The following is a 144,179-nucleotide window of genomic DNA, read 5'->3' on the forward strand; positions in this document are numbered from 1 at the left end:
ACCTGAGAAAGAGTTTACATGGTATGTGTTTGCAGCAGGTTGCCATTCCCAGGACAGTCTTTTTCCAATTAAGAGAAGATTCTCCCCATCTGAGCACTAGCTTCCATTCATTGGAGCTAATATTTGTTTGAAAGTTAATTAACTACTCCATCAGGTTCCTCTAGTTTTAAGCCCCAGCTTCTGCCAGAGTTTTCTTAAGAGGCCTGGATTTTTTTTTTCTTTAAAATTTCTTTGTTAGCACACATTTAAACTAAAAAAGGACAGTTTGAAAGTAGAGTCATCTCTCTGCCCCCAGACATGCCCATACTTGTCTTCATCTTAATAGCTCTATAGAACAAATTTGGAGATCAAAATTTGGAATAGGTGCCCATATTCTTAATAATGGAGTGTTTTGTAGTGGATACAACTTGGAGGCAGCATTTTTTTTTTTTTTTTTTTTTTTTTAAATTTATTTATTTGTTAGAGAGAGAGCGCGAGGGAGCACAGACAGACAGAGTGGCAGGCAGAGGCAGAGGGAGAAGCAGGCTCCCCGCCGAGCAAGGAGCCCGATGTGGGACTCGATCCCAGGACGCTGAGATCATGACCTGAGCCGAAGGCAGCCGCTTAACCAACTGAGCCACCCAGGCGTCCCGGAGGCAGCATTTTTGAGATTCATAAGTGATCAGCTGAGCAAGTAAACTAGAGAGAGGCTGGGTGTCGTAGCAGTTGAGCTTGGATGATGGAGTCATGCAAGACCTGGTTTAGAGTCCTGGTTCTTTCAATTAGCAAAATGACTTTGGCTAATGTGTTTGGTTTTCTGTCATGATACCTCCCCCCTCGGAAGGTTGTAAGGATTAAATGAGGTGATGCTGCAAAGCACTAGCCTTGTGCCTGGTTAGCTATACAGAAAATGGTAGCTGCCTTCATCATCGTCATTGTCATCATCATCATCATCATCAGGCCCCTAAAGCCTGTAATAGTTGAAGTTAAAAACGAGCATTTAGAAGTGGGGAGAGATGAGCAGCATCATGAGGGCATGAACTTTAAAGACTCAGAGGAACATACAAAACTATCCTCTGGAATGGAATCACAGACAAAAGAGGCTAGAGGTACCAACAAATTTCTCTGCGTCCAGTGTTCAAAGAAGACACTTTCAGATCTAAGACTAGATGGAAAGCAGATGAGGTCATCCTCTTTACAGTTGTTCACATCTGAGGGACCCTAGTCTCAGGGTGAAGCCTTTCCCATTCCCTTGTCCTGTGCCTTGGCTCTCCGCTCAGGACACTGTCCTGTCTACACAATTGTACTGGGTTGGGAGGAATGTGACCCACTGCAGCGAGTCCGTTCCCACACGTTTCTGACATGGCCAGCAGTGTCCAAGCCCTGTGGTGGGTTCTTCTTAAGGATGAGTAAGAGACAGTTTCTGTCTTCAAAGTATTCAGAGACCCAAAGGGGAGGTGGTTAAACCACCAGTTTTAACAAGTGCTCTGCCAGAGGTAGGCTCAGGAGGCAGCAGGAGCAGGAGGGAAGGACATCCAATTAAGGCCACAGCCCTCGGAGTTGGGAAAGATTCCTAGGGAGATATCTTCACTATCTCTGGGTGACATAGAAGTACTTTTAACCTTCTTTTTCAGAAGCGAGACTTCTACCCTTCCCTTAATCTTAATTAGGGACCAGTTATGGTTGTAACCTAACCCCTTGGAGTGAAATAATCTAAACAGTAGCTATTTTCCTTTTATTAACAGAGTATCACGAGTTAGGTTTCCCCCAGTAGCCGTTAACATTCCCAGCATCCCATCTTCTGGAATAATGGAGTGGACGTAATAATGTAATCAACTCTGTTAATAAATTGATATTATTTTTCTCCAAGGAGATAGTTCTCATTATTGGAAACATAAAGGTTCCCAAGAAAGCCTTGGAGTCACAGCTGGAAAACTCCATGGGTTATTGGAGTTAGTGTCTTCCTTATGAAACTCTTTAATTGATAAAATGTCGTCCCATAAAAATACTAGTGCAAACGTGGCACCAGCAAAAATGACATCCTTTTGTATCCATAAGCTCTTCTCCCTTTGTGTTCAGAGCTTCAGCCAATAAATATTTACTAGGCATCCTCTATGCACCAAGCAAAATAATTGGTGCCCAAGGATTAAAGAAATGAATAAGGCATGGTCATGCAGTAAGTGCTGTAACAGTAGAGTACTCGTGGAGAAAGGAGAGATCTGGGGTTTCAGGGATCTTGAACGAAGTAAGGATTGAGGGGCGGTTGAAAAGGAGAGTCTGGAGTAAGAGTGTAGGTTTGAGCGAGTGCAGGGTCTGGGACTGAGAGCGAAGAGAGAGGAGTAGTTAGCCCAACCTCTGGCTGAAGGAACAGAGACAGAATTGTGAAAAAGAGCTTGGCCTTTATTTTTTTAACTTTTTAAAAAATATTTTATCTGTTAGAGAGATCAGGGGGTAGAGGCAGAGGGAGAAGCAGACTTCCGCTGAGTGGGAAGCCTGACTCAGAACTCCATCCCAGGACCCCAAGACCATGACCTGAGTCATGACTGCTTAACCGACTGAGACACCCAGGAGCTTTTTTTTTTTTTTTTTTTAAAGAGTGCTTGGCCTTAAAGAATGTGAAGTTTGTGGTAGGATTGCAGGGCATCGAGAGTATTTTGAAGAAGAATGCCAGAAAGATAAAGGAAGGCTAGAATGAGATTATAAGTGTTACTTAGGCTGCAATGACCACAGAGCTAAAGATGGGAAGCCCAGGGGGATATTAAAGGTGTGAGGGGTGGGTGCAGCACGAGTCTGAGCCCCGGAAGGAGGCTCGAGAAGGAGCGGTCAGAGAGGAGGTGCAGAAAACTGAGCAGAGAGCCATGGGGCAGAAGCTAATAAATTTCAGCGATTGTCAAGTGCTAGGGAGAGGCTACGTAAGAGGGGCCCTGGAAAGAGAGGAATAGTGTTCGAGGAGGTTACGCTGAGGAATGCAGACTCACCTTTCAGGAACATCTGTAAGATCTGTAAGATCCAGGGTTAAGACCTGTGACCAGGGAACAGAGCAGTGGGACCCCCATGGAGATTGAACATAATACATCTTCACGGCTGGGTGAGAGACTGAGAGAGGGAGGTCAGACTGAGGGAGAATTTAATCTGAAAACCCACTGTTGGCCTCGTGCGTGGTCTTCTGCTGACTCCTTCCGCTGAGAACTTAGATCACTGTGCCAAGGTCTCCAGTTCTTGATCAGCATAGTTTCGGACCACAGTTCTAGACATGACAGGACAAAACCCTGTATCGTGACTTCTGAAGGGAACACTGGTTTTGATTTGCGGGTTTTTCAAAGGTCAGGCATGACAAGGGTGCCCATAGACATGCAGGCCAACCTCTATCCTGTGGCGGGGGACTTTGAAATAGGATCGATTTTCTCTCTGCCTGTAAAATCTTTGAACGTGTGTTTTCTGCTACTGTTTTTCAGAATCATTTGCTGTTTCAAATAGAGAACTGTGCGATGATGAGAAAGAGTTCATACATTTTCCAGTGTGTGAGGGGACCTCCCAACCTGAACCCTCGTGTTCGGCTGTCAGAATCACAGCCAATAAACACTACAGGAGCAAAACCTCTCAGGAAGGTGCTTTAAAAAAGATGCATGAGGAAGAACACCATCAACAAATGTCCATCTTACAGCTGCAGCTGATACAAATGAACGAGGTGCATGTGGCCAAAATCCAGCAGATAGAGCGGGAGTGTGAGATGGCAGAGGAGGAGCACAGGATAAAAATGGAAGTTCTCAATAAAAAGAAGATGTATTGGGAAAGAAAACTACAAACTTTCACCAAGGAGTGGCCTGTCTCCTCCTTTAACCGGCCCTTTCCCAATTCACCCTAAGACTGCGGGGGCGGCTCCCCTGTAAGTGATCCAGAACGTGAGCTCGCGGTCAGGACCTCGTAACAGAGCTACGACTAGGAAACTTAGCGTGGTAGTAGTCCCGTATTTAAGAATACGTTCAGGTAAACGGCCGCACCCCGTGCCCCCCCGCCAATGGCAAAGAAGCTGTTCCAGTCTCCTGAAAATGATCACTACGAGTGCTAGAAGTCTGAATGTAATGTCTCTTAATTAGAATTCATAACGAGAACCATGTGTGAGTGTTGTTGTTGTATTTTTTTAATCAGATTGCAAGTGTGACTATAAAGAAGTGTGGCTGATTTTTTTTTTTTTTAAAGTAGCAGAACTTTTCTATCCAAATGAACATGCTGCTGTTGAAAGCAGCTGAAAGACCCCGGAGGCCACACGTTGTGGGGCTGTTGCTTAGAACTGGCTGGAGGTCTTTAGGGAACCTCCCTGGGAACCACACACAGCACCTCTTCTTTTGTCTTTTGGTTTTGTTTTTTTTTTGTTTTTTGTTTCATTTTGTTTTCACTGTCATTCTTTGAGTGGCTTCTCTGATTTTAAACCATCCAGCATTTGGAAGGATGTTTTCAAATGTGGCTCATAAACCCCTTTGAAGGCCTTCATCCAAAGAGGGCTTGCAAATAGTGGCTCCAACAGTTGGTGGCTTTGTTGTAACTAAGGCTGTAACTGCTCTGAGGGAGACACGTGCATTTAGATTTCTATGATCTGTCCTGTCTGTTTTATTAAAAGAGAAGACTTGCAATTTTATAGTCACACTGTGTATGTTTTTCAAAGGTGCTGCCTCCCCCAAAAACTGTGCTCGTCTTTGCTTTTCCTCTGTAGCATCCTCCCAACTTTGTACTACTGAGTTAATGGGTGCCCTGTTTTTAATCTCCAGCCACCTAGGGGAAGGCCCTTCCCTCACCGTGCTCATGGTGCTAGCCAAGAGTAATGCTGTGTAGTTTGCACTGCTCAGTTAGCATTGGGCTTCTTAACCCATTTCCAACATACTTGGAAATATAGATTGGCAAGTGGATATTTTGGTTGAGTTGGGATAGAGCTTCTCCTGTAGCCTAGTGTTAAAAATGGTTCTGGGACATTGGGCATGGCAGTCACTGGAACAAGCAAAGTGACACCACTTGCCAAGGCAGGTCAGCAGTTTCTGAGCATGAAATGTCAAGGCCATGTGGTGGGGAAAGAAAATTGTGTGTGGCAGAGGCTCTGTAGGGAGTGTCGGGCTAGGAGTCAGGGCCTGAATTCCGATCATGGCTCTGCCTCAATGTGCTATGTGACCTGGGGTAACTTCTTTTCATCCGTGGCTCTGGTCTTTCCTGTCCATACGACAAGGAAGTTGGTCTAGATCATATTCAGAATCTGCTGCAGCTCCTTGACTGTGGTATGGTCTGCAGAGCCTCGGATGGATACCGCTGATATCAGAGTTGTCCAGAGGGTGTGGGTCAACAGGGAAGAATTGATTACTGCATTGGCTCAGCTTCCTGTCCTCACAATTTTGGGATTTGGGTCCTGGGGACCAGAAGTTCAGTAAGATAAACATATACATGTTATTGAAGCACAGCATAAAACTTACGTGGTTATCAGTTTATTCTCTCCTGTGATCATATTTTAAATACCTTAGAGGAACTGGTGATTTGAAGGAAAGGTGTGAAGACTAGTCTTTGAAAGGAAGGATCCTTTTGCAAGGATTTGTGTTCTTCATTTAGCTTTTACCAAATGGACCCTTTAGACAAGACACATCTCGATAAAGTCTCAAGCCTAAACGGTTTATGGGAGGCAGAACTTGACTCTCCATGCCCCCCCAACCTCCTCAGGATTAGGGCAGGGAACAGCAGACCCTCAGCACAGATGTGAACTGAGAGAAATTTTGCTTTGCTTCACCTACTGATCCATCTGGAAATCTTGTTAATGTGCAGCTTCTGGAGTGGGACCTGAGATTTTGCATTTCTTATAAGCTTCCAGGTTATGCCAGCTCTGCCTGCCTGGTCAGCACACTTCTGTGTAGCAAGGTTTCAGAGGACTCTGAAGTTTTTACTTACTCTCTCCCCACCCCCAACCCCACAATTGGGTTAGGTACACGTTGTGTACAGCGGTGTGCCGGTTATCATCCTCTCTCAAAATTTATCACTTAAGCACGTAAACACAACCATGCAGAATACAATACAAAAAATGCTCACACACATAATGAAAGTATAAAAACAGAACTAATTCCTAAACAAATAAAGGATAATGAAACCAGAAGCCTAAAACATCTTGCTCTACTGTTAATGGTATTTATGAATTTATAACAGTTTCAACCTGGGCTATGCATTAGAAATAGTATTTTGTAAATAACTAGTCCCACCTGGCCCCACTCCCAGAAGATTCTGATTCTGTTGACCCAGGTTGGGGCTTAGTCCTCTACATTTTTGGAAAACTTTATTGGAGATTATGGTACATCACTGGGATTGAGAACCAGTGGTGTCGAGCTCACAGATGTGCCTCATTTGATCCTTAACCTTGTGAGGTCATGCAGAAGTGAGGAAGTGATGCTCAGAGAAGAACCATCTTGTATCAGACCAGTAGCTAGTAAACGGCAAAGGAGAAGTTCTGTCCCAGGTCTCTCTATTCCAAAACAAATGGTCCCACCTGTCTGCCCCTGTCCCATCCCTCAGAGTTCTGTCAAGGATTTGTTTTGTCCTGAGAGCCAGATCATACCCATAGTGTACTTTGGTGTCTCCATTCATGGACAGATATATGTTCATTTCACTGTTGAGCAGTTCCTTACCTGAAGTGGAAATGCTAAAGCATTTCTTGGTAAGTGCTGTAGGGAATAGACAAATTTATTACAGTTCACAATCCCCCACCCGGCCAAATCACGGGCACAGCCAGTAGGGGAGGTAAGACTTGTTCACAACTGTCATGTACCTCATTAGTGCATGTCTTCCAGTGCATCTGTAGCTCAGAGCAAATGCCACCTCCTCCAGGAGGAAGGAAGGCCTCCTGGAGGAGGTGGCATCTGAGTTAAGTCTTTAGAGTTGGCATTTGGACAGATGGAGATTCAGAAGGAGGCGAACCTTTGCTAGATGCAAGGTCCTGTTGAAGATTCAAGATGATGAGACACATAACCGGGAGGCAGTGAGAACACGGTGAATTTCCAAATTGGGCAGTAGCATGATCAACACTATGCTCCAGGAGGAAGATGAGAAGGTGCAACTGAGTTTAGAGAAGACTGGAGCCCGGGAGATGAGGTGGGAGGGTCTGGCCCTGGTTAGGATGAGATGATAAGAGGATCTAGAGGAGGCTGTAGTTGGACTGAGGGAGACCAAAGTGAAGGGCACTGCAGAGGTGGAATCAGTCAGGCTTGGCAGTTGATTGCTTTTGTTGGAGAGGAGGGGCGAGGTGTTAAAGCTAGATGCCTGAAAGAATAATGCTGCTGATTAAAATAGAGGCAGAAAGGATGTATTTCTGGCTCTGACCCAAACCAGGAGAGGCCAAGAGATGAACTAATGCTGTTACCTGCCACTCAGCCTCAAACACAAGCCCCTGTGCCCATCTCTGCTTTACTTGTCCCCTCTTTGCTCCGACTTCTGCCTCTTCTCCCTGTCTATCCTACGCTCTAGCCCCTCCTTGGGTCCTTATCAGCCCCCTCATTTGGTGCTGCCTCTGCCCCCAGTACTTCCATTGCAGCTGGTGGTGCACGTCACCATCTCTTATAATAGCTTTGTGCTAGAAAGAGCAGAAAAGGTTCTTTCCTTAGTGTCCCATGTTGTATAAAGGGGCATTGGCTGAGAGGGGCTGGTGATCCCCATGTATGCCTATCACAGCCCCTTTACAAAGGTCAAACACGGAATCTGACCCTGTTATGCAGCAAAAATTTAGGGAATGTTTTAGGAATTTTGCAGAGAGAATCTTAAAATGCATTGGCCTTTTTTTCCCCCCAAGAAGAGAGTGGAGGAAGAGAGGTGGCATGGTGGCAGAGTGCATTTGAGTTGTCAACAGCCTCTGCAGTGTCAGGTCAATTACATCAGCACTTGGCCTGGACCAGGGGAAGGAATGGCTCTGCCTCCTCGGAATGTCAGAAGGACCTGATAATTATATTTGGCAAAGCCACGAGGAGTGGTTCTATAATGTCATTGCTAAGAATTACCCTTTTAATAGCATTTCTGGATGTCTGAGCTTTTCAAGTGGAGTGACACTTCTTTTCTGCTGTGGGTTTCCTTTTCATTGGGCTGCTTCCAGCCGGTCCTCCTGTTCTCCCTCACCCTTGCATTGATATCAGTTCATATTTTCTGTCTTCCGCTTTCCTGGCCCTGTTCCTCTAGCCCCTCCTGTACCCACAACAGCTCCCACTCTCCCCTGTTTCAGAGGTGGAGTCATGTGAGAATGTGTGTGAGGGAAATACTTGCCAAAGGGCAGCACATTCAACATCGGGTAGCAACGAGGTGCCGCGTACCTTAGACTAGCCAGACTATGGACAACCTGCTTCCGGGCTGCGTGGCTACTTTTGCGTTGGTGGGACTGAGAAGTCATGGGAAGGATCACCAGTGATCCATGACAGTGACAAAGTCTTTACCTAACCGTGCCATATATTATGCCCTTCAACACAATTTACTAATCTTTGCCTCCGTTTCTCCATCTGTGAAAGTGGTGTAATACTTATCTACCTCCCTTAAATGTTGTGAAGATTAGTCTATGTTAGTAAAGCACTTTTGAAATAAAGAGTGATGTAAAGCATTTTAACATTATTGTTGTCATTGTGATGTGGATGCCGTCCTGTAGAGAAGCTGCCTTCTAGGGGAAGTACCCCAAGTACACTGTGATTTAGGAACACCCAGTATAGACAACTTCCACGAGGGATCCAAGAGTGGGATTATTTTCTTGGTGAAATGTTTCAACATGACATTTTCTTCAACAGTCCTTTGGTGCATTTAGAATGAGATTCAATTTATAGAAGAATGATTGAAGTTAAGATTTTTGAAGAACATACTATTGAACCTCCATTACCCACTGTAACTGTTGGGTTTGCGAGCTGGCTGTTACCCTGCCAGTGCAGTTTATCATCACGAGGTGGAAAACTTCCAATCCTACATTCTCCAGATCTCCAGATTATGAGTGAAGGTTCTCTCATTGTTGCTACTCCTTGGAATGAGCAGAATGGTGATCCTGCTGCTTGTGAATGAGAGGATCAGAAGCACTAGCTCTACTTGCAGAATGCCCTCACTGCACTGCCTGTGTGTGTGTGTGTGTGTGTGTGTGTAATATTATTCATGTACCTCATTAAAGGGCTCAGAGTGGGAAGTTCTCTATCCATGAACATGGGCTCCCTTTCTTAACTCCTGGTGACTGCCAAGAGATTTAACTGGATTCTGATTTCAGTTTTCTCTTTATGGGTTTGTTGGGGAAAAAAATTCCAAACCCTGTTCTTTACGAAGTTGGTTATTTTTGATAAAAAGGATACTTGTTATAGAGAAAATCCTATAGTCAATGTACAAGTTAAAGTTTCAGTTTTTTGTCCCATCTTCTCATTCAGCTTCCAGAGTAACCAAGAAGGGAGCTCAGAGATTGACGCTCTGCTGGTGAGGCACCCCTGGATCTAGATTCTTATCCTTGAGTCTCGTAGAGTGTCTTTGGATGGGCTAGTATTAGCTCCTCTGCAGGGTGGTCTGTCCAGCTACTTGGCCACTGGGAAGTCCGGGGAGCAGCTGGGCAGATCTACTCTCATGTGGTCACTCTGAGCCCCAGGCTGAAGGGGCAGGTGCTGTTACACAGGGGAAGCCCTTCTCATTGTGACGGCAGAAGTATAAGAGAACAAGTCCAACTGCGGAAGCACATTTTAAATTTCAGTGTTAAATCTGCTAATATTTCCTTGGCCAAAGCAAGTAACTAATATTTCCTTGGCCAAAGTGAAAGGGAGAGAAGTAGAGTCCTCTTAAGAAGGTGAGGAGAAGGGGTGCTCGGGTGGCTCAGTGTGTTAAAGCCTCTGCCTTCAGCTCAGGTCATGATCCCAGGGTCCTGGGATTGAGCCCCATGTCGGGCTCTCTGCTCAGCAGGGAGCTTGCTTCTCTTCCTCTCTCTCTGCCTGCCTCTCTGCCTACTTGTGATCTCTGTCAAATAAACAAATAAAATCTTAAAAAAAAAAAAAGTGAGGGGAAGAGGTGAATATTTTGAACAACTATATAATCTGCCGCAGTATCTAAGGGAACCCGTGGAATACCAAGGAGTTGAGATAATAAGTCAAAGAACAGAGCATCTAGGAAGAAATGCATCCCTGTTTTTCATCCTTTACTGAGGCACCCCTTCCTTACTTCTTTCCTTCATCTCTCTTCTGGGGGAGAAAGCTTTAAAACAGCGATGATAATGAGTAATAGGGATGTTGGATGAAGTGAGTACTGTGTGTTTAGTTCTATGCATTTAGAACATACCCTGGCATGTAAATACTGAGTTTTGGTCATTTTTTTTTTTCCTCTCAAGTTTATATGGCTTCTAGATGGGGCCATAGAGATTTGAACCCAGGCGGTCTGCTCCGGAACTCATGCTTTTAAGAATCGCAATACACATGGGGTATCTGGCTCGTTCAGTCAGTAGAGCATGCAACTCTTAATCTTGGGGTTGTGAGTTTGAGCCCTATGCTGAGTGCAGAGATTACTTAAAAATAAAAATCTTTAAAAAAATCATAATACACAGCCTTTCTATTCAAAGCCTGGGTTCAAATCTTAGTTTTGCAAACAATCTGACCTCCAGAACATCAGACTATTATCTGTATAATATCTATTTCCCAAGATTGGTATAATGATTATATGAGAATACAAATATGGAAGAGCCGTATAAACTATAAAATAAATTTTAAAAAGGAGTCCCTAAAACTATCTTCTGATATTCTGTTATAAGAGAATCCCAGACTCTCTTCTGACATCACAGAATTTCATCTTAACCTCCCCCCTTCTAGCCTTCCCTCTCTGACACTCCCTAAGTACACTCATTAAGCCTCTCTGTTTCAGAGCCTGGCTTTGTGCAGTAACTTCCACTGATCTCCCCAGCTGGAGTGCTATCAGCCTCTCTACAACCCCTTCCCATCACCTATGCTGCTGAAGTATCACCCACTCTTCAAAGTCAGATGACACCAGGACACACTCTTGGAACCTGGGTTCTGGTCACCGGTTTGCTGGTAACTCATACAAGTGAGGACAAGTGACTAGATCTTTCTCGATATTAATTTCCTTGTTTGTAAAATAGGGATGTTGGAGGAGGGGATCTCTAAATTCCCTTGCCCTGTTCTTATTAGTCCAATTCTCAAGCTAAACTAATCTTTTCAATTTACTGCATGTAACCCAAATTGAACAGATAACGAGCACATAAATGGAATTCAAATACTGCATCCAAGAGGACCAGTCCCAAGGTTGAAAGCTCCACTTGTAAAAGCTATCGATATTAGGATAATGGTTGTACTTAAATTGTTTCTAAAACAATCTATGTACAGTCAATACAAGAATTTCTATATAATGGGCACAAAAGGGTTGCTGCTTCCCAAAATGTAATTTTCCGAACAAAATGTAAATGGGTAACTGTTCCCATTAGCTGTTTCAAATTGCCCAATTCTACAGATGATAGAATACTTCTGTTTTACAAATTACCCTCTTCTAAGGCAATGATGTGTAGATTTTTGCATGTGTTTTAAAAATTCCTAGGAGTTAATTTCAGTAGATGACATCTGTTGTAAAACCAGGGGTGTCTGGGGCACCTGGGTGGCTCAGTGGGTTAAGCCTCTGCCTTTGGCTCAGGTCATGATCTCAGGATCCTGGGATGGAGCCCCACATCGGGCTCTCTGCTCAACAGGGAGCCTGCTTCCGCCCCTCCTGCCTGCCTCTCTGCCTACTTGTGATCCCTCTCTCTCTCTGTCAAATAAATAAATAAATAAATAAAATATTAAAAAAACAAAACAAAACATAAAAACAAACCAGGGGTGTCTGAAACCTACTTCAAGTGAAGAAAGGGAGTTAGCATTTATTGAACATCTTCTGTGGGTCTTAGGCACCTTCGTATATTATTTCATTTAATTTTTAAAGTACTCTGTGGGAATAGGTAATATCATATATATATATATATATATATAGTATATATATATATTATGATGTATTTATTTGGGGGGGAGGGGTAGAGGGAGAGGAAGAGGGAGAATCTCAAGCAGACTCTGCTGAGTGTGGAGCCCAATGTGCGGCTTGATCTCAAGACCCTGACATCATGACCTGAGCCAAAACCAAGAGTCAGATGCTCAACCGACTGAGCCACCCAGGTGCCCCTCATCTATATTTTAAAGAATATGAAATGAAGATTGGAGATGTTAAGTGACTTGTTCAAAATCACATACCTGGCTATGGTGAGTGCTATGAGTTGTATAAGACTGATGATTCAGAGACCTGTACCTCTGAAAAAAATAATACATTACATGTTAATAAAAAAAAAAATCATGTATCTGGGGTATCTGGTGGTTCAGTTGGTTAAGCAACTGCTTTCAGCTCAGGTCACGATGCTGGAGTCCCTGGATTGAGCCCCACATCGGGCTCCCTGCTCGGTGGGGAGTCTGCTTCTTTCTCTGCTCCTCCTTCTGCTCATGCTCTCTCTCTCTCTCTCTTTTAAGATTTTATCTATTTGACAGAGAGAGACACAGCAAGAGAGGGAACACAAGCAGGGGGAGTGGGAGAGGGAGAAGCAGGCTTCCCGCCCTTCAGGGAGCCCCATTCGATCCTTGAGATCATGGGATCATGACCTGAGCCAAAGGCAGACACTTAACTATGAGCCACGCAGGCACCTCTCTCTCTCTCTCTCAAATAAATAAATAAATCACATGCCTGAACTGTACACTTAAAAATAGTTAAAATGGGGGTGCCTAGGTGACTCAGTTGGTTAAGAATCTGACTTCGGCTTGGGCCATGTTCTCAGGGTCCTGGGATTGAGCCCCTCATGGACTCCCTGCTCAGCAGGGAGTCTGTTCCTCTCCTCTGCCCCTCCCCCACCCATGCTTGTTCTCTCTCTTTCTCTCAAATTAATAAATAAAGTCTTTAAAAATGGTTAAAATGGTAAATTTTATGTCAGCACAATAAAAAAGAAAAGCCAATCACATACCTAGTAAATACCTCAACTAGGTTTAGATACTTAGTCAGTATGCTGATTAGTCTATTTACAGCATGGGAGAAAATAAGCAACTTTGACTGGTTACGTTTATCAAATATCTGTCACCAATGAGGAGCCAGAAAAAAAGAGAAGCAGAGGGAAGAGCTAAGTAAGGTTCAAGGCCTCAGGAGCAGCAAGGGTGGGGGCCCAGTTCTACTGGAGAGCAAGCTGAGAATCAGACCAAGGCTAAAAAGAGAGGTCGCCAATCATTCTGGCTCCCAAATATTAATGTGCATGGGAATCACCTGAGCACTCTGTTGAAATTGCAGATTCTGATTCAGTAAATCTGGTGTGGAGCCAGATTTTGCATTCCTAACAAGCTCCTAGGTGCTAGTGATGTTGCTGGTCCATGGACCAGACATTGAGTAGCAAGGATTTTAGATCATAGTGACCTCCAGGACAGCTCTCTAAGCGTGTTTTTCAGATCCCCTCCCACCAGAGAATCTGGGGGTGCCCTCACAAAGCAAATGCTGGGGGCAACTCAGAACTACTGATTCAGAATCCCCAAGGCTGGACTGGAAACCTACACTTTTAACAAGCCTTCCAGTTGCTTATTAGGTGTAATAAAATTCCAGAACCACTGCTAATAGGACATCACCATGGCGTGATAACACAGATCACTTCACTTGCATACTTGTTTCCAGTAGATACAGCCTTTTCACATCCTGTTTCTCCTGTACCTGTACAGCAGGATGATGAAGGCAGTACCATCAGCCCCACAGTGCTGACAAGGAATCTAACATATCCTGTGGTTAAGTGCTAGACCCAAAGGTCCTCTGACTCCTAGAAAAGTGTTCTTTTTATTATTTTGTGGCTCTCTCTCCCACTTTACCATATCTTCACTTATACTCCTACACAAATTAGAAGTTCTTTTATGTCTAAAAAGCTTTGCAGAGCAATTTCCTTGCTATGATGCTTTTAAAGATTTCAATCTAATTTAATTTAGCACATTAAGAAGCACAGTTTATGCTTATAAGCATAAAGCTACCCAAGGTCATGGCAAAAAAAAAAAATGAAGTAATGAAGAAATAGACTGCATTGAGTTTTTTTTAAATCCTTTTTTAATTCTCCACCTAGATTTACCTGTTGTTAACAGCGTTTCTCTCTTTCAAGCACTTGAAAGCTGCAGACATTATGACACTTTGCCCCTAAATTATTCAGCATGCATGGACAAAGGATGGGAACATGCTCCAACATTACCATGATCCCATTATCACACCTAAGAAAACTGATATTAACTCAATAATATCATCTATGTGTAGTCTACAATTAAATTTCTCTAGTTGCCTTAAGAATGGTTTTTATTGCTGTTGATTTTCTCAGATTCAATCAAGGTTTATTGCACTTGGTTGTTTTTGTCTTTTTAGTCTAATTTAATCTAGAAAAAACATCTCTCCTTTTTTGTTTTTTGTGACATTAAATTTCTTTTAAAGTCCAGACCTTGTCAATATGCCCCATATGCTGGACTTATTTGATTACCTCCTCAGGATTAGATTCAGGTTAAACCTCTTTGGCAACACTATCATGTCGACAATGTCATGTACTTCTCATTGCATAACTTGGGGAGTCACGTGGTCGAAAGCTGCCCCACCATTGGGGAAGCTAAATTTGATCATCTGGCGAAGACAACATCTGCTAGATCTCTCCATTATAAAGTTACTTTTTTTTCACTCATAGTTAAAAACTTATCTGTGGGGTAATACCTTAAGACTCTCAATATTCTGTCTCCAACAAACTCTACCCAATGATTTTAGCATCCATAAATACTCATCACTCTGATTAGTCATTTCATGGGGATTGCAAAATTATGATTAAATCAGTCTTGACCATTTGCCAGCATTCATAGGGAAAGATGGTATGCCAGATCTGAGAAAAATCTGAATTTAGTTTGCACTGGCTACTCAGAGAGCAAAGGGTCCACTTTGCCCCACCCTTCTTAACGAAATATCTTCCTTAGAACTCCTCTGCTAGAGTGCCTACTAAGAGGGGTAGTTTTTTCTTTTTCTTTTTTTTTTCCCCCCACCAATGTTAATAAATGCCCATCTGAGAGAAAGGGCTTCTAACTTCCTTCTAAGCACTCCTGCTTTAGGTTGCTTCTCTGATCTCTGCCTCTGGTGCTATGGATCTCTCCTGAGCTCTGCTGGGAAAAACACATGTTTTCTCTTCCCTTAACATCAGTGACCACACTTCCCAAATCTAACCCCAAATTTCTCTGTAGTAGGCACTTGGCCAGTAATCTGGCCAAGAGGGCGGGCAAGGGTACCTGATTTGAAGCAGTGTCTATTTCATATATTACATGTTTTAGATCAGTTAAAAAAATAACTTTGTATAAAAGATGGGGAGAATGCAATTGCCCACATCAATGATGGTAATGAAGATTGGGGTAGAAAGGCTAAGAGGGAGTTCATGGGGATCACAGTGGGACCATAGCTGCCTTAAGCTACCTTTTGACCCAGCACCTCCACCACTATCCCCACTGCACCCATACCTCCCTTTCTCTCTGGAGAACATCAAAGCCAGGATCCAGGAATTTCCTCAATATCCCAATAACAAATCTACAAACCCACTTGATTCAGCCTCCATTCGCTCCACCTTCCCTCTTATTACAAAGAAAATGTCTTCTCTAATGTTAATCCCTTCAGTCTCTGCTTTGAATTCCGCCTCTTCCTGTCTTCTCAAGTATCTTGATTATTTTTCACACTGTGTTGTGTATTCAATTCCCCCCACCCCACTGGATCTTTATCATCATTGGTTTTGCGTTTTGTTTTGTTTTTTGAGAGAGCGAGAGGGAGTGGGGGCGGGGAGGGACAGAGGGAGGGAGAGGGAATCTTAAACAGACTCCATGTTCAGTGTGAGCCCAACCCCGACACAGGACTAGATCTCATGACACTGAGATCATGACCTGGGCTGAAACCAAGAGTTGGATGCTTAACCGACTGAGCCACCCACGTGCCCCATCATCATCGTTTTAAATATTGTACAGTCTCATCTTAAAAAGTCCCTCTTCCACCCACAGTCACCTCTAGCTTTGTTTTTCTTCACAGTCAAGCTGTCTAAATGTTCTGTCTCCACTTCCTACTTCCTACTTATGTTTCAGCATGCTCTAATCTGGATTCTACCCTTACCACTTTACCACTGAGCAGGCTCTTGCTAAGATCACTGATGACATAAAGTGGACATATCCATTAGACACTGTTTAGTACTCATCTTGTTTGATCATTCAGCAGCATTTGACCAGCTGACCGTGTCCTGCTTCTTGAAACACTTTTTGGTCACTGTAACATTGTTCTTTCCCCATTTTCCTCCTAATTTTCTGGCAGTTCTTCCATAGTTCCTTCCACTGGAGATCCTCAGGGCTTTAGCCTAGGCCCTCTTCTCATTTTATAGTATTTCCTACACTTGTAAGTCATCACACCCACTTCCATGACTTCAATTAATTTATCCTCGGATGACTCCCATACTTCTCTGTCCAGTGTGAATCTCTTAAGAACAGCAGACTTGTAAGTCCAACTGGCTCGATACAGATGTCTCACTGGCCACCCAGACTCAGTGAGCTTACAAATGAACTCATCATTCTCTCTCCAAACCTGCTTCTTCTCCAGAAATGGCTATTTTAGCAAATGGCACTGGACCGAGGGATAACCCTGGCTTGACACATTCTTCCCACATCTAGTCAGTCACCAAATTCTGTTGATTTTCCTCCCTTAATCTAATTCATTTACTTGTTCCCATCGTCGCTAGTCATCTAGGGATGACTAGTCCCATTATCACTCACCTAAACCACTGCAATAGCTCTCCCATGGTCTTCTCAGGTACATTGTGCCTTTCTTTCTTTCTTTTTTTTTTTTTTTAATTTTAAAAGACTTTATTTATTTATTTGACAGAGAGAGATCACAAGTAGGCAGATAGTCAGGCAGAGATAGACGGGGAAGCAGCTCCCTGCCAAGCAGAGCACCTGACGTGGGACCCTATCCCAGGACCCCAAGATCATGACCTGAGCCGAAGGGAGAGGCTCAACCACTGAGCCACCCAGAAAGGCGCCCTCCACTCTGTACACGGCAGCCCCAGTGATTTTTTTCCAATAGCATCACTGAAATATAACTAACATACCTTACATTTCACACCTTTAACTAAGTGATCTTTTAAAAGCACAAATCTGAGCAGGCAATTTCCTCTTTATAATCCTAGGATAGAGTCTGAATTCTTGCTCTGGCTTGAAAGGCCCCATGTGATCTGGCCTGTGCTCCCTGAAGTCTCTGACCTTATTCTTTATGTCATTCTCCACCTCGCTTCCCAAAGCGCCAGCCACAGCTGCCTTCTCTGCTTCTAAACTTGCCATATTCTTTCATTTTTCCATGTGGAACTTTCTTCATCGAATACTGTTCTCTTTCTACCCCCTTCTAACTCTTCCGTCTTCCAGCCTTAGCTTCCATATCACTTCTTTGGAGAAGCTTTCCTTGATACCCTCCAGCCCTGCTGTGTGAGGGGTCCCCGTCTGATGCTTTCACACATGCTTTGCAAAAACCCTTCACAACTATAGTTGTTTGTTTTAAGTCTGACTCCCTGTTTGACTATAGGACGGGGACTGTGTCTGTCTTGTTCACTTGTGCATCCTTAGTGGCTAACATAGTTGCCTGGCACCGAACAGGCAATCTCTGCACACTGGTGGGTGAATGTGGGGTGAATGGTGCTACTGTCAGCACTCTCCATGCACTGCCCTGACCTCTGCTCCCACTGTTGTTGAAATCACCACTACCGGAGCTGTCCTAAGTCTTATCATCATTGCTCTGTGTTGAGAGAAACAGCTTCAGAATGTAGTTTTTATTTCACCTTTATAAATTCCTTAATTAGGAACCCAGATTAAGTGCCAAGTCTAACTGTATTGACCCTGATGGTGAGTCCCGAGGCCATCAGACTGTAGGAAATAATTTTCAACTAAGAGCCAAGGAAGGAGAATTAGAAAATGGTTGACTCAATTTAAGATCCCTTGTACATATGCAGATGAGTTGCTACATACAGTGCATGGATACATACATGTAACTGTGCATGTACAAACACAGAGCCCAGCTGTCACACTCAAATATGCATACATACGCACTCTGAGGCAACCTGATATATACTCATTCCCTACATATGTACACAGAGAGTAAAATGACATATGCTTGGCACTTTTGCATATGTACAGAGGCAAGCTGATACACTCATTACATATGTATACACAGGCAAATGACATATGTTCCATACATATGTATACATACAGTGGCAAGCTGACATACTTAAATACACAGTGGTAAAATATCATTATTTAACTCCATTGGACTCACTCTAATTCCTCTATGTAGTTAGCTCCTTGCTTTGTCTCTCTTTCATGATTCTTAGCTCACTGGGTGCCGTTCTCCAGTTCCCAGACTCTTGGCTGTAACCTCGTGTCCTTCCCTTTGACCCACCTGGCTGTTTGCTACCACTTTTCCTCCCAGTAGCTTGGCTGCCTCTGCCCATTAGCGGGCTGCCCTCTTGCAGGTCTCTCTAGCAACCAGCCAGCTCACATGAAGTGTTCTGACTGCTGACTTTAACTCTTTGAGTTTTGTTTTAGACCAAGGCTCTCGAGTCAGACAGACCTTGATTCGAGTACCAGTCTGGCTGCCTACTCGCTGTGTCACCTGAGGCAAATAATTTAACCCCTCCAAATCTCAGTTTTCTTAGGTACAGAATGAGGATAATAATAGCACCTTCCCCATTAGGTTTTGGGAACATTACATTTGATAAAAAACACGAAGCTCTTATCCTAGTATATAAACGCAGGTAATGGCTACTGCCACTAATAATAGTTAGTATTTATTTATTTTTTAAACTTTTACTTATTTATTTGAGACAGTGAGCACAAGCAGGGAGAAGGATCAGAGGGAGAAGCAGACTCCTCGCAGAGCAAGGAGCCCAATGCGGGGCTCGATCCCAGGACCCTGAGACCATGACCGGAAGGCAGATGACCCTCAACTGACTGAGCCACCCAGGTGCCCCAGTAGTTAGTATTTATTATGTGCTTACTTCTCCACCCCTTTTCCTACCCAATTATTTATCGAGTACTTACAATGTACAAAGCATGATTCGAAGCATTTTACCCATAAAAACCCATTTTGTCCTTACAATAACTCTATGAAGCAGATAGAAATTTTATCTCCATGTTACGGATTATGAAACTGAGGCAGAGAGAAGTTAAGTAACTTGCCCAAGGTCATAAAGCTAGCAAACGGCAGAGTTAAGATGCAAAACCAGATGGTTTGGTTCCAGAGCTTACACTCTTAATTACTATGTTATACCTCTTACTACCATTTATGTGTGATTGTCTTTGTCAGAGACGCTATTTCTTTGGTACCACCCTTTATGAGTTAAACCCTTGGAGAAATTTTTGAATTGCGGCTGAAAATTTCCATTTGCTGAAAGATGGAGAAAGATCTTCCTTCTGTATTCAGAGCAATACCAAAGAACTAAATGACAAGAAGACCTGCCGGAAAAACCGTGCGAGGCCTCCTCAGTCTCCCTACCCACTCACAAGGACTGTTTGGGCGAGATGCTTTTCAAACTGGCAGAATTATAGTGGCGAAGCCTGTTCTCCAGGCAGAGTGAGGCTACTTCTCTGGATTCCCATAGCACTTTTTGTTCAGATATCTGTAACCCTTGCCTCCTTGGCTTCTGCCCATCTACGTTAATTGAGGACCATTAAGGGGATGTGGGTAACAATCACAGTGCTTTCAACCAGAGTTGTAATTACAAGCAATGTAGTCACATTACTGTAATCCCTGACTGATCCCAAGAAGACAAGGGTCTCCTGACATGCTGGCAGGGGGCTCAGGATTGTTTGGGCACACTCTTTGGTGGCTGCTGTCTTAGTGGTGTCAATCTTTGCTCCATTTTGTATCTGATGATGATGCCCCTCGAGCTGCCCGTTCATGTTAGTGACGTGGTGGAGCTCTGGAGTCAGAGTCCGCTGACTCCAACTTCCTAGCTTTGTGGTTTGTCATTTAACCTCATAAACTTCAGTTTCCTAATTTATCAAGTGGAAATAATGCCTACCAACAGGGTGGGTGGGAAGATCGGTGACAACAAATCCGAAGTGGCTGGCAATATCCGGGATGTGGCAGGCCTGCAGTGAATTATAGCTGCTGTTATTATGGCCGGATCCAACAATCATTCTCCCCCACCAGTATTATTGTTACGGGGTCTTCTCACTATCCATGAGAAGCAGGGACTTTGTTTTGTCCACTGCTGTTTCTCTGCATCTAGAACATTGCCTCCATCACAGCCGGTCCTCAGTAAATATTTGTTGAATCAATGAATGAAGTTTAAAACAACCTGACCTTGCTTTCTGTCTTTACTACACTGGCCAGCATTCAGACCCTTTTCACTCACAGGCATTTGCTAACGATGTTCCCTCTGCCCGGAACACTCTCTCTTCTCTTGGTTAATTTCCACTCAACCTTCTGATCTTAGCACAAGTGTCACTGTAAACAGGTAAACCTCTGACCTTTCCTTTCCTAGCATTTATCAACATTGTTGCAATTTTACTTTTATTTCGATAATTGATTAATATTTGACTGTAAACATCATCAAGAAGGAACTAGGTCTGTTGTGCTCACCATTGTGTTTTCAGGGAGGAGCAGGCCTTCAGTACAAACATACTGAATGAATGACTTCACTCACTCTTTCCATTTTTTGAAAAGACTGCTTATTCTAGGATGGGGGGGGGGCAATTTCCCAAGATGGGCCAGAGGTTAATTCCAGGCTTGTGTCAGTGCTGCATCATAAATCATTCCAGTGTTTCTGGACTGAGCTCAAGTGCTGTGACTCTCTCCTACCAGGGCCAACTTGTCAGTCCCAAATTGTGTCAATACCATTTATCAGGGCTTCATTATGTAGCTAGACCCTGCAGCAGGAGGTCCAGAAAAGCCAGAATTTTGGCCAACCTGGGAGTGTGGAGGAGATTTGCCATTTACTCCTACCCCTGCCCCCATACTCCGTCTCTATTTAGTGTGTATCATATTGAGTTGTAATCATTAATTTTCAGAGGTCCTCCCACTCTCCCCTCAAGACAGCAAGGCAGAATTATCTCTTGCTACCCATGGCTACTGTGGTGCCTAGCACACAGTGGATGCTCACAAAGATTTCTCGAAGGAATACAATGTTTTCCATGAACAAAGCCTTCCTGAAGACAAAAACCAACTCACAAAAGAGGGTACTACCTTCTGCTTTTTAAAATTTAAAAAATTTTAAATGAGTCAATAAATCTCTTTTTAAGTTAATTTGGGTTGGGTTTTCTGTTACTTGGAACTGAAAGCATTCTCTCTCTCTCTCTCTTTTTTTTTTAAGAGGAAGGGTTGGGGGGAGACAGAGGGAGAGGGAGAAAGAATCTTAAGCTGGCTCCACACCCAGTGTGGAACCTCACCTGGGGCTCTATCCTACAACCCTGAGATCATGACCTGAGCCGAAATCAAGAGTAGAATGCTTAACCCACTGAGACACCCAAGTGCCCCAGAACTGAAAACATTCTGACAGAGCATAAATAATGGCATTCAAGTATAGGATTTCTGATAGATTATTATTAAAAAAATATTCACTCCCTACTCACTCCCTTTCACTCACCTCCAGAATAGAGTTCCCTACCCCTTTTCTTTGGTTTCAGCTATGATACTTGATTTAGTCAGTGGGATGTTAGCCAATGTACAAGCAGGGGGATGAAAAATGCTTGCACAGTTGGGCATGTCCCTCTGTACCACTGCCAACTTCATAGAGTTCCCTCTGGGCAGCTGCTGCCCCTTCAGCTGGGGCCCCCAAAAGAATAATCCTGGAGAAGATCAGAGCTCAACCTGCACACAGGAGTCTAGCCCAGCTGGACCTGCAGCTTGAGGCAGAGCCATTCAGCCAAGCCTAGCCTAGACTCATCAACCCACACCTGAGAGAGACGAATGCTTATTGTGGCACACCGCTAAGGGTTTATGGTTGTTTGTTATGGAACAATAACTGACTGTTCCAGGTTAGGTCAGGGGTTTCCAAAGTGGCAGTCTATCTGAGTTACTAGAGAACTTTAATACACGTAAGGGGTATTTGAGTAGTCTCCTCCCCACCTCCAAGCATTTCTGGAGTGGTGTTCACAAATCTACGTTCTTTTAAAACTCTCTGGGTGATTTTCATGTAGTAAGTCCCATACTCTTTTGCTATCTAACATTTTGGAGTCACCAATATTAAAGCATGTGATAGGGGTTATATTAGATGACCAGTAAAATCTTTTTTCCTCTCTGAGTTTGGATGATTGATGTCAGAGAAACCATGTTTCTGAAGTAGAGTCCTTTTCAGTTTGACAACTTTTGAGAAATATGAGCTGAATTTTTAAGAAATCTGAGAAATCTGAGCTGAGTTTTTCCTAACTAATTCGGAGAAAGCTGCAGATGTAAATTAATTTGTGATGTATGGCCACAGGGTTTTTGCGTTTTATTTGAGGGTTGCCTCCTCTTAGTATTTCTGCCTGGACTATGGTTAGCAGTCAGATGAAAATTAAAGGCAAAATACTGGGGCGCGGGGGTGGGGTGGGTGGGTGGGAGAGCCAAGACAGAGGGCTAGTAAGAAGCAAAGAGAGGTCAAGATGAGCAGAGAAGCTGTTGAAGAACTGCTCTGAGAAGGAGCCTTTAGCTGTGACTTAGCAGTCAGGAACCCGGGTAGCAGCCAGGAACCCGGGATCACACCTGAATCAGAAGCCGGAAGCTGAATTTTCATTGTAACAATTGTCATGCCCCTGCTAACAGTTTAGAGGTTTGAGGCAAATCTTAACACAATATTAACATATGAATTTATAAAGAAGGATGCTGAAAATATAATTCAAAAGAAATTAAAAGAAAATAGTTTTAAATTATAACAAAAATTTTCATTGCAAAAAATTCAGACAATACAGAAAAATATAAAGGACAAGTGCCAATTACTCATAAGCCCACCTTTCAGAGATAATCACAGTTAATATATAGCTGTATATTCTTCTTGATTTCTTTGCTAGGGATGTGTACACACACACATATTTTAGAAATACGATTTTCTTATGCTCATCAGTATCCTTTTTTCCATGTTATTATCATAAATAAAACTGCAAAATATTCCTCTGTACAAAGAGGTACCATACTTTATTTTCCACACATGGACATTTAAATTATATTTACTACTACAAAAAAGTCATGAACATCCATATATGCATTTTTGTGTGCTTGTACAATGATTTCTTTAGGATAAATTCCAATACATGGAATTCCTAGGTTTAAAGGATAAACCTATTTTTTTTTAAAAGATTTTATTTATTTATTTGACAGAGATCACAACTAGGCAGAGAGGAAGGCGGGAGGGGGGAGGGGGAGGGGGGAAGCAGGCTCCCCACTGAGCAGAGAGCCCAATGCGGGGGCTGGATCCCAGGACCTTGAGATCATGACCCGACCCAAAGGCAGAGGCTTAACCTGCTGAGCCACCGAGGTACCCCAAGGATAAACCTATTTTAAAGGTTTTTGATATATACTCAAATTGCCCTCCCAAAATGTATAAAATTAAGAGTGCCAGGTTTTGTTAATTCTTTTAACTATTGTTAATCATGTTCAGGAAAAAAAAAAAATCTTGTGGTTTTAATCTGCCGTTTATTACTAGTGGGTTTAAATACCTTTTCATATATATATTGTCTGTATTTTATGTTAAAAAGACAAGTCAGTTTCTCATTTCTCTATTATGTCAACTTTTTCTTCTTGATTTATATTCTTTATAGTAAGTATATTGTCTCTTATTCACATTGAAAATATTTTCCCTGATGTGGCTTTGCTTGTGGTGGCTTTTCACACATTTAAAAATTTTGAGTCAAATTTATCAATTTTTCAATGAGATTAAAAGAATTTCAAGGTGAGAAGCAGCATAATCTATGAAAAAGGCAGAAGACCTTCCAACAATTCAGTCCATTATCTTACTGCCCGAGGGTCTCATCTATGGTGTGATGGGAAGAGCACAGGACTGGGAGTCAGATCACTTTAAGTCTTTGGGTCCCAACTTCCTCATCTGTGGAATGGGGATGAGAATGAAAACTCCCTAGCAGGGCTGTAAAAAAGAATTGGAGAGAATGCTCGTAAAGAGAGCTTCGTCCAGGTCTTGCATATGGCAAATCTTCTCTCTGTTTTAGTTATTGGTGGGAAAAGACAATATAGACTTTTAAAACCGTATTTTAAATTCAGTTGGTGTATGAAGGAAAGGGGTGGGGGAGAGGAGCCTAGAAATTTAGCCATTTACCCCATCTCTAAGAACTGCAGAGTTGGAGTCGGAACTTGGGTTCCAGTTCGAGTCCAGTCCATTTCTTGGTATGCGACCTTGGACAAGTCACCTTCACCTCTCCGCGGCTCAATTTCTTCACCTAGAAATTAGATGTATAATAGACCACCTGCCCTTCTTTCCCAGCCCGGGTGCTGGGCGAAGGAAATGCTTCAAAACCACTTGCAAAGGGCGGCAAAAATGTCTGTTACGGTAGTACATACGGAGCATCCCGGCTGGCCGCCAGTCCTCCGCGGCCCCGCGGAGGAGCGCCCGCGACCCCCGCCCTCGGCACTCCCGCCCCGCCGCAGGAACAATAGCTCCCCCGGAGGCGGTGCCGGCCGCGGGCGGGGGCGGAGCTGCCGACGCGGGCGCAGGGGGTGTGCGCGGGGCGGGGTCGCAGCCACCCCTCCCGCCCGCGGCTCTGTCACGCGCCCCTCACCGGGCGGGCCGGGGTCTTTGTGACGCGGTGGCGACGGCCGCGGACACAAAGGGAAGGCGAGCGGCGAGTGAGGGGCTGGGCCTGCCCCCGCCCCACGACCCCCGCCCGCCGCGCGCGCGCCCGTTCACGCCCCCAGCCTTGGTCTCCCCCCGCCACGCGGGCTCGTACCCTCGCGCGCACCCTCGCGCGCCCGCGACCCTCGCGCGCGCCCGGACCCTCCGACTCCGTCCCGAGCGCGGCGGGCCCGGGCCTGGCGGGCGCTGCGGGTGGGACCGGGATGCTGAGGGGCTGCTCCCCGGCGCAGCGGCGTTGCTGCTAGGAGGCGCCGAGGTAGCGGCGGGGCTCCCGGCGCGCGGCTGGATGCCCCGGGCCTGCGGCTCCCTGCGCTTCCCGCCGTCCAGGGGCGCCAGCCATGGGCGCCGCGGCCGCTGAGGCGCCGCTTCGGCTGCCTGCCGCGCCCCCGCTCGCCTTCTGCTGCTACACGTCGGTGCTTCTGCTCTTCGCCTTCTCTCTGCCCGGGAGCCGCGCGTCCAACCAGCCCCCGGGTGGCGGCAGCGGCGGCGGGGACTGTCCCGGCGGCAAAGGCAAAAGCATCAACTGCTCAGGTAGGAGCGGCCGGAGCCCGCCCCTGCGGCCCCTCCCTCCGCTGCCGCCGCCGCCGCCCTCCCCGTCCTGGCCGCCGCGCTGGGAAAGGCCGGGGCGCGGGGCTCCGGGAGAGCGGGGCCCCGGGGGTGAACGAGGGCGGAGGGCAGGGAGCGAACATACCTTGGGGGGTCGGGGCCCGGCGCTGGGCTTGGGGAGTGGCCGTGCGTGCGACCATGTGTGTCGAGTGTCTGGGCGAGAGCGGCCCGGCGTGCGGTGAGGTGGTGGGAACCGGACCCGGCAAGGCGGGGGAAGCCGGCCGGGGTTCCTGGTGTGACCGTGGGTGTGCATGCGGGAGCGCGTGTTTGTGTTGTGAAGGCTCAGGGGAGGCAGGAGTGTGTGTGTGTGTGTGTGAGAGAGAGAGAGAGAGAGAGAGAGACAGACGGTGAGGGGCGGGGGGCGGGGGTGGCTAGAGCCTGAGGGCCAAGGGAGTGACCATGTGCTGGGGAGGTTCTTGGGACACTGGGGTCTCGGAATGATCCTGTGGGTAAAGGGAACGGGTGGCCCAGAGGATGTTGGTTGACGATGGTAGAAGTGGCTGTGTGTGTGTGTGTGTGTGTGTGTGCATGCATGTATGTGTATATGTCCTTTGGGTTCAGAGGTGGACTCTGGGGGCTTGGAGTGATCGCGGGGTCTGTGGATGTGAGCAGGGAAAAGTCTTGGGGCCCAGGAAATGACCCTGTGTATTTGTGCATTCTGCATGGGGCTCGGGATATACCCTGGGGAATGCATTGAAGAAGAAGGATGGAAGTCCTGGAGTGAACCCCGTTTGTGTCCATTCAGAGGGAGGGAGCTAGGCAGTCATCCTGTATAGGGTTTAGGTATAGAAAGAGGTAATTAGATCTCAGGAAGTGCCGCTGTGTAGCTAGGTGTGACTCTGGGTTTTTAAGGTGGTGTGGAAAGAGGGAACCGGTTCAAAGAGAATGATCTTGTGCGCGTGTTTGTATGTTTTGCTTGAGGGCCTGGAGATTGGCAGCAATGGGAGCAAGGGAGTCACCTCTCCCCTTTTCCGAGGCCACCCCCCACCCCCCTTGAAAACAAAGAGCTTGCTGGGGCTCTAATGGAAGTGACTGGTGATGAGGCTATCTGGGCAGTAAAGTTCCTTCTTCCTTTCAAAAGGGGTCCCAGAGGAGCCCTGGGCAAGGAGAAGCTTCCAGGTCTGATTTAGGGGTGGTGGGGTGGGTCCTCCTGAAGCTGGCCTAGCAGATGGTAGTCATCATAAGCCACAGTCTTGCTAACTTACCCTTTTATCAATTCTTAATTCTCCACTTGTCTTCTCTAAACCAAGGGGGCGGGGGAAGAGGCCTGGGGGGGGGGCTGTGGGAGGGGGGAGGAGGAGAAGGAGGAGGAGGGGAGAGAGGATGGACTTCAGGCCACTAGGGGATCCACTGGCCTGCCTGCCAGACAACCTTTGTACCTTTGGGCTATTGAAGCGGCATTGTTTCTGGGGGAGTGAGGAGGGAGCAAGAGGGCCTCAGCACAGATGCTACCCTATGTGAAGAAAACCTTTGGCCTGCTGTTTAGATTTCAAGGTCTAAAATCTCTTAGTAATTTTCATAATGGTGTGTTTTATGATGGGGGAGGGATTTTGAGCACTGTAAACAATGGCATGTCCATTAAAAGCTTTTCCATCCATGTAATAACTTTCACTTTATTTTTCTAATGTTAAGTAGGATATGGGATAAGGCTTTAATAAATAATCATATATTCATGGTTAAGAATAAAAACCATTTGTATATTGGAGTGTCTTTTTGTAGCAAGTATTTGTTGTTATCAAACTTGTAAGTGATCACACCATGTCAAAATATTTTACTGGCTAATGTGCTGTGATTATTTGTTCTTGCTAAGCTGATTTGTCCTTAGCAAAACATAGTGTGTGGTGATGGATGTTTTTGTGTGTTTTCTAATTTTTTAGTGCAAAATACAACTTTTAAGAAAGGACACAGAGGGCTGGAAACCCTCATGGTGTAGAAAAGGGGACTGATTTGGAGATCATGGCTCTTGCTAAGCAGCTATGCTATTTGGAGCAAGTTAGTCAATTTTTCTTAATTTCCTCTTCTATTAAGAAAGGGACTTGGATTTGATAATATCTAGCCTTCTTTCAAGGATATATTAATATACATGTCAATAAATTAGGCTTATCAAATAAAATGTTTTTTTATGCTAAGATTCATTTGAATAACTCTGGGTCTAAACCTAGAGTTTTGGGGTGCCTGTGTGGCTCAGACAGTTAACCATCTGCCTTTGGCTCAGGTCATGAACCTGGGGGTCCTGGATTGAGGCCCCGTATCAGGCTCCCTGCTCAGCTTCTCTCTTTCCCTCCCTGGTCGTGTACTTTCTCTCTCAAATAAATAAATAAAATCTTAAAAAAGATAAAGCTAGAGTTTTAACTAAATGATACTTGTAGATTCTTGTTATAACTGTTTCTAGGATGAAAATCCAGGAGTGATTCATATGGAAAAATAATTTTTTAAGAATTATAATGTGCATCTGTTAATGCAGCTTGAGATTCACATAGATTTTTTTTTTTCTTGTAGTTGCTCTTATTACCCAGGTATTTCCACATAAACTGAAGTTTATTCCTTTATTCCTATATTTGATTTTCAAAATCTAAATGCTGCCCTTGACTTCCTATTAATTTTCTTTTTAAAAAAATTTTTTTAAAAAATTCAATTTAATTAACATATACTATATTATTCTTAGTTTCAAGGTAGAATTTAGTGATTCATCAGTTGCACATAACACCCAGTGCTCATTACTTTAAGTGCCCGCCTTAATGCCCATCACCCAGTTACCCCATCCCCCACCCTCCAGCAACCCTCAGTTTGTTTCCTATAGTTCAGTCCCTGTTAGTTTTTATTTTTATTTTGGATCATCATTTCAGCCTACTCTGACCTTTCTGGAGTCTGATTCTGTGAGGCTTAGTGTGTTTTGGTCACTCATAGCATTGTGGCCCTTGCAAATCTGAAAAGCAGGTCTATGGCTTTAGTTAATTAATAGAAGTTGTCTAGATCCTGGAAAAAGATGTGACTCTGTGATCTTTTACAGGAGACTTCCTGCTGAATTGGTTAATGTTGATACATTAATCAACCAGCTCTTCAACTACCTATGCATCCTCGTAGAGTTTAACAGATTTTTGAATTTCTGTTCAACATTTTCCCATTTTGTTCACTAGACTATTATTTAAAGATTCTGTCAGATCATCTTGTTGGAATCGGTTATGTATATGTCTGTATCATTCTCCCTGTTTCCATTTTAGTAATCTTATCTAATAGCAAATGTTGTGTAGCCTGCCTTAATATTAATAAAGAGCCCAGGTGGCTTTACTTTTTATTGTGTTCAAAATGTATTTACCCATTCTAGACTTTTTCAGGGGATACATGGCAAGTTTACCCATAGATGTTTTTCTGGATAGGCAATTCTCCTTTTTTGAAAATGGAGCTTGCATTCCTTCATCTCTGGTCTTCTGGCATCTTGTCAAGATAGCTTAGATAATCAGCAGTCAGATCTAAAAGTTTTTCAGTATCATAGAGTGTGATTTGTTTAGATCAGAATGCAGATGCTTTTTTTTCCCCCCACTCATTCATTTTTTGTTTTTATTCTCAATTGGGCACAGCATTATACCTAATTATAAAATATTCAAGAAAAGAGGTTCTCTACCCTTGGGTTTCCTGCAGTCCTGTGGGATTTATTTTATTTTTGTTTAAATTCAATTAACATATGATGTATTATTAGCTTCAGAGGCAGAGGTCAGTGATTCATCAGTCTTATATAATACCCAGTGCTTACTACACCATGTGCCCTCCTTAATGTCCATCACCAGTTACCCCATCACCCCACCCCCCTCCAGCAATCCTCAGTTTGTTTCCTATGATTAAGAGTCTCTTATGGTTTGTCTCCCTCTCTGATTTCCTCTTTTTTTATTTTTTCCTTTCTTCCCCTATGATTCTCTGTTTTGTTTTTTTAAATTCCACATATGAGTGGGATCATATGGTAATTGTCTTTCTCCGATTGACTACTCAGCCATCAAAAAAATGAAATCTTGCCATTTGCAACTACGTGGATGAAACTAGAGGGTATTATGCTTAGTGAATAAGTCAGTCAGAATGCAAATTCTTTTGAACTAGCTCTGTATTCTGTAACTATCCTTTCTTCCTACCACTTACCTCAGATGTTAGCTTCGTTTTATCAAGAGTTCTACCCTTTAAGATCGAGCTCCTTGATGAAGATTACCCAAGCAAAGAAGCTGAATGGGTCTGTATTTGTCCTTGTCATCTCTTGATATTACAACATCTTCCCAAAACAGTGGGCCCTTTGTTTATTTTTTCTTTTTCTAAACATGGCTTTTTTTTTTTTTTTAAGATTTTATTTATTTGATCAAGAGAAACACAGCAAGAGAGGGAATACAAACAGAGGGAGTGGGAAAGGGAGAAGCAGGCTTCCCTCTGCTCAGGGAGTGGTGGACTCCATCCCAGGACTTTGGGAGCACACCCCAGCCGGAGGCAGATGCCCAAAACTGAGCCACCCAGGTGCCCCAAACAAGCCCCCCCCCTTTTTTTTTTAATTGTTCTCATGCTTCAGCTCTTCAGTCATTCTGGACTTTATAATTATTGGTTTGGTGTTTTATATCTTATTTGTACTTAATCTTTTAATATCTAACTTATCAGAAAGTTCCCTGTTCATCCAAAGAGAAGAAAGTTTGGAAATACATGATTTATGCGAAGAAAGATGAACTTTGAATCTAAGGAACCAGGTGACCTTAAACATGGCATTTATTTCCCCTCATTTGTAAAATGGAAATAATGACAGTGCTTCTTTTTGACTCTAGGTTGTTTGAAAAGAACAGATGAGGCTAAATATGTGAACATTTCCATCTTAGGGAATGTGGTTAAAGAAGTGGAAAAATATACTGAGAGACCAATAAGTGACATTTGGCAATAGATATAAGGTGGAGGATTTGAACTAGGTTTTAAAAAAGTCACAGAATTTAGAAATGGGTCCTCTGGATTGTGATACGGTGGTTAGGATGGTACAGGTAGTGTAAACTTCATATTGAGATGTACCTTGTTAGTAGCAACTTAGGATTTCAGGGACTAAAAAGTGAATTTTTAAAAAATCTTTGTGCAATCTCGATCAGGATTTCTAGATCCCTGCTATGTAATATGTGGGTATTTATTAATTTATTTATTGAGCCTTGACTGAGTACCTGCTTTGGGTGCTCTAATATGCTAGATGTTAAGGGAAATAAATGAGAGGCCATCCCTGCCTTCAAGGGCTTTATATTCTAACAGAAGTAGTTAGCTTCTTATAAATCTGTATGAAGAAATTTCTATTTAATACATCTGGGCTTTCTCTCAGCAGTCCCCCTATCCACCTCCCAGTTAATAAGCGTTTATTGAACACTGACAGCACTGGAATTTTTAAAAGGTGTACAATTAAATATATTCACAGAGTTGTACAACCATCTTGACAACATTTTCGTCACCCCAAGAAGAAACCCCATACCTACAAATAGTCATAGTCACCTCATGTTCCTCTCTCCCCACAACCCCTGGCCACTGTGAATCTCCTTTCAGTCTCTTTGGATTTGCCTTTTTGGACATTGCATGTAGATGGAATCAAACAACATGTGGCCTTGGTGATTGGCTTCTTTCACTGAGTGTAGTGTTTTCAAGGTTCATGTATGTTGTAGCTTATGTCAGAACTTAAGTGCTTTTTATGGTTGCATCATATTCCATTATATGAATATATACCACTTCTTTTTATCCATTCCTCAGTTGATGAACATTTGGATTGTTTCCACTTTTCATCTATTATGGATAATGCTGCCGTAAACATTCATGTGGACGTTTTTGTGTGGACTTATGTTTTCACTTCTCTAGGGTGTATGTATACATAGAAATAAAATTTTTGAGTCATGTGGTAACTCCATGTTTAACAGTTTGAGGAACTCCCAAACTGTTTTCTTTTCTTTTCTTTCTTTTTTTTTTTTTTTTAAGATTTTATTTATTTGACACAGAGAGGGAGAGATCACAAGTAGGCAGGCAGAGAGAGAGGGGGAAGCAGGCTCCCTGCTGAGCAGAGAGCCCGATGCAGGGCTCAATCCCAGGACCTTGAGATCATGACCTAATCGGAAGGCAGAGGCTTAACCCATTGAGCCATCCAGGCGCTCCCCCCAAACTGTTTTCTTTTTCTTTTTTTTTTAAGATTTTATTTATTTATTTGACAGAGAGAGAGAAACCGTGAGAGAGGGAATACAAGCAGGGGAAGCGGGAGAGGAAGAAGCAGGCTTCTCGTGGAGCAGGGAACCCAATGTGGGGCTCGATCCCAGGACGCTGGGATCATGACCTGAGCCCTGAGCCGAAGGCAGATGCTTGCTATCTGAGCCACCCAGGCCCCCCCCCCCAACTGTTTTCCAAAGCAGCTGTACTGTTGTACATTTTCACCAGCAATGAGGGTTCCAATTTCCCCATATCCTGGCCAGTACTTATTACTGTCTTTTTGATTATAGTCATCCTTGTGTTTGTGAAGTTGTATATCAGTGTGGTTTTGATTTGCATTTCCCTAATGACTAATGATGTTGAGCACATGTTTATGTATTTATTGACTATTTATATATCTTGTTTGGAGGAACATCTATTCAGATCCTTTGCTGGGCTTGATTTTAACATTTTGGATTGGACATTCCCTTAATAAACCATACTAACCAATTCCCATTGCACACAGATGCTTAAGCTGGTAGATTAGCTTGAGTTGGCTTATGTTTCCTTTATTTCTCTGCTTACCAAGAATCATTTGTGTTTGTTCTCACAATTATTTATACCAGTGGCCCTTTGAGTATCAGTTAATAAAAAATACTCAGATTGGTGTGCTATTAATGCAAAAATTTGTTTTTTATGAAATGCTTTGGATAGACTTGATAAAGACTAGATAGAGGCTGAGAGAATTGCCTTTTAATGAATTAGATTGTGGTCAAGACAATTGAAACAGATTGGGGAAAACTTATAAATCTCTGGAAGGATTCTGCTCTTACAAAATTTCAGTACTTTTAAGTCTCCTTTTTACTTTAAAGGAAAGGAAAATGGACATTGTAGATAATAGGTTAGAGGTGAAGTTTATCCTGTAAAGGAGGGAACTGTGTTTGGTAGACCCAAAGGTTTTGGTGCTACATGAGGAAATGTATGTTTATATGTGTGAAGTTCAAAATGTACATGTCTCACTTTTAAATGATTGGATACTGACTCATTTTAAATGATTTCCTACCTGACTCTTGATTAATTGATCAGTGGTCACTCATATATGCTTAAAAAGAAAGTTTTCATTAACCAGGTGACCTAAGGAAGGTACAAGTACAGTTTTGAGGGAATGAGTAATTCTGATTTGTAGGAATAAAAAAAAACCAGTCTCCCTGAGTAAGTGGCACTCAGTTGGGCCTTCCAGGCAGAGTAGACTGTCAGCTTGAAACACTAGGCACACTTTTGCCTGAGGGCTTTGCTGTTGGTACTCCTTTTGCCTGCAACCTTCTTATTCCCGTTATTTATCCCCTCGGCTCCTTCAGATCTTTAATGTCACTTTCAAAATGATGCCTTAAAATTTCAGCCTTTTCTACCTTCTATCCCCTCTGCCCCTCTCCCACCTTAATCTTTCCTAATTTTTTTTTTTTTCTGTTCCAAAGCACCTTCTCCTATGTGACCTACTCTACATGTTATTGTCTGCTTCCTCTGTGTAGCTCAGAGAGGGCAGGGAGTTTTGTCTGTTTTGGCACAAAATTAGGTGCCCCTTACATATTTATTTGTAGAATGAATAACTGAATGAACATAGAAACCGAGGAGAGCTGGGAAGGGTGGGTATTCAAGCCTGAGGGAATGGTGATAGAGCACAACGGTGGGGCAGCAAAGGGAATCTTTTGGGATGTTGGGGTGTGGGGATTAAAGCAAGAGATGAATCACATGTTGCCACATTAGTAGAAGGCCTTGAAGGCTGTGCCAAAGGTTTGGCACTTGCTCTGAAGACGAAGGGAAACTTAATGGATTTGAGTGACATCATGGTTTTAGAAAGCAAAGGCTGGCAGTGGTGAAGGTGACTGGGAGAAGAAAAGAGACTGGGAGCACAGTGTAGAGAACAACAGCGGACATGGGCAGAACTGAGAGCACTTGTTTGGCCTGCAGTGTTTTTAAAAATTGCGTTGGTTACTAACCATTAAAAATCCAGAGGTTTCAGTTGTAAGTTTGAATTGTGGTCTTCCCTTCTAAACTGTGGAGGTATTGGCAACATTGGGCTCTTGTTTCTACAGGGCAAAAGTCAGCCAGAGCTGCCCGATGGGGTGTGATCACTTCTCTTTGCCAGTCCCTGCCCAGCTAGGCTTTCATTGATCTTTTTCTCCCTTAGCTTCTGGATCTTTTGCTGTAGGAGGCTGTGTGAAGTGTGATGCTTTTAATTTGAGATGGAGAGCTTGTTTGGAGGAAAGTCAAATTGGTGTGTATTTCTTTCCTCATTCCTGTTATTCACCATGACCAAGTTGGATGGAAGTTCTTATTTCTGCAGTGCCCAGCCCTGAGCGCCTCTCCTGCCAGTGTTCCTTGTGACTTTGACTGCACTCCATTCTTTTCCTTCTCAAACCTTTCCTTGAATCCACCTTCTACCTCTTCATATTTGAAAGCTACTCTGCGTTTCTCATTATACCATTTTCCTTGAAATGTTTTCTAATGATGTTTGTATCATATCTATTTTTTTAATTAATTTTGTATCTTAGTACTACCTTCCCCCCTCAACTTTCCTTTTTTTCCCTCTTTTTACATTCTTTAGGTGGCAACTGATCATTATGTGTCTTTTTCCTTACCATGAGAGGAATTTCAGGTAAAATTCCTCTCATGATTGTTATAAAACATGTAAGTGTGGATGTGTTACAGATACTTTGTTTTGTGGTTTTTGCATTATGGTTTAAGAATGGGGCATAGAATTTGTAGCTTTTTGTATTAAAATTAGGTGTCTCTCTGCCTCCCAGTAGAAGAACAAATTTTGTATGTTAGCCTTGTAGTCCAGGAAAGAAAGTATTAACATCCTTGGCTTCTTAGTCCCCTGTTATATAACTATTGATTTTACTTAAAATTTTTTTATTTTGAATTAATTTCAAACTTAGAGAAAAGTTCAGTAATATGCCTGGGTTTCCCAGTTGTTAAGATTTTACATTTGCCTTATCATAGTCTCTTTCTATAACTTTCTATTTATCTGTCTAAATCTTTTTTCCTGAACCTGATTCTGCCAGGTTGGAGCCTACCAAAGGCAATCGTTTAATTTATGCTTTGTATCAGTTCCATACTTTTAAAAATTCTTTGTTTTGTCATTTCCTGTTAATGAAATAGTGAAGCCTCCAATTACACTGATAATAGGTTTATTTTGTGTAGTTTTTCAGTTTTTCTTATATTTTTGTTATTCTCTTTGGGACATTATGCATTGAATTTTATTTATTTCATTTTTTGTTATACTTGTATTTTTGTGTAGGGTAGATTTAAAGTATGTCCTGTAGGGGCGCCTGGGTGGCTCAGTTGGGTGTGTCTATTAATTTCCGCTCAGATCATGATCTTGGTGTCGTGGGATGGAGCACTGTGTGGGGCCTAATTAGGCCACACCCCACCCCACGCCACCTCACTCTGCTCACATGCATGTGCCTTCTCTCTCTCTCTTTCAAAAAAACAAAAACAAAAGTATCTCCTAAAGTCATAATGATATCCATCCTTTTCTGGATTTCTGTTTGCCTTTTAGTTTTTAAGTGTTGGGGTTTGCTTCCCAATACAGATGTAGACTGTTTTTTAAGCATTCACCCACTGACATAAAATGAGGTAATGATATTTGTGCTGCCCTCCGTCATCATCGTCATTTTTTGAAGTGTATAATCCATTAATCCACTATTTTTTAGTAGTATGGACACAAGATTGTACAACCATCACCACAATCAATTGTAGAACATTTTCGTCCTACTCTAAGGAAACTTCATACTCTTTAGCGTTCACTCTCTAAACCCCAGTCCCCCAGCTCTAGGCAGCCACTAATGTACCTTTTGCTGTATATTTGCCTGTTTTGGATAGGCATACTGCATTTTGCTTATCCATTTATCAGCTGATGGACATTTGGATTGTTTTCTTCTTTATGAGTGTTATGAATAATGATTATGAATAATACTATGAACATTCATGTGCAAATTTATGTTGGGACATATGTTTTCAGTTCTCTCGGGTTTATACCTAGGAGTAGAAGTGCTGGGTCATATAGTAAACCTGTTTAACATTTTGAGGACCTGCCAAACTATACTCCATTTTTCATTTTCACCAGCAATGTGTGAAGGTTCCAATTTCTCCACATCCTGATCAACACTCATTACTTTTTTTTTTATTATAACCAACCATTTCATTTTTTTAAATCCCTCATTTCCCCTGTATATGTCCCTTTCTTTAATGGAATTTAAATTCTTAGTTTCTTTTAAGCTGGATTAATAAGTGTTAACTCATTTATTCCCTTCCTCCTTCTCCCCTTCCCCCCCTCTTTTTCATTGTTAGAAACATTGTTTTAACAGAAGTATTTTCATTATTTCTACAATTAGTTCCATTATTAGCTTCTCTCATGGGATAAATGAGGCATTTAAGAGTTGGCATACATTCTCTTCTTACGCACTTTGAAATTGTTTAAATCTTAAAATTCCCTCAGTATTTGCTTTCAGTTTATTAGATGCTTTACTGTTAATCCTTTGTTACTATTTGAATAGATTTCTTTTTTACAGGAGTCATGTATTTTTCATGGCTCAGTTGTCTCATCATTTTTTGAAAAGTTTCAGGTTCTGAAGTTCTTAACACATTCTTCTGCCTTCAGAAAATTTGGCAGGTATTATGTTTTTAGGTACAGTTCCATTTCTTTTATTTTTGTGCAGATATTCTGAGTTTTTCTCTTCCATGGTTAAAAAGAAAAAAAGAAAAACCCATACTTTTTTTTTGTTGTTGTTCTTATACAGGCAGTATTTGTTTGATGTAATAAAGAACTTGAGGAATATGGAAAAATATAAAGAAGAAATCTGTGATGATTGCCGTTCTCTCCTGTAATATCTTAATGTTTATGCTGAAATTGCTTCATTTTATTCCACAAAAAATTTGAACTCTTTTTTTTTTAAGATTTTATTTATTTTTGTGAGAGACAGGAGAGAGAGAGAGAGAGAGAGAAAGAGATCGCATGTGCGTGGGAACAGGATCAGGGGACAGTGGCAGAGGGAGAAGCAGACTCCCTGCCCAGCAGGGATCCTGACAGGGGACTATCCCAGGACCCTGAGACCATAAACCAAGTGGAAGACAGATGCCCAGCTAATGGAGCCACTCACATGCCCCTCTTTTGGGAATTTTAAGTTTAGTTTATTTCGCCTTGTTAGCTTTCATCTAATACTGTTTTGCAAGTGAATGTAAACTGCTGATATTTCTATATCAGTTCTGTTGTTCATAACCTAAATGGTACATTTAGATTCCTCTTTGTTCACAGGTCACTTTAGTCAGTGTTTAGTGTCCTGTGTTCATTTTTTTCATACTTTTTTCTCTTTAAAGTGGTTTAAGCTATTTTTTTTTCTAAGATGGTGCTGTGTGTTTACCTTTATTGGTCCCTTCTTCAAGTTCAGATTATAAGTATTCCCTAATTTCCACTTAATTAGAACTAGGGAATTTAAAAAAAAGATTTTATTTATTTATTTGACACACAGAGAGATCACAAGTAGGCAGAGAGGCAGGGAGAGGGAGAGGGAGAAGCAGGCTCCCTGCTGCGCAGAGAGCCCTATGTGGGGCTCAATCCCAGGACCCCGAGACTATGACCTGAGCTGAAGGCAGAGCTGGACACCCACCGAGCCACCCAGGTGCCCTCTCCCTTTTTTTTTTTTTTTTTTTTCCAAATTCTTCACTATTTTATAATGGTTTCCTGGGGTTGTGATTGTATCGTTTTAAGGGTTTGGTTTTGGGAGCACCTGGGTGGCTCAATCAGTGAAGCATCTAACTTGGCTCAGGTCATTATCCCAGGGTCCTAGGATCCAGCCCCATGTGGGGCTCCCTGTTCAGTGGGGAATCTGCTTGTCCCTCACCCTCTTCCCCTCTCCTGCTTTAGCTCACTCTGCCTCTCTCTCAAATAAATAAACATAGTCTTTAAAAAAAAAAAAAAGGTAAAGTTTTGATTTTGGTTGTTTTACCTAAAGAGGAAAAGTATCCTGTATAGTTTCCATTGCTCTTTTGTAAAGATCTCATTCGCTCCCTAGGATCCTATGAGAAATTATTATACCCATTTTTACTCCAGGGAACTAGGGAGAGACTTAGTGCTTGCCCAATACCAATGAGTTATTTAATCAAATAATTGGAACTGCAAGTCTGGAACTCTTCCTAATGCAGCAGGGTTTTGTGAAGTCTTTTAAGATTTTATTTGTTTGAGAGAGAGCGTGAGAGATTGAATGAGAGTGAGCAAGCGAGCCTGAGCAATGTGAGGGGTAGAGGGAGAAGCAGGCTCTCTGCTGAGCAGGCAGCCTGATGCAGGGCTGGATCCTGACTCAGGGATCATTACCTGAGCTGAAGGGAGACACTTAACCGACTGAAACACCAAGGCACCCCTGTGAAGTCCTTTTTAATGTTCTTTTAAAATAATGTCAGGTTCTCCAGTGCCAACTTGCAGCTTGTTTTGTAGATTTTTGTCTTTGTGGGTGACTTCCCTGGTTTCTGGCTACTGCTTATTCACTTAGTGTTCCAGACGCTAAGGAATAGTGGTTAGAAATTGAGCCAGGGGCACCTGGGTGGCTCAGTGGGTTAAGCCTCTGCCTTCGGCTCAGGTCATGATCTCAGGGTCCTGAGATCGAGCCCCGCATCGGTCTCTCTGCTCAGCAGGGAGCCTGCTTCCCCCCTCTCTCTGCCTGCCTCTCTGCCTACTTGTGATCTCTGTTTGTCAAATAAATAAATAAAATCTTTAAAAAAAAAAAAAGAAATTGAGCCAGATGCAGCCACTCTGGAAAACAGCATGGGGGTTCCTCAAAAAGTTGAAAATAGAGCTACCCCACAACCCAGCAATCTGCGCTGCTGGGTATTTACCCTAAAGATAAAAATGAAGTGATCTGAAGGAGCACATGCACCTGGGTGTTTATAGCAGCAATGTCCACAATAGCCAAACTATGGAAAGAACCTAGATGTCCATCAACAGATGAATGGATAAAGAAGAGGTGGTTTGTATATACAATGGAATACTATGCAGCCATCAAAAGAAATGAAATCTTGCCATTTGCAACGACATGGATGGAACTAGAGGTATTATGCTGAGCGGAATAAGTCAATCAGAGAAAGACAATTATCATATGATCTCCCTGATATGAGGAATTTGAGAGGCAACGTGGGGGGCTTGAGGGGTAGGGAAGGAAAAAATGAAACAAGATGGGATCGGGAGGGAGACAAACCATAAGAGACTTTTAATCTCACAAAACAAACTGAGGGTTGCTGGGGGGAGGGTGATAGGGAGAGGGTGGTTGGGTTATGGACATTGAGGAAGGTATGTGCTATGGTGAGTGCTATGAAGTGTGTAAACCTGGCAATTCACAGACCTGTGCCCCTGGGGCTAATAATACATTATATGTTAATAAAAAATTTAAAAAAAAAGAAATTGAGCCAGAAGGTGATATTGTGTTTAGATTTATTTATTTATATTTAAAAATTTTTGATGGAGGAAATGTGCTAATTGTGCTTCCAAAAATTTTAAAATACATATGTAAACATGTGTATGTTGTAGAATATAAGTTAGATTGTGGCCCTGTATAGTTTTATAACCTGTTTTTCTTCACTTCATAGTGGATCTTGGTCTTTCCATATCAGTATGGAAATGCGATTCTACTGTATGCTTTAATGGCTGCATAGTTTTTTATCAATAATTTATTTAATTCCCAATGGGTGAATACTTAGGCCATTTTCTACTTTGCTGTTATAAAAACTGCTGTTGTTAACAATCATGTATACATACATAGGTTTTTTTCTTCTGTCCTTATTATAATTTCTTAGAAATAGAATTATTGGATTAAAGGATAAAGGTTTATAAAACTTCATTATAGGGGCACCTGGGTGGCTCAGTGGGTTAAAGCCTCTGCCTTTTGGCTCAGGTCATGATCTCAGGGTCCTGGGATCGAGCCCCGCATCGGGCTCTCTGCTCAGCAGGGAGTCTGCTTCCCCCTCTCTCTCTGCCTTCCTCTCTGCCTACTTGTGATTTCTGTCTGTCAAATAAATAAATAAAATCTTTAAAAAAAAAAACAAAACTTCATTATATACTGCCACATTATTCTGTGAGAGGTTCTGCCAATTTATACTCTCATAGTTGGTTTGAGTGCTCATTTTCCATACCTTCTCCAGTGCTGGTGTAATAATCATAAAAAAAGCTAACAGCGTAGCACTTATGATGTGTCATGCAGTGCTCTGAGTGCTTTCTGTATCTTTATTTAACTCTCTGCCAACATTATGAGATGGTACTTTTATTGTCCCCATTTTACAGATGAGGAAATAGAGGTAGAGAGTGGTTAATTGCTAAGGTCACAGAGCTGATAAGTATAGAGCCAGTGTACTGATGTAGGTGATGTTGTCCTAACCCTGCCTCTTAGATATCAGATGATAATGCCTGTGCATTTTTCTTTAATTTTTTTTTCAAAATTTAATAGGGCTGTTTTATCTGATTTTAAAATTATTTTTTTAATTGAGACGTAATTCACATAATGTAAAGTTTGCCATTTTAAAGTATACAGCTCAGTGGTTTTTAATATATTCAATATGTTGTATAACTATCACTGCTATCTACTATATAATTATAGAACATTTCCATCACTCCAGAAAGAATTTCCATACCTATTAACAGTCAACCTCAATACTTCTCTGCTCCCATGCTCTGACAACCATGTAGAGATTCTGTGTCTTAATGGATTTACTTATTCTGGACATTTCATAAAAATGGAATCATACAATGTGTGGCCTTTTGTGTTTGACTTCGTTCACCAAACATAATTTTTTCAAGATTCTTACATGCTGTAGCACATATTTGTTTTATCTGATTTAAAAAATAATACAAGTTCATTGTAAAACTCAGACAATTAAGAAAAACACAGAATAAAGAAGAAAGTTCAAATTCCACCAAGAGATACCTGTGGTTTATATTTTCATGTATATACTTTTCAGATTTTTGTATATAGACATTAAAAAGTAGTTTGTGTCATACATTTAAAAAAATCTGCCTTTGGGGCACCTGGGTGGCTCAGTGGTTAAGCCTCTGCCTTAGCTCAGTTCATGATCCCAGAGTCCTGGGACTGAGTCCCGCATCAGGTTCCCTATTCAGCAGGGAGCCTGCTTATGCTTCCACCTCTGCCTTCTGCTCCCCTTGCTTGTGCTTTCTTTCTCCTTATGTCAAATAAATAAAATTAAAAAAAAATCTGCCTTTAAAAAACGTGTTACGTCAGGAAATATGAAGATTCTTCATCATTCTTTCTAATAACTGCAATATAACAGTTCATAGATCTGTAAGAGGGAAAACACAGGTTTGCCAAGCTAGTGAGAAAAAGGAGTAGGAGAGAGAATTGCAGTTTGGAACCTGTGATTAGGACTAGATAGGACTGAAAAGACCCCGAGGACCTTTACTCCCCCTCTCGGGATCTGTGTCTTCTTTCAGATCCTGCACTAGACCATCCTCCCCATCTCCTTGCCTGAAGCAGAGGCATTTAGAATGGAGGCAGCTGGGAATGATTGTAGGTGTTGGGTGGAGGACTGACACCTTCAAAGTGGTACTTAACAAAGGGTAGCTTGGCAGTAGTGTGTAGCATGGGATGACAAATATCAGAGTCAGATAATTGTGTGGCATATGTGAAATTTCTTTTGTTAAATATAGCATAGAGAGTTTTAGTCATCTCTGCCATTAATGCTTTTTAATATTAATAATGTAAACTACTTTTGGTTTTGTATTATGAAATACTGAGTAGTTTATTTTCCCTCTCATATCTTTATGGTAGAAGATAACTAATATAATATGGTTAATAAACCAAGTTGAGGAGAATTTAATTTCTAATTCCTCTCATTGCTTAGACTCAAGTCAACATTGACTAAATCTACTGTTTGATTTTTACCCTGAAATGTATTTTCAGTGATTTGTATCATTAAATGTGTCCCTTAGATTGATCTGGAGAAAGAAAGAAAATAAATTTTTATTGTGTACCTTCTTAGTCTGGGCACTGTTGCTTTTTAGAACACATCTAATCATTACAATATCTTGGGAAGGAAAGGTGTTATTCTTTTTTTTTTTTTAAAGATTTTATTTATTTATTTGACAGACAGAGATCACAAGTAGGCAGAGAGGCAGGCAGAGAGAGATCGGGGGAGAAGCAGGCTTCCTGCTGAGCAGAGAGCCCAATGTGGGGCTTGATTCCAAGACCCTGAGATCATGACCTGAGCCAAAGGCAGAGGCCTAACCCACTGAGCCACCCAGGTGCCCCAGAAGGTGTTATTCTAAAAGGTGAAGAAGTGGCATGTGAACCTGGCCCTTGTTGACCCTCAAACGAGGGCTTAGTCCATTATATAGCAAACTGTCTCTGGGATTGTGTTTGAAATCACATTCCCTCCCAGCCCCCATTAATTATAACCAGTATAGAAACTTGAAAAGAGGAGGGAATCATCCATTGTTCAATTGGAGTAAACACAGTACCTTTACCATTTTAGTTTTTTTTCTGGCTGGATTTTCCTGTATGTGTTTTTTATACATAATCTTAGTACATGTGTATAGTTTTGTTTTCCACTTTTTCATTTGACATTTATAAGGATATTTCCATATTGCCCCATATTATATACAACTTTTTAAATAGCTCTACAGTATTCCTTGGCTGTACCACACCATTTTCTGGTATGGGATATTTTATTTTATATATTTATTTTTTTAAATTATTTCTTAATGATTTTACTTATTTATTTGATAGAGACACAGTGAGAAAAGGAACACAAGCAGGGGGGAGTGGGAGAAGCAGGCTTCCCACTGAGCAGGGAGCCTCATGCTGGACTCAGTCCCAGGACCTTGGGATCATGACCTGAGCCAAAAGCTTAATGACTGAGCCACCCAGGCGCCCCAGTGTGGGATATTTTAAATATTTAAATATTTCAAATATTTCTGCTGTTTTCTAGTGTAGAGACTGGGGTCCTGTCAGTTTGGATTGGTGTATTTTTCTAAAAAAAGGAAGGTTTTCCCAAATACTGTTAACATCTAGACATGTGTATAAACCCATTGAAATGAGGTTATTGTAAGAGCTAAGAACAAGGTGAAGAGTTGGGACATGTCCTATGGGTAGTCAATAAGAAATCAACTAAAGATGAACTAAAGATTCACGTATGTTGATAAGTACTTTGCATTCATTATAGGACTTTCCCCCTGCAGTGCTCTGAGGGCTGGAAATGGCAGATGAGATGGGTTTGATAAGGTTGGGGAAAAGCAGGTTTAAAGACTTGAAGTGATGTAAGTGGATGAGAATGCTGAGAGAGATGAAGCAAGACAAGAGGACACAGTGGGATGGCTGAGGGCAGAATGTTTTTATACATAGGAGCTCTCTTGTCTTGGTGCCTTAAGATTCTTGTAGTTAGTTGTTTAATCAAGAAAGTTATTTAAAGTGGGGAGTCACAAAAATAAATTATAAATGCATGTAGCATTTTATTGGAACTTATAAACATAAACATATAGATTTATTGAGTACTATTTTGGTTTAAAATTATTTTTTTATTTTTAGGGAGAGAGCAGGGGTGGAGGGGGCAGGGGGGAGAGAGAGAATCTTTTTTTTTTTTTTAAGATTTTATTTATTTATTTGACAGAGATCACAAGTAGGCAGAGAGGCAGGCAGAGAGAGAGAGGGAAGCAGGCTCCCTGCTGAGCAGAGAGCCATATGCGGGACTCTATCCCAGGATCCTGAGATCATGACCCGAGCCGAAGGCAGAGGCTTAACCCACTGAGCCACCCAGGCGCCCGAGAGAGAGAGAGAATCTTAAGCAGACTGTAAGCCTAGCAAGGAGCTCGATCCCACAACCCTAAAATCATGACCTGAGCCAAAATCAAGTGTTGAACACTTAACTGACTGAGCCACCCAGTCACCCCTATTAAACACCATTTTGAAAGGGAGCCCAGAATTTTTCTTTGAGAGTAGTTGGAATTTCCTTTCTTGAACAAGCATACGTTGGTTACAAATACCAGTTTTAATCTCTTTAAAAGGGAACGTAAAGACCAGTGGGTGCAGAATTCTAGATTTTTCTCTTGCCTGTATGTAATACAGTAGCATCTTTTTCAAAGTGGATCACCTTAAGTCTTTCCATAGCATTCAGTTTTGTTTTCATAACAGTTTATTTTCATTCTGTGAAATGTTGAAACCATGTAATTCCAATAACAAATACATGGACTGGTTGAAGCACAAGAGTAGCTCCCCTGGTTGGAGCTAAAATCCTGAAGAGTGTTGTAGAGAGTGGCCTAGTAGCCTTGGAGATTCATTGTGCCTTGGGCTTTGGTTGGTATGTTTTACATAGAAGAGCATACTTTGGTTTCCCTGGAGAGTTGGTTAAGTTGGAGTGAAGTTCTCTGAGTGCTGTGGACATGGACTGAGCAGTAAGAGAAGGGCAAAGGAGTGACTAAATGAGAAGTGGTCAGAGAGCTGGGGGAATAATCAAGATTATTAGGTTGGAAGGGGAGGCCAGGAGTAATCAGCTCCTGTGGAAAAGCCCATAACAGAGTTGGAAGGCCAAGAAAAAAGTCATAAAATCTTTAAAATAGGGCTTCTGTTGACCTTTGGCAGAATTTTGATAGGAAGTGGGAGGAAGCCAGGCTCGCTACAGGTTGAGGCATTATTAAAGGAGGGACACTCACTCTGAGCCAGGACTTGACATAAATTTGATTGCAATATATTAGGATCCTTCTATTGAAATGAAAACTAGCCGTGGTCATGTGCAGAGATCTTGGAGACTGATGTGTGACTCATTTTCTTTATAGTGATTATGTTAGAGAATTAAACTTTAATCAAGGCTTTGGTCATCTTTGTTTGTTTGTTTTTTTTTTATTTTTTAAAAAATATTTATTTATTTGACAGACAGAGATCACAAGTAAGCAGAGAGACAGGCAGAGAGAGGGAGAAGCAGGCTCCCTGCTGAGCAGAGAGCCTGATGTGGGGCTGTATCCCAGGACCCTGAGATCATGACCTGAGCCGAAGGCAGAGGCTTAACCCACTGAGCCATCCAGGTGTTTTTTTTTTTTTTTTTTAAGATTTTATTTATTTATTTGACAGAGACACACAGCAAGAGAGGGAACACAAGCAGGGGGAGTGGGAGAGGGAGAGGCAGGCTTCCTGCTGAGCAGGGAGCCTCATGCGGGCCTCCATCCCAGGACCCTGGGATCATGACCTGAGCTGGAGGTAGACGCTTAACAACTGAGCCACCCAGGCGCCCCTTTGGTCTTCTTTGAGAGTGGTTCTCAGCAGAGGGTGATTTACTCCTCAGTGGACATGGGGGATGGTCCTGCTGACATCTAGTGGATAGAGGCCAGAGATGTTGCTAAATATCCTCCAGTGAACAGGATAGCCCCATGCATCAAAGAACTATCTAACTCAAGATGTCAGTAGTGTTGAGGTTGAGAAGTCCTGAATTCTGTTGTAACAACATGCAAAGTTTTTTCACTTTTGGCTCTCCATTGGTGTTAGCTATCTCATAAGATTCCCTTTCTGTTTAATGGAGGGGTGGTAGAAAAGTCTCTGAGTTTCATTTTGAACTGTAGCCCGAACCTAGTGTTGCTGAAAGTTGGGGATTGGGGCATCTCAGGTTCAGTCAGTAGGGTTCCTTCCATGGGTGCATATTGTTTCCCAGCTTTGAGATTTAGTGAACATGGAGACAAGTTTTACATTTAGAAAATTGTGTGATGGGCGCATTTGCAACCAGAGCAAAATATTTTTGTTGTGAGCCACTGTTCTGAGTGCTTCTTTGTGTAAATTATTTCTGTTTGGAGAGTTGATTTTTGAAGGCCTTAGTAATGGCTCATCTGTTTTGCTGAGTTTCCATTTTGGGTTCAGGAAGGCAGCTGTGTAATCATCATCATCATTGACAGGTAATAGAGTGCCCTCTTGATGCCTGGTACTATATTGAATACTTGAAAAGAAATAACATTCAGAAGATGGTCCCAAAATAGAATTCCTTCTGTACTGAGTTTGAGCTAGGGCGCTGGTTTTCAAATTTGTGAGAGAACTAAGAATACCAGGAGGTCACGATGCTCTTGCTAAATGTATCACGTGGACAGAGATGTAGCACCAAATTAAAGACTTATGCTCAGAAATATTTATCTTAATTAAATTTTTGTGCAATCAATATGTCAGGTTTATGTTTTATTATATGTATCAGTGACCTGACCAATAGTGGATTAAATGATAAGGGCTTTATTTACTTAGGTGTTTGTTTATTTGCTATGACAGTGAGTCTGAATGCATGAAATCCAGGGTAGGTGTGATGATTTTATAGTTCTCTTTCCACACTCTTGCTCTTGTCCTTCTGGTCTACCATCTGTAGCTTGTTGCTGTCATCTTTGTGTTTATAAGATGGCCGCTACAACCTTAGGCAAGGGTTTTACTCTCCAGGAAAGACAGAGAGTGGAAGAATGAAGGAGGAAGGGACAGTGATTATGTATAAACTGTGGTCCATCGCAAGGGGGTCTGGGAAATACAGATAATTTAGCTGAGCATCTTGCTTCTCTGAACAAAACTGGGGTTCTCTTACGAAGTAAGAACAGATCCAAGGTAGAAAATTAGCTGTGACTGCCACAGTAACAAAACAATTTAAAATGTACATTCATGAGCTTGTGACATTCATGATCTTTTGTTCTCATAAAATGCTTGGAATTTTCCTATTAATATTCTTTATTTACTTGTGGAACATTAGTTTTGTTGATAGCTAGCAAGGAAGTAATCTCAAATATTGAAGGTTTAAGAAGTATGTGGAAAAAACTTTAAAAATGAGAAAACTCTTGACATTAACTTTTTTTCCCCCTTGCAAATGAGAAAATGAAATTCTTATTTGATTTTAATGAAGGTACACTTCAGGACACCCGTTTTCATAAGGGGCATGGTTAAGGAACCACCAATATTTGTATTTATGTGTACTATTTATTTACTGTGTCTCTACTTTCACTTAAATTATTTTTCTAGTTAAGAACATTCTCTTTCAGTATTACATGTTATGGGCAATGAAAACATTCTTTATTTTTATTTTTATTTTTTAAAAAGATTTTATTTGAGAGAGAGAGAAAGTGCATGTGTGCCTGTGCGTGAGCCGGGGAAGGGAGAGGGGCAGAGGGAGGGGGAGAAGTAGACTCCCCACTGAGCAGGGAGCCCCATGTGGGGCTTGATCCATAGGACCCCGAGATCATGATGTTCGCTGAAGGCAGGTGCTTAACCGACTGAGTCACCCAGGTGCCCCTAAAACGTTCTTTACTTTTAAATGTTGTTTCTAAATTCTGTATAGTGATCCTATACTAGTTTTTTTAATCCTATATCAGTTTTATAATCAGCCAAAAAGTTTTATTAATTTTTCAAAGTCAAAGCGAGTCTTGCCATCATTGACACTGCATCGTCTGCTTCAAATCCATTTTTATCTCCTACTTCTTGAAATTCCTAGAGTAAGCATAGCATGTACAACAACATTTTCTCCTTATAGACTATCTTGAATTCATCACTAATTGTTCCATATGTTAGCAAGATCATAGGCTCTCTGTTATTTATTTTTCTGCGTGTCCCAGTTTCTTAGCATAGTATTAGATATATAGTAGATACTTAATTGTTTCCTGATCAACTAAATAATCACATTTAACACATTAATACACATGAAAATAGCATGAATTTAATAACCGGATAGGCATAAAATAAGACATGACTAATAACCAGTGTAATCAGAATTTCATGACTTTTACTCTTACCTATTAATGTAGAACTGCTAGCTCCCCCAAATTGCCCCCCCCCAGATTGTTTATTCTTGGAGTCACCAAAGGGTGTTTCATGTGGGCTCACTAATGTATTCTGGCCACTGCCACATAGCATGTCTTTTTCTTCTGCCATGTTTGCTGTCCCTAGATAACAGAGGGGTATCTTTGTGCCTGATTATCTCCTTGCCCTTGAGCTGTCCTGCCAGGTATAATGCTGAACTGGGGTTGTTGAGGTATCCCAGCCTCTTTTCTCCCCCGCTATTATATCTTGTTGTGTGGACATCAAAGCAGAGCTCTTTAATCTTGTTGCTTCAAAGCTTTAGGTGAAAGCTGTTATTTAGTTTCTCACTGTAGCTCTTCTGTTATGATCTCTCGGGTCTGGGCTGGGGGAGCAGTCCAGGTGATAGACACCAACCAACCTGTGCATGTGACCCCTCCTCCTGTTCAAGCTTTGGTTATTGTGCCAGGCTTCTCTGTCTCTCTTTAGTAAGTGTGATTATTGTCCCAAAATGTTTCTTAGTGTAACCTCATGCAAACAGATGCTTTAACAACTCTCAGTCTCCGGAGATAGGTGAATCTTAGTGGCAGGGATGATTTCGGTTCTAGACTGCAATCCCATTATACTTTAAAAATACAATAGGTAAAACATACCTCAAAGAATCTCAAGCCCAAGTCATAAGTCAGAGCAACTCAGAGCATGATCTTGGCCCAGAAGTAGAATAAAAACTTTACTTATTCTTGTTTTATATGTCTGATTCTGTTGGAACCCAGTGTAAACTTTAAGGCTACAAAGGAGGAGAAATGCACTAAATTTTATTTCTTGAATTGTACATTTGTTTTTATTTCTATGACCCCTAAAATTGGCTATGCCTATGGTTGAAAAAAGATATTATGCACTCTTATTCTCTTCTCCTGAGCAGTTCTTTATTAATACTTAGTTAATCTTCCTTGAGTTTCAAGATGTACATACATTAGACAGTAATTGGAACTGGACTTTGTGTAAGTTCCTAGTAGGAATGTAGGTAGATAGAAGGAAAAAAGCAAACTCCATGCTTGGGATTGAGCCTTAAGTGCTAATGCAAGTCATCAAGGGGGAGAAGGTGCCTGAGCAGAAATTGGAATATATGGGAAACCAAGAGCATAGAGCCCCCTAGCCAAATGGCCAAGGCAAAAGGAATCAAAAGATGAGCATCTGCCTGAAATAGTTTGTGAAACAATGAGAACAACAAAATAGCTCTAATAGTTTCATGTTACCTTTCAGCTCTTGTCTTTTTTTTTTTTTTTTTTCCAAACACTTGAGTTTCATTTAAGGGAAAGAAAAATTTTGTAAACTATAGTTACATAGATGTATCCTTCACCCAGTGCAGTGCTTGGTTGAAAGTGGTTATTCAGATAATTACCTTTTTTTTTTTTTTTTAAAGATTTTATTTATTTATTTGACAGGGATCCCAAGTAGGCAGAGAGGCAGGCAGAGAGAGAGAGAGGAGGAAGCAGGCTCTCTGCTCGGCAGAGAGCTGCTGCAGGACTCAATCCCAGGACCCTGAGATTATGCATGACCTGAGTTGAAGGCAGAGGCTTAACCCGCTGAGCCACCCAGGTGCCCCCAGATAATTACTGTTGACTCAACTCCCTGGGTATTTAGGTACTTGAATGCCAGTCCCTCAGAGGATCAGCTGGGAGGAGTAGGAGACCCAAGATACCACAGTAGAGCAGTGAGAACAAATGGGGGCAGAGAAAGGCAAAGAAATGTTACTAGTCATGAGATAGAGAACCTTCTTGACTCAGTCCAGTGGGTTCTGCTTTGAAATCTAGAACTAGAAAACAATCAGGGATGCGCGATTGCTGGAGAAATGTTCCCTCAGATCTGTTTGCCAAGACCTCATCATGATCCTGAGCTGTAGGAAAGTTTGCGCCCTCCCTGGAGTCCCTCAGCTACTGAGCAACACGGTCAGAAGCTAACTCAGGCCTTCCTGTTCCCACACATTTGTTCACCTCTACAATGGGCTAGGTTTTTTTAAACAATCATTTGTTTCTTCTTTGCTATTGTTGCTGTCATTTTATTGTTTGTTGTTATCTCTCTCATTCCACATAGGTGGATATAAAAATTGCCTTATAGTGGTTTTCATTCAATTCAGTGTGATTCTAGAAAGCTTAATTTGGTAGTTCCAGAGCAAGACCAATGGTCTTGGCGCAGGAATGAAATGACCACAGAATGCTAGTACTGTTGATTGGCTCTGCTTCCTGTGATAGAGTAGAATTAAATGAGTCATTTAAAAATTTTAAGAGTACAATTTTTAATTCTGTGCATGCAAATGCTCCATATTTATCTATTATATGAAATTATCTATTATATGAAATAGAGCACGCAACTCTTGATTTGGGGGTCATGTGTTCGAGCTGCATGTTGGATATAGAGATTATTTTTTTAAAAATCTATAAAAAAGAAAAAAGATAATCTAAGATAATAAGACAATAGTAGGGAAGCTGTCTTAAGCTCTTGGCAGGCCAAATAGAAAAATTCTATAGATTTACCTTTGGGAATTCTGTGAAATCCTGAAATTTTGAGTTTTATTTTCATTTGGGTTACTATTAGGCATACTATTCTGCAAGAGTCTCCTTGGGGAATTCTGAACATTTTGTGTCCTATGGGACTTGATTTTTATATGTTATGTCTTATTATTATACTTGTGAATGAGGTGATCAGCACATTTTAAGGATTTTTCCCCCCTTTTATATATGTACATTTGAGTACAAAATGACATGAAACATTTTTTTCCTTCTTTTTCAGAATTAAATGTGAGGGAGTCTGATGTAAGAGTTTGTGATGAATCGTCATGTAAATATGGAGGAGTGTGTAAAGAAGATGGGGACAGTTTGAAATGTGCATGTCAATTTCAGGTGAGGAAACCAAATCTACTTTGAAAAATTTTTACATTTTTAATATTTTATTGTTCTGCATTCTTCAAATTAAAAAGCTCAAAAAACCTTGAACCCTGAAAGAAGTTGGGTTCACAGCCCATTGATTTTTCTTTTGTCAGATGAAGTACTATTATTTCTACCTTCCATGCTTCTTTTCTTGAGTTAAGAGGACAGATTGGCAATAATAGATGAGAAGATGATTTGAAAAAATATTAAAGTTCTACTCAAATGTAAGTTCTAATTGTTACTGAAAGGAATCGAATCTCTTATTTAAAATGTTGATGTTTTGGGGGGGCACCTGGGTGGCTCAGTTGGTTGAACATCTGACTCTTGATTTCAGTTCAGAAATCCTTATAGACTCCTTATAGACTATATTGAATCATGATCTCAGGATCATGGGATCGAGAGCCCCATGTTGGTCTCCATGCATGCTCAGCAGGGAGTCTGCTTGAGATTCTCTCCCTCTGCCCCCCCCGCCCCCCGCCGTTGGCTTTTTTCCCCTTTCCTTCTTTTGTAGTTTTTTCCCATCCATTAAATTTATTTTTTACATTTTTTATTCTTTTTTTTTTAAGATTTTATTTATTTATTTGATAGAGATCACAAGTAGGCAGAGAGGCAGGTAGAGGGGGAGGGGGAAGCAGGGAGCCCGATGCAGGGCTTGATCCCAGAACCCTGAGATCATGACCTGAGCCAAAGGCAGAGGCTTAACCCACTGAGCCACCCAGGCGCCCCTAAATTTTTTATTCTTCTTTTAAGTTAATTTAATTTATTTGAGAGAGAGAGAGTGAGCGCATAGACAGGGGGAGCAGCAGAGGAAGAAGGAGAAGCATTCCTCCCAGTGAGCATGGAGCCCTATGGGGGGCTTGATCCCAGCATCCTGGGATCATGACCTGAACCAAAAGCAGATACTTAGCTGACTGAGCCACCTAGGCACCCCTAAATTTTTTTTAAGTATAGTTGACCTACAATGTTACATTAGTTTCAGGTATACAACATGGTAATTCAATTTCTTTATGAGTTATGGTCTTCCCTTCCATTTTTTTTTTTTTTTTTTTTTTATTTTTATTTTTTTTTATTTTTTATTTTTTTTTTTTTTAAAGATTTTATTTATTTATTTGACAGAGAGAGATCACAAGTAGGCAGAGAGGCAGGCAGAGAGAGTGAGAGAGGGAAGCAGGCTCCCCGCCGAGCAGAGAGCCCGATGCGGGACTCGATCCCAGGACCCTGAGATCATGACCCGAGCCGAAGGCAGCGGCTCAAACCACTGAGCCACCCAGGCGCCCTTCCCTTCCATTTTTATCTGCTGGTGTCTCATTTTTTTAGGCCAAAGAACATGGCTGACTTGGTGCCTCAGGATAGGCCAGGGTTAGAGATAAACTAGAGGGAAACCTCAAACTAACATCTTCGCTTTTCAGATGCTCTTTTAAGTTGTAATTCTGTTTCTTAAAACAAAACAAAACAAAAAACTAAAGAGAAAGGATGTGAAATGTGTTACATTCAATTTTTCTTTTTTTATTTGCTGTAATTAAATTATCTGGCTTCAGAATATTGTTCAGGATCTGGTTCCTGATTCAGCATTTGAGACGAAACAAAGAAGATACTGAAATTTTTTCCACTTGTGATCTTATTCTAATTGTGCCCACCATTTTGGATTTTAAGAGAAGGAAATGGTACAGAGAGTAGGGACAAAAGCATAGGACAGTCAGTATTTCTAGTAACCCTGTAACCTCAGGAAGTTCCCGTATGATCCATCTGAAAAGAAGGCATGTTTTCTCTCCTTTTTTATGATATTGTAATGAGAATCAGAATCAGAGAACTTGCATATGAAATCTCTTTGAAAACTATGAACTATCAGAGGAAGAGTAGGGGGTTACACTACTGTCTATCTGGACAAGCTCTTCATAGTCAAAAGGGACTTTACAATCCACTGTTACAATAGTCACCTTTGACATGGCTTCAGCTGACCTTGTGCCCACCCCTACATGGTTACTCATGCAATGAACGTTCTGGCTAGTGTGTTGTGTCTGGCTTCCCTGCCTGCACCCCAAATCCTCATAAAAGGGATAACAGCTAAAGCGGGCTTCTTTCCTTAAAAGAAGTTATTGGTGTACATCGTGTAACTCAACCCTCATGGAGTTTTCTTGTTTCTGTTCTTCACATTAGGTAATTTTTTAGGTTCCTTAATCCCTTCTTTTGTCCTCTCCATTCAGTCCGTCCAGTGAGTTTTTATTTTTAGATTTTTTTTTTTTTTTTTTGCAGGGTGAGGGGCTGGGAGGGGCAGAGAAAGGGAAGAGAGAGAGAGAGAGAATCTTAAGCAGGCTCCACACCCAGTGCAGAGCCCAATGCAGGGCTCAATCCCATAACCCTGAGATCATGATTCGAGCTGAAATCAAGAGCGGGATGCTTAACTGAGTCCACCTAGGCACCTCTCAGGTATTTTATTTCTAGACTTTATAGTTTTGACTTTTTTTAAGATTTTTAAATTTATTTTAGAGAGAGAACAATGGTTGGTGGGAGGGCCAGAAAGAGAGGGAGAGAGAATCTCAAGCAGACTCTGCACTGAGCGTGGAGCCTGATGCAGGACTCAAACTTACGACACTAAGATCATGACCTGAGCTGAAACCAAGAGTCAGACGCTCAGCTGACTGTGCCACCCAGGCACCCCTCTAGTTTTGATTTCTTGACTGAGATTTCCTGTCTTTTTGTTCATTACAAGCATAATTTCCCTGAGTATAGATACTATTGCTGCTTTAAAATCTCTGCTACTTTCAGCTGAAACATCTCAGGGATCATCTCTGTTGATTTTTCATTTGAGAATGGGTTGTTTTCCTTTTTCCTTGTATTAGAGTAATTTTGAATTTATCCTAACATGTCAATGATATGTTTTAGTGTTTGAATTCTGTCATGTTCCCCTGAAGAGTATTGTTACTTTTGAAACAGTTAAGTTGGCTGAACTCAAACTACAGAATGCTGTTTCCCTGTTGTGGGAAGCAACACGAATATTAATTCATTACTTTTAACCTTAGTTGGGCTACTTGGAATATATCCCATGAGTGGTTTGGGAGTCAGCCAGACATTTGATAGGAATTTATATACAGAATCTCAGAGTCCCTTCTGACTCTCTCCTTTCTGAGGTTTTCTCTCTCTTTTTAGTGGCTCTGAGGTTGCCTTGAACTCTGTCCTTTGTTTTTTTTTTTTTTTTTTTTTTAAAGATTTTATTTATTTATTTGACAGACAGATCACAAGTAGGCAGAGAGAGGCAGGCAGAGAGAGAAGGGAGGAAGCAGGCTCCCTGCTGAGCAGAGAGCCCGATGCGGGGCTCGATCCCAGGACACTGGGATCATGACCTGAGCTGAAGGCAGCGGCTTTAACCCACTGAGCCACCCAGGCTCCCTGTCCTTTGGTTTTTAAGCCAGAAAGATTATGGGTTTCTTATTGGTGTTTTAGTCACCTCTGTATTGGGAAGACTGAAGCTGTTCCCTCTTCCAGCTGTCTTAAATTTCTCTAGGTTAAATTCTTTGATGTGGAATCATTGAGCAGTGGGATGCTCATGGGCAGATAACATTCTTACCAATAGCAATCAGTATATCTGACTGTTTGTTTCCCCTTGGCCTCCCGATAGTGGATTTTTGTCAATCCTTTTAAATTTTGTGAATCTGTAGGGAAAAATTTTTTTTAAAAAAATTTTCATTTTGGGACACCTGGGTGGCTCAGTGGATTAGGTGTCTGCCTTCGGCTCAGGTCCTGATCTCAGGGTCTTGGGATCGAGTTCCTCATGGGGCTCTCTGCTTGACAGGGAGCCTACTTCCTCCTCTCCGTCTCTCTGCCTGCCTCTCTGCTTGCTTGTGATTTCTGTCTGTCAAATAAATAAATAAAATTAAAAAAAATTTTCATTTGTTGGGATGCCTGGGTGGCTCAGTGGGTTAAGGCCTCTGCCTTTGGCTCAGGTCATGATCCCAGGGTCCTGGGATCAAGCTTCACATCGGGCTCTCTGCTCAGCAGGGAGCCTGTTCTCCCCCTTCCCCTGCCTCTCTGGCTACTTGTGATCTCTGTCTGTCAAATAAATAAATAAAATCTTAAAAAAATTTTTCATTTGATTATTAGAGAAATTGAAAATGTGCCATATATTGACCACTTTTTTGTGTGAATCAATATTTCATATTCTTTGCCCATTTTTTGGAGTATTTTCTTTTTCCCTTGTATGATTTGTAGACATATGTATATATGTGAGTATGAATGTGTGGATACTATATAAGAGTGTACTATTTAATATTATATATTGCTTATACTGAGCATTATATCCATTAATGGTTCTAAATATATACACACATACACACACACATATACATATATATATATATTCCTCTATAACTCATAAACTCTCATGAGAACCTGTGATGTAGGTACTGTTGTTATGTTTTTTAAAAGAGTACTATGCTAATATTAAACAACTTGAACATTATATAAGAAGATCTATAATATATTGAAAAAATGTCTTCCTTTCACTCCAGATTACTAATTGCTCTTCTCAAAGGCAAGATGTGTTACTTTGTATTACTTTCTAGAAATATTATGTTTTATACAAGTGTATGTAGTTGATCTTGAACTGCACAGGCTTGAACTGTGTGGGTCTACTTATACATGGATTTATTATAGTACAGTACTGTAAATATATTTTCTCTTTTATATGATTTTCTTTTTTTTTTTTTAAGATTTTTATTTATTCATTTGAGAGAGAGAGAGAAAGCAGAAGCAAGGGGAGGGGTAGAGGGAGAAGCAGGTTCCCTGTTGAGCAGGGAACACGATGTAGAACTCGATCCCAGGACCCTGGGACCATGACCTATACCAAAGGCAGATGCTTAACTGAGCCATCCAGGCAACCTCTTCTTCTTTCTTTCTTTCTATCTATCTACCCTTCTATCTATCTATCTATATAAAGATTTTATTCATTCATTTGTCAGAGAGAGAGAGCACAAGCAGGCAGAGTGGCAGGCAGAGGCAGAGAGAGAAGCAGGCTCCCTGCTAAGCAAGGAGCCCGATGCAGGACTCCATCCCAGGACCCTGGGCCATGACCCGAGCCGAAGGCAGCTGCTTAACCAACTGAGCTGCATAGGCGTCCCTTAGATGATTTTTTAAATACCATCTTCTTTTCTCTAGCCTATTTTATTGTAAAAATACAACATATAATACATGTAACAAACCAAATATGTGTTAATTGACTATGTTATTGGTAAGGCTTCTTGTCAACAGTAGGTATTAGTTAAGATTTGGGAGAGTCAGGTTATGCATGAATTTTTGGTGCCAAACCCCCATGTTTAAGAGTCAATTGTAGGTGTTTTCATTTCTCTTTTCAGTGCTAAATCACTCAAAATATTTGCCTTACGTTCCTTTTTAGTTTATACAGATTACAAAAATGTTAAAGAAGTTAGTGTCATTTTCATTTTTAATAATTTTTATATCAAGACATTTTGAATGTTCATATCATATTTTTCTATTTTTGTTTTTATGATTCTGCTTTTCATTAGTTGAAAGTCTTTCCCTGCAACTCTAAGATTATAAAAAGTAGCCTTTTGGACCTTTTTTAATGTATTTGGACAGCTAGAAAATCCTCTCATGATCTGTCTGAATCTCTAGCATTCTTACCTGGTGGCAAAGCAGGAAAGAGACATAAAAGTTGGGAGTTGAGATCACTAGACATTTATCCAATGCTTGCTTTGTGCTCAGTGCTAGACGCTGAGGATATAAAGATGTTTGAAGACAAGTTGCTTGCCCTGTAGGAGCAAACTGCCTAAGGGCTTACAGCCTGATTTGATCCTGCTGCTGAATGAACCTTCCTTTGACTACTCTGCCTCCTTATAATTTATAAATCTGTTCAAGTTAGAGTTAGGTTATTGCCAGTTGAAGAAAAATCACCTCGTATGTCCATTAAACACTTCTCTGCTGAGTGCTTTAGCAGTATCTTTCAATTCCATTTAAAAAACTTGCTTGTGATTCAGCATGCTTTTAGTGTTAATATGAGCTTTCTGGTATATAATTTAAACACATTTTAAAAGATAATAACAGGATTTTAAATAAAGTCTAAAATTGTTTTTTCAGGCTGCTAATAAGAGCTATTATATAAACAAAGCAACTTTTATTTTGTACTGAGAAAAATGATCAAAATTGCATTTTTCCTTTAAAACGTGGGTTATGGGGGTAGCGCAGCCAGCTAAGCATCTGACTCTTGGTTTTGGCTGAGGTCATTATCTCAGGGTCGTGAGATTGAGCCCCATGTTTTGGTCCATGCTAAGTGTGGGGTTGCTTAAGACTCTCCCCCTGGGGCACCTGGGTGGCTTGGTGGGTTAGGCCTCTGCCTTCAGGTCAGGTCATGATCTCAGGGTCCTGGGATCGAGCCCCGCGTCTGGCTCTCTGCTCCGCGGGGAGCCTGCCCCCCCCCCCACCTCTCTCTGCCTACTCTGCCTACTCTCTATGTCAAATAAACAAAAAGAATCTTAAAAAAAAAAAAAGACTCTCCCCCTTTCCTTCTGCCCCTCCCACTTGTGCTCTCCCTCGCTTTCTCTCAAATAAATAAATCTGCAAAAAAACCCCCAGAAAACCCAGAACAAAACACTTGAGTTATATACAGAGAGGAGGACCTATGACTATTCCCCTTTTTTCTTTCTTCAAATTTGTTCTTCTCCCTGGAGTTCTCTGGATTATATCTTTTTTCCTGAATTTATCAGTAGTATCTGTTCTTGCTAGATGTCATGCCTTCTTTTTTTTTTTTTTTTTTTTAAAGATTTTATTTATTTGCCAGAGAGAGAGAGTACACACAAGCAGGTAGAGAGGCAGGCAGAGGCAGTGAGAGAAGCAGGCTCCCCGCCGAGCAAGGAACCCGATGCGGGACTTGATCCCAGGACCCTGGGATCACGACCTGAGCCGAAGGCAGAGGCTTAACCAACTGAGCCACCCAGGCGTCCCATGTCATGCCTTCTTATAAGATCTTTGTATTAGGGTTCTCCAGAGATATAGAACCAATAGGAAATATATATGGTATATATATGGGGGGGGATATGGAGGGGGAGTGTTTATATTATAAGGGATTGGTTTGCTTGATTGTGGAGGCTGAAAAGTCCCATGATCCACTCTCTGGAAGCTGGAGGTCCAGGAAAACTGGTAGTATAGTTCCAGTCCCAGTCTGAAGGCCACAGAACCAGGAGAATACCCGTGTCCCAAATCAGGCAGGGAGAGCCATTCTCCTTTCCTCCCCTTTTTTGTTTTACTTAGGCCCTCAGTGGATTGGATGATCCCACCAACATTGACTCAGTCCATTGATTCAAATGGAAATTCATCCAGAAAACTGTCATAGAGCATCCAGAAATAATATTGAATCTGAGCACCCTGGGGCCTAGTCAGGATGGCACGTAATATCTACCATCCCAACCTTGTTACTCTCTTATTTATTGTATTCAGCACAGTTCCTGACACACAGTAGGTACACAACAAATGCTTGCATGGATGTGGCTCCAGAGTTGTGCACTTTGCACCTTTCTGAATTACTTCGGATCATGTTCTTCCAGGTAAATAGAAGGTATAGGGGAGAGTTCTTTCCCCCAGTGAGGATAGCAGTGTGGAGGCAGCAGACCTCAGGTAGAGTCAGGATCTTGGGTTAAGTCAGTGCCCACGTCAGAAGTCACATGTTGTTAAAATTGTCCAAATCCCTTCATTTGCCCATAACATAATGAGACATTACTAAGACCCCCAGACACAGACTGACAGAACAGCAGGTCTGCATCTTCCATCTCATGCTCAAGATATGTGCTTGTTAGGTTGGATTTCGGGGTCACAGCCTGCACTATTTCGAACCTCCTGTTCACTACCACTGAGTGACACAATGACACTGCTGAATAACTTGAGTGTGTAGTGGTTAGAGTACATCACACATCCTAGAGTAGGAAATCAGAGGTTTCCTACTCATGGCTATGACTCTGGGCAACTACCTAAGACTCAGAAATGATGAGAGCATAGCAAAACCAGCTAATACTTGGGGAATTTACTATGACCAGATATAAATGTAAAGATGGATTTCTTTTATTTATTTATTTATTTATTTATTTATTTTTAAAGATTTTATTTATTTATTTGTCAGACAGAGATTACAAGTAGGCAGAGAGGCAGGCAGAGAGAGAAAGGGAGAAGCAGGCTCCCCACTGAGCAGAGAGCCCGATGCGGGGCTCGATCCCAGGACCCTGGGATCATGACCTGAGCTGAAAGCAGAGGCTTTAACCCCCTGAGCCACCCAGGCGCCTGGATTTCTCTTATTTAATCCTCACAACAACTTTATTAGATAGATGGCTATTATAATTACCATGTTACAGGTGGGGAAAATGGTGATGATACTAGTCCATAGTCACATGGATGCTGGTGGACTTGGAGATCATGTATTTCTTTCTGTTTTCTATAATGTTTACCTTGGGACTTCGCATTCCACAGGTATTGAATAAATGAATTTGATAATAATAAAATGACGTTATATAGTTAATGCTTCTTAGCTTATTACAAACATTGCCAAGAATTTCCCTCTTACCTCACTTGATCTTTATAGCAAGCAGATGAAGTCGGTAGCATGGGATTTTCATTCTTATTTTTGTGGATAGTTGATAATTATTTTCATTATAAATGTGAAAAAAAGTGTGAGAAAGTGGTATAATTCTCTTTTATAAAAAAAAACAAATAAAAGAACAAATATTCTGGAGTAGAACTAAGTCACAATACTATAATATTACATTCATGAATATGAAATAAACTATTAATATTCATGCCTAGTTTTGAGAATTTATTTTTGTTTCTTTTGCAGTGTCATACAAATTACATTCCTGTCTGTGGATCAAATGGGGACACTTATCAAAATGAATGCTTTCTCAGAAGGGCTGCTTGTAAGCACCAGAAAGAGATAACAGTAGTAGCAAGAGGCCCATGCTATTCTGGTATGTGCGGTATTTTTCTGAGTAAACATTAGAAATGATTCCACCATGGTTTCTAAAAGGAAATTTCCAGTCAGAGGTGTATTCCCAGAACTGATGTACGGATCATTTGTGTGGGGAGCTCTTTTTCGTCAGCATTTCATGTTGTTGCTTTTTAACCCCAGATGGTCGAATACTGTGTTACATCTCGTACATTGTTAATGCTTATTGCCATTTTCATGGGGACTTTGCACATCTTTTGCCTTATGGTTTAAATATTAGATAGAACAAGATCTGGCGTGAGAAATGATACGGGATCTGTTTTGTTGATTTTTATTTTCTTGGTGCGGGGGAGGGGTAGAGACTATCCATAGAAAGCCATTAGTGGCATCCCAGGATGTGTCTCTTTCCAAGCTTGTCTCTTTTTATATCTTCTTTCTTCTGCCTGCCAGTCTTTGTCACCTATCTTCCTCCAGTTTTTTGTATTTCTTCCTTCTCTTTTCCTTCCTGAATCGGTAGCGATTATTTTTGGAAGGCATGAATGTCATTTTCTTACTTGCATTTGTATTTTGGGGCAGGGATGCAGGTGATGTATTGTAATTTGAATTACTGTATGAAGATTAGCAGTAAAGGTATAGACACTTCTTATATGATACAGTGTATTTCTTTACTTTCCCTTTATGTTACTGTGCCTGTGTTCAGAATTTTTACTGGGGCTCCATTATATAAGCATGAATGATCCATTGTCTAAGTGGTTGATCTCAAACTCCAGGTCCACTGATACCACAGGACTGAAAGTCCCCCTACTCTAAATTACATGGTTGGTCCTTATGGCTTGACTAGCCTTCACCCTAGGACTGTTGCGTGTGGCCAACCCCACCTTAAGATCTGATGTGATCAGTGCCCTCCCTAAACATGACACTTCTATCAGGTATGATATAGATTACCTTTCAGAAGCTGAGACAAAAACCAGACATGTCTTTGGACAAAGACAAATTCTTTTCCCTACACCAGATAATTAGGTGCTTGGTGAAATAATTGTGTTCTTGGGCCAATAGACTATTGTTTATTGTGATTCTCGTCTATTTCTCTAAGTACCTTGTGTTTCACAGACTTGGTTTAGAAACTAAAAAAGAATACAGAACCCTTTATAATGCCAAATTAGAAGCAGGATGGTAGATTGGAAAAAGCACCGCACAGGTTAAAAGACTGGATGTTGGGGCGCCTGGGTGGCTCAGTGGTTTAAGCCTCTGCCTTCAGCTCGGGTCATGATCTCAGGGTCCTGGGATCGAGCCCCGCATCGGGCTCTCTGCTCAGCAGGAGCCTGCTTCCCCCTCTCTCTGTCTGCCTCTCTGCCTAGCTCTGATTTCTCTCTGTCAAATAAATTAAAAAAAAAAAAAAAAAAAAAAAAAAGACTGGATGTTAACTCCAGCTCTTTCTTACTGTATGACCTTGGATAAGTCACTTAGACCCTCTGAGCCCCAGTTACTTAAACTGTTAAATGGATATCATCTCGGGATTGTTAAATGAGGATTGAATCAGCTAAGCTGTGAGGTGCTATATTGGTCTTGTTAGTTGCTTGGTGGGCCAGTGTTGTTCATCTCATTTGGTCTTTTTATTAGTCCTGGTGCTAGAAATAACGTTCCCTTTTGTTTACTTGAAATCTGTCTTATGCTTTAAGGTTGAGCTTTACCCTTTTACCCTTTGCAGTTTTTCTTCCGTGGCATCTCCTGGCAGAGTTTGTTCCTACTTTGTGCCTATCTCTCAGTATATATCCTAGCATTTTGTTTCTCTGACACATGTGTCTCCTGCCAGAGCAGTTGCTTCTCAGCAGGAAGGCAGTATGCCCTGCCTGGGGAGGTACAGCCTAGTCCCTGGGTAGGGGTGGATGGTGGAAGGCACATGTGCAATGAAAATATAATCTACAAGAAGAATTCAATCTCATTATCAGGGGAGTCATGGTATTTAATTTTTTAAAGAATTTTTAAGGGCACTAAGGGAAGGCAAGGGATGAGGTATTATATTTATTAAAATTGGGGATGGTTTGAAAACTGGTTGGGCGTGAGTATCTCATGCACTGGGGCTTTCTTATTTATCAGTTTATTCCTAGCATTTATCGTGTTGCCTAGCACTTAATGTGCACCCAGTCAATGTATGTAGAATAGAAGGAAAAAGGGAGTGTTTTCCTAAGAAAAGTTTGGTCCTAAAACAATTTTAAGTTGAGTTCCCTTCTTTCTTGTGTTTTTTTCTGCTCTTCTAGTCTTTCTTTTCCTCTTTACTTACTCAGATGTAATTGTTTATGATCAATCAAAATTGAATACAATTTAAGACTTTATAAAATCCCACGAAGATTTTACAGTAGACATTACAAAAAATATGTATTTTTCTAGTTCCTCCTTCTGTTTCTACCATGTTTTGGGAATTCGATCGTTATCTGAAGGAGATTAAAGGGGAAGGAGTGATATTATGAAGGGCATTGTCTCCCATTCTGGGGAACTCTGTGAAGAACTGAAGTGGGTTCTTGAAGATATTTCTCCCCCATCTCCCCCGAAAGTGCTGGATAAAGTGTGTCAAGTTCATCACTTGCCATCTCTGCTTTTTACTATATCATGCTGATGATACTATAGCATTACCCTCTTTGTAACATGCTCTGCACCATATGTTGGCCTTTTTAGGATTTATAAAATAAATATTTCATATTAATTACATTTTAGGCTGACTTCTTGATGGTAATGTTAAGGGAGGCTCTTTAATTTCATTAGTGATGAGTGTCTCACCTACACCTTGGTGAGAGTCCTTCTGGTTAAATTTCCTAGACGAAGCTAATTTTATCAGCAATTTGAAAACCTCAGCTCTGAAGTTCTTCCCTTTTAAGCCTTGAGGCTTTTTCTTACCTTTTGACTTTTGACCTTTGTCCGCAGATTTCATTAAGATTTTTGGAGCAAGACCCAAAGCTCTTTTCCTCCCTTTCTAATAAAAGTAGCTTATTCATTATTCCTCTCAAGCTTTAACAAAATTAATTTTTTTTTACCTTTTAAGTGAGTTAATTAAAATTACTTTTATCTAGCCATTTACTTTACAGTGTTTGTTGGCCTTTACTCTGCGCAAGGCACCTGCGTATTTCCTAAATGGACTACAACAGATGTATGAGGTATAGATGATTGTGTGTCCAAGGAATTTCTATTTGGAGAAAGACATGGAATAGGTATATAAGAACAGTTTGGTTCCATATTAAAAAAAAAATAAAAAGGCTACATGAGAATTCCTATCACAGTTTGATTTTTTAAAAAGATTTATTTATTTATTTTAGAGAGTGAGAGAGCAAGTGAACGCCCAAACGTGTGAGTGGGTGTTTGGGGGAGAGGCAGAGTGGGAGAGAGAATCTCAAGCAGACTCCCTAATGAGCATGGTGCCCAATGCAGGGCTCGATCTCACAACCCTGAGATCGTGATCTGAGCTGAAACCAAGAGTCAGATGCTCAACTGACTGAGCCACCCACTCACCCCATCACAGTTTGATTTTTGATAGGAAATTTTACCATTGGATAAGATGAAATTTCCAGCAAAAATATTTCTATTCACTGTTTGTTTTTATTCTCAGATAATGGCTCTGGATCTGGAGAAGGAGGTAAGTTTCAAGCACCCCTTAAAGGATGTTTGTTTTCTGTCATTTTCTGTTTTGAACAGCTTTATTGAGGTAAAATTCACATACTATACAGTTCACTCTTTTTAAGTGTACAGTGCAGTGGCTTTTGGTATATAGAGTTATGCATTCATCACCGCAATCAATTTTAGAACATTTTCAGTACTCCAGAAAGAAACTCTTAGCCATCACTCGCAACCCTAGGCACTTTGTATCATGCGGTTATTTTCGCTAAAGTTTTGTTGACACACAAAGCAGAAATGTAACTCCTATTAAAATTGAGATTGCACCAGAGTGCCTTCTCCTTGGGATCATCCCCACAGGTGATTTTGGGTTGCACCAGAGTATTGGTGAATCTCTCACCCCTTGCTTACAAATTTTTGCTCTTAAGGAATTTTCAAGCTTCAGGATTATAAAACTCCGGAGTGAGTTGTGCATGGCAAAGAGAAGGCTTGCAGAATAACTGTAGTAGAATCTGTGTTTTAAAATTTTATTTTACAGATATATAAATCACTTCTGTTTAAAAAAGTAACATCTGGTAATAGCATTTAACAAGAGTTTAAATTATCAGAATTAAGAATGATTAATTTATGTCAACTGTAATGAAGCTGTCATATTTAGTATCCACGGTATGCAAAATAATGCTGGAGATACTGTGGAGATCCACTCAAAGAAAACTTACTCTAGTAAAATTCGCACTTAAACAGTTGAAAATTACAATCGTGATCCTTTTGATACTATCGAAACCTTACTGCAGACTTCCACATTTCATAGAATCCTAAAATGTCAGAGTTGGAAGGCACTTCAAAGGTCACTTTAGGGAATAGAAGAAATGGGATGACAGTTTCAGAGGGGAAAAAAAATTAAACCTATATCCCATAATAAGATGTGATTTAAATAGACATGTTCAAGCAGAAGCTTCATGATCACTTGTGAAGGACCATCAGACCATCAATTCTAGACTTGAGAGCTGGAAAGATTTTAAGAGAGATCATGTAGTCTAATCTCTGTGGTCAGATATTCAGTAAGGCAATTGTTCTTATACTAAAGAAGTGGAAGTTTTGTGTATGTCAAGGTTTGTGTCAAGATTTGTGTAAGTAGTGTAAATACTGGATGTCTTGCTCCGAGGATGTAAGGTGGACAATTTCTCTTTAGGGAGTATGAGTTTAGAAAGGCCAAGTGCTTTGTTCAGATTAGTACATAAACTTAAGGGAGCTCGTGGTGTCTGTACCAAAGCCTCAGAAATACATAGGATTCCCTGGAATCGGGGAGTGTTCATAAGAATTTGGGGTAAGATTTCTACTTAAAGTGTAGGCAGACACTAAAAAATGGAAAGTTTGGAAGTATTACCAAACTGAGGCATTTTAGGTTTATGGATTTTTCCTTTTGGTATCTTCTTTACTAATTGACACCCCCTGAATAAGGTGTTCTTTTCCAAACCAGAATGGGAGATCCCTTGAGAAAGCTGAATCCCTAAATTGCCCTCAGAACAGAGCTCCCTGCCCAGTTTGAAACGATCAGGGTAGGATCCATTCTAGTTGAGCCCCACAAATGTAGAAGCCCTTAAATGTGAGATAGGAGTTGGGGACTTAGAGGTATGCATGGTTTTTTGTGCTGGATCGTAGGAGACCCGCACACTTCTGTATTCTGGGTACTTATGGCTGTGCTAAGTGGCAAAGTAGAAAAAGAGGCGTCTTTCATAAAGAGACCCCTTTCCTTTCACAGATTTGGAGATAAATACATATATTTTTTATTCTGGAATTAGTTGTTAATAGAGTAAGAAAGGCAGGTTCGAAACTGATGTGAAGAAGTGGTTACACTCTGTTGCATCTAATCATTTATTTGCTGACCAGCATCACACACTCTATTTCAGTAGGGTAATCACTGGACCAAATTTATTACCCATGTTTTATTTTCTCTTTCTTATTTAATATGTGATAATTCTTCTAAAGGCAATTGTCGAAACCTATATTGCACTTTTATACATAGGTTAAGGGATTGTTTTGCTAGTACCAATACTTATTTTCCTCATAGATTATGTTGTACTCTGTATTGGCAACATTTTTGGGCACAAGCATTGATAGATTTTAGAAGTGATTATTTTCAAGAGCTCAGGTATATTTTCCTTAGAAATAGGGTAATGGCTGCTGAAAACGTGAAGCTTATCTGGAAAGGAACCCAACTTTTGCTTGAAAATTTAATTTTTCTTTTTAAACAGAAGAGGAGGGGTCAGGGGCAGAAGTTCACAGAAAACACTCCAAGTGTGGACCTTGCAAATATAAAGCTGAGTGTGATGAAGATGCAGAAAATGTTGGGTGAGTTGATTGAGGGAAAGGGATGCACTTTCTTGGAAGTTAATCATCAGCACTATTATATTGTAGAGAGGGATCTTTTAACCTGGTTCTAGGTATTTTGTGTGTGCCTTCTATATTTTTTTGTTTAACGGTGTTTGTATTAATTTTTCTCTTATGTTGATATAATATCATAGCTATTTAAGTTAAAGTATTGTATTTTAGAATGAGAATCCATGTATAATTTTTTTAGGTTTACCTCTACCTTTATTTTTATTGACAGTTTTATATATTTTATCCTAAGTGCCGATTTTATTCCTCAAAAATACTTTTATTCTGAATTCTCCTACCATTATACTTTCTACTAGTGTTAGTAAGTTTCTCTTTTTCTTAACTTGCATTTTTATGTAAAAACTTTGCACGTATTTCCATGTAAGGAAAATCCAGAATTTGAGATATAGTAATTATTGTGTAATGAGTTAAATATTTTTAGAAATCCCATTTGCACAGACTGACCTGTTGTTGTTTTATTTTCTCACTCATATTCAGCCTTCAGTAAGGTGGTTTTGTAGCTGGATAGCATTGTCTGTCCAGTTTTCACACGGTATGGGGTGAAGAGCAACAATACTGACATCATTAACACAGTTATGTTTGTTTCTTCCTGTTTATTTATTCCCGTTCTCAACCTCTCATTTCCCCGCAGTGTTTGCTTTTTGCATAGTTGATTCTAAAAGCTTTAATGCTGACTTCAGGACATTATAGCCCAAATGGATCTTCACATCCCTAATTTCCCCTTAGTGGATAGTTTAAAACACTTATTTTATAGAGATTTGCACTTTCTTCCTTACTCACACATATTTTCACTGTGTGTTTTCTGGTCCCAGGTTTTATTCAGCCCTCAAATACATATTCAGGTCTTTCACTGAATAGTAGTAATATGGTTTAATTAGCATTAATGCCCATAGGGAGTTTTGAAAATCAGGATCACACCTTTTTCAAGATTATGGTTCAAAATTGGCTGTTTGGGTGGTATATGGTAAAATTAATGTCTGATAATTTACTTCATATATATTTTAAAGGTGGTGAGAATTGGCACAAAACAAGTTTAGTAAAAAGTGAATTTAGCAAAACTTGCATTTGCTGGTTCTACATGTTGGTCACTTGGGTTGACATGTGTCCATCCATTTCAGTCAGAGTGATTTGATTGGGAAGTACATGTTTTCCAAAGTAGATGTGGGTCTGCAGAACAGGAAAGAAATGATGAGTGATATGGACTTGCAGAGAGAACAGACAAGAGATGTTATGTGCTCTTCTTCTTGCTTTGTGCTAATGGTATGGCATGATGAAGTACTGGGGTGTGTGTGTCTATTTTTGTAGAGATTTAGTTCTTTTTAGTGTTTTCGTTCAGGACTGTTCTATGAAGGTGTTCAGAGTCAAAATAGTTGTCAGTGATTGATTGATTGGCTTGGTCTGTTGATCTGTTTTTATTCCTTTGATGGTAGCTCTCTCCAGTCCTGTTTTAGACATTTCTCTGCTCTCATTTTTCATCCCTTAATTGAAAGAGATAGAGATCTTCTGCTTGGAAGTAGAACAGTTTCCATTGAGTCTCAGAGGCAGCCTCACATATGACATCTCTATAGTAGAATATACATCTTTCTAGGAACATCACCTCGTAATATAATATGTACCCCATGCCCAGTCAGAGTAACTCCCTTGCAGGTATGAAATTCATTTTGTGTGTCTGTTTGAGGACCTGCAACCAACATTTTTGCAGATAACAGGCTTTAAGCATAAGGAAGTGGGCACAGACCAGGGAAGAGCTTACCGGTAGAAAGGAGCATGCAAGCTGAGGAGCCAGCCAGGGAACATGAAGACTGGGACAGGCAGCCAAGTCCAGGCCAGGAAATTGGTGCAAAAATGGGAAAACATTAAGGAAGCAGTTGGTACCTTTACCTAAATTTAGGTAAGTGATTAAGCTAAAATGGTTAATCCCACAAGTGGGCAGAGAGGCAGGCAGAGAGAGAGGAAGGGAAGCAGGCTCCCTGCTGAGCAGAGAGCCCAATGCGGGGCTCGATCCCAGGACTCTGGGATCATGACCTGAGCCGAAGGCAGAGGCTTTAACCCACTGAGCGACCCAGGCGCCCCCCCCTTTTTTTTTTAAGATTTTATTTATTTATTCGACAGACAGAGATCACAAGTAGGCAGAGAGAGAGGAAGGGAAACAGGCTCCCCGCCGAGCAGAGAGCCTGATGCGGGGCTCGATCCCAGGACCCTGAGATCATGACCTGAGCTGAAGGCAGAAGCTTTAAACCACTGAGCCATCCAGGCACCCCAGTACCGAGGAAATTATATGGAGGTTATTTAACTCCTTCTGGGCACCTTCTGTGGGTTTTTCATGATTACTTCCAGGTGAATAGCTGCATAGTTTAGTTTGCCTAAGGGTAACTCTGACCCAGCCCATGAAACCTTTTCAGTAGGCAAAACTGAGAGATGTCCATATGTAGCCGTAGCCACCCAGCCTTGATTTTTATATAAAAACACCCATTATTTATTAGGAAGATGTTATTTAATTTTTTAATTAAAAGTTAAAACTATAGTTATTAAATACAGAAATCTTAGTTATAAAATAAATACTCATGTCATGACTTAATTATTATTAACTCTACCAGAATCAAAAAGTGTTAGGGTTGAGTGGGATCTTAAAATTTATCTTTTAGCCTAGTCCTTTCACTTTACAGATGAGAAAAGTAAGGATTAAAGTCAGAGGTTTTATGGGGCAGATTCTGCTAAATTCCAGTAGAGCCCCCCCCCCCCAACCCCATTAGCCTATTTGGTTCCCAGAAAGAATACTGTTCTCCTTTTCCTACTTCAAGGACTGATGCTTGATGACTTTTTAAATTTTTTTAATTTTTTAAAAAGATTTTATTTATTTATTTGTCAGAGAGAGAGAGAGCGAGCGAGCACAAGCAGACAGAGGGGCAGAGGGAGAAGCAGGCTCCCTGCGGGGCAAGGAGCCCAATGTGGGACTCGATCCTAGGACGCTGGGATCATGACCTGAGCCGAAGGCAGCTGCTTAACCAACTGAGCCACCCAGGTGTCCCGCTTGATGACTTTTTAAAAAACACTGCCCTCTTCAACCTGATCCCATCTGAGATTACTTTCCTTTCCTTATTTTATTCTGGTCACACTCAGTAGTGGCTGCTTTTAAATTCCTTGTTTTTACACCTTAGCTGCCATCTAGAAGGCCACATGCCTATCTGTTTCATATCAGTGACTTTTAGGTGTTTTTAACCACAGCTCCATGTAAGAAAGAGATTTACACTGTGACCTAGCACTTGTGTATGTATACACATGGTAATAATACATATTAAGTCAAACAAAGTTGAATGAAATAATGCTTACCTTTATTAAATGCGAGGCACTCTCATATTTTCTATCCGATTTCCTTAAAAAATGCCAGAATTGACTTCTTTTTTTTTTTTTTAAGATTTTATTTATTTATTTGACAGGGAGAGAGAGATCACAAGTAGGTAGAGAGACAGGCAGAGAGGGGGAAGCAGGCTCCCTGCTGAGCAGAGAGCCCGATGTGGGGCTCGATCCCAGGACCCTGGGATCATGACCTGAGCCGAAGGCAGAGGCTTTAACCCACTGAGCCACCCAGGCACCCCCAGAATTGACTTCTTTATCCCCTAGTGATTATGACCTATAGTTTGGAAAATATTCCTCGATACTATAATTGATATTATATTCATATTGTATATTATATTTCATGTTATCTTTTAGGTATGGATATTCATTTAAAAATATTTTTTCTCATTTTGAAATGTGTTTTCTATTAGAAGAAACCAGATACCCTATCTGGTTTCCTAGGGCAGCTAAAATCTCTTGCTTTAAAGCTCTCTCTTTTTTTTTCTACTACTTTAGAAAACAACCCTGGCATTTTGTGGGATCAGTGGTATCATGTAACTTAATTCTTTGCTTATTAAGAGAAGTGCTAATTTTTTATTTAGCCATTTAAATGGAAATTTATTTAAATATATTGTCTTAGTGTTTCATATTGTATAGTGTGTTAGATTTTTCAGCTATTGTTACATAAGTTGTTTTTTCAGCTCTTTAGGACAGTTCTATCTGGTGGCAAGAAGTATTATCCTGATTTTACAAGTGAAGCTGGTCTCAGAAGAGGCTGAATGGCTTGCAGTTGCCCAGAACACAGGTCCAACGACAAGGGATTTTTCTAATGTGTTGTGTACACCCTGATGTTCTCAGCGGTGGTTGCTTCGTCCCTGAGCTTATGGCTGCATTCTGCTTTGTGTTTTGGGTTCTTTGAAAATAATTTTTCTTCTCCCACCTCGGGTTCTTAGCTGCTGCTTCTGAGTACTGTTAAGGTGCTTTGACAATGAACCTGAGTGTAGATGACCCCAGCTTTTAAGTTTGCTTCTCTTCTTTCCCAGAATAGGAGATAATAGACCTATAGGAACAGTGTCTAATGTAGGAATAAATTCTAAATGTAAAAGAGTAAATAGGTTCTTCTGAGTGAAGTGTATGGACTTTATTAATAGATAAAGCATGTATTTTATCTGTTTGCTCAATGGCTAATTTATTTATAATTTAAATTGGTTTTAGCTTCTGAAAGGCTTTTTCCCCTCTCTTCCTTCCTGAAGCACATTGTGACTCTCCAGTGACACTCTGGTGTTCACATGGGTTAGTGATAGCTATCTTCATTGATGCTTCCCTTTTGAATTTATACCTGGAGCTAGTTGTGAGGTTCCAAGAAATTTGACTCCCCCCTAGGTGAGGTTTTGGTTTTCCGTTGTGACCATTGTGAAGTACAGTGGATGGACTTTCTGCTTAGTCTTTTTTGGGGGGAGGGAGGAGGTGTTTGACAGAACTTTATTTCTCATTCCCGTAAAGTCTGTCACAGTACTGTGGAAGTCTGCAGAACAGCTGCTCTTCTTGTGGGGGGCTCAGCATTCCAAACCGCTTTGAATTTCTGGCCCCTGTTTCTGTATGGGCTCCTAAAATGGAGGCAGGAAGAGCCTCAGAGTCTTGCACCAACAAATAAAGGCTTCAGCCCAGATCTGCTTAGTCGTAAAACTTGGAAACAGCTCCTGCTTTACCGCACGTTATATTTCTTGAACCATATGTTTGTAGCAACCCTTCCTTTTCTAAACAGCATTTCTAATCTGGCCAAAGCTGAAGTGACTGCTGCAGGATGGCCATCAGTTGTTTGTCTGGACAGTGGGGCCAGATAATCCTAAAACTCCTTCACATCAGTACCTTTATAGTCCTGACCTAAGTCTCTACCCACGAATGGTTTGAGATTCGGTAGAATCATCAGGCATAATGTCAATACAGGTGAGTTATAAAAGTCCTTGAATTACTTCTTTTGAACTTCGTGTGTGATGCCCTTTGTGGAAATAGTCCCTGCTCTCCTGCCTTTTTGATGTCAATCTTTTTGGAGATGCTCTTTCCCTGAGTGATGGGAGATTTCAGAGTTGCTCAGAGAATCATTGTAGGTATGCAGTGTGACAGACAACATTGATAAACAGTTAATCTACCTGCTTGGACATGTTTGTCCATCATGGGGCCATTTTCTGTTTGACACAGATGGCTGGTCAGTGTCACAGTCTGATGAGTCTCTCAGTAGGTGCAAGGAAATCTTTTTTCTGGTTTAAGCCGAGAGAGTGATGCTATACATGTGTTTTCTCCATTATGTTCTCCTTTCTGGATGCCACATAGACTTTTCAAAAAAAGAACCAAAGAAGTACCTCTCCTTCCATTATCTATTCTTTATTTCTTCCTAATCAGAGATGACAGTAATTTTTTGTCATTTAACATTGCCCTTCTCTGGATATATAGAATACAGACTTCTAAAACTATTTAGGTTTAGTAAAGTCGTATGCTGGCCCCTTAGATTATAATGGAAAAATAATTACAGGTTGTTCTTTTTCTTCTGATAACTGAAAACAACACTATTAAATGTTAGTTTATACATAGTATAAGCTGAGTGTTAGCAATAGCAGGCTCCTCATCCAGAAATACTTTCCTACTACAGTACAGAGCCTTCCTACTCACTACTCAACACTACACAGCTGCCAGTAAAGGTTTCCTTTGAGAGGTCTGTTTTTAAAATGCAGAACACCATATCCCCATAACCTTTTGCAGTTTTCTGAATAATGTGCTACGCTTTGATAGTTTGCCTCTTATTGCCTCTGCCTGGAGTCCCATCTCTATTTATCTAATTCCTACTCTTCCTTCTCGACTTGGATGAGGTGTGACTCAGGTCACAAGTCATTGCCTCTTCCCAAAGCCTCCCTTGCTCTCCTCCACAATCCCTACGAGTTAGGTGACCTTATTCTGTGTTGTTCCTTGTTCTTGAGAAATAACCTCTGCGTGGCACTTATGCTGTTGGGATCACTAGCAGATGGTTGGCTCCCTAAGGACAGGGACTTTGTCTTGCTGATTTCTATACTGGTTGAACTTGCCATAAGGTTGGGTTGTAGTATCCCTCTGTAGGTCTTTGTTGAATTCATGGCTGTTCACACCAGGGCTTTATTACTAACTTAGAACTGCACACAGGGTCATTGTATGGATTTAATATACATGAAAAAGACTGGTATTGTACTGAACTTTTTGCAGGCATCATAGGTGTTTGTTAAATCTAAATAACTTCACATGAATTCGTTTTTTTTTTAAAAGATTTTATTTATTTATTTGAGACAGTGAGCATGAGCAGAGGGAGGGGGAGAGGGAAAGGGAGAGAGAGAGAAGCAGACTCCCAGCTGAGTACAGAGCCCAATATGGGGCTCGATCCCAGACCCTGAGATCATGGACCTGAGCCAAAGGCAGACGCTAAATTGACTGAGCCACCCAGGCATCCCCACATACATTAGTTAAGCCAGTGTTTTCTTAACTGCTAAATAAACTTACCGTATCAGGAAGGAATAACACTTTTTGTATAAAGTGAAGAGAAAGGAAGGGAAAGGATAGATTTTTTTCAATAATAATAATACTGCTTTCATATGTACATAGTATTTGATTTCAAAGAGCTTTTTACAAAAGCTTATTTGGTTCTTTCACCAGTATTATGAAGTATTATCCCTATTTTAAAGAATTAGAGTTGTGATTTGCAAAAATCATAGAAGTCATTGAATTCACTTATTTATGTATGTGTGCATTCATGCCTTTGAAATTTGCGGTGTTAGAAACTCAAAAGCTTTAAAAGGCTCCACAGTAAAAAGTCTGCTTCCTGCCTCCATTTTCCAGCCATTCAGGTGTCTTTACTAGAGGCAGTCATGTGATGTTTATTTAATCTCCTAGTGATTGTTTTATGCGTGTATAAGCAAGTAGGTACACATATTCTCTTTCTTTCCTTTTTTAAAACTGATGGCAACACACTATTCATATTGATCTATGCTTTATTTAAAGCTTTTATTGTAAAATATAGCATACGTATATACACAATTTAAAGAATACTACATCTGTGTACCCAACACCTAGGGTATAAAATAGAATATTGCTGTATTACCAGTGTGAGCATTAACCCAGCTGTAGAAAGAAAGGGCCGTAGTGCCATGATTGCACGAAGGCTTATAAAAGAAGATACATTGAATGGTTTCTGAGACAGAGTCGGACTTGCAGTTTCCCAAGAGTTTACAAGATTCCCTTCAGGGGATGTTAGTGGGCAAGACCTTGACTGAGTCCTAGGGCTTCTCATAGAGGAGACATCTGGCAGGATTCTAGTGTTGCCATGTATGGATGACTGGCAGGAACGTGGTCAGAGAAGGGCCTGCTCTGTGTTTTCTCCTTCTTATCTTGCCAGAGCTGACCTCTAGCTCTCAGAAGTCAATTAAATGAGTGTGCTCAGAGTCAGGCAGTAGGACATGGAGGGAAGAGTGGGGACACTTCACCATCATATGGTAAAGATGAGCCAAGTGTGGATCAGAGTCTGGAGCAGGCTTACCTGGGCATTCTGTCCCCTGGCTAAGAAGGGCATAGGGGCACTAGACCTCTTAGTAATTGGTAATCACAGCCATCGATAGGACTGTGCAGAGTGAAGCTGTTTCAGTATGGACTGGTTGCCCTCGTATAGAGCTGTCACCCTGGCATCTAACTTGTGTTGTATCTTTTCCAACAACAACCAGTTCTCTACTTCTCTACCAACCAGCTGTTCCACGACTCAGTTCACTTCTGATGCTCTCCACTTGGAGTTAGCCCAGATGACACAGAATGAAGGCAGAGACCCACAGGACACCACCTGCCAGTGAGGTTCCCTGCATCTTCTCCCAGCATACTACCAGTTTGGAGATTTTTACAGCCTCCCCTCAGGCTTGAGAATTTGCAAACAGGACACATAGCACTACACTTGCTGTTTATTGTGAAGGACGCAAATGGGCAGCCAGATGACAAGGTGCATAGGGCGAGGTCTGGAAGGGTCTTGAGGAGTTTCTCTTCTGTCTCCATGGTATCAGGTGCACCACCTTCCCAGCACATGGGTGTGTTCACCAACCTGGAATGCTCCTGTTCAAAGTTTTTTTATTGCGGTGTCATTATTGGTTAAATTATTGGCCGTTGGTGACTGAACTCCATCTCCAATCCCTCTTTCTCTCCCCTCTTCCCAGAAGTCAGGTGGGTTGGTTTGGGGTGGGAAGTGGAAGTTCTGACTTTACCGTGGTTGGTATTTCTGTTGTCAGACTGGTCCCTCCCTTCCTTCCCACAGTGAGTCCCACAGTGAGCATATAAAAGATCTATCAGACAGTTCGAAGGGTTTTAGGTGCTCTGTGCCAGGAACAGGGGACAAAGACCAAATACATTTTTTGTTATACCACAAGTATCCTAGAAATTAATTTACCTCCCTTTCTATATGGGATAGTCTGCTTCTTGTATTTTTGTTTTTATTTCTTGGTTTTACTCTCTCATTTTAGTCTATTTTTCAGTAGCTTCTTGAAAAAAGGTACAAGATGTTAAAAAAAAAAAGGCCAAAAACTTTTGAGACTTAATGTTTGAAAGTTGTTTTTTTTTTTTTTAAGATTTTGTTTTTACATAATCTCTACACCCAGCATAGGACTCGAACTCACAACTGCAAGATCAAGAGTCACATGCCCCACTGGCTGAGCCAGCCAGGCGCCCTGAAATTGTTTTTATCTTACACCTAATACTTATAACTTCTCAAGTACATACTTCTAAATGGGAAATAATTTTCCCTCAGAATTGTGAAAGCATTGCTCTGTGGTCTTCTAACTTCCAGTATTGCTGCAGAAGCCTAAAGCCATTCTGATTCCTGATCCTTTTTGTAGGATGTTTTCTCTCTATTGAAGTGTGTAGAATCTTTTGGTCCCCAGTATAGTGGAATTTTACAATGTTACACCCTTTCTTAGGAAGTTACTTATTTCTGATTTGAGAAACTTTCTTCAATTAGCTTTTTTAAAAAAAATTCTTTTTTCTTAGTAATCTCCACAGCCAATATGGGGCTTGAATGCACAACCCTGAGATCAAACGTCGCATGCTTTGCTGACTGAGCCAGCCAGGCGCCCCTTCTTCAGTTAGTTCTTTGATGATGACTTCCTTTCCTCTCTTTTCTATTTGTATTTCTGTTATTTAGTTATTGGACATCCTGGACTAGTCCTTTAATTTCTTACTTTTTCTCCCATTTTCTATTTTTTAAAAATTTTGCTGTGCCTTCTGAGAGATTTCTTCAACTTTATCTACCTCCCCTTTTTTGAGTTTTTTGTTTCTGCTCTAAAGCTTTATTTATTTATTTGAGAGAGAAAGAGCAAGCAGGTCCCGGCGGGGGGAGAGGCCAAAGAAGGGAAGGAGGGAGGGAGAGAATCTCCAGCAGACTCTTCACTGAGTCAGGAGCCCGATGCGGGGCTTGATCCCATGACCTTAAGAACATGACCTGTGCTGAAATCAAGAGTCGGGTGCTTAACCGACTGAGCCACCCAGGCACCCCTATCATTTTAATTTCTAAGAGCTCATCTTTGTTCTCATGGTGCTCCTTTTTTTTATCTTTAAATCATATCTTGCTGCTGTTGTATAATTGCAGTATCTGTGCCTGTGAAGTACTGGTTGGTGTTCAGTCTGCCGTAAGAATGAGACTTCCTCTTTTATTCGTTTTTATTCAGTGAGTTGTAATCTGTTACTTTTGTTGAATTTTTTAAAGTTTATGTGGCCTTAGAAGGTGAGTTAGGGAGTATTCCTTCTCTTCTCTGGATGACTTTGTGAAAGAATAGATTTTTCTATTTATTGAATGATTGGAATGAATGTGTTCATAAATTTTCTTGTGTGTTTTTTTTTTTTTAAGATTTTATTTATTTGGCAGAGAGAGACACAGCGAGAGAGGAAACACAAGCATGGGGAGTGGGAGAGGTAGAAGCAGGCCTCCCACTGAGCAGGGAGCCCGATGTGGGGCTCAAACCTAGGACCCTGAGATCATGACCCGAGCCAAAGGCAGCTGCCCAACGACTGAGCTACCCAGGCACTCCCATAAATTTTCTTTTTAAAGGACACCTGGCTCTGAAACTGTCTTTGAAGAACTTTTTTTGTTTTCAGACAACCAGTTTAATTCTTTAATGATTAAAATACCATTCAAAAAAAAAATAAAATACCATTCAGCTTCTATGTCTTGTTCCAATTAAATTCGATAGTTAATATTTTTAAAAAGTTACTCATTTTACCTAAGTTTTCAAACTTGCTGTCTTAAAGTGTCTTATAATAACCCTTCATCACCTATTAAACCATAATCCCCACCGAATGTAGTCTGTTTCATTCCTCATGGGTTTTTCTCTCTTTTTGGATTTATCCTCCTTTGTAGATATGAAAGTCTTTTCAAAGGGCCAGATTTGGCCTTATGGATCCTTTCTTTTGTAACTTTGTTTCCTATTTCTGCTGAGATCTATCTACATATCCATATCTATATCCCCATGTATCTGTATCCATTCTTCTGTTTTTTCCATTCTTTTTTGTTTTCACTGGACATATTTCATTGTTTTTTTTCTAACTTCTTTAATTGATGCCTAGTGATTTCATTTTAAGTCATTTTTTTTAAGACTTGAGAAAAAACTTGAAGTGTTTATGTCTTGTGATCTTGGGTTTTTTACCTTTGTTCATATTCATCTCCCCTTTTTATAATTATTTGTTGTCAGGATTAAGTAAGGCAAAGGTGAGTATTCTCACACAGTAGGTGCAGAGTAAATAGTTGTTACATGTTTTGAATTTGGCATATTTACTGAAGTGATTTCTTTCCACCCTAGTGCACACGCCTATGCTTTGGGCATCCTGCCCTCCGCATCGCTGTCAGTGTGCAAACAGCTGTAATCGCTGTAATCAGTAGCATCAGCATCCTCTGGAGTCCAATATTTTCCTCCTCTGCTCATGGTTTCACTGAGCTGGACTTTCCTTGGCATAGTAATTTTATTTTCTTTCCTCGTGTGCCATTGAGAACAGTAGCCATGGTTCGTTCTCAGAGTTCTTAGTCCGACCTGCAGTGGTGCCATCCCACCGAGGAATGCTAACTTTTTTCTACACTCGGTCACAGTTGTGCTCAGTGCCTACTGCTGAATCACTTGTTTCTTCTCACTGGATTGGTATGGTATCTTGCCTTTGTTGCTGGGCCTTTTCTTATTCCTGAAACAGCTCTATAATCTTTCATTAGCCACTTTTTCTCTTTTATTGCCATTCCAACTTTGGTCACTTATATTCTGTCAAGCTGGGGTCAGCAAGGATTTTCTGTAAAGGTCCAGATGATAAATATTTTACACTTTGCAGAGCAAATGTGGTCTCTGTCACATTCTCAATCCCCACATGCCTGCTGAAATGTAAAAGCCATTTCTGACTTTAGTAAATACGAATTGTTAATTTTTTTTCTGGTGCCTTAATTTTTAAATTGTGAAATAGAATATATATTTAAAAATGGATGAAAACTTACACACTTGGTTTGATGCACAAAAATGAAACAAAGTTTTGTGAATCCTATCTCCCAAATCAGAAATAGAATATTATCAGTATTATCAGAATATTATCAGAGCTGCCCTCTGATGTTCTCCCTGACTGCAGCTTTCCTCTACCTACCTAGCATCCTGCATTTTCTTTGCTTTTAAAGTGGTTTTACCCCATATGATAAATCTCTTAATTGATTTTGAGTTTTGTATAAAATGGAATCATCTCTCTATGTACCTTCTTTTGCTTAGCAATTATGTTTTTGGGATTCATTCATGTGAATGCACATGGTTCATTCAGTTTCACTGCTTATTGAATTTAATTTTTGGACTTTTACAGTGCATTTTACTGTTGATGGACATTTGGATTGTTTCCAGTCTTTTGTTCTCATGAGTAATGCTGCTTTGAATGTTCTTATTTACATTTCCTGATGCACATGTGTACGAGATTTTAAGGGACCTTACCTACCAGTGAAATTGTTGGGCCCCTGCAAGGCTAGCTTTGTTAATGTTACCTATGTATTTATGCTTTTGTTCTTCATTTGCATTTCAGATCTTCTTTATGAGATCATTGTTCAACTGCCTTTATGATTAACTTTACTGATAGCCATTGGGTGACAAACTCTTAAGTTATTACTTCTTCCAAATTACTTTTATTTTACCCTCATTCATGAAAGATATTTGTCTTTATATAGAATTCTATTTTATCTCAGCACATTGCGGGCATTGTTTCACTGTCTGACTATAAATAATTTGACTTCAGTATTGCTTTTGAAGACACTTGTCCCTCTTATTCTTACCTCTTTTAAAAGTAACCTTTCTCTTCTTTCTGGCTGCTTTTAAAATATTCTTTTTTGTTGTTGCTGTAAAATTCCACTGTGATATCTCTTTGTCTAGATTTCTTTTTAATTATCCTGTTTGGAATGTATCAGGCTTCTTGAATATTTAGATAAGTTTTTTTTTTTTAGTTTTCGAAAGTTTGACAAAGAATTGCTGAGAACATTGCCCTTGCCTCATTCCTTTTACTCCTTCTTGAGGTCCAGTCCAAGTTTTCCAAATTCTGTCACTTCTGTCTTCCATGTCTCTTCATCTTTTTTTCCCTGTGTACCACCTCTTTTTTTTATTTTTTAAAATTTTTTTATTTTTTAATTTTTTTTAGATTTTATTTATTTATTTGACAGACAGAGATCACAAGTAGGCAGAGAGGCAGGCAGAGAGAGAGAGAGGAAAGCAGTCTTCCTGCCAAGCAGAGAGCCCAATGCGGGGCTCGATCCCAGGACCCTGGGATCATGACCTGAGCCGAAGGCAGAGGCTTTAACCCACTGAGCCACCCAGGCGCCCCTGTGTACCACCTCTTTACTCTCTGCTGTGGTTTGAGTAATTTCCTTTGACTAGTCTTCCAGTTCCCTAACTCACCTTTTGTTTCTCTAATTTGCTGTTAAGTCTGTCTATTGCATTTTTAAATTTCCTTTTATTTTTTACTTTTTGAGAGAAAGAGAGAGAGTATACATGCCATGGAGGGGGAGGGGCAGAGTGTGAGGAGGAGAGGAAATCCCAAGCAGGCTTCCCACCCAGTGCAAAGCCCAATGCAGGGCTCAGTCTGACAACCCAGAGATTATGACCTGAGCCTAAATGAAGAATCAGTTGCTCAACCGACTGAGCCACCCAGGTGCCCCAAGTTTTTTATTTCTAATAATACATTCTTACCTATTAGAAATTCTGTTTGGTTCATTTTCTTCCTTCCTTCCTTCCTTTTTTTTTTTTTTTTAAAGTTACTTCTACCCTTGAGAGTCACATGCTTCACTGGCTGACCCAGCCGGGTACCCCTGCTTGGTTCATTTTCAAATCATTTTGTTCTACTCATGGTGTTTTGTTTCCTTATTTGTTATAGATATATGACTGAGTGAGTGTGATCTGCTTATTTTTTCTCACAAGTGTATCTTGGAAAATGTTTGAGGTTGAGGATAATAAAGTTGGTTTCTCCAAAGGAGATTGCATTTGCTTCTGTCAGCTGCCTAGGGGCCCTTCCAGTCCTTGGCTCTTAAAATAAACTCTGGGCTTGAGGTTTTTCGGAACACCCAAGTAGTATTTTAAATTGTAATTACCCATGTGAGGGCTGGCTTGTGGCTTTCAGTTCTCAGAGGAGATGTCTTTCTTCCCTCTCTTCAGTGCCATGGCTCAAGACATTTTCTTTCCCACTTTAAATAGTCCCTGTGGAATATGGAAACTCATTTCTAGTTTACCCTCATGTTGAGAGTTGTAGCTTTTTTGAGGTTCCACCTTTCCCAGGGTCTTCAAACTCCCCATCTTAGGTAGGTCAGCATTGTTTGTCTTCTGTTCCCAGAGGCCTGCAAGGCTGCAAAAGTTGATAATTGAATTTACCCAATTTGGTAAACACTTTTCAAGGTGAAAATCAGCTTTAGCCAGCTCAATTGACTTTTCTGTGTTCCTGTCTTCATTTAACTTTTATTCTGAATATTCCTTTATTTCTTATCAACTTATGAATGCATTTGAGAGACATTTTAAAATACTTTTCCTGTAATTTTTGTTGTTTTCAGTGGGAAGCTTAGCATAGCTTCTGAGTCTACAGTGTTGCTGGAAGCAGGAGAGTCTCAATTTTTTAAATTTTATTTTTATTTATTTATCTTTTAAAAGATTTTATTCATTTATTTGTCAGAGAGAGAGAGAGAGAGAGAGAGAAAGTACAAGCCAGGGGGGAGGGCGTGCAGCAGGGAGAGGCAGAGGGAGAAACAGGCTACCTGCTGAGTAGGGAGCCCGATGTGGGACTCGATCCCAGGACCCTGAGATCATGACCTGAGCTGAAGGCAGAGCCTTAACTGGCTGAGCCACCCAGGTGCCCCTGGTTTTTTTTCTTATTTTTATACTCTCATTTAGATTTTTTGTTCTTGGGAGGAGTGATCATGCCTGGGACCTCTTGTGCAGTGTCAGTGTTGAGGGGACACTCAGCGATATAGGTAGATGTGCAGGCAGAAACACTTTGGAGGGCTTTCATTTTACATGTTTTATATCAAATTATGTTTTTTAGTCTTTCTAGTTATTTGGTGAGGTTGGTATATTATTGTAACCTCTATTTCACAGAACAAACTAAGACTTAAGGGGAAGAATCTGGACCCAAATCTAGTAATTAGTTGGGCTGGGATTTAGATTCATGACTTTTGACATCGTTCTGTGTCCTTTCCACTACAGCATGTTGCTTTTTAATTAACATCGTGGACATTTGACATCCTTTGATTATTGTATCTAGATATGAAAATTCTGGGGAAACCACCGGATTAATAATATCCAGGTGAAATTATCTCTAAATTCTCACCTGAAGGAAATTGTTAGCTGAACGTTCACTTCGCTTAATTTTTTTTATCAGTGACTTAAAACGATATATTGAAATCTGTTAACAGCAAGCAGAAAAGAAGAAAGTGAGAAATACAGCACTGTGAAATACTTCTGTTGTAAATATAAGTAATTTTTGTCTTTTCCAACAGGTGTGTATGTAATATAGATTGCAGTGGCTACAGTTTTAATCCTGTGTGTGCTTCTGATGGGAGTTCCTACAATAATCCTTGTTTTGTTCGAGAAGCATCTTGTATAAAGCAAGAACAAATTGATATAAGGCATCTTGGTCATTGCACAGGTAAAATCCATTCTACTCATCCAGAGACCTGTCTTTAATATTCTATGTCTGAAATCTTATTTGTCATTTAGGTAGTGTTCCATATTTATAAAATGAGAAGTCTTTGATGTTCTATTTGTTTCTTCTATTACTTTGTATTTTAGAATTTCTTTGTTGTTACTAATTTAGATTTTTTTTTCATTTATTTTCATCTTCTCAAGACTCAGATGATGCTTTTCTGTTGATCATGTAGTTAGTTAGTAAGCCCTTCCTAACATAGACTTGTAGATACATTTATAGTTCTTAAAGGTTGTCTCAAATTTATAGTAATGATTATAGCTGTTTAATAGTCAACTTATTTTAATTATAGTAAAATTACAAGCATTACCATATATTCATATTTTTTTTCCTAGAGCATAAAAGGTCACTTTGTTTTCACATTCTCTCTGTAGTTTTTGCCCTTACGTATTTTGTATTGTTAGAGATTTTGGTGTGAGGTTATAGAATGTAAGGAAAAATTATTACTTTCAGTTTAAAATTCTTTCTTACCGGGGCGCCTGGGTGGCTCAGTGGGTTAAAGCCTCTGCCTTCGGCTCAGGTCATGATCTCAGGGTCCTGGGATCGAGCCCCGCATCGGGCTCTCTGCTCAGCAGGGAGCCTGCTTCCCTTCCTCTCTCTCTGCCTGCCTCTCTGCCTACTTGTGATCTCTATCTGATAAATAAAATCTTTAAAAAAAAAAAAATTCTTTCTTACCAAGAAAATTCTTTTCTTGCTTTTTGTCATAGTTTAGAGCCACGATACCAGCTAAGAATTTGTTTTTGTTTTCTATTTCAACTAGAAATATCCAGTCACTAAAGGCAGAACTTCTCAAGTTCCTTAGTAACACACATATGGGCTGGGATAATGTGTTATTTCCTAGTAACTTACAACATACAAGAGCCGACACATTGTCATGGACTTGCGGGTCTTTCCTGCTTACAAGGCCCAACGCTCCTACCTTTTTGGACTTATTAAAGGGTTATGTTTTTATCTAAGCTAAGGGGAAATGTTGTAAGCCAGAGTTTGGTACTTTATACTGGTAAGAAATTATTTGTGAAATACAACACAAGGAATTGCAGTATCTCTGCTTTAAGCTACCAGAGAATGGTCAAGAAGCTCATGAGAGGATTTCCAGGCACAGATCAGATATGGGTGGGAGAACAAACCATTTGCTGATAGAGACCCCTTGTAGGTAGACACTCCACTTAGCCTTGATCTTAAAGAAGTGCATAGTTTGTTTTTCTTTCGTAGAGTGGCATTTAGAGCCCAAGTTGAAACAGTAGCTTAGAGAAATAATACCTTTTATGAAGAACTGGTTCATGATTGAATGGTTCTACCTGCAATTTCAAACTTCAAGTAGGTCAACCTTGAAAATTTTACTAATTGAAATTGATGCCTATTTAGAATCCTTTGGAGTAGTTGGTCCTTAACTTTTTTTAAAAAAAGATTTTATTTACTTATTTGACAGACAGAGATCACAAGTAGGTAGAGAGGTAGGCAGAGAGGGAAGCAGGCCCCCCGCTGAGCAGAGAGCTCAATGTGGGACTCGATCCCAGGACCCTGAGATCATGACCTGAGTGGAAGGCAGAGGCTTAACCCACTGAGCCACCCAGGCACCCCTGGTCCTTAACTTTTATCTTGGTCCTTTTGGTAATACTTCCATTCATACCTAATTACACCTTCCCTTTCCTTTCTCACTATGTAGTGGGACGCTGAAGCTTGTGCTTCCAACATGCATTTTTGACATCTTTTTTTTTTTTTTTTTTAAGATTTTATTTATTTGACAGAGAATACAAGTAGGCAGAGAAGCAGGCAGAGAGAGAGAGAGAGGAAGGGAAGCAGACTCCTGCTGAGCAGAGAATCCTGTGCAGGGCTTGATCCCGGAACCCTGGGATCACGACCCAAGCTGAAGGCAGAGGCTTTAACCCACTGAGCCACCCAGGTGCCCCCAACATGCATTTTTGGTTCATTTACAGTGTTCCCAGTCCAAATACAGTTCACCAGTCTGGGGTCATTTCTATCTAAGTTTTGTCTGATAACAAAGCTGAGATTCCACCTTTATTTAATCTGATATGTGTCCAGAGAAACAGTGGTAGGAGAGGTAAATCTTGAGATCATTGTCCGTTGGAGAGAGGGCTAATCCTTTGCCTTTAGGGTCTGTGTTATTTTAGCTTGCACAGGGAAGACTTTTTAAGGAGATGACATTTGAGCTGAAATCTAAATGAAGTTAGGTTGTTCATCTTGCAGAACTTGTATATATTTGGGGTGCCTTGAGGCCTGAGATAGAAATGGCACAATAGATGAAGAGAATGCTGGGAAATGTGAGCAAGATAAATGGACAGAGTTGGGAAGGACTGGCGCATTTGGAATATTTGGGAGCTTCATGGTATGACTTAAACATCTTGTATGTCTTAATATGAAAACTTTTCTTTTATAGACACAGATGACACTAGTTTGTTGGGAAAAAAAGATGATGGACTACCATATCGACCAGATGTGAAAGGTACTGAATTGTGATTTTCCAGATTTTGGCCAACTATTGAAATACAGTCACTAGCTGTCCTTCGTAGTTCTATTTCCATTATAATGATCATTGCAGCTTTGCTCTCTGTAGCAATACATTATGGAATATATTATTAATAATATTAAAAAGCTAAGCTGCTTATTCTCAATTTACAGAGTCCTCTCATATATGCTTTCTTTAATTAAAAATTTTTATTGAGATATTGCAGATTCACGTGTAGTTGTAAGAAATTACACTGGAAGATCCCTCATCTTTGCTTTTTAAATCCTCTTTACTTCTTTAGAATATACTGTTAATGCTTGCGCTCTGTGCACAGGTCTTTGATCCTTATTCCCTCTGCCTGGAACTTTTCTCTAACTAATATTCATCCTTTCAGTCTTAGCTTTTCCCTTAGTCATTTCCCTTTGGGAAGTAATCCTTGACCCTGAGTCTAGATTAGGTGCGTCTCTATATACTCTCCTATGCAAACACTTAACCTACTTTAATTATAATTGTCTTTTTTAGTCATCTGTATCCCCCTTTAGGCCCTGAGTTTTGTGAGGATGGGAGACTGTGCCTGCATCTGTCATGTTCACTTTTGTATTCCTAACTCTTGGCAGAATGTTTGGCACATACTGAGGTGCTCTATAATTGTCAAAAGAATGGATGAAACTCAAAGAAACTGTAGGATTTATTGGTACAGAGTCTTATATGTAGTAAAAGTCAGAGCAACAGGGATTGGATTCCAGGTATATTGACATTAACTCTAGTGCTCTTTGGTTTAATATGATTCTTAAACTACTCTGAGGCCTAAGGACCAAGGGGAACATTGAGGCTCTATGAGGCTCTCTCTAGTGAACTGAAGCAGGTCTAGATCATGGGACTCCTAGTTTGAGACTTAAATATAATTGCTCTTTCACACATGCATCTTCTACCCATGTTAGGTTATACTAATGGAGAATTGTTTTTAGATGTGTGATCTACCTTTTATGCCTGATTTCTAAAAAATATATAAAATGAGAATAATAATAGTACCTATCTCATAGTTTTATAAAAATTAAATAATATAGGGGCTCCTAGGAGCTCAGTCAATTAAATGTCTGACTCTTGGTTTAGCCTCAGATCATAATCTTATGGGTGGTGAGATCAAGCACCAAGTTGGGCCCCGTGCTCAGTGGTGAGTCTGCTTGAAGATTCTCTCACTCTCCCTCTGCCCCTGCCCCTCCTTGCATGCTTATTCCCTCTCTCTCTCTCTCTCTCTCAAATAAATAATTAATCTTTAAAAAATTAAATAATACATGTCAAGCGCTTAGAACAGTATTGGACATACTCTTAAGTGCTTAATAAATAATAACTTATTATAATTGAAGAATTTGTTATTTTCTTCACTGGAATCCTATCACACCTGAATCATTTATATCCCATGAGCTCCTGAAGTATCAGTTTCCTATGTTGATACAAGTGCTATTTTTAAAATAGAAAATCTCCTGTATTCCCATAGGAGACATAATACATCAGCTCTAGTTTTATTCTCTATACTGTTAGTACATGACCAGAATATGAAGGCTATTTTTCAGTAGGTAGAAACTCATATTTAAGGTAATTTGGGGAATTGCGTATGCCCTAAATACTTGTCTGCCTTTGATAAAACTAGAGTGATAATTTAGTGCCTAGGCCACTTTTGAGATACTGAAAATTCTTTATACATAAGAATTGATCTATAACTCAAATGAAGTTATCATAATCAGTAGATCTAATTTATTATGTGCCTACTTTATAGTCGTCGTTTCATCAGACCCTGTTAGTGGGTAGAAAGATTTCAAATACATGACATCCATCTTCAAGGAGCCTTTGGTATAGTAAGAAATGAATATAACCCTCTAACAAAGTAAAAATTTGTTATTGTTATAAATGTGGTTAAAAGTGCAATGGGAATTCAGAAAAGGAGATTACTATTTGGTGGAAAATAGTGAGGATTTGAAGAACTAATGGAAGAGGTGTCTTAAAAGCTATGTTGTCCTAGGAAATTTAAACTTTATTTGTAGGCAGTGGAGAAGCACTAATAGCTTTGAAAAAGATAAGGCTGCAAAGTTAACCAGTTGAATGAATGGTTCCTGGCAGGTACATGGTGCTTGTTATTGTATATATTGGACTGGAGGCGGGAGATCTGTTAGGTAGATTCAAAGGGAATAGACTTTGGCTTAGATTAGAGGGATAGAGAGTTCAGATGGCTTGGATGATGGATTCTATTTATAAAACTAAGGATGTTGGGAGGGGAAATGTGTTTGAGGTAAGGTAAGGGAGAAGTTGATGGTGGAGGTGAGTAATTTTGGAGTTTGAGTTGCTTGTGGAACTCTCCACATGGCTTCATTTAGCATAAATTTGCAATCTTCGGAGATTGAGGTGATAGATAAGTGAAGTCCTGAGGATGAGTAAGAGATAATAGAGCTTCATTGTTTAGACTCTTGCACTCTTGAGATAGGGCTAGGATGACTGAGAAACCAAACCTTTAATTTCATTTCAATTAATTTAAATTTAAATGGCCACATGTGGCCAGTGGCTACTGTATTGGAAAATACAGACATAGAACATATCAAGAGTTGCAGAAAATTCTGTTAGATGGTGCATTACTACAAAGGAGAGGAGGCTTAGGATGAAGCAGAAACAGGTTCCAGAGAAAACCTAGAAGGCTGCAGTGGCACAGAAGCCAAAATGGAGAGGTCACATAAAGGTATCAGAGGACAAGCATTGAATCTGAAGACAAGGGAATCATTGGTTATCTCGGAAGAAGGAGTTTCTCTAGAGTTATAAATATGAAATCCAAATTGTGAAAGAGTTGAGAAATGTTGTAGTAGTAGGTAATAGAGGTCAAAAGGTAACTATTTTGTATCCGCCCCCCCTCCTCCCCATTTGCTTCTATTTTTTGTCCTCACAAGCATTTGTAGGAGGCCTTTAGTACATTTTTGTGTCCCCAGTACACAACCAAGACTAGGTAGGCAGGCAGGCATCTAGGGACGGAGGCTGCAAAGTGAAAAGCAGCAACACAGCACCAGCACGAAGCTGGACAAATTGGAAGATAGTGCTTAGTGCGGAAGATTTTTTAAAGTTGAGCTCTTGGAGAATAGAGCTCATGAAATGGAACATTTGACTCTCCAGCATGGTGGCTGAATTGGTGCTTTTTTGGGCTATTGGGAAATCTCTGGTAAATACTGAAATTGCAGTGTTGGAAGCTGTGTTATAGATGTTGAAGCTGTGCAGGGTATGATGGTTGAACATGAGGGATGTGGGAGATGGGTATGTGACATTTTAAAAACTTGACTATAGAAAATTTCACACATATATGAGCAGAATAGTATAATGAACCCTGAGTTACCCCATACCTACCTTCAGCAGTTTCCAGCATTCTGTCATTCTTATTTTGTTTATATACCACTACCCACTTGATTATTTTTATTCTTATTTTACAGGGTTTTTTTTTTTTTTAAGGTCTAATTTCCATTCAGGGAGCTACATGAATGTTAAGGTATCAGTTTTGAAAAATGAATACACCCCATGAATTTTATTGGAGTCTCTAACATTCCCATCTGCCCAGGAAGTTCCTTTATTGCATGTGACATTTCGACATGACCACTTTCATCCAACGGATATTTTCCTGTAGCCTAACATCTAACCGGAACACCTTTTTTACTTCCAAGACTCTCTTGCCTCATTCCTGAGGTTCACTTCACCCCAGCCCTCATCCCATCTTTGGCCTCATCTTCTCAGTAGTCTCTGTCCTCCTGCTGACCAGGGACACCAGAGATACTGAGGTATTGGTATTATTTTTCCCATTTCTTGGTGACTCCCATTTGCACATTTTAATATAGCTCTTTTGATGTGCCCTTTTAAAAATGGTCTTGATAAAGTACCCTTGTTGAATGGTAAGACTGAGCCAGTTGCTGAAATCTTGCGGGAAATCTGAGAGTGTGTGCTGCGGAGCGTGGTAGAGAGTCATGGGGAGGACTTTTAGAAGGCCACCTGGGTGGATGGTGCAGACCCCTAAGAGATGAAGGTCATTGGGAGAGGAGAGTGGAATATGATCTGGAGGTGACGGGGAAAGTAGAAGGAAAAGGGATGTAGGAAGTAATGGGATCTTGGTCTATCAGGGAAACGACAGGAGTACTTCCTAAGGGGATGGTTGAGGAGGCAGATGAGTTTATTCACATCAGAAAATGTGTTTCACTGGGCTGTGTGGAAAGGCTAGGAAAGGAGAAGTTAGGGTTTGTATGGAAAATAGGGGGATTTAGGAATGAGTTGGGAGGTTTTAGAGGGTAGGTAGGCTTTTATACCTACCTTTATACCTTTGATGGGGTCTGAGGAGACTGGGGTTAGGGAACGATGTATGGAGGGATATCTTTGTGACGAGGCTTGGGGTGCAGGGTAGTATAGGGGAAACAAGAAAGAACATATTAAATGTTTTAACTGTAGGGATCTGTAGAAGTGAGCCCGAGAGTTCCTGGTACAGTGTTGATGTGGTTGTTTTGGCCTCAACAAATGACCTAGCAGGTGCGTGTCTTGGTTGTTAATAGCAACTCCTTATGCTTTATTTGGGTTGTGCATTGATGGACCAGGACGGCCCTCCAGTGGGACATGCCTTTGCAGATAGGCCATCTGGTGCTGGGTTTTCTTATAACATCATTGCTTAGAACCATACTCTCCTTTGTATTTGAAAACACTGCCGCTGGTGGTAGGTTTGTTTCTGAATGCCTCTGTGGGTGGAAGGAACCACTGGGTGACCGAGTGTTCTCTTTATATGTCACACACACAGACGTTGTTCAGATACGAGCACTTGCAGCTGTTCACGGAGCCTGTCACCACTTGCCTGAGGGCATTGTTTGGAGAAGACCATTCTGTGTCCAGTTCTTGCTGTGTGAGACTATATCGCTGCTGTGGTTTCTGAAACTGTGCTTCCTGATGTCTTAAAGCCATTTTCCTTTTCCTTTTTGAAGTTAATCTAATTTACGTGGCCCAGAGAGCAGGTGCTTGGACGTTCTGCTTTTGTCCATTTCCTACACATCTCCCAGGGTAGTGTGGTGAGATAATAGTGGGATGGTTCGGAGCTTGCTCTATGGAATCAGACTTGGTCTACACTTAAAGGCTGTGTGGCCTGCTTTCGCTGAACCTCAGTGATCATATCTATATAGCGGGGATGCTAATATCTACTGCCTAGGATTACTCTGATTATGAAATGCTATATCACTGGATATATATATCCACTTTCACTGGATATATCACTTGATGTTACTGTGGTGACTGTTGATACTTTTGTTTTCTGTTTTCATTGTTGGTACCAGGCTGTGGTCAAAGGTCTCACCATCAGTGAGTCTACCTATATCTAGGTCATGGTTAATGTGGTTCATGGCTATTCATCCATTCAGTCGTTATTGCTCGTGTGCCCTTCCGTGTGTCAGCTGCTTTCACATATTTGTGTTATTATTTGATCCTCATTACAACTGTGTTATTCTCCTTTTGCAGATGAAGCTGAAACTGCAAATTTGTGGCTCATGTAGAATAGCAGAGCAAGGACTAGAATGCAGGCTTTTCTGACTCTTAAGCCCTGGTGCTGTTTTTCTTGTATCACAGCTATTCCAGAATTCTCTTCTGCCCTCTTGCTTGCTTTCTTCCCTTACTTTCCTTCAGAACTTTAATGTACTTTCGGCTGTCACCTTGGTGAACCTTTGTTCTCTAGCCTTAATTTAGAGCTTAATCTTAAGCTCTAGTTTCATATATTCATATGTATTGCCTGAAACATAATCGGTGCTTAGTAAATACTTTTGGATGACTCTAGTCAGAGGTCTAAAATTTTTTTTTTAAAGATTTTATTTATTTATTTGACAGAGAGAGAGATCACAAGTAGGCAGAGAGGCAGGCAGAGAGACAGAGGGGCAAGCAGGCTCCCTGCTGAGCAGAGAGCAGATATGGGGCTGGATTCCAGGACCTGAGACCATGACCTGAGCCAAAAGCAGAGGTTTAATCCACGGAGCCACCCAGGCGCCCCTAGAGGTCTAAATTTGAACTCAGCTTTACTACATTTTTCTACTGAACCTCCTGTCATTAGGCTCATGTTTAGAGTCATTTTTTTTTCAGTTTTTTTTATTTTGGTGAAATGTATATAACAAAATTTGCCATTTTAACCATTTGAAGTGCACAGCTCAGTAGTATTAAATGCATTCATGATGTTGTGCAACCACGACCATTCATTTCTAGAGCTCTTTCATCTTTTTTTTTTTAATTAAAGATTTATTCATTCAGTTGAGAGAGAGAAAATACATGCACATGGAGGGAGGAGCAGAGGCAGAGGGAGAGAGAGAATCTGTAAGCATACTCACTGCTGAGTGTGGATCTGCATGTGGAGCTCGATCCTATTACCCTGAGACCACGACCTGAGCACAAAGCAAGAGTCAGATGCTTGCTTATATGACTGAGCCATCCAGGGAGCTCCTAAAACTCTTTCATCTTGTGAAATGATGAAATGATAACTATCATTCTTTTTGTTTCTATAATTTTGGCTACTCTAAATACCTCCTCCGAGTGGAATCCTACAGTGTCTGTCTTTTTCTGACTGGCTCATTTCAGTGAACATAATGTCCTGGAGGTTAATCTGTATCGTGGCATAAGTCAGAATGTCCGGGGGGCCTGGGTGGCTCAGTTGTTAAGCGTCTGCTTTCGGCTCAGGTTACCATCCCGGTATCCTGGGATCGAGCCCCATGTCAGGCTCTCTGCTCAGCAGGGAACCTGCTTCTCCCTCTCGCTCTGCCTGCTGCTTCCCCTACTTGTGCTCCCCTCCTTCAAATAAATAAATAAATAAATAAAATCTTAAAAAAGAAAGTCAGAATGTCTTTTTTAAGGTTGAATAATGTTGCATCATATGTATGTACTGCATCTTGTTTATCCATTCATTCATTGATGGACACTTGGGTTGGCTTCCACCTTTTAGCTGTTATGAATGTTGCTGTGAATATGAGTATATAGCTACCTCTTTGAGACTCTACTTTCAGTTCTTTTGCATATATCCTCACAAATGGAATTGCTGGATCATGTGATAATTATATTTTTAATTTTTTGAGGAACCACCATACTGTTTTCCATAGCGACTATATCATACATTTTCATCAGCAGTGCTCAGAAGTTCTAATTTCTTTGCATGCTTGCCAACACTTAAATATTTTGTTTTGTTTTGTTTTGGGATAGTAGTTATCCTCATGGGTGTGGGGTGCTGTGTTATGGTTTTGATTTGCATTTGCCTAATGATTAGTGATGTTGAGTATCTTTCATGTGTTTATTGACCATATTTTCTTTGAATTCATGCATATTTTCTTTGTTGGAGAGTCATTTTTTATAATTCTGTATTAAAAGTATCTTCAAAGGATAGTTCTGTTTGCTAAATGCCTAAAGTACATTGAAGGGGTTAGTGCTGGGCAGTGTTTGTAAAGATGGTTGTTGCAAAGTATCTAAAGAATGGGACTGGGGAAGTTTGACCTTCAGAAAAAAAATTGTTGGGTGGGATTTATGGGGTAAACAGATACAGGGAAATCAATAGATAAGGAGAGATTTCATTCAACATAAGGAACATTTGATAATATTGGAATTAATTGTGTTGAGTTCTTCACCTTTGAAAGTGGTAAATTAGAAACAGGATTTCTGGGTTGTAGCTAAAGGGATTCCTTCATCAGACCAGATGGCCCTCAAAAGCCCTTCTAGCTTTGAGTTTTGGAGAGCTCATTTCAAAACATCTTCAAGCTGTATTTATTTTTTCTCTAATATTTATTCCCAGTGCTAAGCTCTAGCTTAGCTTTTCGTTGCCATAAGTTTGGATTATGTAGTAACTTTCTAATTGGTCACCTGATCTTCCTAATTCCCTTACCTCTTTATCTTGCATGCTGTTACCCAGTTAAATTTTTTAACAGCTTTTTGAGACACAATTTACATACTATCAAGTTCACCTGTTAAAGTGTGCAATTCAATTTTTTACTTTTTTTTTTTAAGATTTTACTTATTTAATTTCACAGACAGAGATCACAAGTAGGCAGAGAGGCAGGCAGAGAGAGAGAGGAAGGGAAGCAGGCTCCCTGCCGAGCAGAGAGCCTGATGCGGGGCTTGATCTCAGGACCCTGGGATCGTGACCTGAGCCGAAGGCAGAGGCTTTAACCCACCGAGCCACCCAGGGACCCCAAAAGTGTGCAATTCAATTTTTTAAAATTAAAAAAAGAGGCACCTGGGTGGCTCAGTCAGTTAACTATCTGCCTTTGGCTCAGGTTATGATCTCAGGGTCCTCGTTCCTCTGGCATTCCCCCTGCTTTTGTTGTCTTGCTCTCTCTCTCCGTCCAAAAATAAATAAAATCTTAAAAAAAATTTAAAAATTTAAAAGTAATCTCTACACCAAACATGTGTTAGAACTCGTTGCCCTGAGACCAAGAGTTGCACGCTCTACTGGCTGGGTTAGCCAGGCACCCTCAATTTAATTTTTTTTAAAAGTATATTTAGAATTGTACAAGCATCATATCAGAATCAAATTTTAGGCCATTTTCATTACCCCCAAAAGAAACCTCACACCCATTAGCAGTTACTCCCTGTTCCCCTTAACCACCAGGTCTTGGCAACCACTCTCAACTATGTAAAACATGGCTTTCATTGTGTTACTGTCCAGCAAGGAGGCCTTCAGTGTCTTCCTTATGCATATGATTAAGAAAACATTTTTGGGGGCACTTGGGCGACCTAGTTGGTTGAGCATCTGATTCTTGGCTTCAGGTCAGGTCATGATCTCAGGATTGTGAGATCAAGCTCTGTGTCTGGCTCCATGCTTAGTGGGGAGTCTGCGTGAAATTCTCTCCTTTTTCTACCCCTACTCAAATCAATCAATCAATCAATCAATCTTTAAGAAAACATTTCTCACCTGGAGTTCCTGTTTTTCCATAATCTGATTTCAGCTCATTTTTCCAATTTTGACTTACACCCTTCCTCAGTTTGAATATCCAGCTCTTGCTCATCTGTTTCTTGTTCTTATTGAGAATGCTGTGTGCATTCCTTTTGGTTTCCACTCTTCTTGTATTTAAATAAATCTGTATACGCTTTGAGAGCTAACTTAAGTCCTGCCCTTTCTGTGAATCCTTCCCTGAGTGATATCACTTACAATGAATTCTCCTTTAAGCTTGAACTTCCCATAGCACCCCCTATTATAAAACCTTCTTTTACATTTAATTGTTGACTCTCTTGTGGGAACTCTTCTGTTGTGTTTTTCAGTTTTTTTGTGTGTGGATGTTGATATCCTGAATTGATTATAAGCTTCTTAGAGGCAGGGACCATGTATACTTTTTCTTTCTATCTTCTGTAGCTTAGCTGAGCGTATGGTTGTGCACAAAATAGTATGTAAGAATAATGGAATGACTAGAGCCAGCATTGAGCAGAATGCTTAATTTTTTTTTAAAGCCTTTTTTTTTTTTGAAGATTTTATTTATTTATTTGACAGAGAGAGAGATCACAAGTAGGCAGAGCAATAGGCGGCAGGTGGCGGGGGGAGCAGGCTCCCCGCTGAGCAGAGGGCCTGATGTGGGGCTCCATCCCAGGACCCTGAGATCATGACCTAAGCCGAAGGCAGAGGCTTAACCCACTGAGCCACCCAGGCGCCCCCAGAATGCTTCATTTGAATTCTGTGACAACCACAGACTTCAGTCTACTGGACATGTCCATGTTTTTACCAACTGAGCTATCTGCATTCACACATGTCCATGTTTTTAGGTGACTTTGCTTTGCCTAGAGCCTGATACCACATTCCTTCATTAATTCATTCAGTAAATGCTACTGGTGCTGTACTTTGTTTACTCATTTTTCAAAACCCTGTTTTTGATTTAGTTAACTTTCTCTTATTGCTGTGATGTAGCTGAATTCTCTGATAGCCTTCAGTTCTGCATCATTCTTGAAATCTCCTGCTGTTTATAGGACTTTCTTATGGTCGATTAGTACATTACCACAGCCTCTATAGACCTATACAGTACCATTGTTATACGGACTATAAGATCTTATTATTATAGGTTGGTGCATAACCTCAGTCTCTGTAGTCCCATTATTATGTACTTTGTGGTGTAATACACCATGAAAATACCATGTTCTGAGAAGTTGCAGGATGATGAGTGCTATGGGAGACTGTTGCATTCCTCAAGTCACTTATGGGTTGATTGCAAATGTAGAATAGCACTTTTAATTTGAAACCATAGCAAGAAAAGTAATATGTTTTAAGTGTTAGGAGTTATACAGAAATGAATAATAAAAATGTCTAGATTCTTAAGGAGCTCACAGTCTCATGGTACACAACTGAGTTTAAAAACCCAAATGGTTCTAAGACAATACCATGAGTATTGTAGTAGAGAAGTGGGTGCTTAGGTTGATAGCCGCCCTGAAGTAGGGTGTGATTTCTTCTGCTGTGGCAGAATTATAGTTTGGGAGCTGGAGGAGACCTTATGAGCCCTTTGAGAACAGGGTATTTTTCTCTCCCAGCACCTAGCACAGTGTCTGGAATATGGAAGGTAATTAATAAATGATAAATGAATAATCATCTATACTGTGCTGTCTTACATGGTAGATACTGAGTACTTGAAACATGGCTAGTTGGAATTGAGATGTGCTATGTTAAGAGCTCACCGGATTTTAAAGACATATTTAAGATAATGTGTGTAAAAAATCACAATTTTTTATATTGATTATATATTGAAATGGTACTTATTTGATGTATTAGATTAAATATGTGATTAAAATCAGTATACCTATTTCTTTTCACTTTTAAAAAATACAACTACTAGAAAATAAAAAAATTACGCATGTCTTATATTATGTCAGACAATGCTGATCTTATTCAGCTGCCTTAGACAATGTGATTTGACCGCAGTCACAAAGAGCAGAGGTACCTTAAAATTGAGAATTTACATGTTGAATTTCTTGACTTCTGGTTCAGTTTTCTTTATAGCCCTAAATTAGTACAATGTAAATACATAAATTTTGAGGTTAAAATGACATCAGTTTGGTCTTATCAGGGATGACCTGATCTCCCTGTAATCCACTCAAAACTATGGGAAGTACGGGTTCTGTTATGATCCTGACTTTACAGTTATGAAATCTCAGTCTTAGGGTGGTACACTCAAGGTCACATAGCTAATAATGCACAGAATTTAAGCTAGAACTGTGAGAAACTGACAGGAACCTGGGGATTTTTCCTACATAAGGACAGGCCTATAAGCGTTGGGGACTCTTGAGTTCATAGAGCTGAGGATGAATGTATTAATGAATATGCCCCCCCCCAAAAAGTTTAAAAATCCATTGCAGAATGTGTGGGTATGTGGATGAATATGTGCTTATGCAAGTACATGAGAGACAGAGACAGAGGGTTTGGGGGGAAAGAGAGGGATAAGAGAGAATGAATGCATGAAATTAATTTTGAAGACTGGGTCCTCATGCTTCCATCTTTCCTGCTTCTTTTATCTTTCTTTCCTGATTCTCTTCCCCTTTCTTTTCTTTTCTTTTTTTTTTTTTAAGAGGGAAGAGGAGGGGGGAGGGAGGGGCCGAGGGAAAGGGAGAAAGAGAATCCCAAGCAGTCTCCACCCCCAGCCCAGAGCCCTACATGGGGCTCACTGTCAGGACCCTGAGATCATGACCTGAGCCAAAATCAAGAGTCAGATGCTCAACCAACTGATCCACCCAGGCACCCTCTCTTCCCATTTCTGACGTTGAAATTACTTACCGTACTCCCATTTTCGTCATTCAACTCAGTTCAGTTCCGATCAGTGTACCTGTCTGAACAGATGTGTATCAGCGTGGTTATAATGGTTCTCTTTGGGTTTCAGGTGATTTAAAATTCTATTCTCTGTGTCATTTGACTTTTTTATACAATAACATATACCAAGAAAAACCAGATTTAAAAAACAGCAAATATATTTTCATTTGAAAGAAAAAAATCAATATGCTTAATAGTTTTTATTCCAAAAATAAACCTTTCACCCTAAAATTTCAGAGTCCCATAACTTCCTTTCTCCCATTCCATTCTTTATGGCTTCAATTTCATAGTCCCCAGGTGAATTAGAGTTAAGTCTCCAAAGGCCAGTGCTGTAATATACTGTCTCTTGGTCATAGAGATGAGCTTTCTTGTAGAGGTAGCATTTATTTCTTTAGCCAAGATGTTTATGTTTTGGGGGGGCAGATTGTTTGTAAACAATAGTAGCTCAGGGTGGTCATATTCTGCAACTATTTTTAAATACTTTGACTCTAAACAGACTGCTGTGTTTATGTCAGAATGAGACCTCGGTTCTTACTCAGCTCCCAGTCTGATAATTTTCTTTTCCAAATTACCCTGCAAATTTATTTGTTGTCAGAACCTTTGAAAAGTCCCTATTTTTCAGTTTGCTTTTCACTGTTTATTGACCTGGTTTATGTTCTTTTAAGACGCTAGTGATCAAAGAGAAGATGTGTATATTGGAAACCACATGCCCTGCCCTGAAAACCTCAATGGTTACTGCATCCATGGGAAGTGTGAATTCATCTATTCGACTCAGAAGGCTTCTTGTAGGTAGGTGAACGCCTTCAGGTCAGAGGTGAGGAATTTTTTCCTTCAGTCACTGCTATGTAGAAAGCAATGAAATACGGATTAAATATTACCAAAGAGTAATATTTATTTGCACTTGAGTCAAAAAATAAATTAGTGGCATCATTTGGAAAGCACTGATAAGTATAGTATGCAAAATCAAAACCAGATGTCATATTAGGGTTTTAAGATTGTGGACTTAACATTTTTAATACATTTTTTCATATAAAAATATGCCATATTCCAGCACTATTTTGGTTCAGGCAATCTGTCACAAGGTGATTTAGGGACTAAAGAATGTGTTAAGAACAGAGAACATGTAACTCAAATAAAACATAACACTAAAATAGATTTCTAAAAATAAGGGAATGGGGATGTGGAACCAGGTGTGAGGAGAGAAGTGGAAATGGGAAAGGTGTAAATCTTCAACTGTCTGATGCCAGAGAGGTTCTGTGACTTGTTCAAGGTCAGCAGCAGCAAAACTAGATCTCAGATTTCCTGACTCTCAGCCTAATGATGTAATGATGGTAATGCTTTTTGCTGTTCTGTGTCTGTTTGCTGGTAGCCCTTCTTGCTGCTGCTGCGAGCTAATCCTCTACCTCCTGTCGGTCTCCTTAGCCGGCTAATGTTTCCACAGACGAGGGGAGATTGCTGTCATTCTGCTCACTCCTGCCTCCTGCAGTTGGGCCAGAATCCTTTTTTCTCTTTCTTAGTCGAAACATCAAAACATGGAAAAATACTATACTTTTCTTTTGTTCTGTTAGAAGCCAGTGGATCTTTCTCTCCAGAAAGTGAAAGAAAGCTGTTTGAAATCAGGTCTCCTGATCCCTCTACCCTTAGCTCCCTTATCCTGGCTTTTTTGTCTTCCTCCTCTCCTCCTGCTTAAAAAGTAAAACAAAAATACTATACTCTGTTAATGGTTAAACAATTCTTTATTAAGCTTTTGACTTTTTCTTGATCGAAAGTGCCCCTTGACTTCAATGGAGCTATTACTCTGCTCCCACCTCCCCTTTCTTGAATGTTAAAGAAACACAGCTGTACAGAGGGGAGCAGGCCAATTTTAAAACAAAGTCATTCAGGGGAGTCCTCATATCCATCCCACGTGGCATGCATATCTTGATAGAAGTTCAGATCGTGGTGTTCTCTTAGGATAGGGCATCTTTCAGGATACCTAAAAGTGAAGGATGAGAGAGGTCGATGTCCTGATAGTGAAGTGATACCAGGTCACTTTGCAGCATTTACTTTTCCAGTAATTGACAGTGAGATGATTGAATGGTATAAGCTGTTAAAGGCTTTGGGAGCAGGTCCACGATGGGCCAGTTCTTGTTTGTGCTCTTCAGAAGTTACTTAAATGTTTAAGCCTCATTTTCTCATTTCTAAAATTATAATAATAATACCTACCTCCTAAAATTGTTGCTAAATTTAAATTGTTGCTAAAACTAAGTGAGATAATACATGCAAAGTGCTTAGCACAATATCTGGTCTTTGGTATACATTTAATAAATAGCAGTTAACATTAGGAGGTTGTAAGTGTTGTTTGGTTAGGGATTCTGTTTTGCTAACTCTGTCTTCCCAGCGTCTAGGGTGGGGCCTGGTCCAGTAGCTACTGAGTAACTATTTTTTGAATGCCATGTAATGATGATCAATTTTTCCTTCTTCAGACTAGAGATGTTTTTTAAATGCCAGAGAATCTCTTTTCTGCACTCTTGTAACTCCTAAAAAGCAAGTAGATCTTTTTCTTTGTCTCAGCATTTACAAAGTCTGCAAGAATCAGGCCATAACATCACGTGTGCTTTGACTAGTAGGTGGATGTGTTTGGGTAGCAGGAAGCAGGCAGGGATGAACAACCGTTAGCCACAGTCCTGTTGTTAGGTTAGAATTTTCTAGCATTATCCCACCATTAATTTGTTTGTTTACTTATTACTTACTTTGTAGCAAATTCTTCCTGGCCCTTGGGTCTCAAATTCAAATGTGACAGGGACCCAGAGATCTTGGCTTCCAAAAAACCCACCATTTGGTAGACGAGACTAATAATAAAACAGTTAAAATATAATATGAAAAATGGTGCCATACATAGATAGACATACACGAGATGATTTGGGACGTCGGACAAGGAATTTCAGCCCGAGGAGGGTGAGCGACATGGTGAGAAGAGGGGCAGGTCTTACACAGGAACATTTGTGCCACCCCAGGAGCTTGCCCTTTATTTGAAAGGTAGTAAGAAGCCACTTAAGGATTTAAGTTAAGGAAGTTGTGATCAGATCCGAAAGCTACTCTGAGGTTTTGTGGAAAATAGATCAGGAGACTGAATGTCAGTAAGGAGTGAGAACCTGAACTAAGGAAAGGAGTTACAGTTTCACTGAGTTTGGCGGATGAATTGCAGAGAGAAGATACAGTGATTCGACCCCTAGGTTTTGGTGACCAGTTGGGTTTGTGGGGGAGCTGATGGAGAGTCGTGGGAAGGAGGAGTCAAGAGTGTCTCCTGGGTTTCTGGCTGAGGCAGAATTGAGTGGAGAAAGGGAATGGGAAGAGGGAGGAGCTTTAGGGGGAAATGATGTTCAGTGTATTATGCTTGTTCTCGGGTGCCTGTGGGGGATACACTTATAGGTGTCTAGTAGGCTGTGGGATATATATTGGTTTGAGAATTCAGGAGACAGATGCGGGTTGGAGGCATACGTTCGGGATTCTACCCTAGCATATCCCTCGCAGCTCCTACCCAGCCTAGCTTCCATGCCTCTAGACCTCCAGTTTATCGATCATGTCACCTGTGTCCCTCGCTCCTTGAATGTCTTCATCCCCTCCTTATTCATCTTAAACTCCGTGGCTGGTCATGGTAGTTCCTCTCTTGCTTTATCATACTCACTTGACAAAACTAATCCTGATTCATGCCTTCCTGCCTGCTGTATACACATACAGCTGAACTTCCTACCCAGTGACAGTTGTTGAAAAGCACACCACCCGGTAAGGCGTCTCCCTGATGTTTATACTCAAAGTGGGGCCTAAAGGCTGCCAAGTTGGCCTTCTGACCTGCAGTCCATTCATTCTCCTTCTGTCCTAGATGACAGCTTTCTATGGTCACCCTTCTCTTCAGATTGTCAGTACCCACCTCATCCTTAGCGACCATCTTGTTTCTGAATTCACGGAGAACACTGAAGAAATATGAAGAGAACTCAGACTTTCTACTCTCACCTCCCAGAAATACCCTCTTTTCTGTGTTTCATATATTCTTCCATATAAAATATATGGAATATGTAATTTATATGTATTTATATTTCTATATACATTTTAATAGTATAATTATAAATTTACTTATATTTTCATTTCTTCTCTCTTGGGGAAAAAACCCTCACTGTCCTACCAGCGACCATTCCATTTCTTTTCTTTGTAGAACTTTAAAGAGTTAGTTTCCTGCGCTCTGTCTCCACCTTTTCACTTTCCGCTCTCTTGAATCCACCCAAGTAAGCTTTTCAACAACCAGTAGCATTTGATATGGTTGATTGCTCCCTCCTGTGTGATATGCATTCATCACTTGGCTCTAGGGATTGCCTTCTCTCTCTGTTTCCTGCTGTCTCGCTGGCCATTCTTTTGCATCTTCTTGGCTGGTTCCCCTTTGCTCTCTGACTTCTCTCAGTGTTGGAATGCACCGAAGTCTAGTTCTGGTCCTCCTCATTAGTGATGCCATCCAGCCTCAAGGCTTTCCATGACATAGGCTGATGACTCCTACTTTACATAAGTCCCAGACCTCTCTCCTCGACTTGAGACTCATAGATTCATAGACTCAGACTCTCCCTCCTTGACATTTTTGCATGGATGTCTTGACTCATCAATTTCAGCAGGACCTAAGGTGATCTCCTGATCTGCCTTCCCTCCCCTAATCCTGCTCTACCTGCAATCTTCTTCATCTCTGTTGGTGTCAACTCCCCCTTTTCCTTTGCTTAAATAAAACACCTCTGATACATCTTTGACTTCTCTCTCTCATACTCCATACCCAGTCAGTTGAGAAATCCTATTATCTCTATTTAGAATATATCCAGAATTTGAGTTCTTCTCGCGATTGCCACTGCTATTCCTAGTCTAGGTCACCATTTTTTTTCTCCCTGGCATTACAGCAACAGCCTCCTGGATTGTATCCTACAGCTCATATTCAACACAGCAGCTGGATGGAGACTTTTCAAATGAAAGTCAGTTCATGTCATGTCTCTGCTGAAAACTTCCTCGTGGCTCCTTCCTGTCCCCAAGTGCAGAAGCCCTATACGACTTGGCCCCTTCACCTCTCCGTTTTGGTCCCCTGCTTCCCTTTGGCTTGCCTGCTCCATGCCAGCTACACTTGCTATTCTTTTTTAAGATTTTATTTATTTATTTGAGAAAGAGAGCGAGCATGAATGGGGTGGGGGGTTGGGGAAGAAGGGGCAAGGGCAGGCAGGAGGAGAGGGAGAAGCAGACTCTCTGCAGAGCAGGGAGCTTGACGTGGGGCTCAATCACAGGACCCTGGGATCATGACCTGAGAGGAAGGCAGATGCTTCTTCACAAATGAGCCACCCAGGCGCCCCCACACTTGCTATTCTTGGACACGCCATGTCTCATGCTCTCTCTTCAGGGTCTTTGCATGAACTCTTCCTTTATCTGCTATGTTCTGTGTTCTCCTTCCTGTTGTCCACATGGGAGGCTTCCTCAACCCTTTCATGTCTTCGCTCACATGTCACCTTCTTAACGAAGACTACCCTGTCCATCTTGTTTAAAATTGCAACCCTCCCTTCTTGGCCTATAACTGGCAGTCATCATTTCCCTTTACTAACGCTCCTGTCTCTCTTTGTGTAGTCCCGTCAACCTCTAAGAATACCATTTAATTTACTTGTCCATGTTTATTGACCCTCCCTCCCACAATTAGAGGTTAACCAGATCAGGAATCTTCATTCGTTTTGCTCACTGATGTATCCCAAATACCCACTACAGTACTTGGCACATGTCAGAAGCTCAGTAAATGGGTGAGTGGATGAATCAGCCCATGAGGCATGGTAGTGAATGAGATGACTATGGACAGTGTGTGGCATGAAACAGTAGAGGGTGTAGAGGACCAAATGCCTGGATCTGTCTTTAATCAGTAACAGAAGAAGTAGTAATAACCTAGAAGTCATTACTTCAGGTATTTGGAGAGTATAACCCAAAAGTCAGTTGCAGAAAATAATATCCAAAGAGGATTGCCTGAATAATATATGGCTTATACATTCTTTCTGATATTCTGATTTTAATCTTTGGATTAAGCTAAACTGTCAGAGAACTTCATATCTAGGACACTGTTATAGCTCCCCATGGAGCTGTTTTTATTTTATTGAGCTTTGACTTTTCACCATTAGCCTACCACAAAAGGCATTATTTTAAAAATCCTGTAAGATTTCATTATATTTTTGAGTTTATTACAACTATATTATTGAGGTTGTTGTTCTCTGTATCAAAGTTCCCTCTTTAAATCAGGACCAATGAGATAAAATCCCCTTGAATCTGCTAATAATAGTCACTGTGGTTGTTTTGAACAACTGGTTTGATTTTATTTTGTGGAGATTGTGTTTTATGTTAATGATTTTTCCACTTTCTTGTTTTCATTTTCTTTTTCATTCTTTTTTAAAGATTTTATTTATTTATACGAGAGAGAGTGTGTGTGTGTGTGAGCAGGGGGAGAGACAGAGGGAGAGGGAGAAGCAGATTTCCTTCTGAGTAGGGAAGCCTACACGGAGCTTGATCCTAGGACTTCAAGGTCAGGACGTGAGCAGAAGGCAGATGCCTAACTGGCACCTGGGTGCCCCTCTGCTGCTGCTTCTTTTTTTTAACCAGTGGTTTTTAGTATTTAGTATTTTTTTCAGTTTTGCAGTCACCACAGTCAGTTTTAGAACAGTTCATCACCTCCAGAAGAAACTCTGTGTCCTGTAACTATTACTCCCAAATCTCCCTGTTCCCCTCAGTTTTAGACAATCACTAATCTATTTTGTCTCTATCGATCTGCCTGTTCTGGACGTTTCATTTAAGTGGACTTGTAGAACGTGGTCTTCTGTGTCTTCTTTCACCTAACATCATGTTTTCAAGGTTTATCCATGTTGTAGTGTGTCCGTGCTTTATTCCTTAAGACCATGTTTTGTGATCTGCTTACCAATTGATGAATATTTGGGTTGCTTCCACTTTTTGGCTATTAATGAACAATTATGCCCTGTATCATTGTTTGCAAGTTTTTGTGTGGACTTGTGTTGCTTTCAGCTGGGGAAGTGTCTCGGAACGGAATTGTTGGGCCAAATGGTAACTCTGGGTTTAACTTTTGAGGACTGCCAGACTGTTCTCAAAAGTGCGTTGGCCATTTTTCATTCCCTACACTATCTTTGCCAACAGATATTATCTGACTTTTTGATTCTAGCCATTCTGTTGGGTATGGAGTGGTATCTTATTGTGGTTTTGATTTGCGTTTCCATGATGACTTATGATGTTGCTATCTTTTCATGGGCTTATTTACCATTTGTATATCTTGTTTGGAAAAAAAATGTCTATTCAGATCATTGTAATGATTTGCCCATTTTGTAATTTTTTCTTCTTTTTATTAATGAGTTTGTAATAGTTTTTTTTAATGTATTCTAGATACAAGTCTCTAACCAGATAAATAATTTGCAAAAATGTTCTCCTGTTCTCCTGGTTTTCTTTTCAGTTTCTTGATAGTGTCCTTAAACACAAAAGATTTAAATTTTGATTTAGTCCAGTTAAACTGTTTTGTTGCTTCTGCTTTTGGTATCCTATCTAAGAAATCACTGCCTAATCCAGGTCATGAGGATTTACTTCTTTTTTCCCTAAGAGTTTTACAGTTATAGCTCTTATGTTTAGGTCTGTGATCCATTTTGAATTATTTTTTGTGTATGTTGTGAAGAAAAGGCCCAGCTTCATTCTTTCACATGTGGATGTCCAGTTGTCCCAGCCGCTTTTGTTGACGAGATTATTTTTTCTCATTGAGTGGTCTTCTCACCCTTGTTAAAAATCAGTTGACCGGGGGCGCCTGGGTGGCTCAGTTGTTAAGCGTCTGCCTTCGGCTCAGGTCATGATCCCAGGGTCCTGGGATCGAGCCCCGCATCAGGCTCCCTGCTTAGTGGGGAGCCTGCTTCTCCCTCGCCCTCTGCTGCTCTGCCTGCTTGTACTCTCTCACTTTCTCTGTCAAATAAATAAAATCTTAAAAAAAAAAATCAGTTGACCATAGATGTATGGGTATATTTCTGGGCTCTCAATTACATTCTGTGGTCTGTAAATCTATCTTACTACTTTTTTTTCTTTTTTTTTTGGTCTGCTAGTAAACTTAGAACTCAATGTGAAACTTTCTGGCAGCTGTATATGAACCTCAAGCATGGGGATTAGTGGACTCACATCACCCCTGGCTTCTTATTTCCTACTCCCGGGTTTCTTTATGTGTGCTCTATTAAAAAAACCTTTTTTTTTTTTTTTTAAATGAAGTGTGGGATGTAAATAACTTTGCTACCCTTACATTTCAGAGGTTTTATTAATCAGGTCTAACTGAAGGCTGGCTAATTTATACATTACACTTATATCAGCTAAAACACGTGAAATTTCTGTTAAATATCTTAAGTGTTTCCCCCTGTCAAATTATTATCATCAGCTGATGTTGTTGCCTTTTTATTTACTTTTACTTGGAATTCAGATAATTTCTAAGATTAACACCTACTTGGTTCTTTTTCTGTCATTAATAACTTATTTTTCTTTCCCCCTACATCTTAAATGATTATATTTAATGTATATTTAATGTATGCTGAAAGTGTGTTGAATATAATTTGGTGCTATGTTCAGAGAACTGTAAATGTTTATACCTATTTATTCAGTCATCCCATTTCCAAGTACCTAGCCTAAGGAATAACACTAAATATAGAAACGTGCACACTCTACAAATGTTTACCATACCTCATTCATGATTGTGAAAAATGGAAGATGACTGACATGTCTTAGAGTAAGGAATAGATGTTAGCTATATTACAGCTACTGAATGTACTATTAAGTACCTATTTTTTAAATGAAGATAATAAAGACCATTCAGTGACTTTAAAATTAATGTGCTGTAATGATGGATAAAAGCAGCACTATGTGAAATAGACATATTGAATAGAGTTTAAAGAAATACGCAAATGGCAGTGGTTTTTCAGGATAAATTTATCATTCTTTTATTTGTTTTTAATTTTAAAACCTAGGATTATTGAAATTTGCAGTTCTCATAGGAATCTTTCTCCCCTCTCCCCCTTTCAGATGTGAATCTGGTTACACTGGACAGCACTGTGAAAAGACGGACTTTAGTATTCTCTATGTTGTGCCAAGTAGGCAAAAGCTCACTCATGTTCTTATTGCAGCCATTATCGGAGCTGTACAGATTGCCATTATAGTAGCCATTGTCATGTGCATAACAAGGTAGGTAATGACCTAAGAAATACCAACCTTAAATTAGAAGTGGGTAGCTGTTAAATTAAAGAAGAACCGTGAAGCACACTCAAAATGATAGGCGCTTTAGGTCCTCCAGTCTATTAGGAAAAAAATCCTAGGGTCAGTTGCCTAAGGTTTCTATGTAGGTCTAACCACTTCTTATCTTGCTTCTTTAGAATATGTGCAAGAATTCATTCTCAGGGTTCCAGGTATAGCTGGGCTGCAGGCAGAGGGAGCATGAGAATATTCAGTTAGCATGGAGGAATTTAGGGATCTTAGAACTGCGCTCAGGGATGACGATGGTAGTAGCAGAAGGACCATGCCAAGATTTTTAAAGCTCTGGGGAACTGGGAGGTGTTTTCTTATGCCCTAAGAATATACTTTTATCCGTAGTAAATGTAGTAAGAAAGGATGAAACCAGAGATTAAAGAAAACTGCTTTTCTTATTATGTCATTGTCTTAACATTACTTCATTTTCTGGAATACAGTCATAAGTCATCTGTAAAATTCTCCATCATAACTAAAACCATTGGCATTTATCATAACTAAACTCCAAATTAAAAGACGTATTTGGATACAGTAGGCATAAAATGGGTGTTTTCCAAACTGAGTGGAAATGTGTGAGTCAAAAATGAACTGGGCCCCAGAAAAGTCAAACTAAAGCCCGTTCATATTGTCTTTCTGCTTCCTAGTGTCATGTCTTTTTGTCTTGCATGGCTCTTCCTACCTCCTTTACAATCTGGTTCAGAAGTCGTATAAACACCATCTCTGTACTTTTCTGCATTATTCTGGGCGAGGATTGGAGCATATCAAGTACAGATATTGGCAGGCCATAATGGGTTTATGGCTCTTCTATCCTAGATCTGGACAGAAGCTAGACCTTCAGTACCCTCAGCCATCTGGAGCTGAAATGATAAATCTAGAAATTATACAAAAAAGTGTTCTCTGAGTAACAGGTACTTTTCCTAAAATTTAGGTGCTGAAGTCAGTGGGCTTTATTCCACAGAACAGATGATCTGCCCTTAGGCAAGACTACTGGGTATAAAATTGGGCAGTAGATTAAAATAGGGACGTAATGATATAAAAAATAATGACAGCAGAAAGGGCAAATAGAAGAAACCTGTGTAACATCAGGGCTGCCCGTGGCCACTTAATATAGGCTTAGATTAGGTCATTTGCCTGTGGTCATCCAGCTAGTAATGGAAGTACCTGGATTTGGATTCATTGCTGCTTGATTTCCAGACCATTTCTTTTTCCACTGAACATGCAGAGGAGGGTCCATTTTGAGTCACTCTCAGGAAATATATTTGCCAAGTATGACCACTGCATGGGAGCAAGGTTCAGACTTGATTTTTGAACAGAGTTGGGGGGATGACTTGGTATGAATCATTTTTTCAGAGCATTGATCTGAGTGTCATCTGCAAAATTTCCCTGGAGGAGGGAAAATGTGAGGCCAGGAGAACCATATAGGACATTATTTGAGGAAAGCAGGAATGGAGTAATAAATTATATGGAGGGTGAAAGAAAGAAACAAGATATAGATGAAGGAAGCTTTTGAGGCCTCTTGATAGTATCATCTTTAAGAAGATCAAAGGAGGTTCTGAGTCAGCAGGAAACAACTTTGAGTCAACCCCTTCCATTATAGAGAAGTCAGGAAATTGGAGGGCCTGGATGGGGGAAGAACCTTACTCTCAAGATCACGGAGATAGTTAAGCCCTTTTACCAATCCTAATTCAGCCTTTTATCCTGCTCTTTGCTTCTGTTCTCCATGTGCTATAATCTTATAAATTCTATTTCTACTAAGTTAAAATTACTTGACAGATAGTTAAAGTCCGTGCCTTCTAGCTGATATCCCAGTTCCATTTGCTGCCTTCCCAGACATTTTCAACATCACAGTGTTTTTGCAACCTTGTTACACTGTCTTCACTGCCCACTGTCTCCGTGACTGAAGGGTCAGCTCACTGAATTTATCATGTATCTCTTGTTGAGGCCTGTCTTCTTATTGTGGTATTTCCCCCCCTCAAATGTTTTGCTTCATGAATTTAAAATATTATAATTATGTACTTGGACTTAGCTCCACTGAATTTTTAAGGAGTTCCTCTCCCACACAGTCCATTATGGGACAGCTGTTCACTTACCCTGTGGTGGCTGTTACATGAGAGCAATCTCCCTTTAAAAGGATGTTCCCACTGATTCACTTATGAAGACTGCATGAGTAAAACTTTCTTCTTTTACGCTTGGAATCTTCTTTCATATTTTTAGACTCTTAGAATGATAGAATAGCAGCGACCTCAAACATTCTCCTAGCCAAATCCCTTTATTTCATAGATGACAAAACCATGGCCCCAGGGAGTTGGAAGTCTTCCAACATCATGGTGAGTTGGTGACTGTTAAAGAGGTTTGCTTGGCCTCTCAACCATGAAATGGAGAGGATTCCATCACTGTCTCCCTCAAAGTGTTTTTAGGAGGATTAGTGAGATAAAATTTATGAAATACAGTATATGAAATGGAAGTGTTACCATCAAGGCTTTTAAGTTAAGGCAAAGCAGTGCTCTTTGAAACTGAATTAAAAACATGGAACTTCAGGAGTACTCCTTGTCACATGAGTTTCTTGCCATTAGATTATAAATTCCTAGCTGGCAGAGAGATATGGGAAGTTGGTCCCAATTTTTAATATTTCACATATAAGAAAAGGGTGTTGCACAGCTAGTTTCTAGCAGAGTCCGAGCTTAACATTACCGGGATTCATCCCAGTGCCTTCGTTCCACGTTGTGTGCCACAGCACTTGGTGCAGAGTACAAGCTTGCATGTTTGCGTTCCGGTGGGTAGGCCCAAGAGCAGGTGCCGTACAGTGAGGCTTAGACCACCATGGAGAAGCAGTATGGTAAACTGAGAGGAGAGTCATGGACTGTCCTTATCCCCAGCATCACAGTTCTTTATCGGGTTCTGTGGTTTGCCCAAGCAGGCTGTGGAACAACTTCTTTTGAGTCATTGTCTAAAATCACTAAGCATTTCCTGTTTGCACATGCACAGTTTTTCCTAATTACTCCTTCATCCAGGCTCTTCTTGTCATGTTGGGGGTGTCCCAATGCTCCACAGAAGTCCATAGGCCAGGATCCTTTCTTTTTTGTTCAAGGTTTATGTGTTATCAGTCACCGTGGCTAGGGAGTTGGCAGGTCAGAAGGGTGGGGATTCCTCTCAGGGACACATACGCAGCAGTGGAGACCCAGGAGTGAGCTTTGCTTGTGCTCACACCTGTGTCCTGTACCTAACCCTCTCCCCTCCCAGCTGTGTAGGGAAGACAGCAGGCTGACATGTTGGTTCTCAGCCTGTCTTACATCAAATAGCATCCTTTTTTCCCAGTACGGCTTTGTGTGTGAAACGTGTATTACTTTGGAAACATTTGAAATACCTTAAACAAAATGATCTTTTTTTTTTTTTTTTTTTTTAACTCAACAGAAAATGCCCTAAAAACAACAGAGGACGGCGACAGAAGCAAAACCTAGGTCATTTTACTTCAGATACGTCATCCAGAATGGTTTAAACTGATGACTTTTATATGTACACTAACCATGTGATGTACATTTATTATGTCTTTTTTTAAAGAATGGAAATATTTATTTCAGAGGCCTTATTTTTGGACATTTTTAGTGTAGTACTGTTGGCTTGTATTTAGAATATTCAGGTACAACAGTTTTGGACTGTTTAGTAGTCTTTGTTTTATGTTTTTAAATACAGAAATTGAGTTCACAAATTTATACCACATGGTAATTCTAAGACTTGTTCTTTACCCATGGAATGTAATATTTTTGCAAAGATGGACCACTTCACAAATGGTTATAAAGTCATACCCACTTCTTCCACAATGACCACAACAAATGACCAAGCATGAACTAAAGGTAAAGATGTTTACAGATTACTTTTCTTACAAAAAAAAAGACAAAGAATCTAGAAGACACTGTGTTTAAATAGACATTTAAATGTTTTTGAGATTTAGTAACTGATTTTTTAGACACTGCCTATCGCATGAACTGTAAAGTTGTGTGTGTTAGATGTAAAATATTTATAAGCGGTATGGATTGGAATTTGATTATTCCTCTCTTTGAAAAAAAATAATTCTGATAATTTGGAAAAGTATCTGGTAGCAAAGATGGAACGAATCACTGGAAAGTAGATTTAGATACTGTGAAAAGAGTCTGTTTAACAAACAGATTGGAATAAATCCTCCTCTATCAGTTAAACTACTTTAATACACGTTCATTTTTAAGAAAATATTTGTTTTCACATGAATAAACAAATTGTATCCGTGTTTGTGAATAAAATGCAAAAATAATTGTTAATGATTGGTGCTCTTAAGGTGAGCTTAAAAATTATCTAAGACCTCTATCCAAATTTGTCCTGTAGTATTAGCTATATTAGTAGATTGTTGGTGTTTAAAGATCTGAAGTGTGAGTAGAATGTATTCAGCTGTTTAACATGTAGTTTAGGTATATGCATGTAGAATTTAAGAATATGTTCAAAATTAAATATTAATTTTAATATTTGGTTTGGAAAAGCATGTTATAATATAATGTTTTCACTATCTGGCCTCTGTTTTGGTGTGTTTATTTACCACATTCTTTGTTACTGATAAATCAGTACATTTAGTATGTGAAGTAAGTAGAAAAAGAGTTCAGTTCAAAATTCCCCTTTGCTTTTACAAATACTGTTAGAAATTATCTAAAGGCAGAAGCTTCCCCCAACATTTGTTTTTTTGGTCATTTGGCTTTTAGGCTTAATATTAGTAACATGGAGGCTTTGGGAAGTTTTTTTTTTTTTTTTTTTTTTTTTTAAGCTTTCCTCTTGTCTGCACACAGACTTATTTGAGTCCATTAGTCAGTCACCAAGCATGTTTGGAACAGTACCCAGTGCTCTGCAAGGGTTCATGTTGCAGAACAGTCATGTGTGGGTATTTGTAGTTATAAATACTTGACCAGTCTCCAGGGGTGGGGTTTCCAACCCTTAAAACAACCCTGTTGCCTGTTATCGAGCTAACTTTTTACTCTTAGTGCCAGAACTGATTGTGGTGGGACATCTTTCACTGAGAGATAACTAAAATGGAACATAATGGGTCTTCTTCAAATGCCGATAAAATCCACCAGAATCGCCTCTCGAGTGTCACAGAAGATGAAGACCAAGACGCTGCTCTCACCATCGTGACCGTGCTGGACAAAGTAGCCACCATCGTGGACAGTGTGCAGGCAAGCCAGAAGAGACTAGAGGAGAGACATAGGGAGATGGAAAATGCCATAAAGTCCGTCCAGATTGACCTGCTGAAGCTGTCACAGTCCCACAGCAATACAGGCTATGTCATTAACAAGTTGTTTGAGAAAACTCGAAAAGTCAGTGCTCACATTAAAGACGTGAAGGCCCGGGTGGAGAGGCAACAAGTTCACGTGAAAAATGTTGAATCCAAGCAAGAGGAAATAATGAAGAAAAATAAATTCCGTGTGGTAATATTCCAGGTAAGCTTGGCACCTGCGTTTGGCTTGATTACTACAAAATCTTAACATCCTTGAATTGCCAACCAGTCATATGAGAAGTTTCCAGCACCCCATCCTAACTGTTGTATGTATTCATGGAGTGGAGTTCTGTCTCAGGGAGAATCCCAGGATAAAGCCATGTCTGTGTTGACTAATGTGCTATGCTATCGGTACTTGGAGTTTCTCAACCATTTTGTGTAACAGGAACTGTGGATCATAGCTGAGGCTATTTCTTGCCTTTGAAACTTAATATTGTGAAGGCTCTTTCAGCATGTTAGCCATATCAGCACGATGCCCTTCTGGAGACTGAGAATGTTGGTCCTAGAAGAGATCTAGAAGAACTTGGGTTTAAAACACCTCTTTGTTGTATAAAAAAAAGAAACTGAGGACCTGTAGTCCCATGATGTGGTTTCTCCCTTTATTACGGAGAGCCTGAAAAGCCCTAAACAGTAAAATGTAAACTTTTTGGAATATTATTTTTCTTTTGGAATTTTTACATGGATAATATGTAGGTTACAATGATAATAAGAAAAACTCAACGAATAATCAGGCCATTGTTTTTATGATTGTTACAGTTTTATAGATATTGGAGTCATATAAGTAATTGCTTCTGTTAGATTACAAAGTCTTTTGATTCCACTTATTTGATGTAGTTTAGTGTGACATTGTGCATTGTGCTATGTTAGCATATTACTCTGCATTTGGCATTCATATTTTTTGAAGTAGGAACACATCCATGGCAAAATGCATAGTATCTGAATATATTTTAAAACTCTTACAAATCAAAAGGAAAAAGTTGAACTCTCCTCCTGTGAAAGAAAAATGGGAAAGTCATTATCGGACTATTCACAAAAGACAAAATAAAAGATCAGAATTCCACTTATGTCTATTTAAGTATTTTCAGTTTTTACAACATATACTCAGAGTTTTAAGGGTTAAAAAAGCCAAGCACTTTCATATTCTGGTGGAAGTAGTAACTGAGTATTAACTAGTACAGCATTTCCAGGGGGAAGTTTTGGTATATACACACACAAACACACAGTGTTACCACAGTGTATTTTTAAAACGGATGGATATCCCTATGCATAGGAAAAAACCTTCAAAGAGTAAAAACAAAATAAGAACACAGTTGGATTATGGAGGCAGATACTTGTAAGACATGAGGGATGTAGGCCACAAATCCCCACAGCATTGTCTACACGTTAGACAGGTCTCCATCATGCTCTGTTGATGATGAAGTTACATAAGGATGGCAGAGTAGTATTTGGGATCTGTTTGTAGGTTTTGTTTTTTTTTTTTAATTAACGTATAATGTATTATTTGCTTCAGGGGTACAGGTCTGTGAATCATCAGTTTTACACAATTTACAGCACTCACCATAGCACATACCCTCCCCAATGTCCATCACTCAGCCACCCCACCCCTCCTCCCCACCCCCCAGCAACCCTCAGTTTGTTTCCTGAGATTAAGAGTCTCTTGGTTTGTCTCCCTCTCTGGTTTCATCTTGTTTCATTTTTCCCTTCTTTCCCCTATATGGAATCAGTTTTTAAGAACCTGTTTTATTTAAGAAAAAGAAGCCAGTGCCAGTGTTAGTATATGTAGTTAGTATATGTAATGGGGATCTAGATTTGATATTAGAGAATGTAGGATCCATTCTTCAGTTCACCTTCCAAGGGCATTAGCAGGAATGGGTTATGTTGTACCCTTCACTTGCAAGGGGCATGCCAGGAAACATTCTTGGTATCCAGCATTTCTCTTGAGAACGTTTGTGCAAAGAGCGGACCAGGTGCCAATCAAGATCTACAAAGGCTTGAGGAAAGAAGTTTCTGAAAAGTTCAAATTGACTCTTTTCTATTGACATAGTTTTTGTGTTTTTTTTTTTTATAGTTAAGATTATTTTCTATATTCACCTCTTTATTCCCTGAAACTTGCTATTTTTCTCTTTGAGTTTCTATAATTAGTTGAACAAGTAGATAGTATGAAGAAGCTACCGGGAGGTGCTAATTTAAGTCAGATCTCGTTCCATGTAAGATACAGTGCTGTGAAGGTTCTATGAAATTAGGTTGTTCAGAGGAAGCCGGAGTTTGTCAGTAAGCAGCCGCTTTTATAGAGCTTGTAGAGAAAGCTTGTAGAGCTTGTAGAGAAAAGATGAAGGCCAATAACAATGGATTTGATGATTCATTAGCTGTTAGAACTCTATACAGTATGCACACGGTTATACTTAGTTAAAATTAGTTCTTATACTTCATTCTCATAGTTGATATGTATAAGTGGTTATACTGAGATCACCTGTCCTATTAAAATTAACTTGAAGCTGGAGTAATTCAGCTGTAGTATACTTCCATTTCCATTTGTGTTTTTCCCCAAAAGGTTTTCCCTGGATACATCTTTTGGGGACAATCTTTATGGGCATTTTATCTCCCACAGGAACTTTCACCTAATCCTGGACATTGGTGTTAAAAAAATTATCTGCTCTTTTTCATACAGTTATGATTTCTCTTTGAGCATACTATCACCTTGATGACCTTCTCATGCAAGCCAGCAGTCATACCATCTCTTCTAGCAATTTTGCTTATAAACCACATGCCTGTGGTTACCAAATGAGATGTTCGGCCATTCCCTAATGATGAACCCTGGACTTCTCTATATTCAAAAGTCCCCTAGCTAGATTACTTTGATATTCAGTCAAAGCTACTTTACCCTAACGATAGTACTCATTTTGTTTTACAAAAGTTGTTTTACCTGGACTTCTACATAAAAGATATAAAGGGGTGCGTGGGTGGCTCCGTTGGTTCAGTGTCTGCCTTTGGCTCAGGTCATGATCTTGGGGTCCTGGGATCAAGCCCCAGGTCGGGCTCCCTGCTCAGCAGGGAGTCTGCTTCTCGCTTCTCCCTCCCTTCCTTCCTCCCCACTCGTGTTCTCTCTCTGTCAAATAAATAAAATCTTAAAAAGAAGAGATACAATATTTGGAAATCAACTGTAACTCAACCCCATAATCTTCAATTATTATTACAGTATATTCATCATTAATTCATGGTATCTCTGACTCAGTAGGAATTGCAACAAATAGATCCATGTCACAAGTACTTTCTCTGACTACTTTTGTTTTTAAGGGTGATGTTGTATAATTTGTGCAATTGAAAAGAATGGAATATGATTCCTGAGTTAAGCTATGTTTGATTCCTTTATAGCAAGATTGTGAGGGTTTTCCCCCCTACCAAGCAATAATTATTTTTTGGCTCCTTCCTTTTCTAATTATACTTTCTCAGGCCATACCAACCCACTTGTTGTTGCTGAAGCTACTCCCTATAGCAGGTGTCAGGAAAGGAGAGGAATAATTTTGCTGCTTCTCACTGATTCATCAGAGAGTTATGAGACGCCCACCTGTCTTTTCTTCTTTTTTAAGCTGCTAGACTCTCCAATCCTGTAGCCAAAGAATTTAATTTTAAGCAAGTATCCAAAGAAATAAGTTTCCAAGGACCTTCTTGACTGTCAGGCTGATGGGTTTTGGAATAAGCCTATTTCTTATATATTAATTTTTTTTTGATTGAGTAGATTTAATCTGGATCTCAAATAGGAGCATAGTTTCTTTTAGAAATTTTAACTCATGGGTTCCCTAAAATCTCATGATCCTTAAAGTTTTGCCTGTTTAGTTTTGTAAATAATCCCTCAGTATTTGGGTTTCATTAGCAGCTGTATTTCTGGGCTGGTTCTCAAGGGTCCCCAGTGTCTGCCATGTTCCCAAATCAAATTCTCATCCTTATCCATTGGCATATCTGACATAGTGGGTCCCTCCCTCTCTTCTTGAAACTTCTTTTCCTTTGCCTTCGGGGTGCTGCTTTTTTGGATTTCTTCCTGCCTCACTGGCTGATATGTCTCCTTTCTGGTTCTTTCTCATCTCTTCCTTTTTATCTACATGTTGGAAATCCATTTATCTGTCCAAATACCAAAATCCAGAAATTTCTTAAAAAGTTCTCACAATGTACTGGGTAGCAAGACCTAGGATTGACCTGAACTCATTTGGTGGCAAAACTGACCAGAAATAGCACAAGTCTGTTTATACTCTTTATTTCACCTTAGAGTGAATATTCACATTCATATCACAGAATTGTTTCTTCCTAAGGTCTGACTGGGAATGTAATATAATATGTTGTTTTCCCCAAATCTGAAATATGCTGGAAATGTACCACGGCCCCAAGAAGTTTGGGTAACATTGAGTGTTGACCCATTCACTCAGTCTCTTAGGGTCTCCTTCATCTTGTTTCATGATTTTTAATTCTTGACATTAATGATTCCTAAATTTATATCTCTAGTCCAGACCTCTTTCCTGAATTCCAGGCTTGTAAGCACAGCTGCCTACTTGACATCTCGGATCCCAACCTTACCCTCCAGTTTCTTCCTCCTGCTTTCTTCCCCTGTCAGTTAATGGGAGATCCATCCTTCTGCTGCTCAGGCCATGTACTCGAAAATCGTCCTTGAAGCTGACACTCTACATCCAAATCTAGCAGTAATCCTGTTAGCTCCCACCTTCCCAGGAGATCCAGAATCAGACTGCTTCCCACAGCCTCTGCCAGCGTCCTCAAGCATCTCTCACCTGACTTACCTCAGTGGTCTCCAACTGCCCTCCTTGCTTCTTATCTCACCTGCCAGGGCCTGTTTTCAACAGAGCCATCCTTTCATAGCATGGGTCAAATCATATCACTATTCTCAGAACTTTTACAAGGGCTTCCTATCAGGCGTGCCAGTTTAGTGAAAAGAATTTTCATGATAAAAATGTGGAAGGGGTGCCTGGGTGGCTCAGTCAGTTCAACGTCTGCCTTCAGCTCAGGTCATGATCCCAGGGTCCTGGGATTGAGCCCCGCATTGGGCTCCCTGCTCCTCGGGGAGTCTGTTTCTCCTTCTTCCCCTCCCCCCGCTCATGCATGCTCTCTCTCTCTCTCTCTGTCAAATAAATAAAATCCTTAAAAAAAAAGGGCTTCCTATCAAACTCAGAATAAGAGCCATGGTCCTTGTTATTGGATACAGAACTCTACACAAGCTGGCCTTCCCACTACCTCTCTTTCCTCCTCTTCTTGCCCCTTGATCTCTCTGCTCCCACCATACTACTGCCTTCCTTGCCGTTTTGGTTTTCCTCCCAGATATATGCATTACCTTCCAGTCTAGGCTAGGATGTCATCTTATCAGTGAGGACTTTCTAATCATCTTACTTACCACTGTATAGTCCCCTTCCCTACTTTATTTTTCACTTTAGCATTTATCACCATCCAACAGATTACACATTTAACTTGTTTATTTCTCTCTCTACAAGAATATAAACTCTTTTACTCTGTTTTCTTCCTAGGAGGTTCTCAGTTCCTAGAACATTGACTGGTGCATGGTAGGTGCTTAGAAACTGTTGAACGAAGGTGTACGCCCTATTTGATTGAACAGCCATTTATTGAGTGTAACTACTATGTATAAGGCTCTCTGATAGATACTGGGTGTAAAACGTAGGACACATTTCTGCTTTCATCAAACCTATTATTTAGTGAAGGCCTCAGTATATAAATGAGTAGAGTTCCAGTTCAATTCAAACAGTGATTAAGTGTTGTAAGTAGAGGTGTGTACATGTCATTCTGGTATAAATTGAAAAAAGAATTAGCTTTTTGAGGGGAAGTTGGGGACATTTGATTCTTGAAGATTTTGTTGACAGAGCTGAAAAGGGATGAAAGGCATTAAAAGAAGCAAAAAAAAAAAAAGGTAGTAAAAGTATACAAAGGCATGGAGAGATGAAAACACTCTGTTTGAGGAGCAGAGAGTGGTTGTATGTTGCTGGACTGGAAAGTAGGTTTAGCTCAAACTGAAGAGCCTTCTAATCATATTAAAGAACTGAACTCTGTCCTGTGAGTATTGATGATTTCCCAAAAGTTTTGAAGTAGAGAAAGGATGTGATCAGAGCTATGCTTTAGAAATTTTTCCCAGGAAATACTTAGGTTATGCTTTGGAGGTAGACGTATTATTGTATAAGTTCAGGCTTGAGATGACAGAGACCTGAATTAAGACATTGGTAGAGACAAGGAGGAAGGAGGAGGGGGGAAGGGTTATTAAGCAGTATATTAATGGTGCTTGGTGGCCTGTTGGATATGGGATAAGGAGGAGAGGAAATACTTGGGTTGAAATTCTGAGATTTCTATTTGGGTCATACCTAGAGGGGGGTTGGTGCTGGGAGACCCAGGAAAAGAAGCAGGTATGGAGAAGATGCTGTGTGGACCTTAATTTTTGGACATGTTAAGTTTTATAAATTTTTGTTTTTATTTATTTATTTATTTAAGTAAGCTTCATGTCCGGCGTGGAGCCCCTGTGGGGCTTGAACTCAGGACCCTGAGCTCAAGATCTGAGCTGAGGGGCCCCTGAGTGGTTTGGTTGGTTAAGCATCTGCCTTTGGCTCAGGTCATGATCCTGGAGTCCTGGGATTGAGCCCTGAATCTGGCTGCCTGCTCAGGAGTGAGATTGCTTCCCCCTGTCCCTCTGCCCCTACCCCTGCTTGTGCTCTCTAGCTCTCTCTCTCTCTCTCTCTTTCACTTGCTCTCTCAAATAAATAAATAAATAACATATTAAAAAAAAAAAAAAAAGACCTGAGCTGAAATCAAGAGTCAGATGCTTACCTGGCCGAGGCACCCAGGGGCCCCTGGTATGTTAATGTTAAGTTTGACGTGTCTCTGTTACATCCAGGTAACATCTCTCTGTCATTTAGAATTGTGTGTCTTCTTCGGAGAAGGGGAGAGGTGAAGATAAAATATTTGTGCGTTTACTTACCATTGGTTCTGCAAGCAGAGGAGTGGACCAGGTTGCTCCAGCTGAGCCGGGGAGACGAAGCAACAAGAGACAAGGAGAGAGAAACCCTGAGAAAAGCCAACAGTTAAAGAGCAGGCAGAGGGTGCACAGCCCATGGAGGAGATGGAAATGGCGTGGCCGGAAGGTGAAAGAACTGATACCTAACGTGCTTTCTTTTTCTCTTGTTCAGGAGGAGATTCGGTGTCCGACAGCCTTGTCTATTGTTAAAGACAGAAGCCTAACTGAGAATCAAGAGACCGACGAGGATGTCTTTGACCCTCCAATAGATCTGTCTTCAGATGAAGAATATTATGTCGAAGAAAGCAGATCTGCCAGGCTTAGAAAGTCAGGCAAGGAGCGCATTGATAATATCAAAAAGGCATTTTCCAAAGAAAACATGCAGAAGACTCGGCAGAATTTTGACAAAAAAGTGAACAGAATTAGAACTAGAATAGTGACCCCGGAGAGGAGAGAAAGGCTAAGGCAGTCGGGAGAAAGGTTACGGCAGTCGGGAGAGAGGCTGAAACAGTCAGGGGAAAGGTTTAAGAAATCCATTTCTAACGCAGCTCCCTCAAGGGAAGCTTTTAAGATGCGTAGCCTTCGGAAGGCCAAAGACCGAACTGTGGCCGAAGATGCGGAGGAGGTCAGGGAGATGGGTGTGGACATCATTGCCAGAAGCGAGTCTCTGGGCCCCATCAGTGAGCTCTACACTGATGAGCTCAGTGAAACAGACCGCGAGGATGCCAGGGCGGTGTATCCTCCCAGAGAAGGAGGGGAGATCTCAACCCCTGAGCCTTTGAAAGTTACTTTTAAACCCCAAGTGAAAGTAGAGGACGATGAATCTCTTTTGCTAGATTTAAAGCAGTAATCATAAAGAGGAACTAAACATAAGTATACATCTCTTCAATCACAAGGTTCTAGTTTAAATAGTATAGTCATTGACGTTGATGACATAGTCATTTACATTTATTAAATAGTATAGTCATTTACATTTGTTCATAGGAAAACATGAATGATATGGCTGGTTTCATTTCTGTTGTTTAAAATCTTAAAGATAACACAAGTATTCTATACATTTCCTTATAACTTCCTTGGGAATTCCTTTTTCTTCCGTGGGCTTATACAGTTCTATCAACTTTCTCTTTTAAGTCATTCTCATGGCAGCTGTGGGTTTTTAAGTTCTTTTCTCTTGCCCAGGAGGAAAGTAGTTTCTTAGCGAGGGCAGTTAGGCGTTTGGTGTCTAAAACATATTAAGGGCAAAGTTTGTAGCCATCATTTGCAAGTAAACTCTCAGTTTTGGTCTAGATGGGTGTTGTGGCCAAGCTCAAAAGGGAATAACCCGTGTGAGGATTATATCATCCACATGTTCATAAAGATTCATTAGTCAATTAGTAGTCATACCTCTTTTTGATGCTTTTGCATAAAAACTAAGAAGTGCTGGACTCGAGTGTTTTGTTCTGGCATTATAGTTTCGCTTATACCCGCCACTTAACAAGTCACCTGCTAATAAACTCATCAGTAAAATGGAGAGGGTTTGTCTCTCCAGTCTCAGAGGACTGTTGTGACGATCAATGGAAATGTTACACGTTCTGGGGGGAACAGGGAGCACCTCCAGAGAAAACAAACCCCACTCGTTCCTCAGGAACAGAATTGAAATAATTACACCTTCTGAAAAAGACTTAAGCACCAAGCATTGAGGACCTAAGTTGGACAGAAGCTAAAGTTGGTCTTCAGAAGCCTTTTCACAGAATAGGAATGAAAAATAAATGTTTGGGTGACATCTTTTTTGTCAAAGACTAAAATCCAGCCTTCAGTAGGGTCTTAAAATGTTTCCTGGAAACTCCTTTTCTAATTTTCTTTTGATTTAGAGCTATGGTAGACTAGAGCAATCTTTGAACTGCATGAAGCATAACACGATGACTGTGTCTTCAAGAGGACTTTCTAAAGTCTTTCCTGATGGCAGTGGGTTTTGGAAATGGCCTCATGTTTCTGTTTTCCAGAGTGAACCCCTCAGGGCCTGTCTAAAACAGGGACCATAGGAATTCATCGTAGCTGGTTTGGGAGGAAGCCAGATTCCACTTAACCATTAGCTTTAGATCTAGGCAATCTGGAAGTAGATATTATTGCTAAGGAGAGAAATGGTCCTACTGGTTCTGCACTTCTGGTATGTTTAAAACTTCTGGTTTTATAATGGGGAAGAAATGATGGAATTGTTGAATTTGAAGAGTTTAGACAGGCAGCTTTCAGATCAATTTGGGGTGCTCCTAAAGAGGTTAAAAATTACAACAAATATACACAGATACACAGAGTCAGACACACATAAATCAGCTTTCAAGTATTTGACTCGGTTACCCAGATATTTGGGTTTGGGAGTTTGATTCAACATCATTTCCTCTTCACTCTGCTTGAATACATAAAATCATGAATTGTGCATCTCAATCATCTTTTTATATTGAACACTGAAGTGTTTACAACATTCTTTGAAAAGAACAATTTAAAAAAATGTAGTTTAGAAAGAGCTTGGATGCCTCGCCACGTATTTCCTTAAAGCCGTAATAAATTTGAATTTTAAAAAGTTTGATGTTGGTATCCTATTTGTAAATATTTTTACTAATAATGGATGCAAATAACACGGCATGAATTTGATATAGTAACCCTTCTCATAATATGTTTCTAAGTTAAGAAGAATATAAGAAGTTTATAAGCCTTTTCTTTTTCCTGGCCCTATGCAGAATAAATATCAATTGGGCTAAAGTATAACTGCAAATATAACGCTCAAGGAATTTTTGTAAAGTTTGTTTCCTTACTGCCCTATTATATCACCAGACTTGACGTTATGGAATATTTCCCATTGGGATACATTTGAATTTTGATGGGAAAGCTTTATAACCTGGTCAGCATTTTATCCTGGTAGACTTTGTACAACCCCAGAAACACAGTTGAATGTTACCAGAGTTTCACTGAAACCTTATACTGCTTTCTCGGTACTAGGATTTTCCGCTCCATATTGCTTCTGTCTCTTGACATTTTCCACCATATTTAGGGCATTTCTCAATTCCACATTCATAGTTGTTTCTCTCTTCACCCCGTTTTCTTGATGTAAAGAGTGTCTATTCATTATAGGCTGTACAATCCCACATCGCCATTTAATGCAAAGAACATTCTCGTCAACGTTCCTTAGTTCAGAAGTTTCAGACAACACAGAACAGATTTTCTGCTTTTTTTACTCTTCTGTGTTTTTGAAGTCATACATGTTAGATTCTAAACATTTTATTCAATAAAAACATGAGCGGGATTTAGCTTTTTTCCTTTTATGGGGCAAAATCATGTAACATCCATAGACACCAAAGGCAAGGACCGTTGGTGGTGTGCCTTTGTGTCCTATGCATGGCAGGTCCGGGGGCTTTCCTCTGAGAGTGTATTCTGGCCTGGTTCTGGCTCGTTCATTAAAAAACAGGCCAAGAGTGAAACAGCAATGAGGAGCATGAAAATCTAGCTTGCTGGGAATGTGTTCGGGTGTGTGTGTGTGATCTCCTTTCAACAAGTTTTCATAAATTAAAAATACAAACTGAAATACAGTATTTTCATTTTGACTTCATTCTTTGCCTTTTATCCACATTGAAGTGTTTGGTTTAGAACAAAGCCTGAAGTTCATTGCAACTCTATCAGGTAAAGAGCATAGGTTCTATTACATAAAATATTTCACAGAATCATTGTTAGCTCTACAATTCCATTCCAGGCCCAAATTACTGAGCCTTTTTTCCGCCCCCTCTGAGACATGTTTTCTATAGCTTCTTTTATTGAACCCTACTAAAAAAGTTAGCTTACATTCCCAAGATAAATTGTTCTGGCATATTGGAGTCGAGACTGAGAAATGATGACTGTGGTCTCAACTTCAATTCTATTTGAATATCGGGCACCCTGTTGGGTCTGTAGTGAATGAAAAATGAAGAAGTCTTAGGGCTGAATCTTGTGTATTATTCTGGTGACTGACTACCTCTGAGTTACGTGATGTGTGAGGATTTATATAACTGTCCTTATCAGGTCCGAATTCTTCAGTGTGTTTCATAGGTAGATAGGAGACCTGGGATAAGTACCTCTTCACTGTGAGTTGCTTAGGACATCCAAGGATCCCGGAGAAGACGGAGTGGAGTGGTAGAATATACTCAGGCTTTGAATTTACTTTGCACATCTTTCTAAAACCAGCTGTGCTTGTCCAGCTCCTCCCCTCCCCCAACTGCTCTGCCTCTTGATGCCTTTGCACCTGTCATTTGTCTCCCTTTCATTCTGGGAGAGGAAGTTCAAGTTCAGTGGTAATGTCAATTTTCCTCATTTTGGCTTTCTTTGGTCACCTCCCACTCACCCCCCACCCGGGAAGGGTGTGATTAATTATTCCATATATTCAATATAGGTAGCACCTTTATATGCCAGCTTTTATGTGAAGCACTGAGGATTCAAAGACGAATTGAACATAGTCTGTGTCTCCCCCTCCCCTCCACTTTCTCAACTCTTATCTTGGGCTTACAGTTTTCTGGGAGACCATCAAGCAAAAATTCAGCAACGTGATTCATGGTGTGTGTAAGATGATGGAACTGTAAAAATGGAAGGTGCTTTGTATAGAATTCTGATCATACATCGGTCATAGCACTTACATTGTCTTCCAGTTTATTTGTTTAACTGCTTTCTAGACTAGACTATGCTTCTCAAGGGCAGGAACTGTATTTTATTCCTCTTTGGGTCACCAGCACTTGGGGGAGCCTCCCACGTGCTAGCTATCATTAAATACTATGAAGGACATGGTTCCTGCATGTAAGGAGCTCTTCCCCTGGTGGAGGAGTTAGGTAACCCAATATTGTGATAGGAGCCTCAGATTTAAGAAAGTATGATGGGACCACAGAGGAAAAGCATCTAACAAGCGGGCTAGCGGCTGCCAGGCAAAGCTAGAGAAAATGATGTTTCATTTGCCATTTGAAGACTAACAAAGAGTCAGCTAAATAACAGAATTCAAGACAAGATTCAGCTATGGAGGTTGTGTGAAGGTGTTTTGGGTTTTATGTCAAAGGCTATAGAGAGCCATTGATGGGTTTTAAGCCATGGAGTGCCATGATTTATGTTTACAAAAGGATGCTCTTATTACCATACCAGACGCAGAGAGACCAGTTACTAGGACCCTTGTGTTTTCCTAGTGAGAGAGTAGTACCTGCCCCATAACATTAACATAAGTGTGAACGGGATAAACTTGGGGGTGTGGGTTGTGATGGGGAGAAAATGATAACTGGAACTTGGGCAAGTGGCTATGCCATTCACTGGGATAGGACATATGATATTCTGACCAGGGATTTTTTAAAAAAGATTTTATTTGACACACACAGAGAGAGAGAGAGATCACAAGTAGGTAGAGAAAAAGGCAGAGAGAGAGGGGGAAGCAGGCTCCCTGCTGAGCGGAGAGCCTGATGTAGGACTCGATCCCAGGACTCTGAGACCATGCATGACCTAACCTGAAGACAGAGGCTTAACCCTCTGGGCCACCTATATGCCCCCTGTCCAGGGATTTTAAGACCACATTTTCCTGATGCTCTTCTTACTCTCTGCTCTGATAACCTTGGTTCCTGGTCTCTTGGCGTAGCCTGATACCAAAGGGGAGCCATGCCCGTACACCATAAGTTTCCACACTAGAGATCTGCCTAATCTCGCCATCATGGTTCTCACCAATGCTTGAAGCAAAGCCTGATTTGAAGTGCTCCTTTCCTGGCTCTAGCAAGTGTGTTCTATCTACTCGGACTCCAGAGTCCTTGAGAAGCAGCATTGTCTTTTAGGTTTAAGCTACTGTGAGAACTTCTTCCATCTTTATCTTTGCTCAAGGCCAGATTTCTACTTGCTCATTTTATGGTCCAAAAAAACTCCTGACACTTAGAATGTAGGTGTTTTGTTTCTTCTTCTTTTTTTTTTTCCTCTAATATCTCTTGTTTGGCCCCTGAATGTTCCAGTTAGAGCTGTGATTGACAGTACAGTGTCAAAGCAGCTGACATTGTAGTAAAAGCTGCTATAACCTGGTACACTGACCAAGACCAATTACCCAGTTTTATGTAGTTACTCCTATCAGCTGCCATGGTTCAATCTCATTGTGGGTACTGTGGTTGCAGATCTAATTCCCTGGTGTCTGTTGTGTTAGATCTGAGTCATGGCATCATAAATGTATTAGGGGTTTGAAGATGGGGTCTGATGCAACCCATTTTATTTTCTCCAAAGTTCTGGCTGATAGAAGAGTTCATATGAGGATTGTCAGCAAAATGGAGACCAAGGTGTCATTATTACTGACTGGGCAAAAGTCCAGTAAATCTTTCAAATTTAGAGCATCTGGTAAATTCTGTTGGAAAATGCGGCTTGGACATAAGACAGGAGATTTCTCTGCCTGCCTGCTCTAAGGTGGCAGTAGGGAGACCAGCAAGGTTTGTGGAGTGGGAGCAGAGTTCATTTTAACGGCTAGTAGTGAAGCCCACAGGCCTGCGTCACATGCTTATCCAGAGGGCACTGTGGGGATAGAAGACCTCCCCTCAGGTGAGCAGGTAGCAAGGAGATGAGAGGCAGAGAGACCAGGACTCTAGGACCGGAAAACCCACCACACCAGAACATAAGGTCCACTTTGAAGCCATAGCCAGGTTTGTCTATTGAGGCCTAAAGTGCAGAATTAAACAGCCCCACAAAGGTAGCTGCTACTCCCTGTAGGTCTAGCTTGGACATAATGAATTGAGGTGCTCATCTCTTTGGTAGGACCAAGGTGAGGGTTTCAGGCAAGTAGGTCATAGCCCAGAGGGGAGGGCTGGAGAAACACGGTTATTAGACAAAGTACAGATAAGTGAACTTATTTTCATAACACAATTGGGGCAGTTGGACTTTGAGGAAGGGAGTGGGTAAAGAAGTTGGCTACCTTCTAAATTAAGCTATTTCCTGAACGATTCTTAGGCTCTCATTTCAAGAACAATTTTCTCCTAGCAGTCTGTGACTACCATTACCTTTGTAAGAGCAGGAATTCTCTGTCCTCAAACATTGTTGGGTTTCTCAACCTTCCTGATATCGTTCACTTAAAAAGAAGAGAAACAATAGATACTGTTCTAAGTTTAAATTTAGAACTAGAAGGAGCACCACAGTCTGGGGGGTTCAGTTCACTTTCTTGCTGTGAGTCCATTAAGGTAGTATTCCTGATTGAAGTTTGCCTACATTGTACTGTTGTAAGGCAGCCAAGTTCTCCTTGAAATCTCAGGGGCTAATATTCATAACTTACTAGGGCCTCATTAGGCCTTTTATCTAAAAAAGCTTTAAATTCTCAACAAACTGGTTATGTAGATATGTTGTTTTAAGATAAAATAAATCCATCGAAATGAGTTTGTCATTTTTAAAAAAAGATTTTATTTATTTAATTTGACAGAGATCACAAGTAGGCAGAGAGAGAGGGGAAAGCAGTCTCCCTGCTGAGCAGAGAGCCCAATCCCAAGACCCTGAGATCATGACCTGAGCCGAATGCAGAGGCTTAACCCACTGAGCCACCCAGGTGCCTCTGAGTTTGTCATTTTAATTGTATTAGCACCTTTCAAGTGGCCCTATTTATTTGGAATATTTCCATAAGGAAAAGAAATTAACAGGATCATGCCTAGGATGTACTTGGCTGTAGTTCAAAGCAATGGAGAATATTTCCTGTGCTTGTCAACTGTAAAGAAACAGGACAAAACTGTCTTCTGCAGGGGGAGGAAATATCCAAATAGGCCATAGGTCCATAGGACAGTGCACCAAAATGTTCTCTACTTGAAACTCCTACATATTTCTCACATTTAACAGCAACAGCATCACCAGCAAACCTGTGTTGGAGAGTAAAATCACTCAAGATTTACTTAAATGTATTTCTTAAAAAATTGTCATCTTCCAGTAATAATCAGCTTATGCATCTCCCTCCTATTTTTCCTCCAGAATGACTGCATCTATGAGGGTAGAGGGGCTGGAAAGAGGCCAAATTGGTTTGGGTCCAGAGGAGCCTGAATTTATTCCTAGTGTTTGATGCAACCCAGACTATATGCATATGGTGGATTATTATTCTTGACTATCACTCCCCCCCCGCCCCAGAAAGGACAATGATTGTTTTTTTTCCCAGGGGCATGAGGTGTAGGAATGGGAGTGAAAATGGAACTCATGAAACTTAATTGAGTCTTCTGGGCAAAAATACAACTCAGCTTCGAATTAAAGATCAAAGCCAGGAACACCTTTAAATAGTGCATATTGAATAATCTGGAAAAAGGTAACTGGGTAGTTTTTATTGTCATTGAGAACAAAGCAAAATAAGTGGGTTTCAAATGCAGGGGAAGGAAATTGGGTTACCCACAAAGAAAGGCTCCTACTCCGCAGAAAAACATCTTTCAGGGAGGGTTTAAGAATTGAACAATCTTCTATTTGGAGGCAGGGTAGTAAATATGCCTAGAGATGAATACATGTGTCATGTTTTTTGTTGTTCCAGAGTTTTCCACAGTGGGCAGTCATGATTGTCATGTAGTTAAACCTTTTAAATATTATGCATGCATTATCTCTGAGATGTTACACGAGCAAAAGACTTTGCTTCACCGTAGTAAGATAATGTCTCTTATACTTCCCGTAATTCAATGCCTTCTTTATATTAGGTATTTAATAAGTATTTACTGAATGAAAACAAATGACTCTTATAAGTATGAGATCTTTTCTGAATATCTTTGAATTAGGGTAATTCATTTATATGGTATTTAACTGAGCACCTCCTACAAGCTTGGTACTATTTTAGGCTCTGGGAATAAAGCAGTGAATAAGACAAAAGTTGCTGCTGTCAGAGAGTTAACATTCCAGAGAGAGACTGACAATAAGTAAATGTAATATTTAGGTGATAAGTATTATGAAGAAAAATAAGTCAGATTGTGGGGGGGGCGGTTAGGGCATTACGGGTGTTGTGGTGCAGCCTGGGTGCCATTTTACAAAGGGTGTCTGGGAGGGCCTCTCTTGAGAAGGTGGCTACAGTGTCCTGATTAGGTGGGTTCAGGGAACAGTGTGGCTGAAGTGGGTGAGGACGGGAACGGAAGAGTGGGGTGTCATAGGCTGTGGTAAAGAGTTTGGTTTTTAGTCTGAATGAGAAGGGGACACATTGGACCTTGTTGAGCAGAGAAGTGACACGATCAAATGTATTGATCTAATTATACTTGTCCAAAAATCAAACTATGGTGTTGGTACAAAGAGCTAACTGCTGTTGCACTGCAAAAGAAATCACCAAAACTCCAAAACGTTTTCCAGTTCATGCTCCCTCCTTAATAGCTTACTCCTTGGCCCATTTCAGTAAGGCCCATTGCAGCTCAAGGCTGACATCTAGTGGATACTTTCATAACCTTATAAACCTACAGTTTGGAACGCAATAGCTTTTGATTAGGAATAGAGAGGGTAAGCTTTAACATAGAAATCAAAAACAGGATGATAAAACAGTTATTATTAGGACGAGACTACAGATTTGCCTTCTTTTTCTTTGGCTCGTTTTCAGGTAAGTTTGTTTATTCTAGCAAAATTTTTTTTTAAAGGTGTTAGGTTTAGCTGCCAGAAGATTGGAGCATCAAAATCATAGGCTGGTAAGGAGGGAATAAGTCAGGACAAGTGGGATCAACCAGGGGAAAGTGCTCTGGTTCTAGGGCTGGCCCTCAAAAGGTGGCCTGTTATTGGTTGCATGGGGTTTGGTGGACACTGATATACCAGATAGGTCTGATCTCATGAGTTGGGCATGATGGGAGGAAGTTCAAGGCAGTGTGGAAATACTCGTCAAGTGAGGTTGCATGTTTCCAAAGCTTAGTCAGTAGTTTTAGCTTTTTAATTCAGTGTATTAGTGAATAACTTTAGTTTTATAATTAGACATCTGGCTTCATGTCTTATTCTACCATTTACTGGCTTTGAGAACTTATACAAGTTGCATTCTCTATCACAATGTCTAAATAGTACCCACTACATAAAGATGCTTTATTAAGTCATTTAATTTATGCAAAGCACTCAACACACTGGCACTTAGTAAACTAGGAGTTATTGTTCAGAGGAACCATAAGAAGCCATAAGAGGTGGAGAAGCAGGCTATTGTAATAATATTATCTTCCTTGAATACAGCAGAATTTAGCTTTTAACACGTTTGTATATCTATCTGATCCATCTTATCTACACTGATTGGGGTGGTTGAATATTCTGCTTAACTAAGGTACATCGTTTATGCTACATTGAGATTAAAACCATTCAGTGGCTTTCATTAGTTGTAGGAAAAAAGACCCAAATATCTAGCTCTCCATGACCTGGTTCCTGCCTGCCTCTTCATTTTCATCTCTTACTGCTTCTCCCTCTCAGTTTCTGCATTGCAGACGTGCTGGTCTTTCAGGTCCACCAGCCCCTTGTCCCATCTGTCGCAAGACTTAGCAAAGGCAGTTTCCTTATCTTGTTCACTCTCATTCCAGTCCAACAGCCAAGCACACACGTAGTAAATCCCTACTTGTCTTTGACACTTCAGGGAACTGTTCCCTGCCTCCACCCCACTATGCTGGGCAAGCCTCCTTTCTTATAAGATCTCATAGCATTCTGCAATTTATTTATTTATTTTTATTATGGTGATGTTGCCCATTTCTGAAATTCTGCACTTTTAATTTTTCTTCAGAACACTTATCATAGGTTTAAAGTATATATTTGGATGATTACTCACTTCCCAACTAGACTGTAAACATCTTGAAAGCTGAAACTATGTCTGCTTCACCGATTACTTTGTTTTTGCCACAGTGCCTGGTGCATTTAGACTAAAAAAAAATTTTTTTTTGAATAGTAAAGAGAGTGGTCTAAAGAGGAGAGATCTTGCTTGAAATTAAAATGTAGAAATAGGGGCGCTTGGGTGGCTCAGTGGGTTAAAGCCTCTGCCTTCGGCTTGGGTCATGATCCTGGGGTCCTGGGATCTAGCTGCATCAGGGTCTCTGCTCAGTGGGGAGCCTGCTTCCTCCTCTCTCTCTGCCTGCCTCTCTGCCTACTTGTGATCTGTCTGTCAAATACATAAATAAAACCTTAAAAAAATAAAATGTAGAAATAGGTAAAACACTTGGTGACTGAGTGTGGAGATATAGTGGGTACTGTGGTGTGTGTGTTTTTCCTCTTTTATTTTTTTTAAAAAATATTTTATTTATCTATTTGACACAGAGAGAGATCACAAGTAGGCAGAGAGGCAGGCAGAGAGAGAGGGGGAAGCAGGATCCCTGCTGAGCAGAGAGCCCAATGTGGGCCTGGATTCCAGGACCCTGGGATCATGACCTGAGCCGAAAGCAGAGGCTTAACCCACTGAGCCACCCAGGCACCCGATTTTCCTCTTTTAGACAAGGCACTCATCCTTCCAGATGCTGAGAATTTTGATGGCCAATGCCTTTCTCAGCTTAGACCCTCTATAGGAACTGCCCTCAGTACAGAGAGCCACCCCACCTAAGGCACACCCCTTCTTGAAAGCAGCCCACATCCAATGACAGGTTAATTGGGGGGGGGTGTGCTCCACCCTTTGCCTCATGTGGAACAGTTCTGAAAGGCCATTCCAGGTCTCCATAGGATTGGCTGAGGGCACTGTTTTAACTGCATTAACTATTTAACTCCACCTCATCCTCCCTCCCTCAGTCCTCAGAGGTGCTATTCTTGAGAGCAACCCCTCCCCCCCAACCACCTACACTCAAGTATCAAGAATAGATTTCCTAGAGAACAGACCCACAACTGGGCATGAGGGAGAGGAAGAAGTCTAAGGTAGCTGCTTTATTTCTGGCTTGAGACAGCACATGATGCCATCCACCAAGATGAAGAGCACAGGAAAATGATAATACACAGAAATTGAAGCAGGTTTGCTGAAAAAGGTAAGTTTTAGAGGTGTTGAGTCTGGGGTTCCTGTGGGATAGCCAAGAGTCTGAAGTTCAGAAGAAAAATCTAGGCTAGAGGTATGGAATTAGGGTCACTGACACTGCAAAGCAGTGACATAAAAGAGCTCCCCTATGAAAGCATGAAAGAAATAGGACTAGTGTGACTTGGGAACCAGAAGAAGGAGGCAGAACAAGGAAGTCAAACTTGTGGCAGGTAAAGAGTGATCACAGGTAGGAAAACGAGGAGTGTGGGCATTATGGATATCCACGGGAATGCAGAGGGGTTTACAGTGATTTCAGGCAGACGTGTTAGGTGCGGAGAGCGCAGCATGGACACGTTTGTTCATTGTATCTAATGGCACTTGCTGGGGACAGTTTTAGTGTTGTGGGTACAAGAAGCCAGATTCCAGCGAAGCAAATGGGGTAGGGGGGAAGAAGAGATGGCTAGGGTCATCCTTTACAGTTTTCATGAGATAGGAAGAACGAGAAGGAGAGGTAGAGGTAGCGGTGAGGACCCAAGACAACAGAAGGATATTTATATATAAATGGTAGGGGAGATGGGCTGAAAGAGAAATGTCCAGTTAGAAAAGTATAAAGTGGAGGCTACAGGAGTGACAACTAGAAGTTCTTGGGAAACTGAAGGTGGATTGAACCCACAAAATTAATCTTGGAAGTGGAGCCAAATTATTAACGCGTAAGGCAAATGAGTAGACATCGGGGAGGGTAACAATAGCTACAAATTTCTTGTGCTCTTTAAGTATCAGGAACTTTTAGTACTTTCTTTAACCTCACAACAAATCTTCAAGCAGAATACCACCCCGCCTGCCTGGAGCTGGTGCTGCGAAGGGGGCGGGACCTCGGTCCTGAGAGGCTCCCTGCCTCCCTGGAGCCCTGCCCAGTCCCCCAGGTAGGCGGTAAGCGCACGCTTCCGGGCAGGCGGGCCGTGGAGGGGCATGCTCTCCCGAACAGGGTTTGTTCCAGAAGCCACCCCCTACCGTTTGAAACAGGTCCCACGAGGAAGCAGGAGGAGTGAAGGGGGCGACAGAGAGAAGATGGACGCGAATCACCTGCTCGGTGACGCATGCGCACTGCTGGCGCGACGGAGAGCGGCGTGAAGGTGGTCGCGGTGGTGGCGGTGGTGGGGCGTCTCCGTGCGCAGGCGCGAGATGCTGCGCGGCGTGTGTCTCCCGAGAGTCAAGGTCCCCGTTCTGCGCTTGACTGGAGCCGCACGTGACCCCACAGTTTGATTTGTAGGATTTGCGTTCATAAAAAATTGGTGGCGATCTAACCGTCTACCAATAGGGAATTCGTGAATGAAAATATAATTAGGTACTTACGGTGCAATATTCTGCGGTTACACCAGTGCAAGCCAGAAGTTTAGAGAGTGTGTATGTTGGTCTGTTTACAGTCTACGTACCAATGTTCTTTTCTTGAGTCGTTATTTACGGCTGGCAGCCAAGCTTTTAATTCAAAGCTTTGTGGGTGGCAGGCGCAATTACCGTCCCATAGGTGGCATTAGATTTAGGAACCAGTTGCAGTTTTGAGGAGGGCAATAATGAATAAGTTGTGTCTGCGCCAGGTGGGCTGTGGGTGGGGGAGCCGGCGTGGTGGTCACTTGGATAAGAATTCTCCTAACGGGCCTTTTTCAGGGGTGAGGGGACCTCAGCAGAGGGGGAAGGAGCTATACTATTAGATGTACTATTAGATGCTGACGTTGAGCTTTGTGCTGGAGGAGGGGCATTGCAGGAGGAACCTCTGAAAGTGCTCCACAAGAAAAAGAATCAGCCCTGAGGATTTGCCACACCTGGAGGTCACCATTGTTTCCCATATTTCCCAGGTGGGAGTCAAGACAGCAATCCACTGGGACTCCTCAGCTGCAAACTCTAGGGGATCCTGCGGAGGTCTCCTCCGCTAGGCTTCAAGTTAGAAGCAAGCCTCTCATACTCACCACCTTTGGTTGGAAGATCAGCAGGTCTCTAAAGAAATCTTCCATCCTCTTCCAGACTGTACTCTTACCCTTTTATATCTTCCTTATGGGCGGGAGGATGGTTTCAAGGTTTTTAGCCAAGTCCTCCTTTGCAAACTCACTACCAGGATGGTCTGTCTCACTACTGATTCATGCCTCCAAATATTTTGATATATTGGTTAATGCCACTGAAACAAGAGTTTTGGTTTGATGCTGTAGCATTATTAGAATCAATCTGCAGGGAGCAAGGAAAACCTTCATGGAAAAAAGGCGGTTGGTCATCTCTATGTCAGAAACCAAGCTTACCCCTAGATTTAGATGAAATCCCAGTTCCACTGAACAAGCAGAGCTCAATTCTTTTTTTTTTTTCCTCCCAAGTTTTTATTTAAATTCCAGTTGGTTGTTAGTTTCAGGGGTAGAATTTAGTGATTCATCACTTACATGCAACACCTAGTGCTCATCACAAGTGCCTTCCTTACTAGCAGAGCTCGATTCTAAACTAGCTCTTTTTCAGTGCATTTCCTGTGCGTACCCTTGTATTGAGAGAGCTGAGATCACAGAAGTGCCAGCAGAGGGACACTGTGTTCTTTCCCCACAGACCATCTCAGCCATGTCCTCTAACTTCCTTAGCCACTCTCAGATCATAAAAAGTCCTTGAGTCACTTTCAGACCCAAGAGTAATCTTTGAGTGATTAAAATTCCAGTCCAGGGTTATAAAGTGCCTTTACTCATCTGAAAGCTTCTGTCCACTTTTATTTCAGGCCTGGTGAAAAAAATGTCAAACCACATAGAAGGGTTTAGTTCAAAACAACTACCCCACTCCTCTCCCCACCCTCAGTTCCACTCCCCAGAAGGAGCCATTATAACTCCTGTTTGCTTTCGTGTTTAGTAAATTTTAGCTGTTGACAACTTTACTTCAACCCTAACTTCTCAAGCAGTTTTCAAGTTCTACCAGCTGGTGATATTAATGCTTCGGAGAAATGAGGGGTGACTCCTTGCAGACCACATGTGGTGCTTTACCCTCTTCACCTGGACCCGACGTACACCCCCTGCCCCCTGGATCTTGAAACAGCAGGTGAATTGAAAGCCTGTATGAAGCCCCAGAGGGCCAAGGCTTGCTGTCTGTTAATATAATAATAGTAATAATTAAAAAGATCATTCACTTAAAAGCTTTTTAAGAATAGGAATGATGGTTTGTTACAAATCATGCTCACTTTTCTCTAGTAACTTTTTATACCCAAAGGCCTGCTTTGGCAAGCCTGGCTGTGGTAGTGTTTGCATGGAATAGGTCTAGCTTTGATTGTACCTGATGTGTTTCGTAAGCCTGACAAGTCTGTCTCTTGGGAGCAGTACCACACCTGTGCCTTTTGTCTGCAAAGATTTGCTTCAGTGCAGCTAATGCTGTCAGTCTCTTGTTTTCGGACCCATGACTGCTGACCCTCCTTGCTCTCTTGGCCATGCCTTCCAAGGCAGCACTTCTGCAAGTCCAGTGAGCACACTGACATAAACCACACTATTTGGTGTCTTTTCTGTAGTACATGGCGGAACATACTAGTGTATTCTTTTTTTTTTTATTTAAGATTTTATTTGTCAGAGAAAGAGCGAGAGAGCACAAGCAAGGAGAGCAGCAGGCAGAGGGAGAAGCGGGCTCCCTGATGAGCAAGAAGCCAGATGTGGGACTCGATCCCAGGATGTTGGGATCATGACCTGAGCCGAAGGTAGACGCTTAACCAACTGAGCCACTCAAGTGTTCCCATGCTAGTGTGTTCTGTCCAGCACCTTATAGGTTACTGTCACATTCTCTATTCTCACTCCTCTTCCTCTTTCTCTGCTACTCAGTACCTCCTAAACGGGCCTATTTGCTCCTCTTTTAGAGGCTCTCCACATAGAGGCCAATCTCAGTTTCAGATCCATGGTGCATTTGTAACTGAACCAAATGAGAGTTTCTCAGCTGCCTGCACAGTGAGCCAACAAAAGACTGACATCAAGCTTTTGCAGTGAAGAAAGATGGGCTATATAATAATAATATGGAGAATAGGGGACTGATGTGCGAAGTCCAGAACTCCCTGATGGCTTACGAATGAGGGTTTTTGAGGGCAAAATTTGAGATAGGGGTCTCCTGAGAAGGTGGGTGCTGTTGATTGGAGGTCTGTATAGTCATGTTAGCGGATGTTACTTAGCGATTGGTGCCCCTTCATCAGGCCTGTTGTATCTCAAGAGACTTGGAATCTAAAAAATATCTTTATTTCTTGTGTTAGAGGTTTTATTAGGTGCACGTGGTGCTCATGTGTTGAGGCTAGTGCCGATTAACTGCCTGTACGTGCTCATACTAACTACTCACTTTCCCTGTTTAGGTTGAGTCTCTTATATTCACTTTCAGGTCGGCGTGTAAAGACTCCGTCAGACCATTGTCTATGGTTGTAACTTTACATATATTTGTACAATTTTTTTTTGAGAAATGCCTGCAGTCCTACAGATTGTAAACTTCTTGAGGACAAGGGACTGTGGCTTTTTTTGCTCCCTCTATGGCCTGTGCATCTAGCACATACTGCCAGTGCTGTTACAAAGCAGGCATTTCCCCTTGCCAGCTGTCTTGGTTCAACGACTTCTTTTCCTTACTCCAATCTGCCACAAGATGGCAGGCTAAGACACTCTGGTACTTTATTCCCTTTGTGATAAGAAGTGGTGCTTCAGGCTATAATGACTTTCTCGGCCAGAAGAGGATCCCCTTAAAAGTGAGATTGAGTTACATATTAAAGGAGATTTTTCTGAAAATGTCCTCTGCATCTGCATTTCTTCACAGAGTCTGAGGAACAGTCTGGAATGCTAATAATCAAGACAAAGGAGAGATTCTTGTTTGCTTGCCTGAGGTGCTATTTTTTTTTCTAGAGAGGGGCTTTAGAAAACAAGACCACTGAATTCTGATTCATGTGGGAAGAAAGGTGGGAAGTGTTTACTGCCCGACTCCTCACACTTTGTTTTGCATTAGCTGTGATTTCTAGAGGAAAGGTCAGCAAACTATGGCCCTAGGGCCAAATCTGGCTCTTTGCCTGTATTTGTAAATGAATATAATTGGAACCCAGCCATATCCATTTGTTGACATATTGTCAGTTTTTTGCATGACTGTGAATAGTTGTGACAGAGACCATATGGTCAGTCAAGCCAAAAATATTTACTATTTGGCCCTTTAAAACAAAATCAGGAAACTTTTGGTCTAGAGGAATGTAAACATTTAGAAGCCTTAATATCTGGTTAGAATTTAGCTGCCTTTTCATAAAAAGTAGTGATTTGATCTTTTGGGGAAAGATCTTTTTTTCCAAGAAGCAAACATTCCAGATGGGAATGATATATATTCCTTGGAGTACCCATGTAAGTTGTACCCATGTAAGTCAGAATTATATTTATTAATTCTTTCTGGGAATTAAACATTTAAGTGTGCTATATTTTTTCTGTTTTAAAAGAAAATATGGGCATATGTGATGTAAATTCTTTGTGGTTTCTTAGAATGCTTTCCCACAGGAAGACTAATAAGTCACTGTTATACTAATTATTTCATTTGTCAAGATACCAACCAAGGCCCTGTAGCTATTTACCTTTCATTCAATAAATATTCTTGTGATGGATGGTGTGGCTTACGTGGGGGAGGAAAGATTTTCTTCTACGCTTCAAGTTCTTTTGGCTAGTCTAAGAATTAAATTGACATAAGACAGATTAATAGGAAAAAATGGAATTTAATTACATATATATGGGGAATCCACATAAAAAAGAGACTCCAAAGACAGTCAGGAAAAAATGAGGTTTATATGTCATTCTGGCCTAAGGAGAAGGGGATAGGGCCCTGGGGCTTCTAAGAGAAGGAATGCAATTCACAAGAAGCATGGGAAGAGTAAAGGTTTCAAAAACATGTTTGTTGGGCCGTAGGAACAACAGGACATAGAGTGGATTTAGATCAAGTGGGCCTTGCTAGGTTTCTCCCTGTCTATCATATCTAGTTCATATTACACTACAGGTATCCATGGTGATGGCTTCCTTCTTGAAGCAGGTCCTCTATCAAAATTCTTTTAGGCAGTTACAAGGGAGGCAAAAAAAGAAAAATTTCTTGAGTCTTCTATTTCTTAAAAATGACCTGAAATAATCCACATGCCAAGGAGGTATATGTTGGGATTGCAAATTGTGCCCCCTTCACTTATTTATGAGTTTGTGAGTGCTCAGACATTGCTAAGTCAGAATCACATTAACTCATTTTACAGGTTCTAAATAGTAAAATACATTTTCTACAGATCTTCCTGACCAAACATTTTGGGTAAAGATAGTAGATAGTCCTTACGGTAAGGTCCAGTCTGCATACTTACTTACACTTGAGGGAGGTTATGATATTTTAACTGCTCTACCCACCCCCTTCCGCTTTGGCTACACTGTAGCCAGAGTGATCTTTTAGGGTATATAATATAATCACCCTTTGTAAGTGGCTTCCAGTTGCACTCAGAATAAACCAACATCTTTTAGCTTGGCTTACAGGGCCTTGGTTGGTTCACCCCCTGCCTTTCTCTCCAGTTTTATTTTGGACCATTTTTATTTTCTTTCTTTTGGTTTAGGCACAATGTCCTTCTTATAGTTACTACAGAATATCGTACTGCTTCCTGGTACAAGCCTTTGCCCAGGCCATGATTTCTGATTGGAATACTATCCTCATCTCCCACCTCCATCTAAGTTGGGTGACTTATTTGTTAGAAAACCATATTCTTCTCTTACAGAGCACTAATCCAAGTCTGAGATCATTAATTCATCAATGTGATTATTTGGTTACATCTCTTTTCCCCAGTCAGGTTGTGCATTATACAGCATAAATGAATGGTGGCCCTTCCCTGTTAGACCACAAACATCTAGAAACTTAGGGCAATGTCCATATTTGTGCACCACTTTTATACCCAACACATAGAAGAATTCAATCTATATTCATTAACTGAAAAAATGAATAGCTACCAGAGATGGACCTTATTCAGGATCATTTCTCTAGCTTAAAAAAAATAGAAGTTCTTTAAGTTTCTGTGACTCAATTTATGTATAACTTATTCTTGTTATTTGCTGGTAGTTATATTCTACAAAGTTGCCTCGAACACTGAATTAGCCAATACTGCAACATTGCTCGTAGGGCAAACACAGGGTTAGGTTCCTGTGAGCCTCTGGTCACATTTTTGTCAACTGACCAATATATAACCTTGTTTTATATGTGTTTCTATTGAAAGACACTATTTAATATCATTGTTGATTTGTTAATATTCAATTTGTAGCTAGCAGCACTATAACTCACGTCTGAATGAAGCTGTGATATGTATTTTCTGCATCAGGCACATCCCAGCCTTCTTGCACTTAGGAACACTAGACAATGCTTCGGCCTATGATTGGGGTCCATGTAAAATTACCAACAAAAAGCACAAGAATGTGAAAAAGATGGCACTAAGTAAACCATGAAAAGGACCTTTGTTTGTAGTAGGAGAGTTAAAATAAGAAGGCAGAATGTTGCCTGTTTAACCTCATCTAAGAACCCGAATGTTGGGCAACTCAAAATTTTCCTCATTTTTTTGAATATCAGTGAATGACTGCAAGAGTCCCCTGAGTATTGATTTTGGGGTTACAAATAAATGTTGGCAAATAGACAAATTTGCAAATTGGAACCTAGGAATAATGCAGATCAACTGTATATGTGTCTATAATAACAAAATATCACTATATACATTTTACATTTAGATACATAAATAAATAATGCAGAAAATGTATATTAACACAATTGCTACTATCTTATAGTGCTGAACTATTTGGGAATATGTTGTATGCATGTCAGTAAACATTCTTTTAATAAAATGTATTCGAAATGGTGTTTCCCAGACCCAAGTTAAATGCACACTGGATTATACGGATTCTGTGGGAAGTCCATTTGGGAAATGCTGATGTCAAGAAATTCTCTCTGTGGCATCTGAAAAAAGCCAGTGCCTGAGCCCCTTTCAGCTATGCTTTGACGGACACAGGGTTACGGGTACCAAAATAGAGGTAGAATGAGTGTCCCGTTCGCCGCTGTGTATTCTGTCTGTTGCTGGTTACTTTGCTTTTCTGAGCTCTCAGAGCGGTAGTCTGCGCTGGTCCACCTTATCTGTGGTTTTGGTCTCTGAGGCTTCAGCCTCCCTTGGCGGCCCACCCTGGTCTGGAAGCGGATGCTCCTCCTTCTGACGTAGCCTCACGTTAATTACGTCACAACGCCAGCGTCACTCAGGGCGCTCGCTCTCATCAGGTGGGCGTTTTACCATGTCACGTCATTAGGAGGAGGGTGAGTACAGCACGCTGAGGTTTTGAGAAAGAGACCATATTCACATAGCTTTTATCGTTGTAAGTGTATATTTGTTATATGTGTATAGTGGAACAGTATATTGTTAGAAGTGTTCTATTAGTAGTTATTGTTGTAAATCTCTTAGGGTGCCTAATTTGTAATCTTAACTCTAGCATAGGTATATGTGTATAGGGAAAAAAAAAAAACGTAATATATACAGGATTCAGTACTATGAGGGGTTTCAGGCACCCGGTGGGGTCTCAGAATGCATCCCCCATGGATAAGGGAGACTACTGAACCTTATTGGGTTGGGCAGTTTGATCTTTTTGATAAACACTCACAAATATGATTGAGCAAAATCAGGGTTGCTTGTTTTTCTCATATGTTGCCCAGATTTTACATGCCGCTTTCACCTAAAAAGATATAGTATAAAATTCAGTAATTACCTGGGTTCAGTCCGTGCCTCTGCATCAGTTCATTAAATTTTGCAGCCCTATGGGCCTGGTTTTGGGTTCCTCATGGCCCCTCTCTTTAGCCACGTAACAGGAGCTTAATTTGACAAGAAGCCATGGAGTGTCCTCATTTCAACTTATTTCAAAATCGCTTATCAGATGGCTCTTTTAGAAATGCCAATAATTTCTAAACTGCCAGTGCTGTAATAGAAACAATGCTATGGCACACACTGTTAATAACGGAGGTAATTTCTAGTTCCAGGAAAACAGACCTCAGGGAAGTTTGTCGTGGTGACATGTTTTTCGCTTGCAATTGCTAAGGGCTCCCTGGCAGCCTGTGCTAGTCTGCAGCCTGGCATTGGATTGTTCTCATTTCCTGAGACCCACGGGTTATGGATCACATCTGGTAGGTTAAAGCATTGTCTGATCATGACTCCAGTATCATTTCAAACACACACAGCTTCTGACAGCGACTATGTATAAGTTTTGCCTTTTAGAATTTACATTCTCTCCCTGCTCCCATATTTTTTCTTTAACCTTTGAATTGGAAAACAAAACAAAACACCTCAATTACTCTAGATGAGCATATCCTCACGATATGGTTTTCATGGGCTTTGTTTAATATTCTGTAATTATTCAAGAATTGAAACCTAACAGATAATGTGAGTTGGTCCTTGTGCTGTCCTGATTTTGTTTTCTCTTTTATATTTATGTACTAAATCCAGATGCTAAGAAAAATAAATTGTAGATGCAAAACTTGAAAATAAAAGAAACTACCTGTTAAAAAACCACAGGATACAACCGAAATTGCAGAGACAAATCCATGGCCTTAATACTACCCTTATTTAAGGAGAATGAAAGTAAATAAACCTAAACAGAATTAAAAGGTAAACAACAAACTCTAAAAAGCTCTTACAAAGCAATACGAAAAAGTACAAATATCCCAGAAGAAAAATGGATGAAAGAAGGGCTGTCAAGAAGGCGGCCTATATGCCAACAGTTTTTAGGTCCCCAGAAAGGCGAGACTATCTAGACCATTTTCAGATGGCCCTGTTGGAGGCAGTCATGAGAGGACCTGACTGCCGGCTGACGCACAAGCTGGATGTAGGCAGTCAGAGGCTCCTCACCCCCTCCTCTTCCCTTGGGTTGTTCCATCTGCCCCATCTGTCCACCATTCCCACAGCAGGTGATATATGGGAAGGAACCCTATGAAGGCCTCTATATAAACTTAAGATTCTAGCCGGTCAGTGTGGAGATCACTTCAACTTGTGGCCGCTCCCGAAGATCTCCTTAGGAAGTTCCCTTGCTTTTTGAACTGGCCAGCTGCCAATCTGGATTGATCTGTCTCTTTTTCTACCTCTCCTCACCCTGGGTTTGCGAACCAACATGTACTTGCTTTGGAGCTCTTTGACCACCAGGACTGTGTGATTTCTGCCAGTTGTCATCCTTTTCTTCTGCTCTGGTAAAAGATAGGAAAAGGCAATTAATGAAAGGACAGTTGTGATGCCAATAGATCTAATAAGTGTTCATACTTATTAAAGAATTCATATAATGCAAAATAAATGTAAGACTGATCTACCACTTTGTTCTACCAAACTGGCAAAAATGCAAAAGGATAATATCCAGGTGGCCAAGGGTGTCAGAAAATGAGCATTTTTTATACTGTCTGTGGACATGTAAGCTGATTCAGCTTTTTTGAAGGACGATTGGACCCAGTGCATCATGAATCTCTTAATCCATTAATTTCATGTCCGGGATTTTGTCCTGAGGAAATTAGGGATGTGTGTTAAGGTAGATAGGGATTTCTTACAGCATTTATAAGAAGGGAATATAGGCTACCATGCAGTCATTAAACATATGCATTGCTGTCATTCTTAAACATTTACTAGATCCAAGACATTGTACTAAGTAAATTTAATATCCCATCTGTGAGGTCAGAATTTTAAAAATTGTGGTATGAAGAGGTTATATAATTTATCAAAGGTCACATGGTTAAGAATTAGTAAAGCTTAAGTGAAACCCCAATCTTAAGTATACTATAATGACTGTCCCTATCCTTGAACAAGTATATGTAATGTCATAAGGAAATGTTTCTAATATATTGCTCTATGATAAAATACCAGGCTATATTCAATTTCTCTAGTAGATAGAGATTCTCTGATACTTTTGCTGAGTTATGTTTTTCTGGGAATTAGTCCATTTAATTTATTATTTCAATTTTTGGGGCATAAAGTTAATATTTCCTCATGTTTTAATGTCTGTAGATACTGCGATTGATGTCCATTTTTATTCCCGTTTTTTGCCTTTTTTCTTGGTCTTGGTGGGGGATGGTTAATTTTTGTAGGTCTTTCAAGGAAGCAGCCTTTTGCTTTTTTGATTTTCTTATATGGTTGTTTTTTATTTAATTTTTGATCTCTGTTTTTTCCTCTCTTCAGCTTTTTTGGGTTTAATTTTACAACCTTTCTCTTACTGACTTCGTGAGATGAGTGCTGTGATCACTGATTTTTAGCCTTTCTCAATTTTCTTAAATGCACATTTAAGGCCATGACAGTCCTTCTAAGTGTGGAGTTCTTCATCTGTAAAAAATGAATGCGTAGTTTAAAGAAAATTATTATCATTCATCTCAAATATTTCTCACTTTTGTTATCTTCTTTAGTCCATGAGCTACTTAGAAGGGCATTAGTCAATGTCCAAACTTATGGGGATTTTTTAGTTATCTTTTTAGTATTAATTATTAGTCTAATTCCACTGCCCTTAGTCAGGACATGACATGTATTACTTAAATCTTCTAAAATTGCTTGAAGCTTGATTTTTGGCTCAGATCTGAGACAGTTTGGTAAATATCCTGTGCTTTTGTAAAGAATGTATAGTTGGCACTGGTTGGGTGTTTTGCTCTTGATCTGTCCCTTAAGTCATTTGTTAATCTTGTCCAAACCTACATCCTTACTGATGTCATATTTGCTTTTTCTATGAGTAACTGAGAAGAATGTGTTCAAATTTCTAACCACGATGTGGATTTTTCTTTTCTTTTATTTCTGCCAGTTTTAGGCTTTCTGTATTTTGAGGTAATGTTCTTAGGTTCATAATACAAAGGTAGGCGTTGTATTTTCCCTTTAGATCTCTGCTTTTATCATCATAAAAAACATTCCTCTTGGGGCACCTGGGTGGCTCAGTTGGTTAGGCGTCTGCCTCCCCCTCAGGTTGTGATCCCACGGTCCTGGGATCGAGCCCTGCGTCAGGCTCCTTGCTCAGTGGTGAGTCTGCTTCTCACTCTGCCCTTTGCGCTGCTCATGTTCTCTGTCTCTCTCTCAAATAAAATCTTAAAAAAAAAAAAATCCCTCCTTCCATCTGAAGAGTAGTGCTTCTTGCCTTGAAGTTGGCTTTATCTTATGGTAGTGAAGCTCTACCAGGTTTCTTTTAGTGTTTGCATAGTATATATTATTTTCCACCTTTTAATTTCCAATCTCACTTATTTATGGTGTGTCTTTTCCATGTAATTGAGTTGCTTATTTTTATTAAAGATTATATTTAAGGGGCGCCTGGGTGGCTCAGTGGGTTAAAGCCTCTGCCTTTGGCTCAGGTCGTGATCCCAGAGTCCTGGGATCGAGCCCCACATCGGGCTCTCTGCTCAGCAGGGAGCCTGCTTCCTCCTCTCTCTCTCTGCCTGCCTCTCTGCCTGCTTGTGATCTCTGTCTGTCAAATAAATAAATAAAATCTTAAAAAAAAAGAAGCTTTAAAAGATTATATTTAATATCTATTTGAGAGAGAGAGAGCACCCAAGTGGGGAGGGGATTAGGGAGGGTGAAAGGGAGAGGAAGAAGTCAGCAGGGAGCCCCATGATCCTTGGGATCATGACATGAACCCAAGGCAGATGCTTAACTGACTGAACCACCCAGGTGCCCCAAGTTAGCTTATTTTTAATGACAGTCTGACAACTTTTTAAAAAATGATGTATTTGATCTATTCACATTCAATGTATTACTGATATATTGGGTATAAAACTGTCATCTTCATACTAGTTTTTTTTCTTGCCTTCTTTCTGTTAATCAAATACTCATTAAAATATCGTATGTATTACTACTTGTACCAAGTCTGGATAATGCAAAGATGGTAGAGCAGCCCCCTCTTGCCTTATGTGCTACTAATGTCAAGGTTATTAATGATATATTTTAAACTCCATATGACATTCTTGTTATATCCTCATCAATATTTACTTCCATGTACTGACGTACTTTGCCCTTTCCATTGTTCTGCATTCTATTCTGCATCTTGGCATTTCTTTCTGGGATGATTTTTCTTTCTCTTGCAGCATTCCCTTTTGTATTTCCATGAGTGCCTTTATGCTAATCACACATCTTCTCAGTTTTTGTATTAAATGTATTTGCCTTAAACTTTGAAGGATATTTTTGGTGGATATAGAATTCTGTGTTAGGAGGTGTTTTCTTTACCACTTTGAGGATGTTGTTCCATTGTTTTCTTTCCTGTTGAGCAATTAGCTGATGGTTTTAGTGTTGTTCTTTTAAAGGTAATACATCTCTCTTCCTCTGGTTGACTTGAAGATTTTCTCTTTATCTTTGTTTTTCAGTTTGAGAATGCTCTGCTCATGGTGTGGTTTTCTTTGTATTTACTCTTCTTGGAGTTTGTAGCATTTCTTGGTGTTTTTGACATTTTTGGGGGAAGAGTTTCGCTATTATTTCTTCAAATATCACTTCTCCTTTTCTCTTATTTTTTGGACAGTTTCATCATATTCTATGTGTCTTTTAGGATCATTTCTCTTTTTTTCATTTTGATTTTCCACGTGTCAGTGTATATATTCTCCTCTGATGTTCTCTTCACTAATTGTCTTTTCAGTTGCATGTCATCTCCTGTTGTCCATTTACTGTGTTTTATTTTTCAATTCTAGGCTTTCTGTTTGATTTATTTTCTGCTTTCCAGTTCTCTGAAATTCCATCTTCTCAGCTATTGATTAAACATAGTTTATCTGTCTTTGATACTTCAGTATTCATATCACTTGTGACTTTATTTCTATTGTTTTTTTCCCTTGATTTTCAGATAAAGCCTGTTCTCTTATATGCTTTTTTTTTTTTTAATTGAGGGGCAGGCATTGTTTATAAAAAATTTTAAAGGTAATTTGAGGCTCCGGGTGATTTTTTTTTTCCTCCCATGTTTTTTTCTTCCTTTGGCTTTTGTATACAGTTCATCTGGATAGAATCAATGTCATCCCATCAGAACCTGAGATCAGATTCAGATCTGAGCTCCAGTTCTTGTGAGGGCTTGTCTGTTTCTAATTCACCCTTATGTTCTTTCAGAATCTCACAGGAAGTGTGGAGTGTTTACCGAGCCACTCCTTTTTGGGATGCTTTAAACTTAAACTGGGAAATTTTTATTCCCCTAGTTCTGTGAGAGTGAAGAAAATTGTGTTCACCTTCTCAGGTTCTTATTTGCTGTTTATCATTTTCAAAACTGGCAATTTGCCCAGAGGGAAAAGTGCCCTGAGTTCTGGAATTACCCTCTTGGTTTCCTTTTTCTCTTAAATCTTGGTCCTACAACTTCTCACTGACTTGGTAGCTTTTTGAGACCAATGTTTATTTCAAATATGTATTTTAAAACAATGTGTACTTCTTTTTGTTGTTCTCAATAGGATGGCTATTCTGAGATATCCTTGAAGTGGAAACTGTTTTTTCCCTCTATTCATATAAATATACACAGACAAAAGACTCAAAGAATTTGGAATTTTTGTAGGAATATGGATGCTTTTGTTTTCTTTTTTACTTGTGATGTATATGTTTTCTGGAAAGAGCATGGATTGCTTAGATTTACTAAAATTAACATATATAAATACAACATTAAAATAAGCATATTATAAGACAATAGTAGCAGCATTTATTTGTTTAAAAATAAAAGATACTTAAAGAAAATCACCCATAATCCCCTTTCTAAATTTACCTTTTTAATTTCTAGTCTGTGCCTTTATTTCATGTACAGATATAACAGTGCACATGTTAAATGAATGTTCATAACAGTGAATTTTAATGATATACTTTGGAAAAAAGTAGCCTTCATATATTTTTTCTAATACTGTGTTTCTAATTCTGGCCCAACAGTTTTTCATTCTTTGCTTAGAATTAAAAAGATTGGTACATTTATAGATTTCTTGTTCTACCCAACAGGTGTATAGTTAAAATGTTGAATAAAATGGTTAAAAGTATTAATAGCACTATAAAATATAAGTGGTATCTTTCTACAAAAAAATTTTTTTTTTCAGATCAGAAGCGAGAATAGGAGAATTTTGCCTTAGAATATCATATTTGACGTTGCCAGCCTTTAAAAGCTTTCTTTCAGCCTGGCTAGATTATTTCTGCTCTTTATTTGAAATCCATTTATCAAACTCTAGATGTATCTCCCTTCTGAGAACAATGCTTATGTCTCATTAATAGTGACAGTATTGATCTTTAATAATACTAGACTCTGATGACTTGAAATCTTTTGATGTTATCACTATTATCACTTATAAACTTTTGGAAAAGACAAATTATTAGTCAGATTCACTTTATTATCATTATGTTTACAGGCATCTTAACAAAATTCATGGCAATATAAAAGGAAGCTAAAATTTAATCGAAGATTGCCATTAAAGATGGAAGAATTCCAACATTTTTGATAGGTAATAAGTAGGTGAGTATAGGAAATAAAAAATGGGTTTTATTCTCTGAAATAAAAAGTTTCAAACATTAGTGAACATTAGTAAACTGGAAGACAATTTTCTTTGAAAATGGTAATAGTAATTCTTGGTACATTAAAACATCAGTCATATTATGGAAAAACAAAGGGCCAGATATCC

At 40.4% G+C, this 144,179-nt stretch overlaps 3 protein-coding genes across 4 annotated transcripts in view; all 3 read left to right on the forward strand.

Annotated features, from left to right (window-relative positions):
- MSANTD3 (Myb/SANT DNA binding domain containing 3) overlaps positions 1-4,614 on the forward strand; it is a 24,581-nt gene extending 19,967 nt beyond the window's left edge. For both annotated transcript variants that reach the window (XM_080819185.1, XM_080819186.1), the window contains one exon: positions 3,435-4,614. In XM_080819185.1, the coding sequence (XP_080675311.1) occupies positions 3,435-3,844 (410 nt within the window). In that variant the 3' untranslated portion in view covers positions 3,845-4,614. The remainder of the gene's footprint in view (positions 1-3,434) is intronic.
- A 20,089-nt stretch (positions 4,615-24,703) lies between these two features.
- Positions 24,704-108,944, forward strand: TMEFF1 (transmembrane protein with EGF like and two follistatin like domains 1). Its single transcript, XM_080819183.1, has 10 exons — positions 24,704-25,375; positions 50,194-50,303; positions 59,161-59,290; positions 62,867-62,893; positions 65,127-65,223; positions 80,636-80,784; positions 83,240-83,305; positions 95,771-95,894; positions 104,187-104,345; positions 107,817-108,944. The coding sequence occupies exons 1-10, from the start codon at positions 25,183-25,185 to the stop codon at positions 107,899-107,901; spliced, it is 1,140 nt and encodes a 379-aa protein (XP_080675309.1). The 5' UTR covers positions 24,704-25,182; the 3' UTR covers positions 107,902-108,944.
- Positions 108,945-109,344: 400 nt separating this feature from the next.
- Positions 109,345-120,272, forward strand: CAVIN4 (caveolae associated protein 4). The gene is made up of 2 exons (XM_080819184.1): positions 109,345-109,861; positions 116,883-120,272. Exons 1-2 carry the CDS (start codon positions 109,454-109,456, stop codon positions 117,558-117,560), a joined length of 1,086 nt encoding a protein of 361 aa, XP_080675310.1. The 5' UTR covers positions 109,345-109,453; the 3' UTR covers positions 117,561-120,272.
- The last annotated feature ends 23,907 nt before the right edge of the window (positions 120,273-144,179 follow it).

The sequence above is a fragment of the Martes martes genome (genome assembly GCF_963455335.1).
Source record: "Martes martes genome assembly, chromosome: 12".
Lineage (NCBI taxonomy): Eukaryota > Metazoa > Chordata > Mammalia > Carnivora > Mustelidae > Martes > Martes martes.

What these genes read in the sequence shown, in the direction of transcription:
- CAVIN4 (XM_080819184.1), top strand. Translation starts at nt 109,454, where the DNA reads ATGGAACATAATGGGTCTTCTTCAAATGCCGATAAAATCCACCAGAAT. An exon ending in TCCGTGTGGTAATATTCCAG is followed by an intron (nt 109,862 to 116,882) that starts GTAAGCTTGGCA and finishes TCTCTTGTTCAG; the next exon opens with GAGGAGATTCGGTGTCCGAC.
- TMEFF1 (XM_080819183.1), top strand. Translation starts at nt 25,183, where the DNA reads ATGGGCGCCGCGGCCGCTGAGGCGCCGCTTCGGCTGCCTGCCGCGCCC. An exon ending in AAGAGGCCCATGCTATTCTG is followed by an intron (nt 59,291 to 62,866) that starts GTATGTGCGGTA and finishes TTTTATTCTCAG; the next exon opens with ATAATGGCTCTGGATCTGGA. An exon ending in GCATCTTGGTCATTGCACAG is followed by an intron (nt 80,785 to 83,239) that starts GTAAAATCCATT and finishes TTTCTTTTATAG; the next exon opens with ACACAGATGACACTAGTTTG.